The 144,179-nt window shown below is 41.0% G+C and overlaps 2 protein-coding genes across 2 annotated transcripts in view; both read left to right on the top strand.

Annotated features, from left to right (window-relative positions):
• The window catches only part of Myo3a (myosin IIIA), a 156,592-nt gene extending 132,577 nt beyond the window's left edge, over window positions 1-24,015 (top strand). The window contains exons 30-33 of the mRNA XM_069998310.1: window positions 13,815-13,921; window positions 15,872-15,912; window positions 18,023-18,166; window positions 23,673-24,015. Of these exons, the coding sequence (XP_069854411.1) occupies window positions 13,815-13,921; window positions 15,872-15,912; window positions 18,023-18,166; window positions 23,673-23,847 (467 nt within the window). The 3' untranslated portion in view covers window positions 23,848-24,015. The remainder of the gene's footprint in view (window positions 1-13,814; window positions 13,922-15,871; window positions 15,913-18,022; window positions 18,167-23,672) is intronic.
• Window positions 24,016-28,132: 4,117 nt separating this feature from the next.
• Window positions 28,133-101,871, top strand: Gad2 (glutamate decarboxylase 2). The gene is made up of 16 exons (XM_069998299.1): window positions 28,133-28,575; window positions 29,215-29,274; window positions 29,440-29,589; window positions 30,614-30,847; window positions 35,391-35,481; window positions 35,998-36,110; window positions 40,894-41,009; window positions 54,585-54,664; window positions 72,687-72,741; window positions 74,313-74,429; window positions 75,843-75,907; window positions 81,589-81,667; window positions 86,472-86,621; window positions 90,216-90,323; window positions 90,632-90,721; window positions 98,272-101,871. The coding sequence occupies exons 1-16, from the start codon at window positions 28,500-28,502 to the stop codon at window positions 98,443-98,445; spliced, it is 1,758 nt and encodes a 585-aa protein (XP_069854400.1). The 5' UTR covers window positions 28,133-28,499; the 3' UTR covers window positions 98,446-101,871.
• The last annotated feature ends 42,308 nt before the right edge of the window (window positions 101,872-144,179 follow it).

The raw sequence follows: 144,179 nt of genomic DNA, 5'->3' as shown, positions 1-144,179 counted from the left end.
CAAAGAATTCCCACTACTCATCTCTGGCCCTCTAGTTCTAGTGATTTTTCCCACTGTTTTCTTTCCACGCTTGCAGACATCACAGGCTTTACAAAGGTATCCAAGTGTAGTGTTGTTCAAAGGGACAGAGTACCAGACCCTCAGCCTCCATTTACTAATCCTCAAAAACATTTCATTCACAATTAACTATATAACACTGAAACAGTTCCACTAACTAAGCTGCAAGATTAAAATAAAAAGGATAGAAGCAAGACTTCTATATTATTAGGGAATTTCTATCTCATAAAAGAAAAAGCCAAAGAGGAGTTTCTGAGAAACAAGTTATTCAAAAATAAAAAATAGGATTGTGAAAATAGGAGACAATGTAAATTTTGCTTTAAAATGAAAAGCATATGCCAAAAATAATAATGGCTTTATGTAGTAATGGAATTCAGTTAAGATATATAGATAGTCTTTTCTATAAAATTTTATAGTGATAAAAGACCTCATTGGGAATAACAGGAAAATTATCTTGAAATAAAGCAAGCCAGACAACCACAAGGAGACAAGAAAGTATAAGTGATAGAATGATACATTATGTGTCTGGATGGAAAGATAATGTATTATCAGCATGGCTGTTCCAAAATTATTTTTTTAATTGCATTAGAAAAATCTGTATGAAATTTTCTTTGGAACTCAAAAAAATCTCCCTAAAGATTATTTATAGCCAGGTGTGAGTAGCTCATACCTGTAATCCTAGCTTCTCAGGAGGCTGAGATCTGAGGATCTCAGTTCAAAGTCAGCCTGGGCAGGAAAGTCCTTGAGACTCTAATCTCCAATTAAACACCAGAAAACTGGAAGTGGTGCTGTGGCTCAAAGTGCTAGATCACTAGCTTTGAGTGAAAAGCTCAGGGACAGAGCCTAGGTTCCTGAGTTCAACCCCTACAACTGACAACAAAAATAAAGATTATATATTAATTTCATAGAAGAGAAAAATAAAACTCTGAGAGAGGATTTTTCTTATTTGAATTATAACTGATTCTACAATACCTTACACTTTGCCACTTTTTTAAATCACAGATTCAAAGAACAGAGTAACCTTAAAATTGACCTGAATATTTATAAAATACAAAAAGATACATCACAGAGTTAAGAAAATAATATAGATTCTTGGGCTAAATACCTAAATACTTGCCAGATACGTTAATTACTTAAAGATTAAAAACAAAAAACAATAGGAACCAGATTCTATGAACTGAATATCTCACAATTTCTGCTTAGTAAAAAAAAGAAAGAAAGAAAGAAAAGAAAAGAAAAAAACAAAGTGTAAGAAGTAATAAAAGTAACTATAAGAAAAAAACTGGAAGATTTAGATACCACAAAAGCATCATTAGCTGGGCACTGGTTGGTTCACACCTATAATCCTAGCTGCTCAGGAGACTAAGATCTGAGGATCATAATTCCAGCCAGACCAGGGAGAAAATTCCATGAGACTCTTATGTGCAATTAACCACCAAAAAGCACTATTATATTTAAAAGTTATCATTCAAAAGTTGAAGATAAATTGGTTAGAATATTTAGAAAAATGTACAAAAGATTATCTTGAATGAAAATATTCAGAGAAAAAATAATGCTCCCAATGGAACAATAGGCATAAGACATTAATTTGGTCACAGAGGAAGAAATACAGATGAAAAATAAGCATATACTTTTTAAAAAATGAAAAAAAACTAAAACTAAATATAAAAATACTAAAACCAGTCACTATTTTTTAGTTATCCAAGTAGTAATTTAGAAAAAAAATAATAAACCATAAATAATCAATATTTTGATAAGTGATGCAGCAACATTTCCTTTAAAAAGTCACTGAAGCCAAGCACTGGTGGCTCAGGCCTGTAATCCTAGCTACTCAGGAGGCTGAGATCTGAGGATTATGGTTCAAAGCCAGCCAAGCAGGAAAGTCCCTGAGACTCTTATCTCCAATAAACCACCAGAAGTGGTGCTATGGCTCAAGTGGTAGAGCACTCACCTTGAGCTGAAGAGCACAGGGACAGCACCCAAGCCCAGAGTTCAAGACCCATGACTGAAAAAACAAAAAAACAAAAAAACAACTCACTGAAAAAGTTGATATCATTCACCCACTTATGAAAACATAGCCTAAGGAAGCAATCAGAGCTGCAAAAGAAAAATGTATATTCTTGTTAAGAAACAAAATTGCAAGCTGATTGATGAATAAGTAATGATGTTTTCAAAGATGAAATATTAACAGCCCGTACAATTCATTTTTTCCAGAGAATAACCTTGCCAAACTGCTAGCTAATCTAACTACAGGATAAAAAGATGGCCAAAGAGTAGGAATCAGAAACCAGTAAATAAATTTCCAGGTACCAGGGGCTCACACCTGTAATCCTAGCTACTCAGGAGATCTAGCTACTTGAGATCTGAGGATTGAAGTTTGAAGCCAGCCAGGCAAAAATTCCACATAACTCTTATCTCCAAATAACCACCCAAAAGCCAAAAGTGGGCCTGTAGCTCAAGTGGTAGACTAACAGCTTTGAGAAAAAGGGAAAAAAAGGTGGGGGAAGGGAAGGAAAAGAGAGGGGAGGGAAGGGAAAGAGAGGGGAGGGGAGGGGAGGGGAGGGGAGGGAAGGGAAGGGAAGGGAAGGGGAGGGGAGGGGAGGGGACGGAAGGGAAGGGGAGGGGAGGGGAGGGGAGGGGAGGGGAGGGGAGGGGAGGGGAGGGGAGGGGAGGGGAGGGGAGGGGAGGGGAGGGAAGGGAAGGGAAGGGAAGGGAAGGGAAGGGAAGGGAAGGGAAGGGAAGGGAAGGGAAGGGAAGGGAAGGGAAGGGAAGGGAAGGGAAGGGGAACAAGCTATAAATAAGTCAGCTAAGCCTTCCCACAGAAATGGCTCAGGACAATAACTGAAGGAAAGCAGAGTACAAAGCACTCACTCCACACACCAGATGACTTCACTTTCATGTGAAATTAAGTTTCTGCATGATATTATTGCAACTCAGCACAGAACTTCCACAATCCCTTGTGACAAAATGAGTATCCTTTCCATATATGTCACCTTTGCTGACAGGCTATCTCAAGCCACCAAAAGCTAGTTTGAGCTCTAATGTGGAATAATGACTTTTCACTTCACCTTGAGAGGAATTGCATCTTGAGAGGAAGCAAAAACTCATCTTTGCAGGGGCAAAGGGAAAACAAAAAAACACACACCTAAATGGTGCATGTTTAGAATTGGAGAATGTTCTGTGTTTTTAATAAGACAATGACTATGAACAGAAAATAAGTCATTTTACAGGACCAGTCATGGTGGTACACATCTGTAATCACAGCATGTGGCAGGCAGAGACAGGACGATTGCAAGTGGTTAGGCCAATTGTATTGAAAGTTATTAAGACCTTATCTCAGAAATGAGTCAGAGCCAAGTACCAGGTCTCATGCCCCTAATCCCAACTACTCAAGAGAAGAGATCAGAAAAATCACATTCTAAGTCCAGCCTGGGCAAAATTAGCACTTAATGAATTAATTAAACCAAGAAGACTGTGGATGTGGCTCGAGTGTAGAACATCTGCCTAACAAATGCATAGCCCTGAGTTCAATTCCCAGTACTGAATATATAAAATATACAATATATTTATTTATATTATATACCATATGGTATACAATATATCATATTATAAATTACATCATTTGTTATATATAATATTATATATCATTTATTTATATAATATATATTACCTATTATATATATTTCAAATCTTTTTTTTTTGTTTTTTTTTTGTTGTTGTTGTTGTTGTTTTTTGGGTCCGGTCGTGGGGCCTGAACTCTGTGCCTGGGCGCTGTCCCTCAGCTCTTCAGCTCAAGGCTAGCGTTCTACCACTTGAGCCACAGTGCCACTTCCGGCTTTTTTCTTTTTGCTTACGTGGTGCTGAGGAATCGAACCCAGGGCCTCATGCATGCAAGGCAAGTGCTCTACCACTGAGCCACCTTCCCAGCCCCTCAAATCATTTTTTAACATTCATGTCTTTAGAAAAAATTATCTAAGCTTACCACAGGTTATTCTTCCAAATTTTTTCAGATAAATTAAGATCAATAGTAGTTTGAAAACTAGCCAAGATGTAAATAGGGAACTTGAATGCCACTACTGAGATTCCCTTGTTTTCCGGGATATACCTGCAGTGATGTGATGTCACATACAGATGTGGTATGTGTTCAGCATGGCAACCTCACTTCCTCCAGCAAAGATGTCCATTCACACACTGTGCACACATTGTGTGCACTCCCTCGGGAATCTGTTTTGATGCCTTCTTTTGATGATTGTGCATATATAGGAAAGAAGGATACAGGTACAGGTGTGATCATACCCCCTGGAAAGACCTTTGACCTGCCTTTGAGAACTGTAGTGAATGACCTCAGCCCAACAAAAATGACAGAATTAGATGGCAAATAATAGCAGTCCTGTCTAAGAGTCCAGTGATTGTCTGCAAGGTATGTCTGTTGGTCTTTCTGTACAAACAGGACTGCTCTATTTTCTTTTTCTTGTGCTGTTACTAAAAGAGACCTAAGAAGCATGTTACTTCAACCTAAAAGTATAATTAAAAATCTAAAGGCTCTGTTTGTAAGGCTTTGGTGCTAACTGCAAAATATCTAAGTTAGAGAGAGGCAAAAACCACAAGTCCAGATGTGAGCACAGGTGTAAACCAGCTCTGGGGGCTTGGGATTTTGATGAATCAAAATGAAGCATTATGCAGTTCAGAGAAGGGCCAAGGCTGTAGCTGCCTACTGAGGTCAGAGAAGACTGAATCAGATATGCTAAGCTGTAGAGCATCACACGTGCTATAAGACACTCAGAACAAGACAAGCACCTATACCCTTCAACAGAAGAGTAAACTCAGGCCCTAACACAGATACCATGAAGGAAAAACAAGAGATCAAATCCATACCCACCATGAGAATGGTTAGTAACCTCTAGGCGGAGGAAGGGCACTTTAGAACTTGTCTTCCACAAGCTCTGACCCTATGTACAAGTATCTTTAGATTTCCTAGCCTGGCTGAAGGGCAGATGACATGAATGGGAGAAATGCAGGTTGCAACCATGAAAGGGTGAGTTTGCCTTTAAGACGCATAATGAAATTCTCTCCCTTCTAAGATTCCTGTAGGTCATTTTAAAGCTTGAAAGTCACAAACTGTGGGGAGAAAATGGAAATTTACAACGACTAAAAAATTGATTTCTTCAAGAAAGAAGTTCTGGCAACATAAACTTACTTCTGTTAACATCTAATTTAGCCATATGACACTTATGCAAAACACACTCAGCATGTATACTTAAGTAAAACAGTATAATTATCATTAAAAGGAGAATAATCTGGAAATTTAATTCTCTAAAGCAAATACTGGCAAGGGATTTTAAATAATTTTTTCTGAATGCAAAATGATGAGATGGTTGTCAACTTATTATCATGAAAAATATATTTCTGATAAAACACTTAAGGAAATTATTATCAAAACTACAATATAAGTAAACGTCTTGCCTTCTGGCTATAACCTTTGAAAGCTAATATTTATCATGCATATCACACAGAATCGCCACAAACCTAATTTTGCTAGTGCCAACATTGATATGCTGCTGATAATTTGTGATTATAAATGTTTATGTCACTTTTGTAATTAAGGGGTTAGGATGATTAGTAGACAGGGTTTGTACTCTCCCCAAAGGCAGAAAAATTTAGAGCCATTACGGAGCTCTCTGAATATTTGGATGCTGATAAACTCAGGGGCAATTTGCTCTGAAAAAAATCATAAACCAAAATAGTCCAAGATAATTTTAGTAGAGCAATCAGATACTAGTGAAGGCATTTATCAATAATGTTTTTTTACTGGTTGTTCATCTTGTATAACAATATCTTCTGTGAGTATCCTCTATTTTAGATTATTCTGGTGAAGAAATTAACACTAATAGAAATTCTTACAGACATAGAAATTAACTAGCATTACGATTTTTTCAGCCCTATAATTCACACATACCCACATGTACATTTATAAAGATTTTACTTTCTTTCCATAATTTTAATGTATTTTTTTTCCTTTTCTCTTCCCCCAGTCCCCCACTTCCTTCCATCTGTTGCTCTTTGCATCCTAATTGTTCTTAACCTCCATGGAACTTTTATATTTATATTTTATATATATATATATATATATATATATATATATATACATTCAAAAGGAAGGGAGGGGAGAATGCAAAGATTTTTATATTTTTATATTTTTATTTTTATTTTTTTGTCAGTCATGGGGCTTGAACTCTGGACCTGGGTGGGCACTGTCCCTCAGCTCTTCAGCTCAAGACTAGTGCTCTACCACTTGAGCCTCAGCACCACTTCCAGTATTCTGGTGGTTTATTGGAGATAAGAGTCTCACAGATTTTGCTGCCCAAGTTGGCTTTGAACTGCGATCCTCAGATCTCAGCCTCCTGAGTAGCTAAGACTATAAGCGTAGGCCACCAGCACCCAGCTAAAGATAATTTTTTTTTTAAGGCAAATGTTTATACAGAAAAGAAAAGAAAAGAAAACCAAAACCGAGGCATTCACTCCTAATTTTTTTAACTTTGTGTGTGTGTGTGTCTGTCTGTCTGTCTGTCTGTCTGTCTGTATACTCATCTTGGGGCTTGAACTCAAGGTCTGTGTGCTGTCTCTGAGCTTTTTTACTCAAGGCTGGTTAATTGGAGATAAGAATCTCAAACTTTCCTGCTTAGGCTGGCTTCAAATCCTGACCCTCAGATCTCAGCCTCCTGACTATCTGGGATTATACATGTAAGTCACCAGTGCCCGGTAATTTTTACAAGTGTGCATATGTGCACTTATGTACGTAAAATGTATAGAGATTTATCATTATCTTAAGCCCTACTTACTTAAGATAATTATTACCCCACTTGTAATAAGGGAAACTTAAGCAACACTCTTTTAACTTAAGCAACTCTTTTCTCAATACTTTGGCAAAAATCTCTGTACATCAACTAATATAGTTACAATTCATTGTTCTATTTATTATTATTATTACCTTTGAGTAGTTGTACAAAGGAGATGTCATTCAACAAAACAATTTATGAAGACAATGCATCTTAGTCAATGTCACCTCTTTCAACAATCTCACTAGCTCCTCCTAGTTTGCCATTTCCTCCTTTTTCTTAATTTTGTAGGATATACATTGCTATTCACTATTCTTAAGGGCTACATAATATTTCATTTGGGGATTACAGTAATTAGGTAACCTTTTCTATATTTTCTCTATTTGTCTTAGTTTTGGCACTATGAAAAATATTGCAGGGGCTGGGAAGGTGGCTCAGTGGTAGAGCACTTGCCTTGCATGCCTGAGGCCCTGGGTTCAATTCCTCAACACCACATAAGCAAAAAGAAAAAAGCCGGAAGTGGCACTGTGGCTCAAGTGGTAGAGCACTAGTCTTGAGCTGAAGAGCTGAGGGACAGTGCCCAGGCCCAGAGTTCAGGTCCCACGACTGGACCCAAAAGAAAAAAGAAAAAAAAATATTGCAGTAAACAGTTTGAAAATATTTTCCTATTCTGGGATTTTGATATTATGGAGTAAATATTCATGTAGTGGTAGGGTTATTGAATGGAAAGGTATTTTTTATTTTGATAACTTGCTGTCCTAAAATTCTCCATTTCCTTCAGCAATTTGTGATAGCAAACTTGCTCTGACACCCTCTCCAAAAGTGCTATCCTTCTTTTTAATATTTACTAATGTGTCTGGAGAAAAATGATAACTTATGCTTGGTGCCAGTCAGTTGTCCACACCTGTAATGCTAGCTACTCAGAAGGATGAAGTTGCAGTTTGAAGCCATCCCAGGTAGGAAAAGCCTGTGCGACTCTTGCTTCCAAACAACTAGCAAAAAGCCAGAAGTGGAGGAATGGCTCAAGAGGTAGAGTGCCAACCTTGAGCAAAAACCTAACTAATAGTACCCAGACTCAGAGCTCAAACTCCAGTACTGGGACACATACACACATAGAAACAAAAAGAAAAGGAAAAATAGGAAAAATTTAAAAGATAACTTATTATTTTTTGTTTATATTTCTTTGTCTAATTATTAGCTCAGGTGCTTTTCCATACATAGGTGCCTTACTATACTGCTATGCTGACTTGCTTTTCTCATTTGTCCATGATGAATTTCCTATTTATACCTTTTTCCCCAAGTTTATCAGATGTCTTGATTTCACTGTCATTAAAAACATTACTAATGAATAGACAAAAGGTTTCATCCCAAAAACATAGGATATGTGGCTTGAACTCAAGACTTCAATAGCAAGTGATCTGTCACTGAGTCCCTCATCTCCCCTCCCCCCCATGCTGTCCCCACCCCCCATCATAGTGCTTCAACTCAGGGCCTGGGCACTATCCCTGAACTCTTTTGCTGAAGGCTTGTGCTCTACCACTTTGAGTCACAGTGCCACTTCTGGTTTTCTGGTGGTTAATTGGAGATAAGACTCTCTCAGACTTTCCTGTCCAGCCTGACTTTGAAGCATGATCCTCAGATCTCAGCCTCCTAAGTAGTTAGGATTACAGGTATGAGCCAGTTCACTCATCTATTTTTCAATATTCATATATATTATATATATATATATCTTGTATGATTCCTGAATTTTGATTAAAATATCTATACCCTAAGTATTTATCAATTTCCCTAGATTTTTTTCAAGTCTTATCAGTTCCTTTATTTACATTTATCTTTAAAAGAATTGGGAATTTGTGTGTGTGTGTGTGTGTGTGTGTGTGTGTGTGTGTGTGTTCCTGGGGCTCTAACTCAAGTCCTGGGCACTGTCCCTGAGCTTTTCTGCTTGAGGCTGGTGTTCTACAACTTGAAGCATAGCTCCACTTCCAGCTTTCCTGGTAGTTAAGTAGGAATAACAATCTCATGGACTTTCCTGCCTGGTCTGGCTTTGAGCCATCATCCATAGATCTCAGTCTCCTGAATAGCTAGGATTCCAGGCATGAGCTACCAGCACCTGGTTCAGGGAATTTAGTTTTACATATGATGACAAGTTAGTGACCCAGTGAATAAAACTACATTGTGTATCTGGTATTCACTTAGTACCATGACTTTGTGTTAAAATGAAACAACCTCCTTAACATTTCCAAATACCACATGCTGACCACAAGAGGAAGATCAGGAGAACAACACCTAAGTCATGATCCTTACCGTCCAGAAACTTACGTTCCCACTATTTAAAAAAGAAAGGAAGGGATGGAGGAAGAAAGGAAGGAAGGAAGAAAAGAAGGAAGGAAAGAAGGAAGGAAGCAAGGAAGCAAGGAAGGAAGGAAGGAAGGAAGGAAGGAAGGAAGGAAGAAAGGAAGGAAAAAGAAAAAAAGAAAAGAAAAAAGCAAGCAAGCCAGGTGCTAGTGATTCACACCTATAATCCTAAACTATTCAGGAAGCTGAAATCTAAGGATCACATTTCAAATCCAGCCCAGCAGAAAAGTCCATGAAACTCTTATTTCTAATTAACCACCAAAAAGCCAGAAATGGAGATGCGCTCAAGTGGTAGAGAGCCAAATTTAAATGAAAAGCCAGGCAAGAGTGAAAGGCCCCAATTTCTAGCTGCAACACCAACACACACACACACACACACACACACACACACACACACACACACACACACACACACAAAGTAAGAACCAATTAATAAAAGTCATATCATAAATTTATTAAATGGAATTTCATAATGGAAGTGGAAGAAAATGAAATCTGGTTACATTTGTGAAGTAAGTCATAGAGACCAGATAAGACTCAAGTATGAAATTACTGGTTTGGCCAAGAGTAGTGACAATAGTAACTGAAAAGAAATGGTGGATGAATATTAAACATACCCAAGATTGTATTAAACATATTGTATTAGACATATCCTTGATTGTATGAAATAAGAAAATTAAAGCAAAAGGGACACCAATATTTTGCTCCTAGAAAATAAGTCTTCTGTGGAAAACAGTACCACTGAGATTTTTAGATTCCTTAGACAGAGGAGAAAAGTGATGACTGGCTTGTTTGAGTCTGAGACTGAAGAGAGAAATACTCAAAAAGGAAAAAGAGATGTGCTGTAGGAAATTCATCAGACTGAGTAACCCAAAGAAACCATGGATGGTTCAATCCCAGAAGCAAAGAGAACATCACTTCTTTAGTCATCAAACTTTTATTCTCATTATGATAGATTAAACATATCTTGAAAAATACTAGGAACTTTCATCCTCAACCAGAATGCAGAAGATGATCAATAATTGTCAATGATGCAAAGGCCAGAGATAATAAGGACAGAGAAAGAGCCCTTGGATTTATTAATGAAGTACATTCTTCTAAAAGGCATTTTTCAATAGATTCTTCATAAGAGGAATCAATAAGGACTATTTGATGAGGCAATGGAAACAAGACTCAGAATTTCTTTATTCTCCAAATCTTTTTTTTTCCTTTTCATGATGGTATTTTTTTTTTCAGATTGTTTGCCATCTTCAATTTTGATTGCAATAACCCCTGCTTTCACTGTATTTGATGTTGGTATAATTTGTGGAGGGGAAGGGCAAAAACAAATCGTTTAACTAGGGATACAGGTGGACCCATTGCAACAATGAGATGTAGAAGTTGTTATGTCGAAAAATGAACTTTACAATGTTGGTGGGGCAGGGGAGGATTGTGTGGGGGATGGGGGGAAGGATGGGAAAGGGAAACAAAGGGGAAACAAAGGAGGCTACAATGCTTGATAAGAAATATACTCTTTATCTTGCCCATGTAATTGTAACTCCTCTGTACAGTATTCTCACAATAAAAAATGAAGAAAATAATAATAATGATAATGTTCTGTTATTTTAATGTAGACTTTAATACTAAAAGTCAAGTTAAATTTAGTCATAGGCTGCTTCAAATGTATCTAAAAATCTTGAGTATATAATAACTTGATACTATCATTTTTGTGTTTGTGGCCATTCAGGTACAAATGAGATAAGTGAATATGATCAGTATACTTTAAAATGATAAAAGCTAGCAAGAGCACTGGTGGCTCACATGTATAATCTTAGTTAATCTGAAAGCTGAGAGCAGAGGATTGCAGTTTGAAGCCAGCCTGGGCAGAAAAAATTCATGAAACTCTTATCTCCAATTAACCAGCAAAAAGTAAAAGTGGCATTGAGGCTCAAATGGTAGAAAGGCAGCACTAACTGAATAAGCCAAGTGAGTGTAAAACCCTGAGTTCTAGATACAGTACTAGCACACATATGCACACACGTATACACACACACACACACACACACACACACACACACACACACACACACACACACACACTACAAAAGTTAGCAAGGGCCAGTTAGTAATCGGCATTAGGAGAGACAGTAAATGAGAAGGGAAAAATACATGGTGGTGGAAAAAATTAATGTGGTGGTGACAAGAATTCAGTCTTTACCATCATTTGCCTCAGACTGCCTAAGACAGGATCCAGAAGTTGTCAGATGTTTGGACTCCCTTTACCCTTTTTGTCTATTCCTATAAAGGGAGAAAGAGAATGGGAGAAGAACCTCCAAAGGGTAGAAAAAAGTGTTTTCACTCCTGTCTATCACTATTAACATAGTGTTGTTAACAAATGCCTCACTTTCTTTTACTCATGAAAAAGACAGTTATGTGTGATTGTTGTGACTTTCTCTGATTTGCATTGCTTCATGCATTGGATTTCTAGCTAGTCCTTCAAACTAGCTAGTCTTCTTTCTCATCCAGAAATTTCCCACAAAACTGAAATGAATAGGCTAGATAATATTAGAATGTGAATACTGTTGTGATATATTCTCCTAGTGGGCTAGGCCTGAGAATAGAAAGTCATACACTTATGTCTTCCATCCTAATTGAAGCTGACTTACACAGCCATCCATAGTTCATTACACATAGTAAGTATTAAATACTCAACTTGAGTAGACTTAATTTAATTAGTATGTTTGGAGACATTTCAGTTTTTTCGGTATTTCTGCACCTGAGGTATCATTACTACCCCTTTATTCTGTGTACTGACATTCTGTTACTGCCCTTAAAGTTCTGCTCAGTAATATATACTCACCTATCCATTGCATGTAGTCTTTTTTTTTTTTTTTGGTCAGTCATGGGGCTTGAACTCTGGGCCTGGGCGCTGACCTTGAGCTCTTCAGCTCAAAGCTAGCACTCTATCACCTGAGCCACAGTGCCACTTCCAGTTTTCTGGTGGATTATTGGAGATAAGAGTCTCAGGGGCTTTCCTGTCTGGGCTGGCTTTAAACCGTGATCCTCAGATCTCAGCCTTCTGAGTAGCTAGGATTACAGGTAGGAGCCACCAGTGCCCAGCTTTGAATGTAATCTTTGTCCCATAGAAGCCACTCCCAAAAGACCCTGATGCTAATGCATCTGCCTACAAGCCATTCCTACACAGTTAGCAGAAACCATGAAAAAATCAAGCAGAAAAGGTCAGATAAGTTGATGTTAGGAAATGAACTGTAAGATATGTATTCAAATGTTTTTTTTCTTTCATGCGATTGTTTCTAACACATTTATAAGATTATTTCTTTGTTGCTTTGTATGTCCCTCCCCCATGGTATAACGCCTGCTTTCACTGTATTTGAGGTTGGTATAATTTGTGGAGGGGAAGGGAAAAAACAAATTGTTTAAATAGGGAAACAGGTGGATCCATTGCAACAATGAGATGTACAAGTCGTTATGTGGAAAAACGAACTTTACAACTTTGGTGGGGCAGGGGAGGATTGGCTGGGGGACGGGGGGGGGGGGGAGGATGGGAAGGGATGGGAAGGGTAAACAAAGGAGGAGGCTACAATGCTTGATAAGAAATGTACTCATTATCTTGCCCATGTAATTGTAACCCCTCTGTACAGTATTTTCACAATAAAAAAATTTAAAAAGAAACCATGAAAAAATAGAAATACTTAAGAAGAGGCCTATTAACTCTGCAAACAGAAATATATTTGTAATCTACACCAAAAAAATAAGCAGGCAGATCTTCAGAAGTTTAGACAATGCTGTTCCAGCTTTGGGGACTGGGTGATATTGACAGAAAGACCAGGAAAAAGTAACAAAATGTACTCTTCTTTGATCATTTTTTTTTTGCCAGTCCTGGGGCTTGAACTCAGGGCCTGGGCCCTATCCCTGAGCCTCTTTGTGCTCTAGTACTCTAGTGCTCTACCACTGCACTACAGCATCACTTCCATCTTTTTTGAGTAGTTTATTGGAGAGTCTCACAAGACTTTTCTGCCCAGGCTTGCTTCAACCCAGTTCCTCACATCTCAGCCTCCTAAGTAGCTAGGATTTATAGGCATGATCCATTGGTGCCTGCCAAAATCTGAAAGTTCTAACAATTTGAGTTGAAGATCTAAATCTAAATAGGCATCTAAGATAAGACTTACAGTCATTTGATCCATAGCACGTGAGGTGGTACTTCAAGGTGAAGATGGCCTGGCCAGCAGATTGTGTGATTTAAGGTTTTTCTTTTAGTTTTAACTCCTCTCCTCCTGCATCCTCTGAACCACTGTACCCAGTTTTCTATCACCAGACTGTGCAGCTTTTCTTTTTCCTCTTCTCTTCTCTCTCTTAATTCTCAAAGTCCCAGACCCACAGAAAAGAGGAGGAAAACCTGTAGTGAGGACTCTGATCAAGGTTGTTTGGTGATCAAATATAGTTTGTCTTTGTCCCAGCTTCAGCTTTGTTTGTATGCATAAAATTTCTTATGTATCCCAGAAAGAAAACATTGCATGGTAGAAGTGTTTGGAATCAAATACTTGTGTGTGATCACCTTCCTTATAGATATCTCTAAAGGAGAAGAACCAAAAATATCGAGACCTCCAAGACGACCCCGGAAACCCAAAACATTGAATAACCCTGAAGACTCCTCATACTATTACCTATTGCACGTAAGTGACTTGCTCAGGATCAGCTGAGAGTCATGGTGTCCTCTGAAGGCCAATGTGGAAACCATGGCTACATTATGTTGCCACAGAGGAAGGTTGGGCCAAACAGAGACACCTCTTAGTTTCTTCTTTGGTGACTCTTCCCCAAATGAATATCTGGAGTCTTTGCTGTCCTCCAGCCCTCTTCCTTGTGATGCAGGCCTGTCTTGTGGCCATGTACCAGACACATCCTCCCAGCAGCTTTCTCTGAGCTTGTACACAAATATCAACCCAGAAAGGGAAGTCCATCATGGAAGAACTTTACAGAAAGGGACATTTACATGAAGGGATGCATTATGGTGAAACTAGAGGAAAGGGGAGGAAAGGAGAAGTAGACCCTTACTGAACCTCTACTGAATTTCAGGCCTAGAATGAAGCCTGGTTACATTCATTGTGTGTCTAATCCTACAACAGTCTTTAATGTTGTTTCCACACTGCATCTCTTAAGATCTTGTGATACAGGGTAGGATGTATCAACCCCATGGAAGGCTTGTTCATGTTTTTGAGGTCTGCTGGCCCCACTCGCAGTATGCAGCAGGAGAACTCACAGGCATCACTCTTGCTAGGCTGCTCTTCCTCTCCTGTCTTCTGACTGTTTTCTGACCTCCATGGATGTTTCTGTCATCCACTAGGTTTCCTGAACCAAGAGCATGGAAGTCTTCCTGGGTCTCATGCCTGATACCTACACTGGTTTCTCTACATTATGGCTTCTGCCTGCAACAGCTCCCTCCATGTCCTCTTCCTTCCCTCACCCTCGTAGGAGGGTTGAGAGACCACCATTTCTCATCTGCATTATTTCAGGCCCCTTCTCACTGCTTCTAATCACATCCGGATCAGCCTATCCCAGAAAATGTCACTAAATCATAAACTTAGTAGCTCAGCAATTCCATCAGCATGAAGTTAAGATTCCTTCCAAGACCTCTGTTGGAACTGGGACTATTTATCAGGTCACTGCTTGAAACTGCCAGTGAGCGTCTATCTTTCTCTTGGGCTCTCGGGGCCTTTGTAACCCTGGTACCTCCATTAACAATGCTTTAGCACATCTGCTGAGAATGTATTCGAATCCAGACAACTAGAGAACCAGAGAATGTAGTAGAACCCCAACGCCAAGCTTATGTGGTTCTTTTCCTTCTCTCTTGAGTTTTCCCAGGAAGTTCCTCTCCCTCTTGGTTTTACCACAGTTCAGTCTTAGTCTCTGTCATTTCCTTTAGATAATTTCATCAGCTATCAGGACCTCAGCTACTACTGGTCTCTGAGTCTTTGTGTCTAATATAAACTTTAATCTCCAAACTCAAATATCAAGCTGCCTGAAATTTTTACATAGTCTTCATGAGCAGGCATACTGAGATATCACCAGATGAGCACATGCATTCACATAGCTTTGTTAGGCTATAAATCACATATCATACAAGTTACGTGGTTAAAATATACAACTAAAAGTGTTTGTGACTTTATCTAAATCTAACTATGCTACAGTATTATGAAATTTGTATAGTCATGTAATCTCAATAAAAAAATATTTGGAAATATATATATATATATATATATATATATACATACAATTAAGTGGCTTTTGTAACAACTATCAACAGACAATTTTGCAACATTTTCGTTACCTCAAAAAGAAACACTACCCATTAGGGGTCATTCTCTACCTTCCATGCATTTCCTCAAGACCGAGGCATTTCTGATCTCCTTTACATCTTAACTTTGTGGCTTCTGGCCTGGACATTCAATATAGAATTCTGTGCTATATAGTCCTTTGTGAATTACCAACTAATTTTACAAACTAGTAACTTATTGTTCTGACTCCTCCCTCTTTCTCATCTGCCATTAAGATCATAATAGTATAGATTATTATATTGTGATTTTTACTTTATTGCTACTTATTTTTGATTCTTCTACTCTCTTTAGAAGTCAATCCAAGAGGAAAAACGAAAACCAAGGAAAAACAGGTAACTATTATGTCTAGATTTCCAAAAAGTCATCTAATAAGAACAAAATTATGAATTCCTAAATTCAAATTAGGACTAAAAAATCATATTTGGAAACTAAAGGGATCTTAACATATTTATGTAGTAAATGTGTGGCTTTGTCTATGTAACTTAGAAAAGCTTACCTTTTGGAAATATATTGAGCCAAAGCTGTATGAGACATTCACTAAGAACTCTTATATATTTAGAATGAGTTATATATCTCGAATAGACTTTGATTAAAACCATTGGGTGGTTTTAATTGGGTAATTTGAAGTTGGCCCTATCCATGTACTTACTTGCTTTTTGTCTTTCAATGCATGGCTTTAAGTCTGATGCCTTATGATTTTTTGGGCGGGGGGTCCAGTCGTGGAACCTGAACTCTGGGCCTGGGCACTGTCTCTCAGCTCTTCAGCTCAAGGCTAGTGCTCTACCACTTGAGCCACAGCACCACTTCCGGCTTTTTTCTTTTTGTTTATGTGGTGCTGAAGAATCGAACCCAGGGCCTCATGCATGCAAGGCAAGCGCTCTACCACTGAGCCACCTTCCCAGCCCCTGCTTTATGATTTTTACAGAGTCATAACAGCAAGATTTGTGTTTCCTACCATGTGTTACATGTAACTTCTTTCCATATAAGATTTCAGTCTATTAATGCTTTACTATTTTAATATCATGCCACTGTTATAATTAAAAGTCACATCAGTTAATTTCCAGACACTACTCAGAACAAAAAGATGGTTCTTCCATTAAGAATACAGAGGTTCCTTTGTTTTTGTTTTCTCTTGGAGTTTGGGGGGGATTGTTGTTATTGTTACTGCTGTTGTTCTTGTTGTTGTTCCAGTATTGGGGCTTAAATTCAGGACCTGATGTCCCTTAGCTTTTAAGGTCAAGGCTAAGATTCTACCACTTGAACTACAACACCACTTCTGGCTCCTTGGTAGTTCATTGGAGATAAGAGTCTCACAGACTTTCCTACCCAGGCTGGCATTGAACTGTGATCCTCAGATCTTGGCTTCTGGAGTAGCTAGGATTACAAGCATGAACTACTAGCACCTAGCTTAAGAACACAAAAATTCTTAATAGAAAAGTGCACAAACACAGAGTGTCCTGTTTATGAATCAATCATGTCCTGGACATCTATATATAAATTATCCAAGTCCATGTATAAATTATCTAAGTCCATATATAAATCTACCACTTGAAACACATTTCCCTATAAGCAGTGGATTTTGAAAGATACCTGTTTATCTCCAATCATGGGGCTATAGATCCTGGGCACCACAGAACCAGCCTTGGCCCAAGTGGATCCAAGGACACACTTTTTTAAAAAATATATTTTTTATTGTAAAGATACTGTACAGAGGGGTTACAGTTACATAAGCAAGGTAATGAGTCCATTTGTTATCAAGCATTGTTACATCCTCCTTTATATTTCCCCTACCATCCCTTTCCTCCCCACCTTCCCAACTCCTACCCCATCCCCTCCACAAAGTTGTAAGGTTTGTTTTCAACATACTGTCTTGAACATCTCATTGTTACAATGGGCAAGGACACACTTTTGTGTGCATTGTCTTGTGTGAATATTAAAATCTAAAACAGAAACCAACCTGCTAAAGGCCAAAGGATAGGAGGAAGCCCAATGACTGTGTGTGAAGGAGATAACTTTAAGGTCAAGAAGCCAGATATTTATCAGGGTGCCAATGGCTGGTGACGTTTGGGAATGCTTTGTGCTCATACATAAAGGCCAGCTTTTCTGGCAGTGGTTCAAGAGGCAGTTGTAAGCCCTGTTAGAGGCAGACCATATCAGAATACTGCCTGTAGTCGCTGTCTGTTCTGAAAACTACCAGCGCCATGCCAACTTAGCACTGACAGAAGCAAGACAAGCTGCTCCATCCACTAATGTTCTATTCAAGGTAAGAGATGGGAGGGTTTGTTTTTTAATTTACTTTAATTTACTACTTTTGCACATCTCAAGACTTCTTCCATTGGCAGGTATGTGTTAGTCAGAGTACTTTAAAAAGAAGAAAACGTGTCTATAAACTGAGTAGAAAATTAGACTAATACTATGATATGTTTATGTGTTCATTTACAGCCAGGGAAAATTATTAGATTTGGAAGATTTCTATTATAGGGAATTTTTGTCCAACCATTCTGGACCAAAGGATTATTGCCCTACTTCAAGAGCACAAAATCCAGATGAAGAACTCCAGAATCAGTGCTTCAAGGATAATGAAAGGTAAGAATAATACACTTGAAAATATAGTCTGTTCAACTTTATTCCCAAATTTTTATTTTTAAGCAATTTCATTTCATGTGCAGACTAATGGCATAGTATTCTTACTAATTGCATCTTATTTTTCAAAATCATTTAACTTTCCAAAGTAAAATCACTTCAGTTTCTTCAGCAAAATCCAGTTTCTGTCTGCCTTCTTGGTATAAATATTAGTAGCAAATATTTTGGTTTAGATGATAAGCTAATTATCCTAGGAATATATCACATGTATAGCCTATGTTAAGTTCTAACCAATTTAATTTTAATCACTTTTTGGATTCTTAATTAATTGCTTATAATATTCAGAATCAGAGATATGAGATGACAAATAATTTAGGGAAAGTTTCATAGAAAAACATGTTCTTTAAAAAATATATATGTTCTTGGATTTTTCACCTTGCTACTACCTTTATGACATTATTTTCTTTTGCAGTTTATTTACTGCTTTCGGGAAATTTTTTCTTTCCCCCCAAAAAAATCTTTATGAAGTTTGAGCTTGAATGTGCATAATTATAAAAATAGATATATGGCTTTTGTATATTCTTCTTCCTATGGTATATCCCTCTTGTCACTGTATTTGATTTTGGTACCCTGCATCTTGTCTATACATTTATCTAACTTGGGGAAGGGAAGGGGAATAACAAAATGCTGAAACAAGGTCACAAGATGACCCATTGCAACAATGATAGTCACAACACACTATGTTGGAAATGAGCCTTACAACTTTGGGGCGGGGTGGGGGGGATCAGGGAGTGGGGGAGGTAGGGAAGGGAAGGGATAATGGAAGAAAAACAAAGGAGGAAGTAACAATGCCCAACAAAAAATGCACTCATTACCTTACTGATGTAACTGTAACCTCTCTGTACAGCATCTTTAAAATAAAATAAATAGGTATATGGGCAATGGGAGTAATGACAGGAAATTGAGAATTCTTCATGCAAAACCCCCAACTAACATCCTATCATACTCAGCCTCCTCTTCATCAGCCTAAAGTAACCTCCTCACCCATCTCTTCTACACTGTGCTGTGATTGGTTGAGAGTAGAGGTTTTCATTCCAGAGTCTTAGATTCAAATGGGCTACTTTATGCTTGGGTGACCAAGCTGATAGTCTCTAACATCTTTAAGCTCCAAATTCAACATCTGCAACAAGATTTGCTGATAGCTGCCTCCTTATATTATTGTAAATATTTAATGAACTGACAAAAGAGAGACATCTGTCAATAGTAGTGGTTACTGTCATCTTTATTTGCTTTTCTAGTATCTCCTTGAGCTATGACTTCTACCCCCTTGTCTCCAAAAAGAAGATTTATTCTTCCATCTTCGAATCAAAAACTGTAACATGTTGGAGCCTAAATGGAGCCCTGGTCTCACCACATGGCTCCATATAAGAGAGCACAAGTACCCAGGAGATGAAATGATTCTCCCAGCTCATCTCTTGAGATAGGAACCTAAAATCAATTGCTTTTCACTGATAATCTGCTTCCCATTTTAGCCAACCACTCTGCCTCATATGCAATATACTCATCCTCTCCCAGCCAAGATATATACACAACTGCTCTAAAAGGATAACACCCTGAAATACTGCCTAATGTCCATGAATGTCTGTGTGTGTGTTTGCGAGCACATGCGTGCATGCGTGTGCACACATCAGTAGAATCAGAGTGCCAGCAGCTAGTACTTAGTACTGGCCTGCTCCAGGCATATAGCTGCTATCTCATTTAATCCTCATGGCAACATTTTGAGACAGTGTGTAAAGTTTAATGGCTAAATCTGCAAAGTGTAATGACTGCAAAGAGTCACCTAAACAATAAGCAATGAAGCCAGGAAACTTCAACATGAAACTTTATGAGTTTAGAGTCAATGACTTTAACCTTGATTCAGTATTACTATTTTATTTGTCTGTTAGCTTATTGTGCCTGTACTAGGGTTTGAACTCTGGGACTAGGTACTGTCCCTTAAGATTTTTGCTCAAGGGTAGTACTCTACCACTTGAGCCACAGCTCCACTTCAGGCTTCTTTTGCTGATTAACTGGAGATAAGCGTCTCATAGACCTTCCTGCCCAGGCTGGCTTTGAACCAGGATCCTTAGCTCCTCAGCCTCGTGAGTAAGGATTACAGGCATGAGCCATGGTGCCCGGCTTAATATTGCCATTTTATGCAGAGCCTTGTGATAGGATTTAAGGAATGGGTGAATACAAGAAGATATAAAATATGGCCCTCACATCCAAGGGGATTGATGCTAGAAGGAAAATATACTGATGTAACAGAAATTAACAAGGTAACTCTAGGAAGGGATTTTTTCCTAAACTAAGGAAGACTGTGAAGACAAATTAGCCAAAGGCCATGCTTTAAACTTGATAAGATCCAAGATTAAAAAATAGGAAACAAAAACAAAAGAGAAGAAATATTTTTGGAGAATTCAGAGACATTTAAGACTAGATGCCATTGTAGAAAGAATATTTGTGTGTGTGTGTGTGTGTGTGTGTGTGTGTGTGTGTGTGAATATACACACACAGCTAGACTCACAATTATACCAACTACTGATATCACTCAGCAAGGTATGAGTAGGTCTTAAAGTAAGGGGCATGAGCAATGATAAATCTAATGCATTGTGGATTTTTTAATTGCCAAACAAAAATCACTATACTATGGTGTAGAACATGGTGTTTTGAACTACATGTAGGCTAAACTGAACTAATTAACATATCATAAGCCTCATATGCTTACTATATTTGTTTTGAAAAAAAAATACTTAAAATCTGCTTTTAAGGCAATTCTCAGTACTCACTCAATCATCATGAACTCTAGTTATGTTGTAAAGCTCTATTATGTTGTAAAATAGATTTCTTAAACTTATTTCTCCCTATAAATCAGTATCCTTTAAGCAACAATAACCATCATTCTATTGCTTGTTTCTATGAGACATTTTTAGATTTCACACACAAATGGGATACAAGTCTTTCTGTACCTGACTTATTTCATTTAGCATAGTGTCTTCCAGACTCATTTATATTGTCCAGAACAACAAGATTTCCCTATTTTTAAAAAACCAGGGCTGGAAAGGTGGCTCAGTGGTAGAGCGCTTGCCTTGCATGCATGAGGCCCTGAGTTCGATTCCTCAGCACCACATAAGCAAAAAGAAAAAAGCCGGAAGTGGCGCTGTGGCTCAAGTGGTAGAGAGCTAGCCTTGAGCTGAAGAGCTGAGGGACAGCGCCCAGGCCCAGAGTTCAGGCCCCACAACTGAACCCCCCCAAAAAAACCAAAAAAACAAAAAACATTATCATTGTGCATAGAAGCCATGTTTTTTTCTTAATCTGCTTATCCATTGATAAACACATTGGTTCATTCCATGTCTTTTACGTGAATTTTTATTGTAAAGATGATGTACAGTTTATTGTAAAGATGATGCAACAGTTACATAAATTAGATAATGACTAAATTTCTCTTTGAGCAGGGTCACCTCTTCCTTCGTTTTCTCCCAGTTTTTTTCTCTCCCAATCCACCTCCCCCCCAAGTTGTACATAGTGTCTAGTGTATTCCACATCTTAGGTGAGGCTTCCATACACATGGGTATCTCTTTGAAATATTGTTTTCAAATCACACCAAGTAATGAGAATGTTTGATTGTACAGAAGTTCTATTTTCAATTTTTTGAAGAACTTAACATATTGTTTTCAAATGGCTCCACTACTTTACATTCCCACCAACTGTGAGTGAGGGTTCCCTTCTTTCCATATCCTCATCAACACTTGTCTTCTTTTTCTCAACAGTCACCATAACCCGTGTAAGCTCATGGCTCATTGTGGTTTTAATTTGCATTTCCCTGATGATTAATAATAACTTTTTTCACGTTCCTGTTGGCCATTTGTATGTCTTCATTTTAGAAGCATCTGTTGGAGTCCTTTCCCCATTTTTTTTAAAAAACCAAGCTATTGTCTTAGTTGATATTGAATTGTTGGGATTTCTTGCACATTTTGGATATTAACCCCTTATCAACTATATCACTTGCAAGTATTTCTTACCATTTCTGGTGTATCCATTCACTGTTTAGTTGCTTTCAAGTTTGATGTAATCTCATCTGCCCATTCTTGTCCCTGTTGTCTGTTCTTTGGGGGTCAGGTACAAAAATTCATTGGCTAGAACAATGTTGTGGATCTCGTTTCCAGGTATGGTCAAAACCTAGACAGTCCTCACCTCTTCCTCCTTAAGCCTGGTCCCTACCACTACTACTAGTCTTGCTTGAAATGTGGCAGTATCTTTTAACAGGCCTCCCTCCTGCCAGGTGGACAGCCAAATCCTTTTGTGAGTCTTTTCTCCCCTCACAACCCTTTTGCTTTTCTCAGTTCAAATTAATGTCAAATCCTTGTAGTTCGAATTAATGTCAAATCCTTGTCACGGCCTCAAAATTATCTGCAGCATTTTACCCTCAACCAATCCCCTGCTCTCATCCCTTATTTTCCTACCCCTTGCTTATTCTATGCAAGCTACAACGGCATCTTTGCTGGTCTTTGAACTTCATACATACCCTGTAGCCTTGGTACTTTTCCCCTAGTTGATCTATTGTCCTGAAGTGGCTGTTCTTTCCCCCAAGAGATCTATCTGCATGCTTTACTCTCTTTTGTCAGGCCTTGTTTCAAATGTCACCTTATAAAGGCATTTCCTGACCATCATCATCTACAAAACAGCTTGTCCACCCACCATCCCTCTGCCCCAGTACCTACCTGCTTTGTTTCTCTATAGCCCTCACCATGTGATGCTTTAAAATTATGTGCGGTCCTCCCCCACACTAGACTTCAAACTCCATGGGGGAAAAAAGTCTTTTTTACCCCAAATCTATACATTTAGTTAGGCACTCAATGAATGAGTGAATGAAGGAATGAAGGGATCTATTTAACTACACTGTAGGGAGAGACTCACTTCCCCAGGCAAATGGAGGAATCTGAAAGTAAACATGGATGGGCTTGCCAGCAGTGAGTCCAGGAAAGCTGGCTAGGCATCCTCATTGAAAACATAGAAACATCTGAAAGTAACACCATCATTGTCACTGTGGGAACGGATGATTTGATTTAGGGTAGTGTTTCTAAAGAAAACATCTGAGCAGTTGGGGAGGGAAGGGAAATATGAGTACCTGTTTAGGCATCTTGAGGTGTTGTGGTTTTTTTCCTGTTTGAGGAAAATATACTAAAATTAAGGTAACAAAATCAATATTTGTTTTATTGATTGTGATTATTTCTATCCAAAGGAAGCTTGTCTTCCTGCTCTCCACCTTCTGATGTTTTTCTTAGCTCTCATCCAAAGACAAAGTCGCCCCGTTCTCATTTTGAAAACTTGCTGAGAATCATGTAAGGCCATTGGCCTTACATTTTGATTGTACCTTTCTGAAATGCCTGTGGTTGGTGGAATGAGGGAGGAAGAGGATCCGCCCTTCTCGGAGATGTGAGTAACACTGGGCTCTGGCTCTCCCTTGCAGCTGCGGGGCAGCGGGGGAAACGACGGGTGAGGAGGAGGAGGAGCAAGAGGAGGAAGAAAAGGAGGAGGAGGAGGAAAAGGAGGAGGAGCACAGTGGGCCAGCAGACAACCCTTATGACTACCGGAGGCTCCTGCGCAGAACCTCCCAGCGCCAGCGACTCGTGCAAAAGTTGTAGCCCAGTCACTAAGTGGCCACCCCAAGGCAAAAAAGAAAAAAAAAAAAAAAAGCCCTTGACTGAGACTGCCTTTGTTCCTTAAATGCTAGAATCACCCTTGGGTGTTTTGAAAGACTGCCTCCCTCCCACCCCCACCCCCCACACACACATCCACCTGTCCTTTTACTGACTGGCCATCAGGGTCCCTGTTCACCTGTTAGCAGCTGCTTCTGTGGACTCAACTGTGCCTGAGCTGTTGTCCCTCTTTCTCTCCTCTTTCACATTGGGTAGTATCGAATATTTTTTTCTCTCTTGCAAACAGCTTGCCCAGATCCACTGTCTACTCCAGAGAGGGTGGAATCTTCCAGAACAAAGCAGGGTGGGGAAGAACTTCTAAGATCAACTCCATCCCTAACTTAAACCTGCCCTTCCCTTGGTTATTAAGATTGCTAAATAAAGGAAGCACCCTGTAAAGTCTGTGGTTTGCAATGCTGGTCTGCTGTGTTCCCTTTGGGTGAGCTGAGGCTCCCCTGAGTCTCCTGCAAACCCTCACCCCTAGCCACTTCAAATAAACCTACAGTCACCTAAGTTAAAATGTCCAAGCTTGCCGCCCAATGAAATCTCCAAACCTCCAATGCACCATCTGCCTAGTGCCCTCCAACAAACGAACCTCTCTTTGGTCCCCACTTAGAAAAACTCCAGCCCTGACTGTGAACAGAAATGTCCGATTTTATATTCTTCTCTGCAGATGTAGAGCAGCTGCTCTGAATTTGAGTGCATTTGGATGAGGAGGGAAGGTACCGGACAGAGGGGAGAGGTTTTTTTTTTTTTTTGCCTGAGACAGCAGACTGCAACATTTGCGAACATGGCTAAGCCCTTCTAGGGAACAACCGTGGTTTGTACGAAGGACATTCTCCAGGTCTTCTCAGCCTGGAGAGGGATGGAAGAGTGAAGAAGTAATTCCACCTACAACTGAATCCACAGAAAGACCTGGCCAGGACAGAGCTTGCCCTTACAGAGGGCACCTTCTGCCCTTATACCCAAAGGTCAGAAGATGCTGGGAGAGATCAACTAGGAGTATAAGAGGTTGATAACCTTTGTTGAGTCTCTGGTGGTAACATTTTCTCAAGAGAGGAACTTGTGCAATCTCTTCATTTTACAACTTGATAGCTAGTTCAGGGGAAAAGTTCAGCTGGGGCAGATTTAAGCCCCAAATCATCAATTATGATGCACTTTCTGGGAATTAATGCCTCCCCTCTACTAGGATTTGGAACCAAAGGGATGAGTCAGCCCTGGTGTGTGGCCCCAAGGAGCGGCTAGACTGGCCCCGCTCTGTGAAGCACATAGATGGGTGTAGGTAGAGACAGGAGAATCTCTTCTCTGAGGTGGCTAACCTCCTGCACTCCAACCTATAGATCCAACAGGAAGCCCTCAGAAGCAGGTGCAGTGCATAGGAGCTCTGCTTCCCACCCAGACCCACCCTTCAATCCTGGCTTCCCAGTTGGCCCCTGCATACCCAAAAGCCCTGGCAGCCTAGCTCTTCTCGCACTGGACAGAGAAGCAAGCAACCCTCTCCCCTAAACTCCCTACTCCCCAACCCTCATTGTTTCAGTGAAACTGGAAAATGGACTATGGTAAACAATGTAATATTTTTGTTTTCTCTTTTTCTTTCTCCCTTTGTATCCCTGCTTTCTTTCTCTGACCCTCCACATTTAAACCCTGTAAGGACACTGGGGAAAACACTTGAACCAGATTTTTTTTTTCAGCAACACGATCTCTAAACTAGAAATAGGTCATCCAAGGAAAGTGGGGGGGTCTGCCTTTCTGCCCAGAAAGCTCCCCCTCCCCCCAGTCCCTAGCTGCCTCCTTTGTGAACTAATGATGGTAATTATTACCTCCAGCACTCTTTTGTTAGAATCAACTAAGAGAGGGGCGGGGAGGATGAGGAATGGGGCTCTTTTACTAAATGAAAGACTTAAAAAAAAAAAGGCAAATTGCTGTCTAGGGACAGAGGTTTAAGGAATGACAAAAGAGACCTTAGTCCTTAGTCCACGGCTGGAGTGGAGTGTGTCTACATTGTTTTCGAGTAAATCCTACCACCTGATTTAAAGGACTCTGGAGCCATGGGATTTAATTTAAGTTGCACACAAATCAGTTAAACTTAGGTGTTTGGGATGAGGAGTTTCTATGTCGCTCTTATTTTGATCTATTGGGCGAGTATGTTTGTGTGTGTATGTGTGTGTGTGTGTGTGTGTGCGCGCTAGCGCATATGTCTGTGTGTGTGTGTGTGTTTGAAGGTTTGTTTTTAAGCATCTTTATACTTCAAATACCAGCCAGAGTAAAGAGGTCGTGCAATTCCAGCACGGAGAGAAATAGTTGCAAGCTTCGGCGTGGATTTTGACAAAGAACCAGGAGCCCTCTATCTGTAAGACCGGCGAGGCTGCTGCGCTGCCCATTCCCGGCCGGCTCAGGAGCCACTGCAACCCGCTAGTTGTTATCTTGATCAGCTAGGGTCAGATCCCTGAGAGCTGTCAATAATGTCCACCCCTGCGATCTGATCCTTAGATCCCGTAACTGTAGTGGAGAGCTCTACGGACACGTCGGAAGAGGACCACGCTTTGTGGGGAGAAATGATTGGGGAATGACACATCCTGGTGACAAAGCTAGGGCCTGTGAGTCTCCCACCTCCTTCACCTTGGGGACTCCATGGCCCTTTCGCAACGAGCATCACGGAATAGCCGCGACTGAGGATCCCGGGGTTTGATTTGCAGCAGATTTAGAGAATGGTTGGGAAGGTCAGAGAAAGAAAGGCTTGTGTACAATGGAAATGACAAGCGCTCACACGAGGCGAGGCGTAGATGCCGCAGGCAGCTGAAGGCAGCTTTCCGGACTGGGTCATTCTCTCCCTCCCTCTTCCAACCTGAGCTGTGAGGTGTAGGTGAAACTAACCTCATGGCTGCCAAGGGAAGGCCACGCGAATTCACGGGGCCCCCAAGCCCTCCGAGACTTCTCTGTGTTTAATAGGTTTTAGAGAAAGGAAACCATCAGACAGAGACGATTCTGGCGCTCTCACCTTTTCGATATTCGGAGAAGAGAAGGAAGGAAGGAAGGAAGGAAGGAAGGAAGGAAGGAAGGAAGGAAGGAAGGAAGGAAGGAAGGAAGGAAGGAAGGAAGGAAGGAAGGAAGGAAGGAAGGAAGGAAGGAAGGGAGGGAGGGAGGGAAAGAAAGAAAGAAAGAAAGAGTTCTCCTTCTTTAAAAAGCCTCAAAAATGACCCATCCTGCGTTCCTGGTATATCTCTGTACAGTACAGATTTCCCTTTGGGCAAGGGAAAGCTACTGGTTTGAGGGCCTTTAAAAGAAGATGTACCTTCTTTCCGATTGGAAAGCCCAGACTGCTTAGTTGGAAACCCCATCGGCGCCTTCCACGCACATTTGAATTCGAATCACACGTGAACAGCTGGCCCTTCCACCCCTCGGTGGTTCAAGGTCACCAAATGGCCGGGTCCCTTCCCCCTCCCATCAGCCGTCAATCCTAGAGGCTCTGGCTGCGCCCCTCTGCTCCCTTCCAAGAAGTTTCGTTCGTTCTATTATTTCTTTCCTCCAGCCTGAGGTCCCCGGCGATAGACTCCTGCATGGATTTTAATTGCCTCAATCAGCAGTCTCTCTCTCCAGCCGTCAGTCACACACTGGGCATTGGGTCCCCGAGACCCAGCTCTTGGCTGCACGAGAATGTTGCGCCCCAGGGTTGGCACGGCTCGGTGGGCCGGCGTAAGGCTCCAGTTAGGAGCTGAAGGAAGCCCACCCTCACACAGGAGACTTTCCTCCATCGCTTCCCCTCACCTCCCCCCACCTCCCCCCAAATTCGAAAACCGAGCTCTTTTCTAATCGCGCTACCAGGGTTGTTGAGGTCGCCGCGACCTCTTCCCAAGCGCTGGGAGGAAGGCGGCCCAGGAACTATTCATCCAGCCCTTAAACAATACCCCAATCCATGACCCCCAATAAAACTGATCGGAGCCACACGGCCCACCTCTCCCTTGGCCCCCCAACCTGCCCCCGGGCTGAGGTCACCGCCGCGGCCGCGGCAGCACCTTGGACAGCGCGCCGGGGCAGGAGGGAGGCACGAACACCTGGAGCCTCCCGCGTGCGTCTGGGGCGCGCGGGGACGCCTCCCACCCCCTCACTCTGACTCCCCTTGGGGCGCTGAGTCTGCCCAGCACACTCACGACTCAGCTCCCTCCCTCTCCCTGCTTCCCCCCCCCCCACTCCGCCGCCCCCTCATCCATCATCCCCACCACCACCACCACCACCACCTCCAGCCTCGCTCAAAATCCCTGCTCTCTCCCGGCTGTCCGATCTCCCTTCCTTCCGACCCCTTCCCTGATTCACCTCCGCGCCTTCCAGGGTTGCCACATCCCCAAAGCCCTCACACAGCCCGGGCGCGATTGCACACGCACACACGCACATATTCTGTCCCCGTGTGACACCCACTCTCCTCGGGTGGCCGCGCCAGTCCCCGCGCTGTGCCCTCCTCCCTCCACACACACACTCACTCACTCACACACACACACACACTCACTCACACACACGCAGGCGCGCGCGCGCAGCGCCTGAGCCCCAGGCAGCTCGCCCGCAGCTGGCAGTCGGACGCGACCTGCTCCCGTCTCCCCGCGCCCATGGCCTCTCCCGGCTCCGGTTTTTGGTCCTTCGGGTCTGAGGATGGCTCCGGGGATCCTGAAAACCCTGGCACAGGTAGGAAACTCGGAAATAAAGCTTTGGAAGGGCGGCCTGGGGTTTACAGGGCTGCGGGAAAGACGAGGGAGGCTTTGCCACCTGCAACAGGAAACTTCAGGCACTTCGCCCTGCTCTGGAGCTAAGTCCTTGATCGCCTGAGACCCACACAGCCCTTTGCCCTGGGGAAGGAACCCCCAAGAGTCTTGAGCCCCTTCCCCCTGAAAAGCTAGGAGAGGGGGGCTCCTAAAAGATGCGGCTCCTCTAGAACATCGAATGCCGCGGACCCGGGGTATCTTTCCCTTGATGTCTAGACCCCGGGGTAGGGGCGATGAAGAAAGCAAAGGGGAACAGAGAATTCTCGATCTGGAAGGAGAGTGCAGGAAATCGACGGGCTTGGTGTCTAGCAAAATTCGCTCTGGGGACGCGGGAAGGGAGTTTGTGGCCACGAGCGGCTCCTGGAAGGCCAAAGTGTCAGGGATTCAGCTTCTCCTCGGTTGCCCAATGCCCCGGGGGCTGCCCAGGGTGATCTGAGTCCCTCCCGAGGTAGGCACCCCCTTTCCAGAATCGGGGTTTCCTGACGCTGTCCACCCACAACGAACTTGCACACGCCCGTCTGTTGTGTTTCTGCTTCACTGCCTGCCCTGCTTGCCTTGGCAGCCCGAGCCTGGTGCCAGGTAGCCCAGAAGTTCACCGGTGGCATCGGAAACAAGCTGTGCGGTGAGTGCCTGTGCCCTGGCAAGGAGGACGGGCGAGATGGGGGGGGGGTTCGCCGTGGCACCCGCACCCGTGTGGTGGCAGGGCTGGGACGGGGTCGGGGGGAGGGAGTGGGGGTCTGGGTTGGTGGACGGTTGACCGACGCCCGCAATGCGTGTCCTTGTCCAGCCCTGCTGTATGGAGACGCGGAGAAGCCAGCGGAGAGCGGCGGGAGCGAACCCCCGAAGGCCGCCCCCCGGAAAGTCGCCTGCACCTGCGACCAGAAGCCATGCAGCTGCCCCAAAGCGGACATCAACTACGCGTTTCTCCACGCAACAGGTAAGGGCGCCTCCCAGAGCCCCGGGCCACCCGGGTGCCTGGCTCCGCCCCGTCCACCTCGGCCCTGGCGACGCCCAGGGCTGGGAGCCAGACCAAAGGCGCCCGGGCGGGAGGCCGGCACTAGTGGGCCCTAGAAGAATCTTCAGTCAGGAACTCTGGGCCTGCAGAATCAGCCCTGTTCAGGGCCTTGGCGCTGTGAGCCGACTCTGGGCCCACCGGCCCTTTTCCCAGCTTGGCCATCCAAGCTGCTGATGGCGATGGCGAAGGCGGGTGCACGCTCCTGGCGCCTCGTAGTCAGATCCCGGGGATCACTGGGGTTTCTATTACAATCCTTCCGAATTGCTGAGATGGTTTACGTCTTTAGATTCGATTACCAGTGGTTTGGTAGCTGCGACTTCACAGAGGAATTTCTTTCCAGGGAGAGCTGTGCGCTCCTGTGTGCTTACACACCCAGTCTTCAATGCTCATGCTATACACCAACACACGCGCGCGCGCGCCCGTGCGCGCCAACACACACACACACACACACACACACACACACACACACACACACACACACACACACGCTTTGGAAACAGCTGGCATTCAACAAGCCAGCTTTGCATGTTCTAATTTCCCTAGTTTACAAGAAGGCATTTCTCAAAGATTTCGGATGTGGTGGATTTCCACAAACATTTACCATGGTTTTTTAAATCCAAGAAAGAACATTTAGGGCGAACCCTTACAGAATAGATAAATGTAGTCACACTCTTTGGGAGAGAAAAGGAGAAGAAAGCAAGCTAGCAAAACAATGGATCGATGTAAATAAAGAAAATAATTTCCATAGGACACATTAAAATTTCTCGTTTGTTCCTACTATCTTTGAAAAATGCCTCCCCTTATTCCTTGCTCCCCCAAATGCTCTGCCTTTCCAAAAAGCTTTGTTTTAAAATTTTCTCATTTGAAAGAAAAATGTCCCAACCGGGATCTGCGTGAATATTTTCCTGGTGAAATTCAATTGTGTCGTTTTAATGCCATTCTTTAGATCTGCTACCCGCATGTGATGGAGAAAGGCCCACTTTGGCGTTTCTGCAGAATGTAATCGACATTTTGCTTCAGTATGTGGTGAAAAGCTTTGATAGATCAACCAAAGTGATTGATTTCCATTATCCCAATGAGCTGCTTCAAGAGTATAATTGGGAATTGGCCGACCAACCACAAAATTTGGAGGAAATTTTGATGCATTGCCAAACAACTCTAAAATATGCAATTAAAACAGGTATTGTCCTATCAGAAATAATAAAGTTTTTTTCTTTTTATTCCTTTAATTTTTTTCTATAAAAATATTTCCTGTGTTATGGAGTTGCAATTATTTTTGAAATATGAAGTTATTGTCATCATTTGCAAAGATTCAAATCAAAAGCACTCTGCTATTATTAATGCATATGAATTTGCTAATGTAAGAAACATTAGCAGTGTAAATCATAAGACTTTATATAGCATGTATTTGGCCATGGAGATTAACAGTGGTGTAGAAGCAACCATTTGTCAGCAGGGGCCAGTAAAAATTCACCCAAAATGGAGAAAGAAGGGAAATATGGAAATGTTTAAAGGTATAATCCAACAAAAGCCTGGATTCCAGTGTAGTGCTGGTAATTTCTTTGGCATAGACCCAGACAAAAACTGGACTAACCATATTTGAACTAAATCAGCTATGTAGGCATTGAGCTAGTGACCAATGGCCAAGACTTCAGATTTGAATTCCAGTTTTTCTCCTATTTTTAAAGAGGTATTAAGACATACCAAGCAAAGTACACTGTAGATTAATTTAGCAATATAGCTGTATTGTGTGAGGATGTGTGTCTTTCACAGCCTTTGAATAAGGAGGGAGGAGGATATATTTCTAATATAGCTGTGATCTGTCCTTTGTTTTGTTCACAGGCTCCTTCATATTTTATGCATATTATAGCTGCAGGTGTAATATTTATTTGAATGCATTCCAGACTTTAAAAAATATCTCCACAAAATGAGATCTTTATTACCCTGGTCGTGAATATTTTGGTTTTGTCTACATTGTCTACCATCCTGATACATAAGCAACAGTGGCATTTATCATTAAGAAATCTATATGAATGCATTTCTGGTAGAAAAAGAAAGCCATGTATATCTAAACTGATTTGTAGCCTTTAAAAGATTTGCTAACTTAAAAAATTACAATATTACATAAGCACTAATTATCATAAAGGTCATATTTTTATGTTGCAATTTTTTGCTTGGTGAATTATCAATATTATTTTTGTGGATGAGTTGTTGGGATTGATGATTCTAACTAACAAGTAACATGATAGAATGTTTGCTCTGAGATTTTTATCATGGGGGAGGATGCAAGCATTCTTTATATCAACAGAAAGGAGTTTTTTACATACAGAAAGTCTTGAAGTTTGATTTATTGTATTTATTATTATCCACTTTTGTCAGACTATAGACTCAGAACTACGGAGAGGAATTAACTTGTTGATCTATGGAGTATGATTTGATTTTTTGAAGATTTATTAGCTATCATTTTGAATGAATATTCCTAGATAATCTCGGGTTTGGATATAGTAAACAATAAAAGATGTTCCTTCATTACCAACACACACACACACACACACACACACACACACACACACACACACACACACAGCATTTCCTGCATCTTTATTTGACTGATTTCCCCTTACCTAATAATTAACTATGGTAATGGTAAATTGGTACTTATTATTTATATTGTTACCAAACCAAAATGGAATCTGTAAAAATGTTTTATATCTTCTTAAAGGCTAGTGGTGTTTGAAATGCAATGTACACAATTAAGATAATGGGAATTGCAAGTCAATGCAAAGAATGTTTCTATCAGGGAATCATTTAGCCTCAGGAACAGATAGGACAATTCAACACGTAGACTTTGCTATAATGTTTTTGGAACTGCTAGTCAAGTGTTACTCTGATGCGTTTTATTCAAAGCTTAGATTTTTTAAATCCCAAGATTCACTTGGATTTATAAGCAAAGTATATCAATACTGATGGACTATCTGGACTTTATTTGCAGCATGATTAGTCTTCTGACCTTCTCTCCCCCAATAACATTCCAAAAAACATTAAAGATGGCCACATTGTCTCTTCAACTAGCAAGTTTATAAATTTTGTGCTCTATTTCATTTGTCAACTAGCATCATTCAGAGCCTTCCAGAACAGTTGTCATTCCTGTTATCATGCAGCATTTTCATCATCCTTGGAAGATGATTTTTAGGAGTGCATGCTATTATCTGGTTTCTATGCAAAGACCTTAGCCTGACTTCCACTTAAGCTCCAGAAAAAATGAAAGGCAATGGAGGGGGACTATTCTGAAAAGAAGTATTCACAATGTATTTGTTTAAATTCCTCTGCAAAAGAAATGTTGGAACAGAAAACTTCAGGGAATGTGAGGGTTCTGGAATTGTTGGTCATGTGTGCAGGCATTATTAGATTTGGTATTGGTCATGAATGAGGAAAATGGGGTTAATGTAGTCTTCAATCTTTAATCCAGTCTCAAGACAAATGGCATGGAATGGTTAATAGATAAGGCTGACCCTGTGCAGGTTGCCAGTATATAAACAACAATCTGGATGACTTTGGGCCCCTCCTCAACTGATTGTGAGCACAAGCTGGGATTTTCCCTAGGCTGTGCATTTTTCCCAGTGCACACACTATAGAAGGACACTCTAGGGACTGACATAGGCCCTAATTTCACATCTCCAGCGTACTGTCTCCCTAGCTGCCCACATTATACATAGCCAGGAGAGTCTCCCATTTGTGTACCCTTCACCCCACCTCACAGGTCCCAGCAGCTCTGGGGTGCCCAGGACTGCTGGGACAAAATGGCAGGCTCAGGTCATGATCTCACACTTTTAGTCTTGATTGGATTCACTGAGCAGCCCTTTCAGGCAGTCTGTAGAGGCCACAGAAGAACAAATATAACTAGGGAGATATTTCTGCCAGAAATCAAAAGAGCATGTTATTCTAACTTGTCAAACAACCTCCCTCCATATTTTTACAGTACCCATGAATGAAAATTGTGATGTAGGAGAAAATAGGAGACCAAGGTCAAAAATTATATAGTGGGAGGGAAACCCAACAATTGAAGCAGCAACCTTGTGTTCACAGCTCACACCTTGGAATCCCTCCCAGTGTTACACAAAGGCTTTAATGCCACCGTTACATAGAGTTAAATCCCGTGTGACAAGAGAGAGTAAATTTATCCAGGAAATGCATATGAGTGGAAAGAGTAGATGGAGCTAATCCTTATTCATTTCTCCACTTGGAAAAATATAGCTTAGGGATAGAGAAATGGAGGGGCATCTGGGTGTGAGAGGCTGGCTGTGATGTCAGCTGTGAACTGTAATGAGATGGGGAGTCAATGAGGCAGAGAGGAGTGGGGCTTTGTTTCACACATCAGCAGCAGCACCAGTACTCTTTCCTGAATGGGTAAACTTGATGGGGTCAGCATCAAAGAACATAGAAAAGAGCAAACCAGAAAAGACACCATGCCAGGCCATAGGGAGATGAAACAGTGCTGGGGAATTACCAAGACATACATGAGCTCCAGGCCCTCTAATATGTGCTCCTGTCTTTTCCCAGAGTCTAATTCTCTGGCCACATGTCTGAGGCTGATAAGAGAGCAAGCCAGTTGGGGAGATAAGCTATGTGTTGACTTTTGGTCCTGCTCCCCCACCCACCCCCCCCTTGCCATCCTTTATCTTGTTTTCCCTGAGCTGGTGGTGAGAGCCTATCACATCCCCAGACAGCAGACAGGTGTCCAGCAAGTGACAGATTCCTTTTTTATCAGATGTTTATTTCCATAATTGTTTGTCATCCAAACTTTCTGTGGCTAAGCCAGTGCCCTGGTTTATTGATAGACTTTGATGGAACAAGAAGAAAAGGTATTTATAATCACATTTAAAAAAATAATAGCCTCTAGAGTATGTGGACATCAACCCTTTTCGAGAATTGCAGAGAAAGCCAGATGTTAATTAGATAAGCCCCACTAAATGGGCCAATCAGGCCTCTGGATATATCTTCATGTATCTTGTTGACAAGACAGTGATGTTGACTGAACTGGACTTTAAATCTCAACTATGTAGGCACTCTGGTGTTTATAACTAAATATTCAGGCAGAGAAGAATTGATAAGAGTTAGTTTTGACCCTGCCATCTTTAGACACTCTTCACCTTTTGAATCCAGGGCAGATCACTCAAGAGTGTCCTATTTTCTCATTTTTGCCTTGTCTTTTGTGATTATCAGCCATTTGTCACTGATACTATTCCAAATGTTGGCATGTCTGGCAGATGTTGTGGTGTAACTGATTCTCAGAACCATTCAGTGAAAAGGACTTCCAACAGCCCAAATGCAAACAAGAACTCATCTATCTTTGAACTGCTTTAGGTTTCAGTGCATTCTAGTATGAAAATATATTGAATATATAGATGATGTCCAGTGTCCAGACTGCAAGACAAATGTTGCTCTCTGTTTTTTGTAGAGCATTTTAAAAAGAAGATCTTAAAATGTGTTTTAAGAGATACTAGCACACTCAGTAGTCTCTGTGGCTGTAGGCAAGGTTATGTGTATGTGTATGCTTATGTATTCTTGTACTTACATGTGTGTGCACACTGGGTTTCTGAATGTCTATTTCCTATTACTAAAAGATCTTTCAAGGACCTTTAGCTGGGAAAAAAATATGTGGTTTTAATGGCATTTATCTTCACTGGATGCAATCCTGACTCTAGTATTTCTTTCTTATTCAGGGCACCCCAGATATTTCAATCAACTTTCCACTGGATTGGATATGGTTGGATTAGCAGCAGACTGGCTAACATCAACAGCAAACACTAACATGTAAGTAGTTGAACAGGCTTTTGTATAATCTAGGGTAATTATCAGAGAGATCCCATAGTCTCCTCTTAAATTGCTAGGGATACTAACTCCAGAATTATGTAAGAGCTCACTCTTACTTAATAGGAAATAGCCATGATATATCTTTGATGCAAAGAATAAAAATTCAAAACTATAAAGAAAGATTCTATGGCATTTTTGATTTGTAATTATGTATAATGTGAAAGAGAAATGGGACCTAATATTGCCTTTTACATAGTATAACTCTACAATGTTCTTTATTCACTATTGTAAACCTCCCTTTTATCTCATGCTAATAACTGAAACACAACTCTAGAGCTATAGAATAAAATGAGAAAACCTTTTAGAAAAACCTTTATCAACAATTTCTCTCTTCTTAATGTTATTATCAAAATCTCTGCAAATGTAGATTTGAAAGAGAAAAACAATCTGTAGGTAGTCTAATGTGTAAATTATTTCTTTGTTCCATACATCCATGTGGCCATTTTCATCTTTCAGGTTCACCTATGAGATTGCTCCAGTATTTGTGCTTTTGGAGTATGTCACACTAAAGAAAATGAGAGAAATTGTTGGCTGGCCTGGAGGCTCTGGTGATGGGATATTTTCTCCTGGTACACAATTTCAACTTTTCTTTGCATTGTTGTGGTGGTTTTTCCCTGATATGACTTGTTTTGTACGAACTTAAGAAAAGTATATAGTCTCTATTTCTGATTAGGTTGTATAGGCTGTCTGTTGATAAAAGATATGTGTGTGGTGAAGTGCATATGCCCATTAAAAACATCTGCAACCTTGGTCTAGGAAGGTGGCTCAGTGATAGAGTACTTGCCTTGCATGCATGAGGCCCTGGGTTCGATTCCTCAGTACCACATAAGCAGAAAAAGCCAGAAGTGGCACTGTGGCTCAAGTGGTAGAGGGCTAGCCTTGAGCTGAAGAGCTGAGGGAAAGTACCCAGGCCCAGAGTGCAAGCCCCAGGACTGGCAAAAAAAAAAAAAAAAAAAAAAAAACTCTCCAACCTAACTATCCCATACTCAAACTGCAATTATTTGTATTTAAAAGAGCATAAACAGAGATGCTATTCACCCATAATTGCTACTGTGGCCCTATGTACAGGATTGTGGAATAAAGATTTCTAGTAATAGGATCCACTAATTTGCTTCCTAGAATTAGTAAAGAGAAAAAGGTAGCTTAATTTAATAAAACATTCACTGTTTCAAGGTGTATATAAAGGCAGATCTACTCAGTTGCGCCTATGTGCCCCATCTAGTCTTTGAAACAGCAGGAAGGCTGATTTTACACTAATTTCAGAAAGGGCACATAATTTCTAAGAAGATAATTCCTTAGAGCTAAAAATAGGGGGGGAGGGGTTAATCGTTCAGAGATTTCTCATTCCTCCTCTTCTTTATCATGCCATCCAATCTTTTCCATGTATCACCATTATAAAAGCCATTTTTTATACCTCTCTCAGTCCAGAGAATGAACCTGAAACAAAAGCTGTGCCCTTGAGTCATGGGTGTGATCTTGCTTTGATGCAGAAGAAAAATAGAAGTTAGGAAGGCAGTGGGAAATGAGAGCCACTGACCCAAGCAAAAGAAGATCATTACCTAATCAGTGTCAGGAGGGAGGTGTCCTCAGTTACACTAAGACCACACCACTAGACAGCCACACCTGCCATTGTGTCAAGCAAAGCAAAGCCCACAGTCCTAATCTCTCTTCTGCAAATCTACTCAGACAAGTAGAAGAGACAGAGGAGAATTAATTTACAAAGAAAGAATAAATGATGAACAAGAAATAGTGTCTTGAAGACTAACACTTAAGTGTGTTTGTTTACCAGCTCAGATCTTCTATTTATTTTATTTTATTTTTCTTTTATTTCATTTTCTCTTTTGAGAGCACATTTATCAGGTGCTCACGGGGGAAAAAAAAGTTGGTTTCCTTTTTGAGTCTTTTTTTTTTTCAAAAAAAAATTATCAAGGGGCTGGGAAGGTGGCTCAGTGGTAGAGTGTTTGCCTTGCATGCATGAGGCCCTGGGTTTGATTCCTCAGCACCACATAAACAGAAAAAGCTGGAAGTGGTGCTATGGCTCAAGTGGTAGAGCACTAGCCTTGAGCTGAAGGACTGAGGGACAGCACCCAGGCCCACAACCAACAACAACAACAAAAAAATTATTGAATCTTAAGTTATCTTTATGTTTATTACCCATTCTGGGGCTTGAACTCAGAACCTAATGCTGTCCTTGAGCTTTTGTGCTCAAATCTGAGCTCCACTACTTGAATCACAGCCCCACTTCTTCTTGTTTGTTCATTTGTTTATTTTGATGGTTAATTACAGATAAAGAATCTCATGGACTTTCCTCCCTAGGCTAGTTTGACCCAGCATCCTCAGATCTCAGTCTCCTCAGTCTCCTGAGTAGCTAGCATTGCAGATAGAGCCACTGGCACCTCTCTCTCTCTCTCTCTCTCTCTCTCTCTCTCTCTCTCTCTCTCACATACACACACACACACACACACACACACACGGAATTTAGTACTCAGTATTTCTGTTTGTTGTGTTGGTGCTGGGTTTAGCTTTGTTCTTTTTGCCAGAAATTGATGCTTTGGAGGTATTTTTCACAAGGGATCAGCATCATTTCTACCTCATTTAGATGGGTGTAGTGCTGAGCTCTCCCAAAGGTATGCCAATAGCATCAAGATCTCTAGTTTAATAGTTTAAAGGCGTAGGAAGAGAACAGCTGTACCTGTTGCATCTAGAAACCTGACTAGGAGTCAGGCCTAATTAATCTGGTCAGTTCTGGGATCTTCGTTACCCTGGAAAACATACATCCAGAGAAAGAATTGTCATAGTCAGTTCTTTGGGGCTAGGTATGGACTTGTCACCTATTCCTCCATCCTACGGATGATGGACAAGTAGATATAGGTGAAACAGTAGATTTAGGCTTGACCATAGCTTCTTCCTTGGAGCATGTAGGTCCACATGCTATCATGCCAACATGGAAGTTGCAAATGTCATGGTACAGTGTATTATAGATAATCCTCTGTAGAGTTGGCAGCAGAGAAGACTGGCAACATGTTTCTATTTGACTTCCTGTGAGAGGGACATCACAGAAGGCAGATGGCTCACACATAGCATCCTTATTTGCTAATGGACGGTTTGTCAAGTACTGTCTAGATGGGATAAAGGGTCTTAAGACTGGAAAGGAGTGGGGAGAGGGAAAAATCATACATGTGATCTAAAGGTCCCATGTACAAAATTAGGACTGAACTTGAATACAGAGCTCAGCTTTGTGGGCTTTCTGCCCCATCTGTAACACTCAGAGGCTGTGTGTTTTGTGAAAAGCCCACTGTGACTTCTAGAAGGAATCCTCTTATCTAAGTGATGTCACCTGTACCTAAGAACCAGAGAGAACTGGATCAGTCCTCATTGCTTTGCCCATCACAAAGGATAAGCAAAAAGGAAAGCTTACCCTAGTCACAAATCCTTTCATATCATAGGAATAAGATTATGTAGTATATGCAGAGAATAAAGAAGTTAGGAGGGCAGGAATGATTGTGTTTCACAAGATAATCTATTCTATCTGAAAGTCCATGGGCTCCTTCACTCAAAACCTTCAGCTTGGAGGGTGACTGAGCAACAAAATGAGATGTGAGAAAGAAAAGAAAATGAAAGCCATCTTGGATAGTTGTTCTGTAAAGAACAGTTCCTTTGTGCATTTCCCCTTTCTCTTCTCCCCTCTTTACTCTTTGAACCTGCAACTATCACATAGGGGATATTCTGTCTCTGCCTCTGCCAAGAAATGCTGGACAATGTCTATAGACCCATTTTATTCTTTTTATTTTATTAACATTTATTATTATTATTTATCATATTTAATAACTGGAGGAGGGGTATGCTGAAGTCAATTAATGGATAGATGACATAGACGATGCTAACATCCTATATTGCCCAGAACAACCCTCACCATAGAGAATTGTGAAGCCCCAAATGCCCATGTGTCAGCACTGAGAAATCATGAGCTAGAGGGAAAAAATTTCTTTCAAAAGCTGATTCGTTATCTAGCATCTTATCTCAGCCTACTAACAATTTATCTCTTCAGAGCAGACTTGACCTAGATTCTGCTCATACTATATCTCTGGGGTCCAGAAAGGTAGAAAGTGCCCTCATTCTGAATGGTGAGGATGCCAGAATCTGGGCAATGACTGCTCTGTGGCAGGTGGCCTGCCTGGGTCAGAGCCCAGGACTTGTGAAGCAAAGGTCATAGCCCTGCATAGGCCATTCAACTTGGCCCAGAGCCTTTCTGCCCCTCAGACACCAGGAGAAAAGACAAGTCAAAGCATTCACATCATAGGCCAAGCCAATGAGGTAGTACCTGTGCCTTCCATGCCAGTGAATTCATTTGCATTGTAGCAGTCTACCTTTCTCTAGCTGGCAAAAAAAAAAATCAAAACACTAAACAAACAACAACAATGAAAAAAATAAAATCTAAGCTGCTACCCAAAAACTTTAGGGAAAGCTCCCTTTCCTTTGTTTATCAAATTGAGACCCTAGTTATGAGATAAAAACCTTATAGCATGTGCACTTTGTCTTAGAAAAATGAAGAGGAATGAGACCTAAGGATAAATTATCAACCGAAAGGTACATTATTTACTTAACAATTCAACTAAAGTATTCCTCCTTGTCTTAAAAGAATTATAAAATTTTACATCTGGGAAAGTCTCAGGACATTCAAAAAACCCTTATGATACAAAATCCCCCCCAAAGTGTTCAGAATTGTTCTCTTTTATTATACTTATGAAATAAGGTGTTCACCTAAATTCTATTTTAAGAATATCTTTAAGCAGAAAGAACTGTTTTTGAATGATCAAGAGATGAGTATGATGAACTGGGTTGATGTTTATCTCACATTCTGTAAGAATTATTAACAGCCCACATTAATAGAAGCTTTTTTTTTTGTCAGTCCAAGCACAAGGTATTTAGAGGAAATGAAAATATATAACCAGTCACCAGCAAAATATAGCTGGGATTTCATAGACCTACTATACAATAACCACGTTCACAAATTAAGACGTGAGACACTTCTCTTCTTAAAAAGTGTCTTCCTGCAATACCAGAGTTCGGAGATCATTTAATCCTGGCCCTTAGTGACCAAAGTAGAGTGTCACAGATAGGTTCCATCTTACAGCTGGGCCCAAGGAACCTTCTCAGAACCCTCTTCCTTCCTGTCTTTGAGTCTGAGAATTCAGTTCAAGGGACAGCCAATGCAGTTTTCAACATCTCCCCTGAGGCGTTCTCCTCCTGTGTCCCAGGACAGTGGAAATAGGGACTAAGGCCCCGCTGGCAGGTGGACTGACTGATGAGGATCATGACAAGGAACAGTAATGGTGTCTCTGTGTCCTCCAGGTGGTGCCATCTCCAACATGTATGCCATGCTGATCGCCCGCTACAAGATGTTTCCGGAAGTCAAAGAGAAAGGAATGGCTGCGGTTCCCAGGCTCATCGCCTTCACGTCCGAGCACGTACGTGTGTGTTTCTGTTCTTGCCGAGTGTAAGGTCCATGCTAGTTCATAACATATCCCAGCCAAAGGGAAAGCGGCGAAGAATGTTTTATCCCCAGATTATTCTTGGGCCACAATGAGAAAGCAATGGGTCCAATGAGCATCCTTGTCTCCAACATTCAGGAGGCAGAAAGTTCGTTGTTGTTGTTGTTGTTGTTGTTGTTGTTGTTGTTGTTGTTTACTCTCTAGTCGCCACTCTTGAGTTCTCTGTGATGCCACACAGTGGGGGGAGAGAAGAGGAGAGAAGGCAATATAATTATGCGCTCATTTGGAATGTTATCTAGCTCTATGTAATCAGAACTGCACATTGCCCTACTCATACAATATTACAGATCAAAAGTGTGACCAGCTCATCAAATAAATAACCTACCTTCATGGTGACTTGAGCCATTTGGAAGCCTTATCCAGGGTTTTCAGCACCCTAAGAAACAGCAGAGAGGTCTACATATTTCAGCCCTGGGCCAGATCTGTCTCAGTTAGCTCAGGGTTGGCACCTGCTTGGGTCTTCTTTGTTGAATGCTGTGGCAGAGAACTCCACATTCCTTCTCCTGCCTTGAAAGAGTTTGTGCCATTCTTCCAGCTACTTTCTAGGGACTGAAGAGAGTGGCCCAACTTTTCACATAAACAGCTTTTGCTACCAGACAACCAGTTGTTTCTCACATCCCAGTGTACAGCAACAAGGAGGTTACACTACAGTTGTAGCTTGGCTCCAACCAAGAGCTGTGTTTTTGACAAGAATCAGCAAGACATTAGATGCTATATGAACTCAAAAGACATGATCTTCCCTTTATGATCTTTGGCTTGTAGTTCTTTGCCTTGGATTCTGGAAAACAGCTGGCTGGAAGGCCAGAGGGGGCCTGTTCAGGCCAGGGAAACAGGAGACAGGAAGGAAAGAGAAGGGTTTGTCCACAGACTAAGGACAGAGATATGGGTGGGAAGAAGTAGGGAGCCATAGTCAGTCTCAGATCTACTAAAGACTGTTTCCTTTTCCTGTCTTGTGTAGAATGTGTCTCTGAGTTTTCCTAACAAGGAAACATAAAACAAGTACAGGCTAGTGGATAAAACTCACTGCTATCCTAGTAGTTGAGGAAGTCAAGAAAACTAATGATGGTTCATTAGCAAACTTTCTTGAGGATCTATGTCTCACTCTTACCCTTGAGTTAGGCTTAAGAGATCCTTCATGCTGTAGATAGCAGACTATTGAGTTCAATTCATCATTTAGCCTGGGCACTTCTGCCTTTAGGCCAAGGGTGCCTATTCCCTTGGTCTTCTCAGATTTTACAAACTAATGTGTAGAATTATTTTGTCTCTACATGTTCCACAGATAGCTCTCCACAGGCTAAATAAAAATTGCATAAACCTTTCTCAAGTGCCTTATGTCCAGGCTAAACAATGCCAGTCCTTTCCATCAGGGAGAAAGCAGGATAGAGAACCTGCCATGATGATCCAGCAAGGAGAGGGGCAGCCAATAGCAGAGACAGGGCTATTGCCACTTTCTTCCTATTCTTCAAGAAATTGCCAAGACCTTTAGAGAACCAACTGAGAGCCTTAGAAGATGTTCAGCTCATGCTTGGAGCATAGGAGATGCTACATAAATGTTAAGTATCTTTGAAAAACAACCACTTGTTTTATAAGCCCCAGAAATGAAGAATCTTTTTTCCCAAGCTTTGGAGCCAGTCAATGGCAGAGCCAAACCCAGAGCCTCAGTTTCCCAACTGTCCAACATTGCTCTTTCAATTACTGGGTTGAATGACTGAATGTTCACACTGCTACTTGATGCTCTAAGTTCACCTGTAGCATCTTGTTGCATTTTCCTATGATGGTAGTTTTAGTGCCAGTAGCAACTCCTTCTCTATTAAACCAGGTCAACTTACTCTTCTTTTCTGGTGTTCTGAACATTGAGTTTATCATTTGGCAGGTCTTGAGCCAGAGTTGGCAATTATGTTAGACTTTCTGTGGTTTATTGCATCACATGTGGGAACAAAAGAGTCATCTTTTGTTTTCTCATGACCCTGTTGTCTCTTTCTTACAATCCCACCCCAGGACCACCCAACATATTTCTGGTCACCAAAACAGACTAGAATTTCACCTAATTCACATAAAGGAAATTCTGTTTGTTCAAATCAGCCCTTTTCTTACAAAATTTGAATGGTACAGACTTAAGCAAATAGCATTGTTGTAAACAGCATTAGACAAAGGAAATAAATCACTGAGCTATAAAAAGAGACTATAGTTAAGCTACAAGGCCAGAGGTCTATGTCTACTTTCCTGCAAAACATAATGTCACATCTCAGAATCAGAAGGTATCATAAAGACCATTTGGTTCTGCCTTCATCTTTTGCTGGAACCATCACTGTCCTCAAACCTTCTAGAAAAGAAAGGCTTAGCAAAAATTAATTGAATGACTTCAAGGTCCTTTCTTAAAAAGCCAGTTTAGAGATAAGCTAAAATTCCAGCTCAGTAATTCACATCTGTAGCTCTGAGTCCTTTGAAAGCTTGAATCATAGCTTAATTTCATATTCTCTTTAGTTCCTCATGTGACAGGAGCTCTTCCAGAAATAGCTTCTATGAAACAGCATATCATCTAGGAAAGATTTCTTCACAATCACAACAGACAACAGAATCTTTTAGGCAAATTACCATAACTAACTCATTCTACTTTCACACAGCAAGTCCAGCTCATGTCCACATCTCCAGGAACCTGTCAGCAGTGGTCTTCCCTGGCCCCTCATCACCTCTACCCACCTCTGTGGGGAAGTAATTAAACAACTACTTTAGAAAGTTGATCTTCACATATTCAGGAGGGTTTCTATTTCAAAAGTAACTCTTCTAAGAAACAATAATGGTAAATAAATAAATGGAAAGGAAAAAAGGGAGGAATGAGGGAAGGAGAGAGGGAAAGAGGGAAGAAAATAAGAGAGGAAAGAAGGAAGGAAGGAAGGAAGGAAGGAAGGAAGGAAGGAAGGAAGGAAGGAAGGAAGGAAGGAAGGAAGGAAGGAAGGAAAGGATGTAAGAGGGAAGGGAAGGAGAAAAGGAAGGAGGGAGGGACCAGGCAGCCTGGAAAAAAGACAACAGCCATAAAACAGTGTTTCCTATTAGGAAGAAACTTAGCCCGAGAGAACAGACAGTAAGTGAAAACATAAAGTGAATTCAGTGTGCCTTCAGCAATCCTGCTCTGCTCCTACATTTGTGCCTGCTTTTTCATTTCAGGGCCCTCATCACTCTCGTGCTGTATTTTCTTCCACTCTGTCTCACCAAAAGTTACTCTCAGAAAAACCCTGAAATCCATGTTGAGATGTGAGTGGTGAAGACCTAAATATCTTTCTTTCCTGAGGGTAGTTTCATTGCAATGGCAAAGGGCTGAGGCAGTGAGAACCACTTCCTTCCTTCCTCCAGTCTGCTCCAAGCCAGACACTGGAAAGACAACAATCTCAGCACAGTACAGAACTACAGACTCAGAGCCTACCCTCAGGGAACACAGGTTGTCCTGGAGGAGAAAGAAAGAAGATGGGTGTGTGGTGGGAACAATCACGCTTTTCAGAGGTCCTGAGATCCCATTTCCCTTCCAGTGACTGATTCTCCCTTACTCCAAAGGCCAGGTCAGAAATAACTGGTAGACCTACTACTTTTCTTCAGATTTAGTGTGCAAAACCCACAGGCTTTGGAAGGAATTAGAAATGATGATGCTCAGTCCTGCTCTGTCACCTTCTTGGCATGACCCCAGGTCATTTACTTCCCTTTTTCTGGCTCTGTGATGGGAATGATAATATATAGCTACATAGCTATTGGGAGGAAGAATGGAGCTGATGTGTACAAGAGAGCACAGCTGGGCTTGAGTGAGTATCCACAGATGGATCCTCACTGCTGCTATAACCAGCCACCCACTAGGGTCCCACAGGGAGAAATTGCTGAGCCCATCCAGGAGGCAGATCTAGGCAGTGAGTTAGAGACATGGCTGGGAATAAACAGCTTCCTTAAGCTGGATATATCCTGCCTCTTGAAATACCAGAGCCATGCTCAAGGCTTCACAGCTTTGGGAGTTTAGATTCTCAGTAGCTACTTACATAATTTGAGATTCCCTTACCAACGCCATATGGCGAATGCTTCTGAAATTAAGCAAATTGACATTAATTTTGTTTAAAGCTTTCAAATTTTCATTTGGGCTAACTAGGAAGACCTAAAGATATTACTACGTTAAGTAGAAGGATGAGGAATAAGAAGGATTACACTTTTGTGAGCACCTACTACATGCTGGATGATCCTGCTAGCTACATTTCTCATAGTTGTGCCCGGAGAAAAATTCCTAAGGGGGTTCAGCAAGCAATAGCTCAGAATGAGAAAATAATTTGCCCAAACAGAACCAGAATCCAAATCTGGGTTGATTTGTCTTATTTTAGCTTTATTCCATTCCACATTTTCATTGACTCATCTCAGAATTCCCCAGACCATGAAAGTAAATTACTGTTGACTGATTGGCCAAAGTAGATGAATGTATGCTTATTATTGATGTTAAGTATTTGCACATACCATGCCTTACTTGGAACATACATGTAAGGTACAAACTCAAAATGTGGTTACTTTAAACTACTAGTTAGAACTGAGCATGAATAATAAGGGAGTCTTAGAAATGCCACATGACCTCTGAATCTCATGGAATCTCCAAACACACATCTAGGAGATTCTTTTCCTTCCAAGTCATAATAATTAGAAGGCAAGAAGATGGTCTCAGAATACCAGCTTCAGATGTCTTAGAAAGCAGAAGGCTCTTATAGGCCAATTAATGACCAGAAGCAAGAACAGAACCTACCAGTCTTCCTAAGGTATTTGAAGCTATCATTTCTCTCAGATCTTAGCATGAACAGGATATAAGTCAGAGGTGTATTCCTTCCAATGTGAAGGAAGAGGACAAGGGGAAAGGGTAATACAAGCAGCTTCTAGTCTCATTTATAGACTGGGCTTCAAGATCTACTAGTTGGGGATCTCTGCTATGTAACAATCTCCAGCCATCTCTGTTCACTGTTCCTCCACACACATCTATCCACTCCACCAACACAGAAGAAGATGGCTCGTACAAATGGATCAAATCTAAGGACAACTGACAGAGCTAGCAGGCAGACCATTGACGGAATGCAAGATGAGTTAAAAGCTGAGATTCCCAAACCAATTTAATCCTTTCTCTTTGTTCAAGCTTGCTTCTTTCCCCCAAGTAGCTAGTGTGGATCAAGAGCCTGTAGCTGCTTTCTGTTTGGAGAAGACTCTTATGGCTTCAGGGTTGGGCTTGCTTTTCCAATGGGTCTTCGGCTAGAGATATTAGGGATCCACTCAGCCCACCATCATTTGGCTCTAGTCACCTAAGCTACCTTCAGCATTAATATTTTGACTAGAGATTTATAGTAATTAATAGTATAGTGGTTCCTATATTTGTTCTCTGAACATAAACTCAACAAGTCCACCGAATACTTATCAACTGTAACCTGTAACCAAGTCCTCTAAGAAACATTTACTGTATTGTACCAGACCCAGTAGGAATGGGTTATCTTACAGGTGATCACAAAGGGTCTCTCTGTAGATCTGAAATGCCAGCTATGATTTCCACTGAGTGAAAAGTAGAGCTATATAATTATCTGAAGGAAGGGTTATCCAGGAAAACAACAGGACAAAGAAAAGAACAAATTTAGCAAGCCCACTGATGACCAGGATGGACTGAATCAGGACAGCCTGAGGGGTGGACAGGAAGATGAGATAGGTATATTCTGAGGACTGTCTTGAATCATCTTTATGCACTAGCAGAAGCTGATCTTGTGATTCTGTAGGAAATTAAATCATTTGTATGTGACTAACAACAATGATTTGAAAGAATTCATATGGCTTTTCAGACTCTTCTTTTTCAGTGGTATTGGGGTTTGAACTCAAGGCCTTGTGCTTGATAGGCAGGTGCTCTACCACCAAGCCATACCTCCAGCCCTTTTTTCCACACTGGTTATTTTTGAGATAGGGTCTTACTTCCTACCTGAGCACATGATTGGACCACAATCTTCCTATTTTCTACTTCCTATCATAGCTGGGATGACAGCCATATGCCACCATATTCAATTTGTCTTCTGAGATGGAATCTCACTGGGTTTTCTACCCAGGGTGGCCAAAGCTGAATTATTCTTAGTCTGATCCTCTACCATAGTTAGGATGGAGATAGGTAAGTGCCACTATACCTGGCTATTGATTCAGAATGAGTCTTGTAAACTTTTTTTCCCAGACCAACTTTGAACCATGATCCTTCTGATCTAAGCCTGCCAAGGATTACAGGCATAATGAGCCTTTGGTCCCAGCTCAGATCAATTGTCTAACTTATAATAGAAAAAGAAAACTTGGTATGCTGAGACTCTCCGAACTGGTTTGTCTCAGAGCATTGTTGTTGTTGTTGTTGTTGTTGTTGTTGTTTAATCATTCAGCTTGCTCTCTCTATCATCCCCAAAGTAAGGCAAGATATACTGTCCACATTAAGAGTAAAGGCATTTGTGCTGCACCCTCTGGTATTGGCTGAATGGAAAGGCCAGTCCAGGCCTCCTCTGCCTAATACTCCTATTCTCACTCCACCTTCCACTGCAGAAACTCATACCACTCGAGACAGCCTTCTTATTTCCCAACACAACTGTACAAACCCATTTTCACCACATGTCTTTTATGAATATAAGCTGAATCATCTAACCTGTGTCTAGATTATCTATAGCTAAAAAACTAGAAGAGGAAAAAATTCCAGACATGGGCAGCTTGTGCTTATAATGCTAGTTGAAACCAGGCTAGGCACACACAAAAAAAAGTCTTCAAGATTCCATCTCTGATTAACCAGAAAAATTCTGAGCTGGAAGCATGGCTCCAATGGTAGAGCACCAGCTGCTAGCAAGAAAGCAGAGAGTTGGGGCTGGGAAGGTGGCTCAGTGGTAGAAGGCTTGCCTTCCAGGCCTGAGGCCCTGGGTTCGATTCCTCAGCACCACATAAGCAAAAAGAAAAAAGCAGGAAGTGGCACTGTGGCTCAAGTGGTAGAGAGCTAGCCTTGAGCTGAAGAGCTGAGAGACAGCGCCCAGGCCCAGAGTTCAAGCCCCACGACCAGACCCCCCCCCCAAAAAAAAGCAGAGAGTGTAAGACCCAAGACAGACAGAGAAGAAGGACAGACAGACATGATTTTTAACATCCATTACACCTTTAAATGGAAATAGGGCTTAGTTCTTTTTTTTTCTTTTTTTTTAAATTTTTTTATTGTAAAGATACCATACAGAGGGTTACAGTTACATGAGTGAGGCAATGAGTACACTTCCTCTTGAACATTGTTACCCCCTCCATTGTTTTCCCCCTACCATCCCCTCCCTCCCTCCCTTCCCCAAGGTTCTTTTTTTTTTTTTTGATTGTGATTAAGTGATTACTTAATTTCCAGAAATTCACAGTATTGTGGAATAATGATGCTCATTTAAAGTCACAAGTTCATTCTAACTTTCCTGGAGCAAATTGTCTATCACAGTCTGTAACATATAACGGTGCTCACATGTTATATACCATATATGTGATCAGCAGCATGGGGATATTTGGTAGTGGTTCAACCAGATGAGTGGGAGTTCTTTGTTTCTTAAGTCCTGTTAGTTTTGTCATATCACCTAACATTTTGGATTTATCATCCACTTATCAGGGAGACCATGTACTGTTTGTCTCTTCGTTCTTGGCTTACCTCGCTCAACATGATTCCTTGTAGCTCCATCCATTTCCCTGCAAATGCCATTATTTTGTCATTTCTAATGGCTGCATAATATTCCATTGTGTATAGATACCACAATTTTTGGATCCATTCATCTGTGGTGGGGCATCTAGGTTGTTTCCATATCCTAGCTATTGCGAACAGTGCTGCAATAAACATGGAGGTGCATGTGTCCTTGTATATTGGTTCCTGTTGTTCAGGGTAGATGCCTAAAAGTGGTATGATTGGGTCGTAAGGGAGGTCAATCTTTAGCTTTCTAAGGACCCTCCAGACTGCTTTCCAAAGTGGTTGTATGAGTGTACATTCCCACTAGCAGTGTAATAGCGTTCCTCGTTCTCCACATCCCCTCCAGCATTTGTCGTTGGCTGATTTGTGGATGTGGGACATTCTGACTGGGGTAAGGTGGTATCTCAGGGTTGTCTTTATTTGCATTTCCTTCACCACCAGGGATGATGAACATTTCCTCATGTGTTTCTTTGCCATTTTTATTTCTTCATTTGAGAAGTCCCTCTTTAGTTCCCTTGCCCATTTAGTAATTGGTTTGTTAGGTTTGGGAGGGATTAGTTTCTTGAGTTCCCTGTATATACAGGATGTTAACCCCTTGTCTGATATATTGCTGGTAAATATTTTTTCCCAATTAGTTGGTTGTCTTTCTAGCTTGGTTGCGATAGCTTTATCTGTGCAGAAACTTTTTATTTTAAGGTAGTCCCATTTGTCGAGTCTCTCTCCAACTTGTTGTGACCCTGGGACTCTGTTCAGGAAGTTCCTTCCTGTGCCTATTAGTTCAAGTGTCTCTCCTACTCTGTCCTGCAGTAGTTTCAGAGATTCAGGTTTAATGTTAAGGTCTTTGATCCATTTTGAGTTGATGTTGGTGCATGGTGATAGGCTGGGGTCCACTTTTAGTTTTCTGCATGTGGCTGCCCAGTTTTCCCAGCACCAGCGGTTGAAGAAGCTGTGTTTCTTCCATTGTATGTCTTTGGCTCCTTTGTCGAATATCAGCTGGCTGTAGGCCTGTGGATTTATTTCTGGATCTTCTATTCTGTTCCATTGGTCTTCAGGTCTGTTTTTGTGCCAGTACCATGCTGTCTTTGTTATTATAGCTCTGTAGTAGAGTTTGAAGTTAGGGCTTAGTTCTTAAATAAGCAAGGAATTATATTAAGGGCCTATTATTATGTTTCCCAAATGGAAGGAAGGAAGGAAGGAAGGAAGGAAGGAAGGAAGGAAGGAAGGAAGGAAGGAAGGAAGGAAGGAAGCTATTCTATTGACAGAGTATCATAAGATTTTTTATTATTGAGGAACAAACTTGAATCCTTGAAGCTTCTAATCTTTGTTTATAAGCTTGCCTTCTGAAGCCACCCACAGCAGCTTACCCCCACAGCCCACACTGGCACAACCACTTAGATCCAAAAGCTACAGTGTCACCTGTGCCCGATGCCCTCTGTTTTTGCTCTCTCTGGACACCTGTTTTCCAGCTTCCTTAGCATCCAGGAGTGGTGGGGTGAGGTGGATGCTGCTCCCTCTGGTTCATCTACAAGTGGTTCCATTATACATGGTGCCAAGGATTTTAAATGACTCCCCATGTGTTGTCTCATCGGCACAGAGAGATGTGTCATTTAGGCTGTCTCCACTCTTTCCTCCTCATTAGGTAGTGCCTCTCTTCCTCTCTCCAGTCCCCCTACCCCCCCACCCCTGGCAGATTCTTCTTCCCTGTGTCCCTTGCTATTTGTGGATGACATCTAGCTATTTCTCTGCTCCCTTTCCTGAAAATATAAACAGGCTCAGTGTCAGGTACCTAATTTTCTTTTTCATGCCTCATATCACCTGCATTCCCTATCTTCAAGCTTTCTATTTAGGCATGTGTTTTCCTTTAAATCTGCAGTATTTGGTACAGTGATCAATTATCCTGGGTAATTGCTCCTCATTTAAGGATCTCTATTCTTCCTCATTAAGGACCAGACAAGAAGGCGTCTGCTCACTGACCAGGTGCCCTGAATCTCTTCCTTAGTCCCAATTTGCCATTTTGCACTTGAATGCTCGAGAGCTTATTCACTGAGGGGCGTGGTTTGAGGAGCTTGTGCTTTTTCAGTGTGGGCAGCTGGCCCCTCCACGCAGGGCCCTGCCAGCAATGAGAGGTGATTTCCTCAGAACCTCTGTTGGGGATCACGCCAGCCTCTGCTAAATTTGAAAGACAGAACACTGGTTTAGGGGGATAATGCTGGAGGGGTGATGTTGAGAGGGAATGCGGGGTACGGGGAGCATCATGCATCTGTCCAGAGCCTGGCCCAATTAAGCTTTCTCTCCCAGTTCCCAGGTCTCTTAGTAACAACCATCCATTTTGTTGTTCTGAGGCTGTAAAATGAGGCTAATGACCCTTTTACAGTACTTCTAGCTACACTGAGCTTTTCAAAGCCCTCCCTTCCATGTGTCCTTTTTTTTTTTAATCGGTGATTCCTGATGTTAAAAATGTGATTTCTTCTTGCTTATTCAACATACGTCCTAAAATCTGTGTGAAGAGTTCATGTGTTGTATGTCTAAGAATTCAGAGATATGGAAAGTGGGCATATGAAGAGAATTGACAATGGAAGCATGACTTAAAATTCCAGTCAGCAGCCCTTTAGAGATGTAAATTGAGGAAGCAGCTCTCCTTTTGGACAGCTTAATGATCTGTAGTTAATAGTGGGAGGCTGATGGGCAGATGCAGTACAGCTGGCCTTAGGTTAGCCTTTTTCAGCTTTCTAAACAACTGTGATTACAGCCATTGGAAGATAGAATCCTACAGGGAATCAGGAACCAAAAGCATAGAGATTGGGTAGTGAGCTGCCCATACGGATGTAGGGCCAACTTCTCTCACCTGAATGCACACACTTGTACTAAACTTAAAAGAAACTAAATGGAATCTCTTGGTAGGAAGAGATGAAAGCCTAAGAAGCCAAGTGTTCATGGCTTACACCTGAATTCTAGCTACTCAGGAGGCTGAGATTTGAGGATCAAGGTTCAAAGTCAGACCCGGCAGAGAAGTCCATGGGACTCTTAACCACCAAAAGGCTGGAAGTATGGTAGAGCCTTTGAGTGAAAAAGCTAAGGGATAGCACCTAGTCCCTGAGTTCAAGCGCCAGAACTGTTAGGTTTTTAAAAAGAGGTAGGTGAGTAAGAACCGCACCAGCACGCACGTGGTATTCAGATAAGGGGTAGGTTTATTCAGTAGACCTGCTTGGACCAGGCAAGGGTGGCACTCCACGTGGCTGGGAAAGGCCTGGGAATGAGAGAGAGCTGGGAAGAGAGGAAAGAGAGAGAAAAGAGCAGAGAGAGGGCTAAGAACAGTAGCACTCACATGGTATTCAGGTAAGGGGTAGACCTGCTGGGACCAGGCAAGGTTGGCACTCCATGTGGCTGGGAAAGAGAGAAAGCAAGAGAGCAAGAAAAGAGCAGCAAGAGCTAGAAACGAACAGAGAGAGAAAAAGGGAGAGTCTGGGCCTGGGCTAGCCCTTATGTAGGGTATGGGTGGGGAAAGGTGTGGCCACATCAAATTCAGATGTGACCTCAGCGGATGCAGATGTGACCTCTTCCAGGTGTCCCAGTTGCCTAGGTAACGCAGGTACTGGGTGGAGACTTTGCTGCGAGGAGGGTGGAGTCTGCTCGCCATCCAGGAGCGGACCTTACAAGAACATACACACATGCACACACACATGTTCACATGCACACACAAAAAGTAAGCCTGAGAGTCATATAACACATGGCTGCTTCTACATAAAATTGACTTGGAGTTTCTCTCTGCTGGGTTATCAGATCCAGGTCCAGTTTCCAACATGTTTTTGCCTATGCTCAAAAAGTTTGAGTGAATTGTTCATCTTTAACAATAACAACAATCCTCTTCAAAAAGTGAGCAAAGGACTTGAATAAGCATTTCTCCAAAGATGCGCAAATGGCCAATAAGCCACATGAAACTGATGTTCAATAGCACTAATTACTAGGGGAATGCAACTAAAAACATAATGAGTTACTATCTCATATTCATTAAGATGACTAGGATAAAAAAAAAAAACAGACATTCATAAGCCAAATACATACCTGGTACATACTATAGTTCCAGCTACTTGGGGAGGCTAAGGCAGGAAAATACTGTAAGCCCAGAAATTTAACTATGAGTTAGGCCTTTAAAAGGAACAACAAATTGTTTATGTCATTGATGATGTGGAGAAAATAGACTATTGGTGCAAATGTGAAAAGATAGAGCAGTTTAGCAAGTAGTATGGTGATTATTCAAGTATTAAAAAGAGCAGGGTCTGGAATTGCTTGCCAGATTCTAAAGTGATGAAGAAAAAAATGTTTCAACTGTGAATTACAAAACCCCATTTATGACTTTTAAAATATACTTGAAATAAAAATGATTAAACCAAAAAATAAAAATAAAAATAGCTAGGTACCAGTGGCTCATGCCCGTAATCCTAGCTACTCAAGAAGCTAAGATCTTACACTTAAAGTTTGAAGCCAGCCCAGGAAGGAAAACTTCAAGACACTCTTACCTTTAAATAATCACAAAAGGCCAGAAGTGGAGCTATGGCTCAAGTGGTAGAGCACTAGCCTTGAACAAAAGAGCTCAGGGACAGCATCCAGGCCGCGAGTTCAAACCTCAATACCAGCAAACACACACACACACACACACACACACACACACACAAATACTATTACCACAAGGTCCATCAGTTCTTCTAACTGTCTCCCCTAACCAATGGAAAGTAGAGTCTTAAAGAGATGTGTAGATCCATGTTTCCAGCAGCATTATTCACAATAGCCAAAAGGGAGAAGCAACCTAGGTTGGTATCTATGGATGAATGAATATGAAAGAAAATACAATGCATGAAATATTGCTGTCTCAAAAAGGAGGGAAATTCTGACCTATGGTACTATTTGGGTGAACTCTGACAACATTGTGCTCACTGAAATAAACCAGTCACAATGCAATTCATTATAGGAAGCACCTATGACAGCTACATTGACGGAGACAGGGACTAGAATGGAGGTTTCCAGGCACTAGGGAAGACAATGGGAAATGGATGTTTAATGAGTACAGTTTTAGTTTTCCAGGATAAAAAGTATTCTGTGGATGAATGGTTGTAGTGGCTTCAAAACAATGTTCAAATACTTAAGGCCACTGAAATGGTATGGCTGTATTGAAAAACGGTTACCATGGTGGCTAATCTATGTATATCTTTTTATATAATAAAGTTGTTATCTTTTCTGAGAAGTTCAGGATTTAAAAGTATAAGCTAGATATTAAAGGTGAGAAACAAAATCAGCAGAGTAAAATCTTGTCTTTATGTGTTTATGTTCATTTATTTATTATTATTTTGCTAGTACTACTGTTTGAATGCAGAGTCTCACACTTGCTACCACTTGGGGGTGTTTTTTGTTTTTGGTTTTTGTTTTGTTTTGTTTTGCCTGGGCCAGCCTAAACTGCAGATCTCCTATGTATGCTTTCCTATTTCACTGGGATAAAAGTGTCCAGCATTGTAACAAACCATAAGTTAAAAGGAAGTCACATATATAATATATATTATATAGTATTATATTATAGTATTATATAATGTTCTATATAATACATATAAAATAATTATACACATGGGGGGGGTGATTAAGCTGACCTCAAATAGTAATCCCTTGATTTCTGCCTCCCAGGTGGCTAGGATTACAGGCTTGAACTACTAGGCCTGGCTTGAATCTTATCTTTGAAGAACATGAATGATAAATATGTTTTTTGTAAATATGTGTTTTTCTTTTTTTTTTTTTAACAGAGTCATTTTTCTCTCAAGAAGGGAGCTGCAGCCTTAGGAATTGGAACAGACAGCGTGATTCTGATTAAATGTGATGAGAGGTGAGCCTGAGCCTGCAGCCACGGTTGGTTAGCAATTTGCAAATTTCCTGCAAATACCTTTTTGGTCTGTACACAGGGGCTGCCTGTCAGGCACAGACCTGCCCAGCCCAGATGGTGCCGTTCACCACCGGCCTTTGCTTAGAGTCTATGGGTGTTGTTTCTCCATGCTGGAGGACTTTCACAGCTCTTGATCGAATCAGAGCCTGGGTAAAAATCAAAATATTCTTCACCCAGGATGTGCAGAGGGACATTGATCACCCAGGCACTTTAGCAGGAAATGGGAGCACTGATTTATGAGGTAAAATTGCGTAGGGCAGAATGGACTGTGTAAATTTGCCAGTGTGATGACAGAATGGGGGACACTTTAATGCTCTGGAAGTAAACGATGCCCCAGCAGCACAAGAACTTTGTGTGGTACCCCTTCCTCCTACCTCCCCAGCTCAAGTCATACCTACTACTACATGGCATTTCTCATGCCTTACCCATGTCTAGACCACACTCTGCACCACAGAATTCAACCATATAACTAGCTCCTTCTTCCAATGTATGCACCTCTTCCCATCTAGATCACTTGCTGTTAGGGAACTGACAGGACAATGCTCTGTGCTTTTCTAGAACTTAGGGACGTGGTGGGCATTGGGTACATAGTTGATTGATAAACACACATGAATAATAAGTGTTTAATTGCGTGACTTCCCTTTAGATGAATGAAACTTTCTCATTCAATCCTTTAAAAAACGAAATTAATCTTTTAAAAGGAAATTGACTTTTGGTAGCTTTCAGTGATATATTACATGGAGATGCTGAAGATGCTTTTAAATCTCCTCCACAAAGTGCCACACCCAATGCCAATGTACCTATGAAGTTCAGGTGCCAATGAAGACAGGGATGTTGTTCAAGAAAGTATAGTCTGTATGTAAATCATGGAAAATGTTATGCTGTGGGTGTGACTTGGGCTGGATTTTCAAATTGGGGATGAGGTGGATGGGAGGGAGGAAATCCCCAGGCAGTGAAAGAAGTTTGGATACCACAAGCAAAGCCACAGAAGAAAATAGCAATCCCTACCTAGAAGTAGAAGGGCCCAGTCATGGAGAATTCAGCAGGCCATGTGGGACTCTGAAAACTCTAAAACTCAATGGGTCCACAGCCTGCAGCTTTACTTCTGGAATGTGAGGTTAACAAGGACTGCCATTTTCTGGCTATTTCTTCACATAGTGCCTGATTTTCCTTTTTGATTACTTGCAATGAACACACATTTTTGGCAGGGTGGGGGTGCGTGGAGTGGTAATGGGGGGGGGAAACACATGCCATTTTTCCTTTGGAAATGAGGGAGCTAAATTTAGCGTTTGACCTTGATAGATCTGGAAATAAGAGCATTTGAAAGTATTTTTAACCCAAATGTGAATGAAGCCACCCTTCAGGAAGCAAGGAAAGGAAAGGGCCTCTGGTCATTAGAGCAGGAAAGATACTCTAACAAAACAATAAGCACCCAGTGATAAAAGGTTGATGTAAAGGAAACCCATCTTTAAAAAGAACTGTGTTGTGTGGCAAAAACAACTGGTATTTCTCACTACAGGCCATAAAGAACCGGATTTGAGGATAATCTGGACCAAATGAATGCTCATCATATATACATATATATATGTGTGTATATATATGTATATATATATATGTATATATATACACATATATATTATATATATGTATATATATACATATATATACACATATATATATACATATAAAATCTTTATTCAAATGCTACAACAAATTATTAGAGAGAAATGTGTTCCCAGAGAGAAAGCAATAAGCCAGATGTGGTAGATCATACCAATAATCTCAGCAGTGCCAGAAGGAGAAATAGTAGCATCAAGGTCTGAGGAAAGCCTGGACTAAAATGGGAACATTTCTCTGAAAATCAAACTGAAGGACCAAGGCCTGGGTCAAGGGTTAGAGTATGTTCTAGGCCTGAGCACATTCACTTCCATTTCAGCCAAATTGATAAAATGAATTGAAAAAAGAAAAGAGAAAATACCACCTCGATAGGCCTTGGCCTTCTGACCTGGTCAGTCTTCCGTATTAGCCTAATGAGCAGGTGTTCTGGATGTGAGTTCTATGGGGTGATAGGGGACCTGGAAGGGCGGAAGAGGCTCTTCATTCTTTAAAACATTCGTATTGCTGGGTCTACTCTGTGGAAATCAAGGGGAGATTGGAAAGGGCCTTGGATGAACCCCAAAGTCAAGTTCTCCTGGGAACATGGAAGGCTTCTTACCAGCTGGCTATCTGAAGACAGCCTGGTGCTCAGAAGAGAAGGCCAGGCTGGAAGAAGGAAGAGCAAGAAGGGAGAGCTGAGCAGCCACAGGGAAAGAAATGACAGACAAGGCTGACACCCAAGAACAAAGGTGCCATTGACCAGCAGGAGGCAGAGGTAGGCAGGAAGCAGGGAATGCTGGGATAGGGTCTAGAATTGATTCCAGCAATTTTAGAAGCCATTAGAAAGACTAACTGTGGGGGTGAGGGGGACTTCCAGAAAATGGCATACTACTGAGTGCTCCCCTCTCCCCTAGTTACACTCCCCAGAAGGGTGCATAGAGAAAAGGAAGAGAGAAAAGGCAGAGAAAATCCGGGGCTTTTTCTTTTCGTATTCATGAACTTTGTGGGAGGGGTAGAAGGAGGGGATAACATAGGGGGAGGAAGAAGAATAGATGTAAGAAAAGGGAAAAGGATGTAAAATAAAAGATAGGAAGCCAGGTGTAGTAGTTCAAAACTGTAATACTAGCTACTTGGGAAGCAGATATCAGGAAACTACTGTTTGAGATGAGACCAGAGGTGGAAAAAAGTTCACAAGACCCCATCTCAAGCGATGACTAGAAGAAGTAGCACATGTCTCTCATCTCTAACTATAAAGGGGAAGGTTAAGGCTGGGCATGGTGGCATGTACCTGCCATCCTGTGACACAGGGAAGAATAAATAGGAGGATCACAGTCTAGGCTTCCTTGAGCATAAAATTAGATCCTATTTGAACAAAAAAAGTGATGACAGAATAGATCCAAGTAGTAGAATGCCTGCTTAGCAAGTGTGAGGTTCTGAGTTCAAATCCTAATAGCACCTCCTTAAAGAAAAAGAAATAAGGGGCTGGGAAGGTAGCTCAGTGGTAGAGCATTTGCCTTGCATGCATGAGGCACTGGGTTCGATTCCTCAGCACCACATAAGCAAAAAGAAAAAAGCCGGAAGTGGCACTGTGGCTCAAGTGGTAGAGCGCTAGCCTTGAGCTGAAGAGCTGAGGGACAGCACCCAGGCCCAGAGTTCAGGCCCCACAACCGGACCCCCCAAAAAAAAGAAAAGAAAAAGAAATAAAAGATGGAAAAATAAAGCCTAAGGAGGAAGTTGGGAAATGGAGCACAGAGAGAAATGTGGAGGAAATGTGGGTGGGAGCTTTAAAAAGAATAATTACAATTTTACCATCCAAAAATATGGTACCTGCTAATTTTTTTAATTGAAAGTAATAGGGGAAAACATAGTTCACTACCCAAAGATCAGCATTAATGCCATACTATTGTCTAATCCTTGAGGGCTCTTTTTTTTTCCAATTGATCGGTTTGTTTTTTCTCTTTTATCATTTTCTCTTTTCCTGTTTTTAATTATTTTCTTTCCAAACTAGACATGATAATATATATTTTTCTCACATTATTACAAACACAAACACACTTAACTATATAATTTAGAAAGTATTCTATCACTTTCTAGAGCTAGCTCTAGAGTTGGACTGTTTGATTTCATAGCCCATCTCCAGTCCTAGCTTGGGCAAAGGAAGGCCTCCATTACTTTGTCTAAAATAAGTAAAATTGCTGGGAAGGTGGCTCAGTGGTAGAGTGCTTGCCTTGCATGCCTGAGGCCCTGGGTTCAATTCCTCAGCACCACATAAGCAAAAAGAAACAAGCTGGAAGTGGCGCTGTGGCTCAAGTGGTAGAGCGCTAGCCTTGAGCTGAAGAGCTGAGGGACAGCACCCAGGCCCAGAGTTCAGGCCCCACGACCGGAACCCCCCCCCCAAAAAAAGGTAAAATTATAATGGCTCCTGGTTTATAAGATCATTATTATGGCAGATATAAAGTGCTGAGAATGATACCTCAAATAAGGTAAATACAAAATAATACTCTGCTTCTCTACATCTCTCTATTTCTGGTGTTACAAAATACTTTTCCATCTTTCAGAGAACTTCATCATATACCCACAACTTCTCCACATAAATACTAACTTAAATTACATGGACATTTTTAAAGAAAGAAATACATCAGGCCAAATTGCCATTTGAAAGATTCCACCCATTTATTCTCCTAGCAGTTTCATCCCAGACTGTGTTGAGAAAAACTTACATTTGTGTTAGTACCTATACTTAGTCTTTAATTCTGCATTTACACGAGTCAGGTAATGAGTACATTTCCTTTCATACAGTGTCTTCTGTTCCCTCATCCTCTCCCAGTCCCTCCCTCCAATCTCCATCATGAGATGTATAGTTCACTTTTTTTTTATTCTCCCACTACAATTCTTTTTTTTAATTTATATTTATTTTTTATTGTGAAAATACTGTACAGAGGGGTTACAATTGCATGGGCAAGGTAATGAGTACATTTCTTATTAAGCATTGTAGCCTCTTCCTTTGTTTCCCCTTCCCATCCCTTCCCATCCCTTCCCATCCTCCTCCCCCCGCCCTCCCTCACCCAATCCTTTCCGCCCTCCCCCACCAAAGTTGTAAAGTTCGTTTTCGACATAACAACTTGTATTTCTCATTGTTGTAACAGGTCCACCTGTATCCTTATTTAAACGACTTGTTTTCCCCCTTCCCCTCCACAAATTATACCGACATCAAATACAGTGAAAGCAGGAGTTATACTGTGGGGGAGGGACATACAAAGCAACAAAGAAATAATCTTATAAATGCGTTAGAAACAATTGCATGAAAGAAAAAAATCATTTGAATACATATCTTAGGGTTCATTTCCCTAACATCACCTTATCTGACCTTTTCTGCTTGACTCATACATATACTAGATATTGTAAATAAGGGAGACCATGGGACCTATGTTTCTTTGGGCTTGGCTTACTTCACTTAATATATATAATGTCCAGTGAGTGCCACTGCTCCACTTTTTCACCCTTTATATTCCCCTCAAGTTCTATGCCCTTCCAATTCTGCATTTTTATTTCATATCATCTGTATAGTGGGAGCTTAAGACAGAGATCCCGACCTCAATGGTCTAAGTTCAAATATTTGGGGAGCCCTACTTGTTTCTCCTGCTGTGTTTTAGAAAGGTCACCCAGTCTTCCTCAAGCTCTAACCCACACCTGTTCTCAGAGGCTTTCATTTCCAAATGCACTCATCCCATTGGTCTAACCGTGCTGGGGGGGGGGGTGGGTTTTATCCTGCCCTCCAATCCAGGGCTTACAGTGGAAGGGAGCTGTGGCTGTGAACGGGAGCAGTCTATGCTTTCTAGAACACCACCCAAAGTCACGGATGGAGGAAGCCCCGTGAGGCACCCTCCCTCAGCAGGCACTCCAGGGGCTTACCACGGGGACCCGGTCAACACGAAACACACTTCTCAGTTAAAAAGAAAAAGGAAATGTGTAGTAAATCTTCATTTGCTTGGACTAGGTTCTCTCAGAGCTGAAAATCAGGAAGCGTTTTAATTTAATTACACATACTCTAATTAAGAATAAATCAATGCCCCAAAAATCTCACTTTACCCTGATTACAGTTTAATGGAGATTATTATGGCCAAAAGAGTATTTTATATTTTAAAAATTACATATCTATTCAAAAGAGTAAATATGTAAAATGAATCTTTGATTTCACAAATCCCAGTTTAAGATTCTTTTTCCCTTGTTAGAAAAACCTTGAATATTCACAATGATGGAGAGAAATGACTTTTTACCCAAACATCATTGGACCTAATATTTGCAAATATTGAATTAGCAGAATCCAAATGAAAGGTGTGTTGACATGTCTAGGGCAGAAAAGTAATTTCTATTTAGAGGGAAAATAAACATTTATTAAAGAGACCTGAGTGATATTTCAGAATTGGATTAAGCCACTGAGCTAGAAGAGGTTGCTGAGATTGAATTAGAGGAAAGAACATGTCTAGTATATGGATAATCATTTGGAAGGATTTAAAGCTCTTGTATGATGGAAATGGCCCCTCTGCATGACTTCTTTTGGCTGTGGAGATGGCTTTGATTGGAAGTCTGGGAACAGAACATGTGGACAGAGACTGGTCACCTCAAAACTTAGAGAAAAACCACCATAACCACTGAGGAAAAGATTAAACATGGATTGCTTTTGATATTCATGTAATTCTATGTCTAGAGAAAGGAAGCTGGTAATTAGCTAGATAAGGAGGAAAACAAAGAATGTTCCAGGCAGAGGCCATAGCACATTCTAAACCATGAGTGTAAGGGAGAGAGCATTGGTTGGGTCACAGAACAGGAAGTTCTGGGAGGGAATAGTCACAATGTCCTTGTCATCAGTCTTCTGAGCCTGCTCACCTTTCAGTTGAAGACATGAAACATCTCAGAAGGGATTCTTGTTTGTTTGTTTTAGTTTGTCATGGAGGCTTGAACTCAGGGCCTGGGTACTGTTCCTGGGCTCTTTTTTTTAACTCAAGGCTAGTGCTCTACCTCTTTGAGCCACGGTGACACTTCCAGTTTTCTGGTTGTTAAACAGACTCTCCTGCCTGAGCTAGCTTTGAACCTCAATCCTCAGATCTCAGCCTCCTGAGTAGCTAGGATTACAGGCATGAGCCCACCAGCACCTAGCACAGAAGGGTTTCAAACAAGCAAGCAACATCCCAGCATTGTATAGAATGATCACTTTAAATGTAGCAGGACATATGGGTGAGAGGCTGGAAGCTGGTGGCCACTGTGGAAACATGAGATGATGAATGATGAACTGATAGAATGTGGAGCAATGGAGATGGGGTGCTGAAAGAGCAGACTAGAGAGTAGTCTGGGATGGATGCCAGGCCTCTACTTTCTCCCCTTATGTACTTGGAGTGCTAGTCTTTGCCTCTGGCCAAGGTGCTGAATTGGAACATGGAGGTGGTGAACTTGAAACGCTTATGAGACAGTCATGTAGCAAGCAGGAAGCTGGAAAGATGATCCTGGAGTTCAGGAGATGAATGAAGTCATACAGAATCAGACTCGGGAAAGAATTCAGAAGCAGCCACATCCAGGCTCAGCAAAGTGAAAAGGATGTGCAAGCTGGGTGCCATTGGCTCATGCCTGTAAGCCTAGCTACTCAGGAGGCTGAGATCTGAGGATCATGGTTCGAAGCCAGCCCAGGCAGAAAAGTCCCTGTGAGACTTAGCTCCAATTAACCATTCAAAAACTGGAAGTAGCGCTGCGATTCAAATGGTACAGTGCTAGCCTTGACACAAAGAGGCACAGGGACAGCACCCAGGCCCTGAGTTCAAGCCCCACAGCTGATGAAAGAAAGAAAGAAAGAAAGAGAGAGAGAAAGAGAGAAAGAGAGAAAGAAAGAAAGAAAGAAAGAAAGAAAGAAAGAAAGAAAGAAAGAAAGAAAGAAAGAAAGAAAGAAAGAGAGAGAGAGAAAGAGAGAAAGAGAGAAAGAGAGAAAGAGAGAAAGAAAGAAAGAAAGAAAGAAAGAAAGAAAGAAAGAAAGAAAGAAAGAAAGAAAGAAAGAAAGAAAGAAAGAAAGAAAGAAAGAAAGAAGGAAAGAAAGAAAGAAAGAAAAGAAAGGGGCCTGGGAAGAATGGCCAGAGTTGTAAGAAAAAATCAGGAAGGTGGGAGAGAGGATCATGAGGTCATTTCTTTTGTTGTTGGTGGTGGTCATGGGCCTTGAACTCTGAGTCTGGTCACTATCCCTGAGCTTTTCAGCTCAAGGAAAGTGTTCTACCACTTGAGCCAGAGTACCACTTCCAGTTTTCTGGTAGTTAATTGGAGATTAGAGTCTCACGGTCTTTCCAGCTCAGGCTGGCTTCGAACTGCTATCCTCAGATCTCAGTCTCCTGAGTAGCTAGGATTACAGGCGTGAGCTGCTGGTGCCCAGCTCAAGAGGGCATTTCTATCGGGAGGAGACTGGGTAACAGAGGTAGATCAACTGACAGCCACCAATTGCCCATTGGTTTTATGTATGGAGGGAGCCTGGGAGGTTGGCAAGAGCAGATTCAATGGAGGGCTGAGGTTCCAAGGCAGTATGAGGGGGTGAGGAGGGATGGTGGTCTTCCTCCAGTAAATGGCATCAGCAGGTTGTTCCATTAGCAGTAATGGTAACTTGGACCATTTTATACCAGTTCTGCCTACCAGGTCCTCAGCTCTAGAATGACTACTTTCTCCTTAGCTGTTCATACATGGGACAGGTCACTTTGAGGTGACAGAAATGTTCTGTTTCTCCTGGAATATACATCCACTCATTTAGCTTCCATTTCTGGTTCTTACCTGACTTCCTGTATAATGTTTGCAAGGTGGTGACTTTCTCAGTGCATCTTTCCTTCTAAAATTATTCGTTCCTCCATTCTCCTGAGCTGGAAAGCCCTTTGGAGTTTTGTGCTCTCCTCTTTCTTCTTCCCCTCCTCCTCCCTCTCTTCCTCCTTTTCTTTTCCTTCTCCTCCTCTTTTTCTCCTCCTCCTTTTCTCTCCTCTTTCTCTTCCTTCTCCTCTTCTCTTTTTCCCTCCCTTCCTCTCTTCTCCTTGCTCATCTCTACCCTCTCCTCCTCTCCCCTGCTCTTTTCTTCCCTTCCCCTTCCTCTTCCTTCTTCTTTCCTCCTCTTTCCTCCCACCCCTCCCTCTCCTCTTCCGCCCTTCTCTCCTCCTCTTCTTCTGTCCTCTTCCATCCTTTCCTCCTTCTTTCTCTCTCTTCCCCTTCTCTCTTTAACCTCCTGTCTCCCCTATCCTCTCTTCACTCCTTCCCTTCTCTTCCCTCCCCTCCCTCTCCCTTTCTCTCCTCTTCTCCCCTTCTCTCCTCCCCTTCTCTTCTCTCCTCTCCCTCTCCCCTCCTCTTCTTTTTTTATGGCTACTACTAGAACTTAGTTCTCTCTAGTACTCTTTCTGCTCATTCCCTTCCTCCTCTCTCCCATTTCTCCATCCTTCGTTCTCGTTCAGAGCTCATTTTATATTATCTAAGTTGCTTATAATTTGCTGCAGCTCCATAGAAAATAAATCTGACTAAGATGCATGGGAACCTGACTGGCACAGGACTGGAGGAGTCGCTGGCTGTCCCAGCTCCCAGGAATAATAAGAACGCTGTTCGCTACTTTGATTACTGTGTTTGCATCACAAATGAACTGCTTGTGCCTTGGTATACATTTTAGCCTTTAAAAAAAAAAAAAAGCATTCTGTCACTTTATAGAGTTAGCTTACATTTCCCTGTGGTTGTTAAGTACCACACTTTCTCACCCAATCAACTTCCACAACTGAAATGCTAAATAATCTGGGGTCATTAGACTCTTTTATTAAATTAGCGGACTTGTGGCTGGTACTCAGAGGACGCTAGGATAGTAATGAACTCTTTCAGGTCCCAGGGGAGCTGTTGAATACACTGCTACAGGATAGATGTTGCAGATACAAGAATCAATTATTATCATGGAGCAGGGCAGGGAAGCTTTTGAGCATCAGATTTCCTGAGTCCAGATGCTAAGAGCTCAGAGGTGCTAATGGGGTCCTTTACTTTGTGCTAGATGGTACAAGACTATACGAATTTTTTAAAAAGAAAACAGCCAATGCTCACTGAGTGCTTACTACTTAGTAACTGTGTAAGATGACTTGGAGTGCTTACTACCTACTTAGTACATAGTACTTACTACCTACACAGTTGATTGAATTCATCATTTTATTTAAAGACACAAAAGAATATAATTCCTTACCTTCTCCTAATGCTGATGTAGCTCAGGAAATGTTTCTCTCTCTCTCTTTCTCTCTCTCTCTCTCTCTCTCTCTCTCTCTCTCTCTCTCTCTCTCTCTCTCTCTCTCTCTCTCTCTCTCTCTCTCTCTCTCTCTCTCTCTCTTTCTCTCTGTGTCTCCCTGTCTCTCTCTCCCTCCCTCTCCCCCTCCATCTCTTCCTCTCTCCCTCCCCCTCTCTCTTTCTCTCTCTCTCTTACACACACACACACACACACACACACACACACACACACACACACACACACACACACACACACACTGAAAATAGGTAAAACTGTAAGAGATTTTCGCCACCCTTTTTGACTGTTCTGGAATGTGAACCTGCACCCTCCCTACTTGTTATTTGAGTGCTGTACCACTCAACCACATCCTTGGCCTTTTAGCTGTAGATGTTGTTTGGAGTCTCGTGCTTTTGCCTGAACTGGCCTGGGACCATAGTCTCTTCTTCTACCTCTTTTTTTTTTTTTGTCGGTCATAGGGGCCTGAACTCTGGGCCTGGGTACTATCCTCAGCTAGCTCTTCAGCTCAAGGCTAGTGCTCTACCACTTGAGCCACAGCACCACTTCCAGGTTTTTCTGCTTATGTGGTGCTGAGGAATTGAACCCAGGGCCTCATGCATGCAAGGCAAGCACTCTACCACTGAGCCACCTTCCCAGCCCTTCCTCTGCCTCTTTAATGCTAGGACTACAGTCATGCACCACTACAAGGCATAAAGTATCACTAACTTTGTGCCAAGGCTGGCCTGAAAGTCTTGTCTTTACCTCTCAAGTAGCTCAAATTACACAAGTAACCATGCTCATACCAAGAGATGGCCTTTATTTTTTTAATATATCAGTCCTGGGGCTTGAACTCAGGGACTAAGCCCTGTCCCTGAGCTTTTGTGCTCAAGGCTGGTGCTATAACACTTGATCCACATCTTCATTTTCAGCTGTTTTGGTGCCTAGTTGGAGAAAAGAGTCTCACAAACTTTGCCAGGGCTGGCTTTGAACTGCAAGCCTCAGATCTCAGCCTCCTGAGCAGCTAAGATTATACGTATGAGCCACTGGCACCCAGCAGATGGCCCTTTTTAAAGTAAGTAATAATTAAGGTGGCTCTGTAGTGCAATGGTGTTCTAAAATAAATAAATAAAACACATAACTTTCTTATTGCAGAAGCAGCACATATCATTGTAGAAAAATAAGAAAACCAGAAAGAGCTAGACATCTTTCATGATATTTTGATGCATATGGCTCCAAGGATATTTTCATACATTTTATCATAATAGAAAATATACATGCTTACTGGCAAGAAATTTGTTCTTTAACATAAACATTATTGTGGGTGATTTTTGTGTCGTTAGGAATTCTGTAATTACTACTTTAGAATCTGTTGTTTAGAATTTAAGCTACGTAGTAAATTTGTCGCTAAACATTTTGACTTTTTAAGAATTGCTAGTATAAACTTCATTGTGATTAAATGCTTGCATACATTTTAAGATTATTTTCTTCAAATCAATTACTGTACTTCGGACTAAGAGTAGTGGTGCATGCCTGTAATCCCAGATATGTGGAAAGTGGAAGTAAAAGGATTGAAGTCTGAGGCTACCTCTAGCCAAAAGCATGAGACTCTAGCTAAAAAGATACAAATAAAAGAGAAAGGGCTGGAGGTGTGGCTCCAGTGGGTAGAATGCCTACCTACCATGCACAAGACCATGAGTTCAAACCCTAATGCTGCATAAATAAGTGAATACACAAATTCTTAGTGGCCAAATTTCTGAGCTTGGGACTTCCCGTGCTGTCTTGATGCTCTTCAGAAAAGACCTGGCTGATTTGCACACTGCCAGCAGTATGATGGAGGACCTCTTTGTCAACTCATCCCTAACCATAGGAATTCAAGCCTCAGGTGACCTATGTCATTTTCATGGGTGAATCTATTTTTTTTAACTGTTCTTGTTTTCATTTCTATTTGGGTAATTAGCAAAAGTGAGTGTTTGATGCTTATCAGTTATTTATAGTTCAAAAAGAAAAGGGAAAAATAAGCATTGGATGTTGCAGATGTTGGGTGCTTTTTTTTCTTCAAAATGTCTCATTTGCTTTTTTCATTTTTGGTATTTATAACAATGTCTCCCTTTTCTATAATCAGAGTGGCATTTACCTACTCTTCACCTTTTGTATCTGTTTTAGAAATGTTTTCCTGTGCTAGATCACATAGTCTTGTGTACCATTGTCACAGCTAGTTGACCACATCTGCATAGATGGATTTCTGGGCTTTCTTTTTAAAAAAAATAAGTTTTTTATTGTGAAAATACTGTACAGAGGGGTTACAATCACATGAGCAAGATAATGAGTACACTTCTTATCAAGCATGGTGGCCTCCTCCTTTGTTTTCCCCCTACCATTCCCTCCCTCCCATCTCCACAATTATTTCCCCACCCCAGCCCCCCACCAAAGTTGTAAAGTTCATTTTTCAATATAGCATCTTGTACATCTCATTGTTGCAATGGGTCCACCTGTATCCCTACTTAAACAATTTGTTTTTGCCCTTCCCCTCCCCAAATTATACCAACATCAAATACAGTGAAAACAGGGGTTATACCATGGGGGAGAGACATACAAAACAACAAAAAAATCACATGGTAACTTATAAATATGTTAGAAACAATGACTTCTTGGCTTTCTAGTCTGTTCCATCAGTTTGTGTCTGTTTTCATGCTAGCATCAGACTTTTCTGATTACTTTTTGGTTACCATTACCAATTATTTTGTAATTTAATTATAAATCTGGAAGTGTGATAGCTCTAGCTTTGCTCAAGATTATTATAACATATGTGTGTGTGTGTGTGTGTGTGTGTGTGTGTGTGTGTGTGTGTGTGTGTGCGTGTGCGTACAGCATGTCATTTCTGGAGATTGAACTCAGGGCCTAGGTTCTGTCTCTTAGCTTTTCCACTGAAGGCTAGCACTCTACCACTTGAGCCACAGCTCTACTTCTGGAATTTTGCTGGTTAATTGGAGGTAAGAATCTCACAGACTTTCCTGCCACGAAAGGCTTTGAGCTGTGATTCTCAGATCTCAACCTCAGAGTAGGTAGGATTATAGCTTCTTTGTGTTTCCATATGAATTTCCTAATTTTTTCTCTATTTCTGTGAAAACATCATTGGAATTTTGACAATATTGATCTTTTCCAAATCCATGAACACAGGGGGAAATATTTCTAGTTTCTGTATTTTCTTCTATTTATTTTATTAATGTTTCACAGTTTTCAATACAGAGGTCTGTATTGAAATTTTATTCCTAAGTATTGTATTCTTTTAGATGTGATTGTAAATGGAATTGTTGGGTTAATTTCTTTTCTTTCTTTTTTGCTTAATCATTACTATAGTAATGCAACTGGTTTTTCTGTGTTTATTTTCATTCTACAACTTTACTGAATTTGTTTATGAGTCCTGAATGGTTTGTTGGTGGAGTCATTAGATTTTTCTGTATGTAATAGAATGGTCATCTGAAAACAGAAACAATTTCATTTCTTCCTGTGCAACTGGATACCTTCAATTTTTTTCTATTTCTTCTTTCTTTCTTTCTTTCTTTCTTTCTTTCTTTCTTTGTTTCTTTCCTTCCTTCCTTCCTTCCTTCCTTCCTTCCTTCTTTCCCTTATTCATAGGCCACTATTGAGACTTAAACTGGACATTGAAGTCTAACTTGCCTTTGTTGTTGTTTTTGTTGTTACAGGTATGAGCTTGAAACTCAGGGCCTAGGCACAGTACTGGAGCTTCTTTTGCTCAAGGCTAGCACTCTACCACTTGAGCCACAGTGCCCAGTTTTTTCTCAGTAATTTATTTGGATATAAGAGTTTTGTGGACTTTTCGGCCTGGCTGGCTTTGAACAGCGATCCTCAGATCTCAGCCTCCTCAGTAGCTAGGAATATAGGTATGAGCCACTAGTGTCTAGCTTTTGGCTTTTTAATTCAAGGCTGGTACTCTATTATTTGAACCACAGCTGGCTTTTTGCTAGTTAATTGGAGATAAGAGTCTCAAAGGCTTTTCTGCCCAGACTTATTTCAAGTCATGATCCTCAGAGCTCTGAGTAGTTAGGAAACAGGTGTGAGCCACCAGCACCTGGCTTTTTTTTTCCTCCTAATTTCTCTGGGTAGGATGTCCATTAATATATTGAATGGAAATGGCAAGACTGAGCATGCTTATCTTGTTCCTGAACTTAAAAGAAAAGTTCACTAGGTACTGGTGGCTCACACCTATAATCTTAGTTACTCAGGAGTCTGGGGTCTGAAACCAGTCCAAAGCCAGCCTGGGCAGAAAGTCCATGAGACTGTTATCTGCAATTAACCACCAGAAAACTGGAAGTGGAACTGTGGTTCAAAATGGTAGAGCATTAGTCTTGAGCACAAAAGCTCAAAGACCAGTGCCCAGGCCCTGAGTTCAAGTCCCACAACCTATGAAAGAAAGAAAGAAAAAGAAAGAAAGAAAGAAAGAAAGAAAGAAAGAAAGAAAGAAAGAAAGAAAGAAAGAAAGAAAGAAAGAAAGGAAGGAAGGAAGGAAGGAAGGAAGGAAGGAAGGAAGGAAGGAAGGAAGGAAGGAAGGAAGAGAAGGAAGGAAAGAAGGAAGGAAGGAAGGAAGGAAGGAAGGAAGGAAGGAAGGAAGGAAGGAAGGAAGGGAGACAGGGAGAGAGGGAGAGAGAGAAAGAGAAAGAGAAGAGAGGAGAGAGAGAAAGAGAGAGAGAGAGAGAAAGAAAGAAAGAAAGAAAGAAAGAAAGAAAGAAAGAAAGAAAGAAAGAAAGAAAGAAAAAGAAAGAAAGAAAAGGAAGAACAAAACTCTCCATTGCTCACCATTGAGTACATGCATTGGCCATGGGCTCATGCTATATGACCTTTATTATGTGAAGATATATTTCTTCTATATCTAATTTGTTGAGACTTTTTTAAATTATGAAGGGCTATTGGATCTTGTCGGATCCTTACCCCACAGATGTTTGGGTTTTCTATTTCTTCCAGAAGAATGTTTTGTTTCTAAATGTAACAGAAATGGATCTAGGATTTCACATTTAGATATGATGTTGACTCTTCTTTTATAAGTCTTTTTTATTAATTCTACAATATTAATTCTACAGAGTCAGTCAGCATCCACACTAGTCGAAATGAAGGTGAGTAAGGAGAGTGAGGAGAAAAGAAGGTCAGAAAAGAATAAGAAGTTTCTGGTAAATTCAAGTAGGAAGACACAGAAAAATAACATTTTCTGTTTCCTATACAATAAGAGTTAAAAATTCCACACAGCTTTATTTTTTGCATTATTAAGGTATCTTTCTACCTGCCTTTCTTCATCGCAAAGATTGCATTTTCTCTCTCTTCTTTTGTTAGTCAGGTATTTATGCAGCCATTGGTGTTTTCACTGTCCCAGCTTTTGACTTTATGAGTCAAGTCTATTTTACCAAGTTTTCTAATTTAATGAAAAGTTTATTTTAATTTTCTAGTTTCAGAAAACCTTTAGAGCGGTACATTTTCCTCTGAGAGTAACTTAGGGTGTTCCTCATTTTTATATGTACTTTTCTCATGTCATTAATTTTTCATGCTGTGTAATTACCATTTTTATTTTTGATGCTCTCAAAAGTTATTTAGGACAGCCAAGCATGGTTTATTACATGGTAAATTGAGGGGTTTTGTGTGTGTGTGTGTGTGTGTGTGTGTGTGTGTGTGTGTATGTGTGTGTGTGTGTGTGTGATTATTTCTGCCTGGGTGTTGTTAAGCTATTCTGCTCAAAGCTAGCACTCTATCATTTGATCGTTTGATCATGCATCCTCTTCTCTCTACAGATACATGCAAGGGAGAAGGCTTAGGAAACAGAGGACACGAAGCCACATGGTCATCCTTTGTGCTTAATAACACACACACTCAGTATACTGTAACACAGTACGCTATGTCTCAGATCTAAGTAAGGTGTATTAAGAAGCTGTCTTCTTTTTTTAAACTGCCTTCTGGCTACCAGTGAAGGTTGGCATTAGAGAAAACAAGGAAGTATGTGGGGGGAGAGAGACATTCGTGTAAAGAAGAGCCCTCTTACCTCAGGCCCTCTGAGGCTGCCTTATCTTTAGCAAACTGTCCCAATGGGATGAACAAGTACAGGATGACTGTCAAGTTAATCTCCCTCAAAAATGTCCAAGCTAGGGGCTGGGAAGGTGGCTCAGTGGTAGAGAGCTTGCCTTGCAAGCCTGAGGCTCTGGGTTCGATTCCTCAGCACCACATAAGCAAAAAGAAAAAAGCTGGAAGTGGCGCTGTGGCTCAAGTGGTAGAGTGCTAGCCTTGAGCTGAAGAGCTGAGGGACAGCGCCCAGGCCCAGAGTTCAGGCTCCACGACCGGACCCCCCCCCAAAAAAATGTCCAAGCTAGTGATCAACTGGATAAAAGCCCAAAATCGGCTAACTGCTTTCTAAGAATTCTCTCCAGTTTCATATAGTTAACTACAAAAGTACTTGGCATCTATGATGCGCTTCAATTGTTCTGCAAAAGGTAAATACCCTACTCAGATTTTCTCTGAAATGTGAACATTTCCATAATAGCAGGTCTGGCGTAGCACCTCACATGAGAGAAACTGAATCTCGCTGGTTGAAGCAGTCTCCATACCCCCCCCCCACCCGTCAACAAAGGGGATGAAAGATACAGGAAAAGTAGGGAGTAAGATACGCTAGGGTTCCTCCCTCAGCCCTGCCACCCCCACTTCCTCCGCTCAGTCTCACAGGGGTCACCCCAAAGGAAGCAGCTGTGAATCAGAGTCCAGATCTTTCACCCTCATATGTACCTGTCATGTCCTTCCTTAGTTCCTGCTTGACAAAACTAGTCACTAGTTGACTTGTATTTTACTGTCACCCGAGTAATGGCAGGGGAATTGTTTTGCATTGGAGAATAGCTTCACCTAAATCAGTAGCTCTCCACGCTTCATTTCAATGCTATTTTATGTTCCAATGATTATGTCTCGCCTCCTTTTATTAGCCCCAACCAAAAATGATAGAAACAACTTGCCTCTTCTCTCTATAAAGCCCAAATTAGCTTAAAGAAGGAGGAAACATTAGAGCTGCGCTATCTCAATAGGTGAAAGTTTAGGCAAGGTAACTCCAAAAGATGTGATAAAGTGGTGCTCCCTGTATCTGAAGCCAGGAGACTCAAATGTACCCTTGAGCTAGTGTCAAGCACAAAATCCTACCAAATGCCAGTAGTATTCCCAATAATGATGATGATGTGTTTGTTAACCACCCCTCCTTTGCTTTTCCCAATTGTCTGTGTAAAACCTAGCTTTACAATCCCAATGGGAAAACATGACCTTGGAGTATTTTTCTTCCTCCAGGACCTATTCTCTGCCCTTTGCTTTTCCCTCTAGGTCTGAACTGGAATGTCAACTGCATAAAAACAACCTCCACAGGCAGGTGCTGGTGGCTCAGGCCTGTAATCCTAGCTACTCAGGAGGCTGAGACCTGAGGATTGCCCTTCAAAGCAGCCCAGGCAGAGAAGTCCATGAGACTCTTAGCTCCAATAAACTACTCAGAAAACAAAGCAAGAAGTGGTGCTGTGGCTCAAGTGGTAGAGCAATAGCTCAGGGACAGCGCCCAGGCCCTGAGATTAATCCCTAGGACCAACACACACACACACACACACACACACACACACACACCTCAACAATTAAAATTGAATGTTTTCATGTGCTAATTGGATTCTTTCTCCTTTTTTTTTTGGTTTGGTGGTCATGAGGTTGGAACTATGGGCCTCTGCTAGGCAGATACTCTACCACTTAAGCCATGCCCTCAGCCCTTTTTTGCTTTAGTTATATTTTGGGCCCCACCTTTCTGCTTAGATCTGGCCTTGAATAGCAATCTTCCTATCTATGTCTTCCACATATGTAGGATTACAGATGTGAAACACCTCACTGGGTATATTTATTAAGATGGGTTTTCGTACCTTTGTTGCCGGAGTTAGGCTCTAACTATGATCTCTGCCTCCTGAGTTGCTAAGAAGTTGTTTTAACTGAGCATTATCAATGGTACAGGGTTAGATTTTTACCTTCCAATGGCCTCTTATGCTGAAAAGACAACCAACTAAACTATTCCAAGCAAATCTGTAACACATTTCTTTTTCCTTTCAGAGGGAAAATGATCCCATCTGATCTGGAAAGAAGAATCCTTGAGGCCAAACAGAAAGTAAGTTTTCCTGAGTAGATAAGATTACATACATTGGCCACCAGCACCCAGCTTGCATTTTACTTTATTTTTTGAGGTTTTATTTATTATTATTATTAAAAATTTTATTGTAAAGGTGATATACAGAGGAGTTACAGTTAAATAACTCAGGTAATATGAGTACATTTCCTTTTGACCAGCGTTACTCTCACCTTCATTTTCTCCCAGTTTTTCCTCTCTCCCTCCCTAACTCTTAAGTTGTATATAGTTCATTTCCAACATAGTGTCTGGTGAGTATCACTGCTGAATAACTTTTATTTTTAAAAACAGATCTCAACCTCACCCTCCTAGCTTTAACGCCAAAACAGAATTTTGCATCCAATACAAATTTATTTCTCTGAGTTGTACGTGGGTTCTGCTTTAGAAAAGGTTACATTTCTGAGGACATAATTTATACAGAGAGGGTGTAACAGTTCTTCCCAAAGCATTTTCTTCCTGTGTCTGACAGTTGGAATTAAGCAGACACACTTTGGAAAACTCACTTTCACAAGTAGAAGGCATACAGCATGGAAGAACTGTCACCTGGTTCTTTAAAAGGCGTTGTTTTCTCCCGCTTGGGCCCAGGCTGATAAGGTTGGCTAACTACACATCTTATTTTGCAGGCAGCAATAGAGAATTGTTTGTGAGTAATAAATTCTACAGACCTGCAGAAGATCCTCACATACTATTGGACAGCCATTTGCACCCCCATACAGTTGTCAAATGAGTTTGTTTCCACTGTTTAGCTATTACTTCATATGCTCACTCTACAGTTCCTGACTAAACAAGGTGTTTTTTTGTCATTATTTCCTTTCATATATGCGCCTTTCTCCCTACAATCTCTGTCTTCACCAAATCACTTGGAGGGACATGACCCACAAGCTTAAACCTTTGCTGCCACCTAGGGACAGATGATGTAACAGCAGGCTCCTAAAGCAACAGGACCTTCATTACGGAATGGGGAAACAAGGAAGGTCGTGTTTGCGACATTCTTTTGTTTTCTTGTAGCCACAGCCTGTGATCTCAATTTCCACTTGCCTATAGTCAGACAGACTGAGGACCACTCAGCCGGATAAAAGCCCTGGCTTATTGTTTAGTCTTGTGCAAACCTGTGCCTCTTAGACTGTAAATAAATGAATAGACGTGAGGAGCTGGCCTTCTGCTTGCTCACACAAGGGCCTTCCATGAAAAGAATGATTCGAAAATAAGCAAAAGCAGTTAAAAAGTGGGGAAGGGGTTGGAAAAATTCTAGAATAGATAAAAGGTTCATGGAGATCACTGAAAACCTCTGGAACATACAACCTTTCAGAGAACAGAATGGGCTATTAAATGGGAGTGGTAATTAATGACTGCTATATGGTTGCTAAAGAAATGGAGAACCCACGTTCCACAGAGTGACTGGCCAGGCTCACATGTGGGTAACGCTTCTAAGAATTTCAGAAATTCAGGTGTACATGTGGTAAAGAAAATTTCAATGGTTTTTCAGTAGCTTTAAAAAGTGGGGGAAGGTTGGCCTCCTATTTACACTATTTGGGGACTTTTCATTTCTGTAGGGATTTGTTCCTTTCCTGGTGAGCGCCACGGCTGGGACCACGGTGTATGGGGCATTTGATCCCCTCTTAGCTGTGGCCGACCTTTGCAAAAAGTACAAGATCTGGATGCACGTGGATGTAAGTATCCCTCAGGACTGGCCATTAAAGTGACTTTGTTCAATTTTCTTCCGGGATTCATAGAAGACAATTTACTTTTATTTTCAAAATGGTGGCATCAGAGCCTTAAAACATTTCAGAGACAAATGAACACTCAATTGCATGGCATACAATGTCTTGATCATGCCTGAAGTTACCTGCATGAAAATATTCTCAGTTCTAGGAACTGAGCACACTGTTCAGATCTTTTTTCCTTATGATAATCAAAGGATAAAAAGCACTTGCATTTAGAGCAGAAATTCAGAAGTTAAAATCTCAAGTTGAGGTTCTGGTGTCTCACACCTGTAATCCTAGTTATTTAGGAGGCTGAGAACTAAAGATCTCAGTTTGAAGCCAGACAGGACAGACAAATCTGTAAGATCCTTGTCTTCAATTAACCAGCAAAAGTCAGAAGTGGAGCTGTGGCTCAAGGGGTAGAGCATCAGCCTTAAGAAAAACATCCAAGGGCACCCTAGCTCTGAGTTCAAGTCCTAGTACCAATACACACAGAGAGAGGGGGCAGGGAGAGATGAGAGAGAGAGAGAGAGAGAGAGAGAGAGAGAGAGAGAGAGAGAGAGAGAGAGAGAGAGAGAGAGAGAGAGAGAGAGAGAGAGAGAGAAAGAGAGAGAGAGAGAGACCCTCAAGTTCATGTTAAGTATTCCTATATTTGCAGGGGAAATGCAGACTTCACTTACCAGGAAAAATGGATTACCAAATCACCAAAGTTTTAGCTTGCTCAACTCAGAAGCTAAATTATATTGGACATGTTTTGACTTTAAGCTTAGTTACACTGCAAAACAATACAGGTGTATTATTATTTTCAAATAAAATAATGCCATTTTTAAAAGATGAAGAGATTTAAGATCAATAGATCATTCAAAGAATTGTTTAAAAATCAGCTGCCATCTGTAAATTATGTGCCAATGAGCTGTGATAAGGTAAAAAGTTTGTATCAAATTATCACTGATTACAAAACAACATCACCCAATGGGTCACTTGATTTTTTTTCCTCCTGTTGGAAGACTTTTTTAAGGAAAGAAGGCATAAGTTGACATACATCGTGGTGCAAGACTTCTGTGCTGTTAGAGGCCCACACTTTTGAGTAGCTCTGGTTTGAAGCATTTGGGCTTTGCAATTTGCAGCTGAGGAATTCTGCCTGCATAAGATGGAGAAAGATTCTTCTCACTTTGACTCTTTATACCCATATAAATGTGGAAGAATCTGACACCTTAGTATGGTTCTCCACCCTACACTTTGAGGTCTAGCATCAGAAGGGCCAATCCTCTATGTTGCTTGGAGCCAAGCAGAGCACTTTCACATTATGATTCTCCAAAAATGTGAAATTTTGAGTCATGAGAAACAGCTACCTTATGCTTATATGATTTCCTTTCTCAGGCGGCTTGGGGTGGAGGATTACTGATGTCCCGGAAACACAAGTGGAAGTTGAGTGGTGTGGAAAGGTATGTGTATTTTTCCTTTTCCTTTCCTCCCCCCTCTTTTTTTTGGTTTGATTGATCAATCGATCGATTGATTGATTGATTGATTTTTGTCAGTCTTGGGGCTTGAACTCAGGCCTTAGGTGTTGTCCCTGAGCTTTTTCACTCAAGGCAAGTGCCCTACCACTTTGAGCCATAGCGCCACTTCTGGTTTTCTGATAATTAATTGGAGCTAAGAGTCTGATGGACTTGTCTGCCCCATCTGGCTTTAAACCATGATCCTCAGATCTCAACCTCCTGAGTATCTAAGATTATAGGAGTGAGCCATCAGCATTCTGCTGCATGTTTCTTCTTATGAAATATTGAGGGTTAAATGTGATAAGCAAATGGTGTTCTATTTCCAGGAACCCTTCAGCCCCATGCTTAGTGTGATAGTTCCCTCAGAAATCTTATGTGCAAAGTATAGAAAAGCAAGACTTTCATCAAGTGATCCAGGTAGAGTGTGTCTCAGAGGTCAATTGCTCTCTGGAATCCGTTTCTGGGATCTCTGAAGCCTGCAAGCATCTTTCTAGAGAGAGCTATAGCTTCCATCCTTCTGAAAAGGGTAATATCTGTGACTCTGAAGAAACTAGTGAATAATTTTTCCACACAAATGCCTTGTAAGTTATCAGTGTTGAAAGGTTTGGGTTTGGTGTTTAATACAGTCGGTTAACTTAAAGTAAGACATACTCCGGGTTTCAGTTTCATGCCTTTTCCTGACATAGCTCTGATTGGTTCTAGGAAGTAGCTTTTAGTTCGAGCCTAAGCTGTAGACCATTGAGAAAAGCAAAACACAAAGGAAGGAATATTTGATTTGCATAAGACATCTTCAGGACCAAGAGACTGAATAGAGAGTGCACAATACCCTTGGGATCTGGTTCCAAGCCACGTGCAGAGGGAGGCTGGTTTTCCCATTACCCCATGGCAAGTCAGCCGGGCAACCATTAGTGTGAATGCTGACACTCCAGGCCACTGGAGAAACTCCGAATCCATCCGTGGCTGCCAAATGCCCGCCATGCTGTGCCAAGTAGCCAGATGTCACCCAGGGAGAGATTCACACTAGCTCTGCCCCTAGACATCTTGGCACAAATTCTGTTGCAGGAAAGAGGGAAAGAGGTTAATGGAGCTCAGAAACATCTGTCAGCACTGCTTATGCAGGGCGCCCATGCCAAGCGTATATGTAAGGTATGCTGTGTGACACCCAGAGGTGCTCACAAACAGGACTCACAGACCAGGATGGGCTACTGGGAGAGAGTTAAGGAGAGTGGCTCAATTAGTGGGAACAGGGCGGCAGCAGAGCTCATCTAAGTCCCATACATGGGGTCTCTTGTTGGTAGGGGCTCTGGTCTGGGCACAGCTGGACTGCAGCATTAGAGATGTGTGTGCTCTTTCTGCAGGATGCTCATAGGTAAGAGGGCAGAGGGCAAGTGTGTCACCCTCCCAGGGCCAGCCTTTTAGGCTTCTCTGAGATCTAATCCTGATCCATCTTAAAGATCGAAATGAAACCAGAAGTCTAGGAAGTGACAAGGAATTAAACAGAGAGAGATAATACAAAATGAGAAGAGAAGATGGAGAATGAAAGAGAAATAGGGGAAGGAGAGGGAAAGAGGAAGAGAGAGAGAGGATGGGAGAGGGAGAGGGAGAAGCAAAGGGAGAGTGAAAGAGGCAGAGGGGAGAGAGAAAGGAGAGGGAGAAGGAGAAAAAAGGAGAGGGAGAAGGAGAAAGAAGAAAGGGAGGAGGGGAAGGGAGGAGAGGGGAGGGAAGGGAGGGGAGGGAAGGGAGGGGAGGGAAGGAGAGGAAAGGGAAGAGGAGAGGAGAGGAAAGCAAAAGAGAGCAGAGGAGAGGAGAGGAGAGGAGTTATAGATGTGGTACCTGCTCAGATGATCAGAACAAGAATGGAATTTAATTTATGGGCTGGTAGAGCACTTACCTGGCACACTGTGGCTGTGGTTTCAATCCCTAGCACCACATGCATGTGTGTGCGCGCGCACACACACACACACACACACACACACACACTCATTAGCTTTCAGGAGAGCTGATCTATATACTACACTTTCTCTTCTGTGAATTTCTTTCTTAGAGACACAAAGTCTGAGCATTTGCTATTCTACCTTTCGTGACATCTGTGACTGTGAGTGCTAGGAACTATGGAGCATTGTCTATTTGCAGGCTCACTAAATTACCTACCCTGAGCCTCAGAAAAATAAACACCCACATACTTTTGTACTAATGACTATTATTTGAGAGCAGAGCTCAGAGCATTCTTCCTGGAACACCGAGTCCTCTACATTCCTATTGCTGTGATTTTTGAAATTTTGTTATAACTAAATCTACCAAGTGCAATAGCCAAATGTGAGGTCCTAGAAATGAGGGGTGTTTAGTGCTCTGCTCTGGGCAGGGATCCCCTTAGCCCCCCACTTTCTGAGCATCCCCATCCTGTTGATTTCTTAGCAGAAGGCATGCCTTCTTTGGCGAAAAGGGTCATAAAGACAGTGGAAACTTGTGGTCATAATGTCCATGAGCCTATGTTTAGGAACCAAATGAGTCTCACTTGGGGGAAAATTACTTTTTTTCTCCAAGTGCCACAAGCACCAAGATTAAGAATTACTCTAAAAGTGGAGGAAAGTTCTTGTCCTGAAATCAATGGTCTTGGGAGGTCTCTGCATGTCAACCTCGCTGCAAAATAGCAACACACCTGGACCCCTGCTCTGCACCTCTGATTTTAGGGGTTCTCAGAAGACAGCACGCTTCCTAGCGAGCACTGTGGAAGTTTCCAGAGCTGGGGAAGCTGACAGGGTGCAGGAAGTACCCAGATAGCCCCACATCTGCCCCCTCCCTGCGCACCATCTCTTCCTGAGCCCACTTCTCCAGTGGGGTGCTTACCCGTCATCGTCCACTGAGCATTCTGTCTTCAAAGCTTGAAAGACGTGTGGAATGTTCCAGTGCAGCAGAAGTTGCATCACCCTCGGGAGAGCCAGAGCACATGAGCTGAGTGGAGAGCCTAGAGGCAGCCTTGCTACACCAGCCTCAGCCCCAGAGTTTGAAATCACCAGGTAGATGAGGGCCAGACAGGGGGGGAAAAAGGCATTGTAGGTGCAGAGCAGAGACACCCCTGGTGGGGGCGCAAGAGGTCCTTGGAGAAAGTGGCAATGAGTGTGGCTGGAGGATGAGTAGACCAAGGAGATCCATGGTCACGGGCAGAAAGGTGACAGACCTGCAGTTGGTTGCTGTTGGTTGACACAGAGACACGCTAGCATCACCAGGGGTCTCTGTACTGCGGACTCCTGAGCTTGGAATTAAGACTGTGTGAACCAAGATTGCAAGTAGACATTGTAGTCCTCAGGTGGGGACCAAAATGGTGGCAGACCACAGTCACAGGAGCCACAGTGGGGATTCTGGCAGGGATTCTGAGCAGTGGAGGGATGTGGTTAGAAAGCTGGTTGTGAGAGAGATGGAGGCTGAGCAGTTACACCTGACTAGAAACTAGGTATATTACACCTGCCCATCCACCCTGTGGGAGGTAAAAGCTATGAAGTTCTCACCAGAGTCTGAAGATCAGAGACAAATGAGTGGATGTCTCCCAGGGGTAGGGAAAATGGAACTGCAAAGAAGACATCAGGAGCAAAGCAGAAAGTGAAATAAACACAACCCGCTGGGCTCTGGTGGCTCACACCTGTAATCCTAGCTACTCGGGAGGCTGAGATCTGAAGATGGTAGTTCAAAGCCAGACGGAACAGGAAAGTCTGTGAGACTCTTACCCCCATTTACCCACTAAAAATAAATAAATAAAAATAAAAGCCAGAAGTGGAATTGTGGTAGAGCACAGCACCCAGGCCCTAGTTCAAGACTCAGGACTGGCACAAAAATAATAAAATAAAATAAATAAAAATAAAAACAAGCATAACCCCAAGGTTTGACAACTGGGTGTCTTGGAAGAAAGTTGTACCAAGAACATAGACACTAGAGGAGAAGGACTGGAAAAGATAAATAGTGGAAAAGAGTTCATTTGCTAGGTGCCAGTGGCTGACACTACTAATCTTAGCTACTCAGGAGGCTGAGATCTGAGGATCAAAGTTTGAAGCCAGCCTGGGCAGGAAAGTCTGTGAGACTATTTATCTCTAATTAACCAACCAGAAAACCAGAAGTGGTGCTGTTGCTCAAAGTGGCAGAATGCTAGCCTTGAGCCAAAATAGCTCAAGGACAATGCCCAGGCCCTGAGTTCAAGCCCCACAACTGACAAAAATAAAAATAAAAGAGTTCACTTGGGGCTGCTGGTTTGAGGTGCAAATCAAGGCACAAGGATGTATCTGAAAGCAGTCCTAGAGATGGGGTTCAGTTGTGTCTAACTTACAGAAGCCACTTGACTAAATCATCTAGCCAAACACTAGAAGATGGCCAGGGTCACACTGTGACTCTGATCCTCAAAGATGCTCAGCCTGCTGGCTGACTACTGAGACCACCTTGCTGAATCACGTGAGCTCAGGGTGGAAGCAGCAGCTTCCCCTGGGCATCCGAAGAGGGGGAAGTTGAGGCAGCAGTGGGAAAGGGGAGAGAAGTCGACGGAAGGTGAATGAGGCTGCCCAGGTCTGGAAGGGTAAAGAGTAAGGGAGACTTCACCAAGCAAAACCTAGGAAGATGACATTCCAGTAAGAGAATATAACATCACAGGCCTGAGAAACCCCGGCATAGAACATTCTGAGCATGTGTGCATGTGCATGTGCACGCACGTACACACACACACACACACACACACACACACACACACACACACACACACACACACAAACCCAGCCTGATGTGATAAAAATAGCTAAAGGAAAATGAAGGGACATGGCTGAATGCACAGTGGATCTTACCCTGGGGACATCTGCCCATAAACAGGGCATGGAGATCATTCTGGTGCCAGGAGGAGGAAAGAGTTAAGACACACTTGCTGGACCCAAATCCAATGGATAGTACCAACTGCTTTTTATTGAAGAAATCGACATCAGGGCTCTGTTTCCTACTTTGCCAGGTAGCATCAACGGCTGAGCTGTGTCTCATTGTGGGTGAGCCACAGTCATTGGTAAAAGCAGCATTGCATTTTTCTGGAGTGTGAGAGTAAAACTAATGGGGGGAAAACCCCAAAACCCTCTGCTCTGGAGGCCAGCATACAGCTCACCCTGCTCTGAATTAGAGAGGAGATGGGACAGAGGCCTAACCACTCCTGTAAAAGGACACGTTTGAGAAATCTGGTCTGCTATTGACTAGGAGGTTGAAGTAAGAGGAAAACTCTAGCAGTGAAGTCGTGTTCCCTCTCAGCTCCAGGCCACAGCAGGGACAGTAGGGTCCAGGGGGGTGCTGCCTGGTTCTCTGATCACTGTGACCAAAGGCCAGGTTCTGATCCCGATGCTCCTGCTCACTCAAAGAGGGAATCCCAGAGTACTGTGGGGTTCCAGAGCCTTCACTGGAACCGGAAGAAGAACCAGCCAAGGCCATGCACAGCCTTCCTAACCATCTCTGTGGACAAAGACAAGTTGTAGGCATGAGAATCGGGTTTTGTGGTGTCCTGCAGGGTCTTCCTGGCATCTAAGCAAGAGTGTTACCCAAATGAGGCCCTGATGGACACTAATCTTCTGACCAGATGCACGGTGTCTCCTTCTCACGTGATGTGTTTGTTTTAGGGCCAACTCTGTGACGTGGAACCCACACAAGATGATGGGAGTCCCTTTGCAGTGCTCGGCCCTCCTAGTTAGAGAAGAGGTACGTCTCTCCTGACTCTGTCCCCATCTGCAGATGGGCTTCCCTGTCTTACACTGCTGACCCTCTTCCCAAGATGCTCACATTCCCCAGAGCATGTGCCTCTTCTAAAGGCCTATTGGTGCAGGAGGACAAAGTGGCCCAGGATCTCCATGTTCAGGATAGAAACTTTGGCCTCGTCTGTAAGATGCTTGTGTCCTCAACTCTCCTTGGTATCCTCAAATCTGGACACCAGCTCAAAACATAAAATTTCTACTTCTGGAATAGGAGATGGATTCATTGTTACCATAAGAGAGAAAAAAAGATAGTTTTACCATAAGAAAAAATATACATGATAGAGAAGGTAAGTGTTAAGATTCAGATACATAGAAATAGAAGATGTGCATTATTATATATATTACAGTTCCGTGCTGCTCTTTTTATTAGTTAATGTCATGTTCAGAAGAGTCATCTGCTATATGAAAAGAATAATCCAGGACCACTGCCATTCTACATACTTCTGCCAAAAAGGCCTTGAGGTCATTTACTCTAGATACTCACTGTTGGTCAGTGCCTCTAAATTTCTCCTCCCTGATGCCAAGGTAAAGTTAGATCTCCTCACTCTACATAAATTTTATTGATAAGCTTTAAGTAAATAACCTTAGTTTATTCTTATTATACTTTATTTTGTTAGAATTCATAATCCAGCTGAGAGCCAGTGGCTCACACCTATAATCCTAGCTACTCGGAAGGCTGAGATCTGAAAGATCAAGATTCTAAGCCAATCCAGGCAGAAAAGTGCAAAGACTCCAACTTCAATTAGCCTGCAAAAACCCAGGCCGGAGGTGCAACTCAAATGGTAGGGTACCAGCCCAGCAAGCAAGCAGAGTAAGAAGAAGGCCTCCAGTTCGAAAAGACTGGCCAAAACGAAAAAGGGAAAGAAAAGAACTAATAAAGAATCCCCAGATTGGAAATGGCGCTGTAGCTCAAGTGGTAGAGCGCTAGCCTTGAGCTGAAGAGGTGAGGGACAGTGCTCAGGCCCAGAGTTCAAGCCCCATGACCGACAAAAAAAAAAAAAGAATCCCAGATTGAAAAAGGATCTTAAAATACTTATCTTTGCTTGCTTTAAAAATATAAAATTAAGGTCAAAGTCTTAGTTCAGAGGTAGAGTACAGGTCAGGCAAGCATGAAGCCCTGAGCTCAAATCTCAGTACCTCCAAAATCAAGCAATCAATCAATATTTTGATAGAAAAATGAAAACTCAAATAAAATTAACACATAACTACATTAGATCATTTGGGCCAGATAGAAAATATGGATAATTTTAGAGCTGCCTAAAATTCTGCCATTTGGAGATAATCATTATTACAGTTCCAAAATATTTTCACACACAAATTTTCTAGAAAAATATATAGAGTATAAATAAATACAATTAAAACAACTATCATCCTATGTAATATAAACATGTTTATTCTTTTTATATTTAACACTATATCATGTGTATAATATTCCAAACACTGCATTCTGTTTTCTCAATACTGGCAACAGAACCTAGGGCTTCCCTCATATAGGATAAATAAGTGTTCTACTACTGACTACCTTTTGAGCTCATGTGTGATTAAAAAAGAAAAATGATTTTAATGGTGATACAATATTTTCTTACATAATACATGGTAGCTTGATAAAAAATCCTCAAACATGTATCTTTGATCATATTTCTTAAAGTAGATATCTGAGTGTGATTCTTGATGAAAGAATATTTATTTATTATTCCTCATGCTCTTATAATGCTTTCTCTTGACAGCTATATATTGAAGTTACACAAAAAACAAGCAGATAAAAAATTCAAATACAAACTTTCCTCTAAAATGAGATGAACACATTGACAAATATCATTTCAGGCTGACTTTCTATCAAATAAACTTCCAGTATGATACATCCTCTCCTATTATAGATCATGCAAACCTCAGCTGTATTGCTTGAAAAGAAAAAAATAAATCTTTATTATCTACATTTTAGCCAGATGTTTGATAGTGACTCTCATCATCTCACTGGCACACCAAAAGAAATGCAAGCCAGATAAAAATAGGAGGATTTGGATCTGATTGGATGAAGGCATTGGAAGGATCTGCTGACTAGAAGTGGGTGTTACCCAGGCTAGAGGCTCTGGTTACCTAACCCAGCTCCATTCAAAACATCCCTCAATAGGTTGAGTAAAACACAGAAGCTTTAAACAGTTCAGATGGGAAGAAGCTGGAAGGCAGACTGAATCTGTGCAATGACCGACTAAGAATATCAGTCTGGATATTTACAGTCTGGACCATCAAGCCACATCCACAGCAGGGACATTGTTCAAAGGCATCCAATCAAGGCTCCATTCTTAGGTCCAAGCATAGGACATTTAGACTGGCCACAGAAAGCTTGTTTCAAAATGGCTAAATTGTTGGACTTGTTAAAGAGAAAAAAAGACCCAGGGCTTTAAGTTGCATTCTACTGGGTGAACAAGAAGTCAAAGAAAATGTCATTCAAAAACAAGATTCAACTGTGTGCTGGTGAGTGGTTCACACCTGTAACCCTAGGTACTCAGGAGGCTGAGCTCTAAGGATTGTGGTTCAAAGCCAGCCCAGGCAGGAGAGTTCATGAGACTCTTATCTCCAATTAACCAGCAAAAAAGATAGAGTGGAGCCATGGCTCAAGTGGTAGAGCACTAGTGTTGATCAACAAAGTTCAGGGACAATGACCAGGCCCTGGGTTCAAGCCCTAAGACAGGCACAAAAAAGAAAGAAGGAAAAAAACCATGAGTGATGTGGACATATCCTAATGAAATCCCTTACAATGGACAATATTATACATGCCAACAATGATTACTGGAATGGGATAAAAGATGTGGAGCATGAGAGAGGCAACACCTCTCACTCACATCTGGTTAAAGAACACTGGCAGTGTTGTGATTAGCTCCACAGCAAATCATATGTGAACCTGCATCAAGTGGAGAAAGAAGCAAATAGATAGAGAGCAATTGGTAAACCTGTAAGAGGAATGATTAGACAAACTATGGAAAGAAAAGAGAATGGAAAGATTTGAGAAGAGATCAGTGTTTACCACTTTGACTTTCAAACAGAAGAGATTTGTTTGTTTTTTTCCCCCTGAGGATTTGAGGAAAAAGAATGACTTAGTACAGATACGAAGGCAAAATCAGAACACAAAGTGGGTTGTACATCTAAATAGGGAAGGGGGTCTACTGTGTGTGTGTGTGTGTGTGTGTGTGTGTGTGTGTGTGTGTGTGTGTGTGTGTGTGTGTGTGTGTGTGTGTGTTCTGGGTAACGGGGCTGGGATTTAGGGCTCTTAACTTTTCACTCACAGGGCTTGTGTTCTAACACTTGAGCCACATCTCCAGTTTTAGTCTTTTGATGATTAACTGGAGATAAGAAGACTGTGGATTGTTTTGCCCAAGCTGGCTCTAAACCTTGATTCTTGGATCTCAGCCTCTTGAGTTTTTTTTAGAAGTCTTTTGTTTGGAGCTGGTCTGATCTGCCCACTGTTCCATATTCTCTTAAGGTGGTCTCTTTTGCTATTGGAAACATCTATTTGTCAGTTTTCTTGGCCAGGAGAAGAATGGTGACCAACTTATGTCCATAAAACAAAATAGAAGTACTTGTTGTAATTTTCACATCTTATTGATTATTAAGTGAATTTTTTCTTTTTTTTTCCAAATTCATTATCTTTCTACACACAAACACATTATATTCTTCCTTAGTCTCAAAACCTACTATCTGGATTATAGATAGAAATATAAAGGTTGAACTACAAGACTGGAAGACTCCAGTCTGTTGTGAAACCGTGTTAAAGTTTAACTTTCTTTGTGTTGTGCTTTAGTTCAGATAAATTTTTAAAGGGTTCTTCTCATTTCTGACTTCAACTCAGCAACCACATTTTAGTCTTTTGTTCTCTTGTCATGAGTCACACAAGAAACAAAAACCAAATGCCAAAGCTTTTATAAAATCAGTATACAGTGAGTAACAAAAGAGTCAAAGGCTTCCAGTGGCTCGTGACAAGCTGAAACATGAGGTTTCCAGGGAGGAGACTGACAGTGCTATTTTAGTCACAAGCATGATTCATTTTGTTCTTTGGAGCACCCATTTCCATAGCTGGGTGATGGTACCCGGGCAAATCAATAGGTATTGACCATGAAACTTGCCTTTGCAACTTTTGTGAGCAACCGAGTAAAAATGTAGGACTGACACATGACTGTAAGAAGAAAACTATGACCCAGGAAAGATGGTTTGTCATCTTAGAATTGTAATGTCATTTTTTTCCTGCCCATAAAAATGGTAGCAGTGAATGGAAAAGCTGTGTTTTTCAACAGCAGCTCAAACACCAACAGTTATATGTATATGATAAAGTCCTTGAACTAGAAATGGACAAAAACACAGGAAGAATCACACTAATAGTACTTAACAAAATCAGAAAATTTCCGAGATACTTTAGCGATAACAAAACCAGGGCAGGAGGATGTTCTAACAAATGAATATCATGCTCTGATTGTGATCTTTCTTTTGTCTTTCTTCTTGCTTTCTCTCCAAAGGAAGAGAAAAAGTATAAATAAAAATGTTCTTGTTCATTTTTGGTGACACATGACCATAGCCATTTATACTACAAAGTTACCTGTGACACTATCCTGCCAGGAGTTGATACCATCTTTTTAAAAAATTCCTGTCTTCTTTTTTCAAGATATACAATGTCTATTTGTTTGATTTCTCTTAATAATTTTCAACACAGTGTAAAGCTAATGGATAATCAGTAGAGTTTCCTGACTTTTCTCTTTCAGGGATTGATGCAGAGCTGCAACCAGATGCATGCCTCCTATCTTTTTCAGCAAGACAAACATTATGACCTGTCCTATGATACTGGAGACAAGGCCTTACAGTGTGGACGCCATGTTGATGTTTTTAAATTATGGCTAATGTGGAGGGCAAAGGTGAGCATGCTTTGGTCAGTTGAATGTCAACAAAGAAAAAGAAAGAGATTTATCTGCTGGACATGATACTTCCTTTTGGAGACAAACAAATCAAGCATACAAATGGTTGCTGTATTATTGGCTTTAAAATGAGCAGGTTTTATTTCATTGATTGGGGGAACAATTACAAGATGATAAATTAGACATCAGTAGCAGGTTGGGGAAAGCTAGATCTGTAAGTAGTACTCCAAATCCCTCTCACTTCAAGTAGCTTTCTGTATCTTGTTCCTGTGGTGCTTTTATTAAGATGATGATCATTAACTATATTTATACAAAAATGTTTCTCTCACGGTCCATCAGTTCCTGCTGTTTCTTTTCCATGTGAGGCCCATCTTCAGCATGGGGCAGACTTTGGTTGTTAGAGAAATAACTTGGAGAGCACCCGTGGTGAAACAAACAGCAGGGACAAGTGAAACCCACACTAAAAGCAAAGGAGGATGGTGTTCAAGCGATAAAATAAAAGACACTCGGAGAGGAGTGGAAAAACAATAGGAAAAAAATCACCAGTTTTGTTACTTGGCTATATCTTTTCTTTTTATTCCATCCACAGAACTTCAACAATCTAGACACGTAAGTGGCAAAACTTTTCATTTAGTGTTCAACGTAGAGCTGCAATATTTTGCAGAAGCAATCATGATGAGAGTAATAAGCCCCAGTCTAACTTAAATCAGAGATAAGGATAAATAGGTCAATGAAAATTCTCTTGTGACTCTAGCCATTGAAGGAATTGTCCTCTCCCTTCAAGAAGAACCACGAGTAAGCAGGGTAATACTAGCTCATGCCTGTCCTCTCAGGAAGGCTAAGATTCAGGGAGGCTCACAAATTCAAGGCCAGCCTGGACTATATAGGGAAACAAGCAAAACAACGACTAAGGATATAATCATAGAGCACTTAACTAGTAAGATCAAATCCCTAAATTCAATCTCCAGCATTTAAACACACACACACACACACACACACACACACACACACACACACACACACACACACACACACACACACACACACCAGTCCTGGAATGTGAACTCAGGTGGGGCATGTTAGGACTGAGGCATAGACAGACCCACCTATAACAAACCTCTGTATCTGTATGTCGGTGTACAGATTGGCAGGTTTCCTGATACCCTACCTGGCCCCTGGAGTTGAAGATGTGGATAACAAAGAAAGTGGCAAATACTACAAACAGGAAAAATTATGAAAGGGAAATGAACGTTTAGTATATTTTGCCAACTGACAGAGTGTTCACTTTCTCTCTGAGATATTAATTAACTTTAATAAGTAACTATTGAGTATCTGTTATCCTGCACGGTGCTAAATGGAATGGGATAAGAAGGCTACCATTTCCCAGACAGGATAAAATAAACCAAAAAATATCTGTCATATAAAACAGAACATAAGCCAAATGCCAGTGGCTCATACCTGAAATCCTAGCTACTCAAGAAGCTGAGATCTGAGGAGTACAGTTTGCAGCCAATCAGGGCAGAACAATCTGTGAGACTCTTATCTCCAATTAACTTCTAGAAAGCCAAAAGTGAAGCTGTGGCTCAAGCGATAAAGTACCAGCCTTGCATGGGGGGAAAAAAAAAAAGCTCAGGGACAGCTCCCAGGTCCTGAGATTAAGCTCCAGGACCAGCACTGAGAGAGAAAGAGATAGCGAGAGAGAGAGAGAGAGAGAGAGAGAGAGAGAGAGAGAGAGAGAGAGAGACAGAGAGACAGAGAGACAGAGAGACAGAGAGACAGAGACAGAGACAGAGACAGAGACAGAGAGACAGAGAGACAGAGAGACAGAGAGAGAGAGAGAGAGAGAGAGAGAGAGAGAGAGAGAGAGAGAGAGAGAAAGCTTGCTGGTGAGAGAAAGCTTGCTGGTGCTAGTAGCTCATACCTGTAATCCTAGCTACTCTGGAGGCCAAGATTTGAGTCATGATTAAAGCCAGCCCAGGCAGGAAAAGCCTTGAGACTTTCATCTCCAATAAACCACCAGAAAACTGGAAGTGGCGTTGTGGCTCAAGTGGTAGAGTGCTCATCTTACACAGAAGAGTGCCCAGGCCCAGAGTTCAAACCCCACAACAAACCAAAAAAAAAAAAAAGAAAAAAAATTAAATCTTTAGCAAGAGATGATCTGGGAGCTGGGGCTTGGACAGGATGGATAGAATAAACAGGATTTCAAACAGCAAAGCTGAGGAAAGACATTCCAGGAAGAAAGGCAAGCAGAATCTCACATGCAGAACCTGAGACTGTTGGAGTCTAAAGTGTCTGAAAGATGCAAAGTAAATGGATCAGAACTAGGGTGATGGCAGTGAGGACAGAAATATCACAGGTGTTCTGTAGTTCTAGCAGAAGCAGCATCTTTCGACCTATGCCTATGTCTTAGAGAAAATAGGACTTTGGTACATAAGTCCTATTTCTCTTCTGCTAGCTCTGCAGAGTCAAGCCCATTTTAAAAGGAACCAAATTTCCTGAACATAATACTTGGGGTGCAGATGCTGGCTATTAGGCCAAGCACTTCCAGTTGGTCTCCTTGGACCAATTGGCTGGGGTAGCAATCTCCAAAGAGATGGATTTCTAAAACCATTGGATTTCTCCAGTGAAGCTCTTTCTTCGTGTGCTTTGGATGTTGCCATATTTAATGGGATGTTGAGGCCCTTTGTATACAGAAAAAGGACCATCTCATCTCCATCCTCTAGTAGTTCTGGGTTGAATTAGTTACTGGTAGTTGTTTTGCTTTTGTTTTGAGACAAGGTCATGCAATATAACCCAGACTGGACTCAAACTCATAGTCTTCCTGTCTCTACCTTCCATGTGCTGGGACTACAAGTACACACCAACTTACTAGCTATTTCTTCTAAGCTTTCCATGAATACCAGGTAAATGCTGAAGCCACTTTGAAAAGCAATTCCCTAACCTCACAGCATCCATAGCTAAAAACTAAAAGACCTCCATGACAATATTCACCCATCATAGACAATCATCCATCACCAAAGAACAACTCCAAAGATGTGGGCAGAATGATGGGCTAAAAAAGCACCTGTGTAAGCACCTCCCTAAAATTCATTCATTCAGTAGTTGAACTTCATTTCAGTAAGGCCATACCCTATCTGTGGATGAGGAGGCATACTGCTTAACAAAGATGGGGATCCAGAAATGGGGAATTGATACAATGGGCCTGGGACCAAACAGGCATCCTGGTTGGTCACTGATAGTGTAACTTGTCTGCACAAAGAGACAGTTCTGTTATTAATGGTGTCCACAATTACTGGTATGAACTATAGGGGCAGAGTCTTTCCTTGAGTGGTTAAAATAATTGCCTGGGGAATGGAGGCTCAGGAAGGAAGTAGCAGACTGTAGAGAACTGTCATGAATGGGAACAAAAGCACCTGAGAAGGAAACGATTAAAAGGAGAAACAATGGCCAGAAAAGCCTCTAGAAGCAGTTCACAGTAAGAAAGCTACCAGGGCAGCATGGAATCGGAAGTGGCAGAATAACCACCAGTCTCTTGAGAGCTTGCTTGTTCCCCGCTTCCTCGGCCTGCCTAAGGAGCTCTATTCTTTTCCTTAGGGGACTGCTGGATTCGAAGCACATATTGACAAGTGTTTGGAACTGGCAGAGTATTTATACAATATCATAAAGAACCGAGAAGGATATGAAATGGTGTTTGATGGGAAGGTAGGTGCTCAGATTTCCACAATCCCTCAAAGCTGAGTCAACTCTAATCTTTATCATTAAGGCTCTGATGTCAAGAACGTGATGTCAGCTAAGTAGCAGCGATGGACGATGGGGTCGCTGCTCTGGAGTCAAGAGCAGACTCACAAATAACTCTCTATACCGTGCAAGTGGAGACCCGCCAAGGAACTCACTGAGTTAAAAGGAAGAGTTGTATTCTGAATGTGAAGAAAGAATAGATTTCAAATGTCCTTGAAATGTTCAAATATGCCAATTTGGCCCAAGTGCAAATCTTACTTTTCTCTTTGTAGCCTCAGCACACAAATGTCTGCTTCTGGTATGTTCCTCCCAGTCTGCGCACCCTGGAAGACAACGAAGAGAGAATGAGTCGCCTCTCAAAGGTGAGTGCTGAGAACTCCCTTGATACTTGTGTCGATTGGGCCTCTGATGTGTATATCATATTTATGACCAATGAATGCCCTTGGGTGCATGAGTACACTCCCTCCTGTGGGCTCCAACACCCAGGATGTAGAGTCATGACTTTCCACAACTTCCTTGCATTTGGAGAGTTTCTCATGGCTTAATGTAAGTATTTAAGTGCTAAGCTTTTCTGCATTGAGAAAGCAGCAGGAACCTTTGTTGAGAGTGATTGATTTTTCCTAGCAAAACCAGTACCCAGTTGTAATCACAGAAGAGACATGAGGTCCCAGAAATGATCAGAAAGCCACTGATGACTCTCTTGGTATGTCACACTCAAGGTTACCCTCAGAGGTCTTTAGAGTTGTAAGGCCTCCAGAAGATAACAGAGCAAGAAGCAACAATAATTACTATCATTAATACTAATGGCCACCATTTAGAGTGGGTATTGTTTGATGCCTAAGCTTTTCTGAAGTGTTAGATCACTCAAGTCTCTAGCAACCTGAGGGTGGTGTATGGAAATTCTGTTGTCTTCAGGTGTTGCTGATAGGAAAACTGAAGAGTAAGGAGAAAAGTAACTTCCCCTGTGTCATGCATTCTGACTCCATAGTATGAGAACTTGAGCTTTAAATTCTCCTATGGTCAGTAAAAATACCTTTTGTCTTCAATTCTTGCCTGCTCCCAACTTTCACCATGAGTGAAATAAGGTTCACAATGCACACCAAAGGGAGAAAATATGTAAGATCCATCTCCCAGTGTGTGTTAGAATAAGATACTAGGAATTATGACAAAGATTTGAATCTCAAAGAGTTGATTGGTTGGTTGGTTTACAGGTTTTTTTGTTTTGTTTTTTTTCATTTATCATAAAGGGAGGATCCTCCTCCCTACTTCATTGGCCTTCGAGTAGTAAGGAAAATAGTATCCCATGTAGATTAAAAACCCTAGGAAAAGTTTATACATGTTAATAACAACCCAGGATGAGATTCCTCAACAGGAAGAAACTTACACAAAGTGGAGGTCTTCAAACCATGCCTCTTAGACCCCTGATTATATATTAAAATCATCCAGAAGCTTGATAAAGGCAGGATGATCAGGTCTTACCCTGATAATGTAAGCTAACCGCTCTTGGATGGACCTGGGAATATTTCTAAAAGTTCTGCAGATGATTCCACTGTGCAGCCAAGGCTGAGAAACACTGTTCTGATCTGATCTAAGAATCAAATCAAGGAAAGCTTCTAAATCCTAGATCTATGGTGCACATGTCTAGGATAGGAGTAGTTGTGGCTGGTTGTGAAGCTTCAGGAAGTTTAAGTTGGTTCATTTCAGAAAATGAAGCCCAGGAGTTAAGAAGGAGGAAGGGAAGCCACATAGTTACAAGACCATAGCTGCAGGCTTGAAAAAAAAAAGGTGGGGGGGGGAGGGGGGGGGTCTGGGCAAAAGTGAGAATCATCAAAAGTAACCAAAGCACAAAAAAATAAAAGCTAGAGACTGCCTCAAATAACAGAGTACCTATCCAACAAGCACAAAGCCCTGAATTCATACCACAATACAAAAAAGTATCATTTGTTGAACAAATGTCCTCAGTCTTTTCAGGATGCGCTAGACAAACTGCTACAGTCTGGGTGGCTTATAAACAACAGGCATTTCTCACATTTCCAGAGGCAGGAAACCCTATGTCAAGGTGCTGGTAGGTTCCATGTCTGCTGAGGGCCCACTTCCTAATTGTTTTCACTGTTTGACCTTTCTGGGACCTCATTTGCAGGGCACTGGTTCCATTTGTTGAGGGAGAGCCTTCCAACCCTATTCTTCAGCCTGGCACTGATGACTCATGCCTATCCTTGCTATTCAGAAGGCTGAGATCTGGAGATCACCATTTAAAAAGCCCAGACTGGAAAGTCCCTAAGACTCTTATGTCCAAATTAGCTATAAAAAGCTGGAAGTGGAGCTATGACTCAAGTGATAAAAGCACAAAATTGTGCAAAAAATACTAAGGGATACCATCCAGACCCTGGGTTCAAACCCCAGTACTCCCCCGGCCCCCCCCCCCCAACACAAGACTTCTCACTCTTGATACTGTCATATTTGGAGTTAAGATTTCCACAGGCAAACTTGAGGGACACAAACATTCAGTGTATAGCAAGTATCTTTTGCATGTTCCATAATAAAACAGCCAGCCCCAGTGGCTCATGCCTGTAATACGAGATTCCCAGGAGGTTAAACTGTCAGGATTGCAGTTCAAAGCCAGCCAGGGCAAGAAAGTTCATGAGACTCATCTCCAATTAACCACCAAAAAGCTGGAAATGGAACTGTGGCTCAAAAGGAAAAGCACTAGTCTCGAGCAAAAATGCTGAGGAACAGCCTAGGCCCTGAGTTCAAGCCCCAGGACTGTCACAAAAGGAAGGAAGGAAGGAAGGAGGGAGGGAGGGAGGGAGGGAGGGAGGGAGGGAAGGAAGGAAGGAAGGAAGGAAGGAAGGAAGGAAGGAAGGAAGGAAGGAAGGAAGGAAGGAAGGAAGGAAGGAAGGATGAAGACAGCCCAGGTCTTTTCCCAGAGTGCACTGGTTTGGAGAAAGATTTCTAGATAATGAAAATGGATTTTAGTAAAGTAAGCAGTCACATCTTCCTGAGAAGATAAAGATGAGAATCTATTTCATGTGCTTCCTGCTACCCAAGAAGGCTTATCTTTTGAGCCTCTCTTCTGCTTCTGCTTCTTTTCTTCACTGTCATCTTTTCTGGAGAGAAGGCAGCGCTAGGAATAAACCTGGGGCTTCATGAAGGTTAGGCAAGTGTTTTACCACGAAGCCATACTCCCAGTCCTTCCTGTAATTATCTGCATCTTTTCTTTCTTAAAAATATGTTTATTGTCATTAAGTAGTTATACAAAGAAGCTTCCATTCAACAAAGCAGTTTGTGAATACAGTGCCTCTTGATCAATGTCACCCCTTTCAACATTCTCACCCAACCCTCCAAACCTTCCTCTTCCCTCACTTTTCTTAACTTTGTAAAATATTTATTGATTTTTTTGCCATTTCACAAATCTGTTTATGTATACAATAAATTAATAAATCTTGATCTGTGTCACCCCTTCAACCTCTTCACCCCCCTTCAACTCACCCCTTCCCTTACTTTTCTTAATTTTGTGGTATGTACAATAAATTCTTGATTCCATTCATCTACCCTTCTCCTCTTCTCCCCACTTCTTTCTTGCAAATATCCATTTCCTGGTACTTATTTCTACTCCTGGGCATTTATCCGATAGAGCACAAACAAGGCTGTCTTAAAGTGGTCAGCACAACCATCTTCATTGCAGCACTCTGAATTCAGCATAGCCAAGATGTGGACTCAGCCAAAATACCACTGAGTGGATGAATGGATCTAGAAAATGTGGTATATTTACAAATAGAATTTTATGCATTCATTAGAAAGAATGATTATTGTACCATTCGTAAGGAAATGGAAAAACCTGAAAAAATTATATACCCAGAGAAACAAAAGTTTCGTTTCCCTCATTTGTGGTAGTTAGAACGTTCTTATAAATATATAAATAAACACACTGGGTGGTATGCAAGCAGTTACAAATGAGTTAACTGAAGTCTAATAGACTCTAAGAAAGTTCAAATAGTATAATTCTTTAGAAAAACTATATCTGCATCTTTTCTATAAGCTTTTATACTGCTATACTAATTAATGACTTTCAACAATGACAGTAAATTGTTCAGTAACTAAATTGGTCTCCTATTTAAGGTGACTTTTTAAAAAACTGCTCTTGGATATAATGGGAAAATTAGCAGTGGTGAGATTTTAACATCTCAGAATGTCTTACTGATGGCTCAGGTTTCTAAGATTTAAAAACCAAAAAGGTTTTCTAACATAGTGCAAAGCACATTTCTATGGTAGCTTCTCAAGGTTATTTCATGATGAATATGAGACATCTATTTTATCAGGGGACGAATTTGGATTTGAGTTATGGAGAAATCCTCTGGCTATTGTTTTCTATAGGGCTGGAAAATGTAATGACCCAATGGAGAAAACAGTATACTAAAACTCTTAGGGCATCTGCAAACAGTTCTTATTGATTAGATGTTTAGTGAATGCTTCCACATGCAGTCCTTTCTTGCCCACCTGTTCTTTTTAGTCAAAAACCAAGATCCTGGCCAAAATAAAAATCCAGAAAAAAAGAAAACTTTCCATATATCTATCAGAAGAGTCAGATCTTATTTCCCTTTTTAACTTGCAATTAGTGAATCTAAAATGAAATAGATGTTCCAGCTACTTTTAGTTTATCAGCATTTTCTGGATGAGCCAAAATTCATATGTATTTAGACAGCTGTGATTCTGAAAGCTCAGCTTGCTTCAAGAGCTAGAAGGATTCAATCTCATACTATGCCAAAAATATGCTTGAGATGTGTCTGGTAACATCACTCTTTTGATCAGTGATTTGAACTTATTGGAAAAGTTAGAGATAATTTACCCTTAATAACTACTGTTGTGCTTATGTTTTTGCTTTGGTTGCCCATAGAAATGAAATCAAAGTTCAAGTCATTTAACTTAAAGGATTCTCCTTGTTTTCACAAAACTTTATCCAAATAAAACGAAGGAATAGTCGTCTAATTTTTTCATAAATTTCTGCAGCCAGGTGAATTTGGAATTTCTTTGCTCGGAGCACAAAATGATAGATTTCATGTCCTATGGATATAATATTCTAGCAGATCTATTTTTCAGAACTTTATCCCAGAGACAAGATACCTAAACTCATTTTTGTCAGCATTTATTTCCAGTGCTCTTCATATATACTTTATTCTTTAGGTGGAAGAATAATGAATGGGAGGGATGTAAAACCTCACTCATCTAGAATTGGAAATTCTCAGCACTAGAATTATTGTCCACATTTATTTTGGATGATGAGACTATTTTCAAAATGTGAAGTAAAAGATGAAGTCTGACTTGTTGGCTTTGTCTTTAGTAACATACAAATGGATAGACAGACCTCAGGAGAACCCAGAAAACTGCATATTGGATGCTTTGAAGATGCAACTTCATTGTAAAGCAATAATTACTTAAGAACTGACATTCCAAAGTCATACGTTCATAACATCATGAATCCAAGTTAGGTACTCATTTGCAACTCAGTCTCTGACCATGTACATCTCAAATAAGCCTAAAGCTTTTCTGATTCCTGCCATTTCTACTCATACATTTATAGAAATAAACTTCAAAGATGGTGTGTTTTATTTACAAATTCCAGAGGTAAATGTATACATTGATAGACTATATGTTTAGTTAGATGCAACTTAAACATTTGCCACTTTCTAAATACCTATAGCAATAACTGCATCATAATTAGATAGTCAATTTGAACTCAGAAAGCCAACACCATGTACTCAACTAAACAAGTCAAGGATGCTGTCCTGCCCTCTGGGAGCTTACACTTGAAGAAGAGAAAGAGCATGTGCTTACTCATCAATAAGAGGCCAATAGGAAATTAGCGTGTTTCAGAATCTATGGGTAAGAATCATGTAGTCACAGTTTTAAAGAAGAAAGCTACTAATAGACTGCAGAGGACAGAAAAGATTATACAGCCATTGTAGACTGTAGTGGAGTCCTATGATGCATGGGGGATGGGAACTGGACTTGAGAGAGATTCTTAGTAAGGAGGACACACGTGAAATGGAAAAGCCCAATGAGAAGTGTGAGGGGAGGAGATACAGAGGGGACAGTGAGGACATGTTCATAAACTAGCCTTGTCAGAGTGGATGGTTCATTTTGGCTGGCAGTGGAAGATGTGTCCTCAAATCTGGATGACAGAAAGTCCTCACACTAAACCCAAGAACTTGGACTTAAATTCATACACCATAGGCATCTCCTGAAGCTGTTATGATCCAGTGTTCCCTAAATACTGTAAAATCTTGTCTGTACCTGAGATCCTTGTGGGTTTGGCTTTGTACCTTAACTGATGGTCAGATTATTAAGGAATACCTTTCAAAATATAAAGAGAGGGAGAGAGAGAGAGAAATTAAAAGAAATTAGAGCAGTTTAGGATCTCCAGAAAGTTGCCAAAAGGCGATTATTTGAATATATCACTTGATATTGACATTCACCTTTTGGTAACAATTCTCTGAACAGTGTTCTGTATCTGATAATTTTACATTTTATTGGGGGAGAGATTCCCACCTCTCAGTTTTCCCAACTGTTGTATTGCTAAGCCATTTAGCCCTGAGATTAATATCAGATATTCCTTGTACTCCAGAAAACCACTTACCTAGAAAGTCCAGGCTAAGGTAGTTTACTATCTATACTAAGATATCTTACTATTATTATTTGTGTTACTTCAGAACCTTAAATATATTGAGCAGTTCTAATCCCATGAAAACTTGGAAGCAATTCCTTCAAGAGAAAAAAAAATATGGGCTGGGAAGGTGGCTCAGTGGTAGAGTGCCTTGCATGCATGAGGCCCTGGGTTCGATTCCTCAACACCACACAAGCAGAAAAAAAAAAGCCGGAAATGGCGCTGTGACTCAAGTGGTAGAGTGCTAGCCTTGAGCTGAAGAGCTGAGGGACAGCGACCAGACCCCCCCCCTAAAAAAAAGAAAAAAGAAAAAAAGTGTGGTTCTATTTTTTTATTGTGAAAATACTGTACATGGGCAAGATAATGAGTACATTTCTTATCAAGCATTGTTGCCTCCTCCTTTGTTTCCCCTTCCCATCCCTTCCCATCCTCCCCCCATCCCCTTCTTCCTCCTCCCCCGCCACCCCCCTACCACCGCTGCCCTTGGCCAAAGTTGTAAAGTTTGATTTTCGACATAACGACTTATACATCTCATTGTTGCAATGGGTCCATCTGTATCCCTATTTAAACATTTGTTTGTTTTCCTTTCCCCTCCACAAATTATACCAACATCAAATACAGTGAAAACAGGGGTTATACCGTGGGGGAGGGACATACAAAGCAACAAAGAAATCATCTTATAAATATGTTAGAAACAATCACATGGGGTTCATTTCACCTAACATCAACTTATCTGACCTTTTCTGCTTGTATTAGATATATACTAGTTATTGCAAATAAGGGAAACCATGGGACCTATGTTTCTTTGGGCCTGGCTTACTTCACTTAATAGAATTATTTCCAAGTCTTTCCATTTCCTAACAAATGGGGCAATGTCATTCTTTCTGATGAAGGAATAGAATTCCATTTTGTGTGTGTGTGTGTGTGTGTGTGTGTGTGTGTGTGTGTGTGTGTGTGTGTGTGTGTGTGTGTGTGTGTGTGTATGTATATATATATATAAGAAAATGTGGTATATATATATATATATATATATATATAAGAAAATGTGGTATATATATATATATAATATATATATATATACCACATTTTCTTGATCCAGTCATCTACTGAGGGGCATCTGGTTGGTTCCATATCTTAGCTATGGTTCTATGTAATTAAAAAAAAAAAAAAGACTAAAATACTGCTTGTTTTTACATTCCTTGACCAAGGGAGAGAACATGGAAAAATAGTAATTGCACATCTCTCCCACAGGTGGCGCCAGTGATTAAAGCCAGAATGATGGAGTATGGGACCACCATGGTCAGCTACCAACCCCTGGGAGACAAGGTCAATTTCTTCCGCATGGTCATCTCAAACCCTGCAGCAACTCATCAAGACATTGACTTCCTGATTGAAGAAATAGAACGCCTTGGACAAGATTTATAATAATCTAGCTCACCAAGCTCTTTCAATTCTCTTAGTAGACAATTAAGTTGTCACAAATGGTATAAATGTATTTGTAGTTTGTCCCAAAGTAAATCTATTTATATATTGTGGTGTCAAAGTAGAGCATAGTTTAAAAAAATCAAAGGAACATTACTTCTTTTAAAAAATCCTTTAAGTTTAGAATACCTCCTAATAATTAGTGACAAAAGGCTGTGTTCTACTCAGTAAGGAAAAGCTTAAAATTATTATAAATATTGCCCTCACTTTTAATATAGTGTGCAAATCAGATTTTATTTTCACTTCAGAGTAGTAAGACTGAATAATGCCAAATTGCCCTCTGAATCATAAGAGGTTCTTTGGGGCACCGTGAAAATGGGTAAAGTAAATATAAAATTGCCTTTTACATAGTATTAGAAAAAAAGTTTCTAATTTACCTATAGTAACATTTCAAATGTATTTAAATACATATAATTTTACAAAAGGAAAAATATATATATTAAAAAGAAATCCTATTTTGTAACATATAGATTTTTATTTTATATGGGTTATACAAACTGCAGGGGCAGATTAAAAATCTAAGTCAGATTATTTTTCTCTTTGTTTTAATAGAGGCATGATAAATAAAAACTCTTGGCAAGGTTAATTTGACACATGGGCCCGCAAAATTATTAAAAGGTATGATTCCTACTTTTAGTACATAGTACGGTTTCTCACATCTCTGAAGTTAATATTTCCAAACAAGCCCAAAAGAACACTGCAAACTTGTAAAAATGATTGATCAACAAGTCCTGTCCCCCCCCCACGATGGTTTTCTGTCCACTCTGCCCTTCGCCCACCTTCTTTATACCAACCTTTCTCCTAGAATAAATGATCGTAATCATCTCTAGTCTTTCTAATTGGACCTGTTTTGAACAGAAGGTAGATACTGATAAGTTGAGGTATCCTTCCAAACAATATTCTTTTATTAGGTCATTTGGATTCACTAGAGGAAATAAAAATAAAAGCTGATCAGCTTGAGCAAAGAGGAATGAAGCACATTCTCAGAATGTGGTAAAACTCAGCATATTAAGCTCAACCAGGGGAGATGAGATCTCTTTATAACAATAATGGCTTCATCCTGCATGCCATATTGCTACTCTCCAGGAAGAAATCATTTACCTCCTGGATAAATGTTTATTCCTGTCCCCTTCCCCCATTCCTCCACACAAAAATCTCTCCTGTTTTAATTTGCCATGTGGTTATTTTCCTTTATGAAGTGACTTCCTTGCCCTAGTTTTTTGAGATAGCCTAAGACTTACTTTGTCTGTCTCCAAATTAAGATCCAAAGCAACCAGAATATGCAGAGATCATTCAAATTCAAAATAATATTCTTAAAAAAATCCTGTCTCTTCCCCTGTGTGCCTGATGGAGATTCATAAGAGATAGCAAAAGCTCTGGTAGATATTTATAGGTCCAGAGATTGTGAGATGCCAAGAGCTGGTAGAGCTACATCTTTGTATATCCAAGCTGCGCATGTAAATTTGGAAATATATTCCTGTCAGTGTAGGACAGTTCAATAGTCAGAAAGACCACAGTGAAGAAATTGTTATGAGTTTCTCTCAGGGTATATACAAATACACCTATCCTTGATATGAACATGGCTTTGGTTCCTTGCTGTCTAGAGGACAAATAGATTCCCTATGGCAAAGAAAAGGAAGCTCATCTACACTGCAGTTTCAGGAATAGCCTCCTACTTTAGGATTTTTTTTCTAATGGGTAAGCAATGCCTCCATCCGTCTTAAGCCTTGGGGCCTCAAAGGTTCCATTTCAGTGGCAGAGTCAAAAATTTATCAAACCCACTATCCTACGTAGAGAAGACATTGGGACTGAGTGCCCTGATGGATAGATCCTTCCCTGCTCCAGCACACGCAGCTCTTGGAGAACAGGTCCTTTAGCAGAAGCTGGCTTTTAGCTTGATGCAATGACAGAAATTAAAAGGAGAATTTGTATCTGAGTGTAAAATTCCAACCAAATAATCTGTACCAATAGCTTTTTCCTTCCTACCCCCTGCCTCCTCTAAATTCTTCCTCAAATTTGCTGAAAATCTGGCTCGCACCTGTGCAGGGAAACATTCCAACCAATCATAACCCAGGGAGGAGGCAAATACAGGCCTACTATGTTCTGGTATTTAAATATTGATCCATAATCCATTTGAGAGAAAGGAAAAGAGGAAGGGGAGAATGACAGGAGCCAAGGATGAAATGAATTAAGGAAAGAAAAGGAAAAGGAAAGAAGGGAGGAAGGGGGAGAGAGAAAGAGAGAGAGAGAGAGAGAGAGAGAGAGAGAGAGAGAGAGAGAGAGAGAGAGAGAGAGAGAGAGAGAGAGAGAGTTTTGAACATTAGCCCAAATTCCCAGTGCCAAAGTGTGAAAGCGTTTTTTAGAGATTTTAGAAATGTTTGGTTTTAGCTTTAATCAAAACTGACATGGCCATTTTCATTTATACAGCAATATTGTGTTTATTATTTCAAATACTTGAAAAGAAGTGTGGTATTGTCTTACTCTGAGACCTCTAAATGGTATGAACTCATGTGCTAATCCCAGAATGTGAGGGAAGCAAAGGAAATCAATCGTGTGTACATGTGACTGTGTTGCCTTTATTCTATTGATTGTACTGTCTTGTCATCTCAGATTGGGGTTGTACACTTTTTCCTCTGAACTGTACAGTGTTGTGAATCAACATGTGTCGCTGTAAACGCTTGTATGATATATTATTGGTATGTCTTTTTGTTTTCCTGTGTGGTAGCTGTATCAAACTTTGATATTATGAGAACTACATTTGCATCTGTTCTTCTCTCTTCCTTCTTTTTGAGATATCTGCCCTCCACATCAGCTCTAATAGAGAAATTACCCTCAACTAAGCTCCTTCTTGAGACATCTCTTTTGAGAATTGTGTGATTCCATAAACAGCAAGGTGACACTGCGTGGTCTCTGAGACCAGGGGGAACCAAAGATGGAGTGTTACAAACTACTGACATTGCTGATCTTGGTTTCTTGGCCTAGGAGCAGATGCTACTCCTGAGCATATGGACTAAGGAAGTGCAGGTGTAAATATGATAGTGAGACAAGAAATCAGAGGACCTCACACTGGGTATCATCTTGCACGTGCTTTTCTGTTTCCAAGTGCTAAATGCAAACACTGTGTATTTAGTAGTTCCATGTGCCAAAAAAAAAAAAAAACCCTGCTCCTAATTGGTGTTTCTGAATGACATTAATATTGCCCAGGCATCACTCCATTACTAAAGACAGAAAAAAACAAAGAATTAAAAAAATAAAATACACAAACATGTGGCAACCTGTTCCTTGTCCCAACTATAAACTTGTGTATGATCGAAGTATTTTACCTGTGTTGTCTCTCTAAATCCAAATAAATGTGTAACTGTGGACGTATCTCAGGCTGTGGGTGCTTATTTCTGATTGTCACCTGGTGAAGTTCAATAAATTGTCCAAGTAAAGGCAACTGTCACACAGTTCACCATCTTTAAGGTGTCACTTCTGCTATTGCATCTGGCAAGAATCATTCACCATTGATCCATTCTTCTGTCTGTCTGTCTGTCTGTCTGTCTGTGTATGTGCGCGCACGTCAGTCCTGAGGCTTGAACTCAGGGCCTGGGTGCTGTCCCTAAGCTTTTGTGCTCAAGGCTGGTGCTCTACCACTTGAGCCACAGCACTACTTCTACTTTTGTGGTAGTTAATTGGAGATATGTGTCTCATGGAGTTTTCCTGCCTCGGCTGGTTTTAACCCATAATCCTCAGATCTTAGCCTCCTGAGTAGCTAGGATTACAGGCCTGAGCCACACTTTCATTTTACAGATAGAAAAATTGATGCTCTGAGACATTTCTTTTCCAAATGTGAGCAGGGAATTCATAGTGGGAACATAGTCTTGGATGAGTTGCTACTCACAGGGGATCATCACTCGGTTTAAGCATTTGGATTGCTTGGGAGACCCTCCCAGAACACTCAATGTGAAGTTCTTCATTAGCTATCATGCCATGCACTTCTTTTTCCCATAATAACTTTTGATGATTTATTTTTCACCAATTTCCATGATGTTATCATTATTTGGAAAGGATTTATTGGGATGATTTTCCAAGCAGTTGCCCACCCATAGAAATTTGGGATTCAGATCAGTAAATTTCTTCAGATTCAATAATTATCAAAGTAAGAATGTCCATGCATGTTTATGAAACACAATCTCAAAATACAGTATCTTATCATTTGAGGAACCCACAGCAGCAGCAAGTTCTTGCTGACTTTCTCCCTACATTTTCTCTTGAAAAAAAAAACACAATAGAAATTTGAAAGATTCCTCTTTATTTCTTCTTCCCTGAAGCAGGCCCTAGAATTTTATGTGATCTTTCCCTGATGTAGGTTAGAAGGCTCTCCTTCCAAACTGGTCCTTATCTCCTAAGACACGTGGACATACAGAAAAATCTGAATGAACAGGTTTGCTAACTTTCCTCAGTGCATTTCCATTAGATGATATCCATCTGTCCTTCAAGAATATTGCTGCAAGAATCTTCACCAAAATGCAGTTTTATCTGTTTTGGGAGGGAGCCTTTATTTCTAAACACTTGCATGTGACATGAAATTCTCATTAAATTAGTTTGTAGGCTGTGTGTTGTAACTCATACCTATAATCCCAACTATTCGTGAGGCACAGATTGGGAGGATCAAGGTTTGAGGAAATTCTAGGCAAAAGTTTGCCTCAACCAATCAAAGCTGGGCATGGTAGTGCATACCTGTCATCCCAGCTAGTTGGAAAGTGTAAATAAGAGAATCACTGTAGGGGCTGGGAAGGTGGCTCAGTGGTAGAGCGCTTGCCTTGCATGCATGAGGCCCTGGGTTCGATTCCTCAGCACCACATAAGCAAAAAGAAAAAAGTCAGAAGTGGCGCTGTGGCTCAAGTGGTAGAGCGCTAGCCTTGAGCTGAAGAACTGAGGGACAGCGCCCAGGCCCAGAGTTCAGGCCCCACAACCAGACCCCCTCCCCCCAAAAAAGAGAGAGTTACTGTAGAGGCGAGCCCAAGAAAACAGCAAAACAGTATCTAAAAAACAACTAAAGCAAAATGGGCTAAGTGTGGCTCATGTACCTCCATTGTAGGTACAAGACTCAGAGATCAATTCCAATATAAGCTGGCTCATATCTGTAATCCTAGCTACTCAGGAGTTTAGGCTATGAGACTTGTGATTCCAAGCTAGCCAGGGCAGGACTCTTATCTCCAACAAACTACTCAGAGAAAGTCAGATGTGACACTGTGATTCAAGTGGTACAGCACTAGCATTGAGCACAAAGAGGCTTAGGGGGCAGTACCTAGGCCTTGAGTTCAAGACCCAGGGCTAGCAAAATTAAAAAAAAAACCACAAAAACAACATTGCCCCACAAAGAAAATAGATAGCTTTCTCTTGTTAATCTGGCATTTGTTACTATAGAAGGCTCAGCTGTAAGTCTTACAATGGATAGAAAGTTGTTTCTGCCCCATAGATGCACAATAGAGCCAAGAGGCCATTCTGCACTAAACTTACATAAGTGCTGAAGTTCTGCCATCACCCTACCCCAATCAGAGCTTTAGTTTTGCTGTCCCATGATTCTTCACACTTAACTGGGGCTTCCTCCACTCTCCTATAAATGACATTGTTTTTTTTTTTAATTTTACCCTTCCAGTTGGGTAAAAGAACAGCTGCTTACTCCATTTAGGTGAATAAATCTTAACTCTAAACCTAAACTAAGATGATCTTTGGCTGAACTCAATTTTCATCACCTCACACAACCCTGTCTAGGATTCCATGTGTTTTCTATTAACAGCTGAAGCAGCCTTACACTTGTAATTTATCTGCCTCTTAAAACAGACATACAGGCTGTGTGCTCATACCTGTAATCCTAATTTCTCAGGAAACTGAGATGTAAAAATTGAAATTCGAAGCTAAACAGGAAAATCCAGGAGACTCTTAGCTCCAATTAACTACCAAAAAGCCAGGCGTGGATCTGTGGCTCACGTAGTAGAATGCTAGCCTTGAGCAAAAAAAAGCTCAGGGATAGTACTCAGGCCCTGAATTCAAACCCCAGGACTATAACCAAAACAGAACAAAAAACAGACAAACAAAAAAAAAGTCCAGACATACAAAGCTGGAAAGGGTGATGCACACCTGCACTTCCAGCACTTGGGAGGTTGAGACAGGAAGATTTCCAGTGCAAGATCAGCTTAGGCTATAGAGAGATCTCAAGACTTGTCCTCTCTCAAAATTTTTTGCAAAAAACTACAGCGTTTAGGGGTATGCACTTATATATAGCTACTACATAGAAGTGTGAGCACACACGTGTGGACAAATACACACACACACACAGTTTACTTCAGATGAGAGTCAATTAATTATAGGGCTATTTCCTTTCCCAGGATTCCCTGAGTAGAACAATAATTTTCTTCCTGCTTCTAATTCCAAAATGTCTTTGTGATTCCAGCAAATCCACACATATGACAACACTGGCTGATGTGTAGAAACAGATATTTGTCTGCAGCATATTTCCTAAATTTCCATTTAGGAAAAGCACCTACATGAACATCTGTGTGATTATGCAAGGAACACTGTGATTTGAAATGACTTCAGAAATTCATGTTCTTTAATCTCTGGGCTATGGATCAGTTCCTAGTAGAAGCTGAAGTAGTGAGCAGGAAGGAGAAAATGGAAAGCAGAAAGAACAAAACCCAAAGCTGCTGCTATTACTCTAACCTCTTTATGGAAGAACATGAGTTGCTTTTCTTGTAGCCTTGGATAAGAGGCAATTCACAAGCATTTACACATACATGTCATATGTCTGTGATACTCAAAGGCTAAATGGTCACAGAAATTGTTTTCATAGTAAAAGTATTATCTCAATGTAAATAAGATTTTTAAAGATGCATGATAGGTCTTTCATGGATAACAGTAAAGAGATTCTTTTCTTACTTTTTTATTTATTGGAAGTGCTGGGAGATTGAACTCAGCACCTCACAACAGCTACACTGATGCTATACCACTTGAACCACACCTCCAGTCTTTCATTTTGCTGTTTATTATGGACATAGAGTCTCAAGAATTTTTCTGCCCCGGCTAGCCTTGAACCTCAATCCTCCAGATCTTATCACTCTGAGTAGCTAGGATTTCAGGCAAGAAATCACCAACACCCTGCTTATTTGAGTTTCTTTGTGGCAAGGTTTCACTATGTAGTCCAGGCTGGCCTTGAACTCACAATCCTGTTGCTGCATCCTAAATACAGGCATAGGACTACCACAGCTGCCAGTGAAAGGACTCTCATTACTGTGTTAAACAAACCAGCATTTGCATTTCCTGTTTAGCATTGGTGATAAAACAGATTGCCAGTGCAGACTCTGGAAGCTCAGTATCTACCGTTATCTCCTGTGATACTCATTGAGGCACCGAGTCCTGTTAATTCACTTCCAGAAATAGCCAAGTATGCACATGTATGATATGATATGACATGATATGACCAATGTGAAGATTTCATGGAAGGCCACATCCAAAGGGGGTGAATTTGTGACTGTTGGAAACCCAGGCTCCTCCCAGGAGAGGTCAGATCTGTACACTCACATTTTTATTCCTGTCATGAGCCAGCTGCCAGAACAGCAGCTGGAATCAGACAGTCTGGCCTCAGATGCTGCCTCCTCCAGTTATTAACTTTGTGGCCCTGAGCAAATCACTTAACCTGCCCAAGCCTCTGTTCTCTCATCTATAAAATGAGGATAAAAATAGCTCTTGCTTCACAGGGTGACAGAAAGGATTCAGGTGAGGGGGGAATAAAAGCCCACTACCAGAAACCCAGTGCATGTGAAATGCATGTCAATTTCATTTTTATTCTGTACTGCTATGTATTAGACTCAGGTGTAAGCCCCCGGGGAAGACTGTGCTCTGGCACACATGATCCTGAGCAGCAGCATCACCCTGTAGGTTGCCATGTTGAGTCATCCCTGAAGTCAGTCAGCAGGCTGGTGACAGGCAGATTGCTCTCATTTGGCTTTCATGGTGATGGGGAAGAGACACAGGAGCCTGTCCCAGATAACTGCAGGTAAAAGATAAAGCACAAGAACATGGATTACTTCAGTGGTGTTTGTTTAGAATCCCTTCACCCAAGTGTGTCCTTGTCCCAGACAGACAGACATGTCTCAGAACATGGGAGTGTAAATTTGTTCAACCACTTTGGAAAGTAGAATGGAAGTTCCTCAAAAGACTCCACATAGAACTCCCCTATGACCCAGCAATCCCACTTTTGGGCATTTACCCAAATGATCACAAACAAGACCACACTAAAGCTTCCAGCACAACTATGTTTATTGCAACATTATTTACCATAGCTACGACATGGAACCAACCCAGATGCCCCTCAGTAGATGAATGGATCAAGAAAATGTGGTATATATACACAATGGAATTCTATACCTCCATCAGAAAGAATGGCATTGCCCCATTTCTTAAGAAATGGAAAGACTTGGAAAATATTATATTAAGTAAAGTGAGCCAGGCCCAAAGAAACTTAGGTCCCATGGTTTCCCTTATTTGCAATAACTAGTATTTGTCTGAGTCAAGCAGAAAAGGTCAGATAAGTTGATGTTAGGTGAAATGAACCCCAAGATAAGGATTCAAATGTTTTATTCTTTCTTGCTATTGTTTCTAACATATTTATAAGATGATTTTTTTTGTTGCTTTGTATGTCCCTCCCCCACGGTATAATTCCTGTTTTCACTGTATTTGATGTTGGTATAATTTGTGGAGGGGAAGGGAAAAAACAAATTATTTAAATAGGGATACAGGTAGACCCATTGCAACAATGACATGTACAAGTTGTTATGTCGAAAATCAAACTTTACAACTTTGACAGGGGGGGGGGGTGGGGGGGGGGAGGGGGCATGGGAAGGGATGGGAAGGGGAAACAAAGGAGGAGGCAACAATGTTTGATAAGAAATGTACTCATTACCTTGCCCATGTAATTGTAACCCCTCTGTACGGTATTTTTCACAATTAAAAAAAACTGACATGGAAGATAGGCTTTGGCTTTCTTGGATTGCTTCATATGATCACTGGCTTCTATGTATACAATGAGAATTAATCATCCGTGTAAGCTACTCACAGTTTAACACCCCCCCCCCATGCAAATCTCATAAGCTGAAACCAATCACTACTCAAAGTATCTGGAGGTGGGGCCTTTGGACCTCCACCCAAAGGTCCTGAAATGTGAAGACTTCTTGTAGATTAAGGTCCTCATAAGAGAAGTTCCCTCACGCCTTTGGTCAAAGGCAGATGCAATTAGAGCTGAAAGTATGCAAATCAGAAATGGGCCCTTACCAGAACCCAATCATACTGGCTCTCTGTCTTCAATCTCCAGCCTCTAGAATAGCAAGAAAGAACTGTCTATTATTCATAAGCCACCCAGTCTGGTGTATTTTTTACAGCTGAGCTGAGTAAGATATTTGGGGACACACCAGGAAAGAAGAATGATTTATTCTCCCCAAAGCTATTAAAGAATTTCATTTAATTCAGTACCTTTTTTTAAAAAAATGTACCAATGAAGTGTAAAAAGCTCTAAATGGAAGATCAGCCCTGTCCCTGTTTGCTTTTGACCTTCTAACTTGTGCACAAATAGAACAGACTATAGATTTGCATGGGCTGAGCATCTGCCCTCTTCTTGGATTCCCATGTATGCTTTTAAAGAAAATACTTGTGATATGGGGTTAAAGTATCAGAACTGAAGCTTCTGGCCATGGAAAGTAATCAAAAGGTTATTATGGTTGACAAGAAAGTAAATTTCAAGAGACATTTCAATTTACTCAAACACAGTAACTCTGAAAAATTGCCCAAACCCTCAATTCTACTGCTGTAGTTTGGATCTTAAATGTTCCCCGAAAGGCCCATGTGTTAAAAGTTCAGTGTTATTGGGAAGAGGTGGGACCTTTAAGACTGGAGCCTAGTAGAAAGAAGTTAGGACATTGTGGGGATGGATGTTGAGGCCCCAGCCTCTTCCTCCCTCTCTCCAGCATCCATGAGGTAATCAAGCTGCTACCAGCAGCTATCACCATGATTAACTGCTACACCACAAAGCAACAGGGCCCAGTGACCACACACTGAAACCATCAGCCCAAATAAACCTCTTCTCCTGAAACAACATAAGTTCTTTTTCTTATTTTGTCACAAAGAATAACACAGAAACTTGGAGGAAAAAAAAATAAGAGAGACTCAAAGACTTTCTTTCCATTCAGATTTTCGTTAGCCAAAAGGAAACTTGTCACTAACTCTTCTGTCTTCTCCTTATTACCTTCCATGTCTGTTTTAGGATTGTGAATACTGTGATAGTAAAGAAGGCTTTTATTCATTTTAATGGTCATATAAGGCTTATACTCTCTATACCATAGAGATATATTCTATGGGAAAAACCATTCATCATTGCATTTCCACAGCCGACTGAGCTGGGCTGGTTTATGGTCATGGAATAGCAGATGGATCCAATTATTACTGAGCAGCCCAGATGTAGGGAAAGATTTTCTTTTGCATATATGTGCTTGGTAAAGTTGCAATAACAATGCAACCTCTCACTTCATTTTCTTTTCAATGAGTGGATGAAATTTCAGATAAAATATGTATGGAAATTCTGACATTGACTATTTTTGCTTCTGTCATAATGACCTACAGCAATTTATGATGAGGTGATTTAGTCTACAGGTAACTTTAATGAACAAAGGACCTTTACCCACTAACATAATCTAGTGATTATAACAATATTCAATGAATACACTGGAGAATTCCTAATGTATATATTATTTGCCTTATCTTTAGCATGAATCTAAAGCAGCTACTCCAAAAATTCTGGTCTCTTCAGTACTTCCTAGACTAATGACAAAATTCTCTACTCCTCAATAATATATTGTCCTTTAAATATATATATATATATATATATATAGAGAGAGAGAGAGAGAGAGAGAGAGAGAGAGAGAGAGAGAGAGAGAGAGAGATTGCTTTTCTCACCTGTAAAATTATTAGTGACATAGAAGAAGATAGGAAAGATCTCTTGAGCAAAGGTTTGAGCAAGAGCAAGCAGCCAATGACAGTCCCCAGACTTTCCCCTGCTCTGACCTGGGGTCACTCTTCCTTCCTATAGTGTTATAATTTCTTTTATTTTTCTCCTTCTTTCTTTCTTTCCTTCTTTCTTTCTTTCTTTCTTTTTTTTTTTTTTTTTTTTTTTTTTTTTTTTTTTTGGTCAGTTGTGGGGCTTGGACTCTGGGCCTGGGCACTATCCCTTAGCTCTTCAGCTCAAGGTAAGAGCTCTACCACTTGAGCCACAGCACCACTTCTGGTTTTCTGGTGGTTTATTAGACATAAGAGTCTCACAGACTTTCCTGCTTGGGCTGGCTTTGAACCATGATCCTCAGATCTCAGCCTCCTGAGTAGCTAGGATTACAGGTGTGAGCCACCGGCTCCTGGCTGTTTCATTTTTTTTATTGAAAAGGTTATGAGCTGGGGGAGGGGGTTACAGTTACATAGATAAGGCAATAAGTACATTTGTTTTTAATCATTCTTACCCCATCCCTCTTTATCTCCCACTTACCCCTCCCTCTCCCCACCCCCCTAGTTGTAATGTTCATATCCAACATAGTGTCAGTGAGTATCAATGTTGCTGTGGTTTGGCTGTTTCTGTGATTCCTTTTCCCCTTCACATATTGCATTGTCTATTATGCAAAACATTATTACAAAAACTAAGAGAATGAAGAAAGAAAACAACAATAGAGAAAAAAGAACGGACTCTATACAGGATCTAATAAGAACCTCTTGTTTCCATAAAGTTGTGTTCATGTTAATATGCTTGATTATATATAGTCCTTTGCACTAAGCACTTGGGTTGTTGAAATCCCTGTTAAAAATATCATATTCTTAAGAATATCATATCAGGCACTGGTGGCTCATACCTGTGATCCTAGCTACTCAAGAGGCTGAGATCTGAGGATCGTGGGTTCAAAGCCAGCCTGGACAGGAGAGTCCGTGAGACTTTTATCTCCAATTAACCACCAGAAAACCAGAAGTGGCACTGTGGCTCAAGTGGAAAAGTGCTAGCCTTGAGCTGAAGAGCTGAGGGACAGCGCCCAGGCCCAGAGTTCAAGCCCATGACCGACCAAAAAAATATCATATTCCTATTCTAGTTTTTACAAATGAGGGAAATCATACAACCTGCTTTTCTTTGGGTCTGGTTTATTTCACTTAATATAATTTTTTCTAAGTCTTTCCATTTCTTTATGAATGGAACAATGTCATTCTTTCTGACAGAAGCATAGAATTCCAACATGTATATGTACCACATTTTCTTGCTCCATTCATCTACTGAGGGGCATTTGGGTTGGTTCCATTATAAACCAATTACAGCTGGTGACTCAACAAGATCTGTAATTCACTATGAATGTGATTATTTGCTGCCCTGAGTGGCTCTTCATAGAAGCTAAGGGTTTTGTTTTCCTTTGCTTAAATAAAACATCAACTGGGACCATAGTCTTCTGAAAGAAAAAAAAAGAGCTATCAATTTGAGCTCATGGGGAGGGGGAGATTTTATTTGGGTAAACTCATTGATAAAGATTTATTACATTCTATTTAGACAGTCACCACAAAGGGCAGACCAGATAATCACCTATTAGCTGGTGAACAGCAGCCACCTGAGACAGAGGACCCCTGATTGACAGAGACCACTACAGCTGCCTTTGTTGTAGACAGGGGCCCCAGAAGGTCTGGGTGCACAGGGGATGTCCATCTGCATACTCCACACCAGGAGGCTGAGCATGGTTAAGGACAAGAAGAGGTTCTTGCATCTGCGCATGTGCACTAGATGGGCGCTCCAGTAGGATAAACCCCCTTGTAATCTGGACGTGGCAGCATCTCAGCAAGCTCCAGGAATCTTATCCACATCTTCATTCACCCACTGTTGTTGAGACTTACTGGAAAGGACATTTGGTAAGCCATTTGCTAACCTCACACTTTTCTTTTTTTTTTTTTTTTTTTGGGTCCGGTTGTGGGGCCTGAACTCTGGGCCTGGGCGCTGTCCCTCAAGCTCTTCAGCTCAAGGCTAGCGCTCTACCACTTGAGCCACAGCGTCACTTCCGGCTTTTTTCTTTTTTGCTTATGTGGTGCTGAGGAATCGAACCCAGGGCCTCATGCATGCAAGGCAAGCGCTCTACCACTGAGCCACCTTCCCAGCCCTCACACTTTTCTTAGAAGGTCAGGAAAGGCAGATCTGTGGGCAGATCTTGTCTTATTGGGGACCTGGTAACATCCATTGCTCTGACAACCAAGGACTTCATACTTGCTGCCCACCTCACAACCACATGAAGGCCTGCCCAAGTTGTCATCAATATCTATCAATACCAGTTCTGGTCCTTCAAACCCATCACTTCCTCTCTACCACTACACATCTTTCCCATGGCCAGCATTTCTGATTTTAGAATGTTACACTAGCAATAGCATGATAAAATACTTTGGCTGCAAACAATAAAATTCAACTTGAACTAGCTTGGCGAGGGGGGCTGGGGAACGAGACAGGATGGGACGGTTAACATTGGAAGAGTTCATAGAATCTTATAGAATCCAAGGAGCCCCAGGAACGCAGGACTTAGAAAAGGCAGTGTACAAGTGTTCCAGTCACTTTAGCTACAAGAATTTCTATTTGTTCTATCTGGATCCTTGCCATCCATGGCTTGACTCAGTTTCCTGTTCCTAGTCTCTGTCTCTTCTTCTTCTCAGGAAGAGTCTGACTGAGGCTGACCACTTTGGTCAAGGTAGAAGTTCAAGATAATGGTATTGCTCCCAAAAACTGCAGCACCTAGATCAGGTTCTTTGTTTGCATGGTCTCAAAGAATGAGTCTATGGATACAGAGAGAGGAGACTTAAAGAAAGAAGAACAAATTGACAAAGAATTATTTAAGAAAAAGATAAGGAGCACTTCTGCTAGATGTGAGGAACCTCAAAGAAGGGCACTGACTAGGTTGGATTGTTTGGGGATTAGTACGGTGTCTCTGGGAGAAAACTAATGACTCTAGAGATCATTGGACAGCCTGCATGCCATATCAGTCCCCAGACCCAATCAGAGGCTCCATACAACTGGTGTGAGCTCTTTATTCCCTATGATTAGTTGCATACTAAGAAACCAATGGTAACTAAAGAGATGCTTGCCACATCTGTGAAGCCTATGGGTCATAGTTTTTCTCCATTTTCCTTTTATTCCTGATATATAAAGGTGGGTTATATGAACCAAGAGCAGAAGAGGAGCGAGGCAAGGCAATCAGGGTAAAAGCTCCTTTCTATAGAGGCTCTGCTTCCTTCACCCAGGCCTTGAGCAGTCCTGTACGCAGGTCCCTAGACATCACATCATCATGGCCTTGAGCAGCTAGGATTACAAGCATGAGCTACTACCACCCCGCTTCTCTTTATTTTCTTTCTTTCTTCCTTCCTTCCTTCCTTCCTTCCTTCCTTCCTTCCTTCCTTTCTTTCTTTCTTTCTTTCTTTCTTTCTTTCTTTCTTTCTTTCTTTCTTTCTTTCTTTCTTTCTTTCTTTCTTTTTTTGGTCGGTCGTGGGGTTTGAACTCTGGGGCCTGGGCTCTGTCCCTTAGCTCTTCAACTCAAGGCGAGCTCTCTGCCATTTGAGCCACAGCGCCACTTTGGTTTTCTGGTGGTTTATTGGAGATAAGAGTCTCACGGTCTCTCCTGCCCAGGCTGGCTTTGAACCATGATCCTCAGATCCCAGCCTCCTGAGTAGCTAGGATTACAGGCATGAGCCACCGGCGCCTGGCTCTTTATTTTCTTATAAAGCTCAATGTCATCTAGAGACTCACAGTTTCTTGAGAAATGAACTGATAAGCCTGGCTAAGAGTGATGAGAAAGAGTAGCCTGCATATAAGGGCCAGGGCTGATGACCCAGGAAGAGGAAACAGAAAGTGTAAATAAATGCTTCCAGGGGCATTGGTGGTACAGTATACTTAGGGCTTTCCAGGCACTGAGTTCGAATGTTTTGTACAATTCCAGGGAGCACCAGCCATACTCCAGTCTGCATGAATGTCACCCTGGATGTGACACTGTACACCTCCACATAGCTAGTTGCTAAGGCCTGTCTATGTCGTGTAGAAGTCATATGTCGGAGACTTAATCCCCAAAGTCATAAGTTAATGGAGGTTCATTATAAGTCATAAGTTAATTAGAAGATTTGGTCTTGTAGTTAGTTTTAGATGTGGTCATAAGGGTGAGTCTCTAGATGACATTATGAGCTATATAAGAAAATAAAGAGAAGCTGGGTGCTGACTCACACCTGTAATCCTAGCTACCCAGGAGGCTGAGATCTCAGGATCACAGTTCAAATCCAGACCAGGCAGAAAGTCCACGAGACTCTTATTTCCAATTAACCACCAGAAAACCGGGCAGTGGCTCAGAGTGGTAGAGCACTAGCCTTGAGCAAAAAAAGGAGCCCAGGGACAGCACCCAGGCCCTGAGTTCAAGCCCCATGACCAAAAAAAAAAAAAAAGGAAGAGAGACATCTCCATGCCCTCCACCATATTGCAATGTAGCACAGACTTCCAGCCTCCAGAACTGTAAGCCAAATAAACTTCTGTCCTTTATAAGTTACCAGGTGGCTGGTGTTTTGTTATAGCAGCAGAAAACAGACTAAGGCAGGCTTTGATTATATGTCTTCATGTTACTTGAAAGATACATCAGGGGCTCAGAGATTTATCCTTTGGAGTCCAGTAATTACACATATAACTATATTCAAAGCATGGAGTCCCCTGTTTTTGCTTTATCACAATCTTGCCACCCCAGCATACCATACACACATACACACACACACACACACACACACACACACACACACACACACACACACACACACACACACACACACACACACACACGCACGCACGCACGCAATGGAAAACATTTATAAATCTAATTTATGTTTACCTGCCATAAATCTAAAAAGAGTTCAATCCTTTAATATGTTCCTGGTCAATGATAGCCAAACTTTTATAGCTTTGGGTAAAACAGACCTCAGGAGAGCCTCCAATCTATAATTCTAAAAGTGACCTCAACCATTGCTCCCTCACCCTGCTCAAAAAAAAAAAATTGTTGCCAAGAAAAAAGGGAAAAAAATATCAAAGCATTTCTCTATGGAAATTTTCAAAGCAAAGAAATTCTTAGAAATTGCAAAATGATCCATGACTCACTTGGCAAATAGCAGAATGAACTGTGACATCCCTGAGTTATGTTGTAATGTTCTAGAATATAGAAAAGAAACCATATCACTAAAGGACTAAAATAGAGAAAAGTACAAAAACAAACAAAACTCCTACTTGCCAGGCATTGGTGGCTCACACCTGTAATCCAAGCAATTTAGGAGGCTGAGATCTGAGGACCCTGGCTCAAAGCTAGGCTGGGCAGGAAATTCTCTGAGACTCATCTCCAATTAAACAACAAAAAGGTTTAAAAAAAAAAAGCTGGAAGTGGCTCAAGAGATAGAACACTAGCCTTGAGCAAAAAAACTCAAGGACCACACCCAGGCCTTGAGTTCAAGCCCCAGAACCAGCACAAAAAAAGAAACAAACAAAAAAACTCTACAAATACTAGTAATATTAGGGATTTTTCCCCAAATTTTTCATTATGCATAATTTTCAACTATAATGATGTCCATATCCTAGGGCCACACATCCCAGGTTCTAATCCTAGCTCTTCTACTTATTAACTGATGATTTGGGAAGGAGACAGTCTGTGACCTCAGTTTACTCATGATAGTATCTACTTCAGAGAATTTATTAAGGCCTTCTATTTTATTTTAAGACTTTCTATTTAAACTAGTGCTTTCAGACTACATACTACTAACTCTACAAGCCACTCACAGAACAATGAATAGCAGTAGCTTTTATAATGCAAAAGAGTACAGCAAATGCTCTTACTACTTGTCTTTCTGTAATTATTTTCTCTGAATTCTGCATCTACTGAGAAAACTACACACATAAGTGTACAAAATGATTCTGTTTAATTAAAGGAGCCAATGGAAAATGAAAGAGACTTTCTAAGTCCATGAAATCACTTTCCTCTGGTAGCTTGGCCCTTCCAAGTCTTCTTTCTCAAGCCAGGCTCAGAAATTCTAAGGAATTAGTATTTTTTTTTCTTTCTGGCTTTCCAAATCAGAACACAGCTTTTAACTGATTCAAGGAGGGAATGCCTGTCTTGAGTAAACAGAAATGTGATCTCACAAACTACTGTTGTTGGTGGCTCACACCTGTACTCCTAGCTACTCAGGAGGCTGAGAGCTGAGCATCAAGATTCAAAACCAACTTGGGCAGAAAAGCCTCTGAGGCTCTTAACTCCAGTGAACTACCAACAAGCCAGAAGTGGCACTGTGGCTCAAGTGGTAGAGCACTAGCCTTGAGTACAAAGAGGCTCAGGACGAGCCCCCAGGCTCTGACAAAAAAAAATTGTACTATTTGAGTTCTCCATAGAGTCTATAATATTTCAGTTAATTCATTTGTAACCACTTGCACACCATCCAGTGTGTTTGCTTATAGGTTTACAGGTTCATTTTAGCTACCACTGACAAGGGAAGCCATGCAACCTGTGTTCCTCTAGATCCTAATTACTTCACTTAAAATCTTTCTTTTTTTCAAGTTAAAACTGTTTAAATTTCATTGTCAACTTTTACTTAAGTTTTTTGCATTGATCTTCAGTTTTAGTAGCATAATTTTATTACTGTTAGGTGGTTATAGAAAGGGTTTACAATTTATCATGTGAATTTGAATGCCATCATTTTGATCAGTTTCAACCCTTTCATCTTTCTCTCCCATCTCTCAACTTATTTATTTATGGTTGGTTTGTTTATCTGTGGTACTGAGGTTTGATCTCAAGTCCTCATATTCACTAAGCAGGTGCTTTTTTTTGCTTGTAGGTTATTTTTCACGTAAGGGTTCTGTGTGTGTGTGTGTGTGTGTGTGTGTGTGTGTGTGTGTGTGTGTGTGTGTGTTCCCCCAGAGCTAGTCTGGATTGTGATCCTATTACCTCTGTCTCCCTCTCAGCTATGATAATCAAAATTGAAAAATCAAAATTCTCCCATTTGTAATCATGGGGGTTGTTTGTTTTTTTACTTTGTGTTTTCTGTTTTGTTTGCTGTTTTTGTTGTGTGCTGCTCCTGGGGCTTGAACTCAGGGACTGGTTATTCCTGAGCTTTTTTGCTCAAGCTAGCACTCTACCACTTGAGCCACAGTTCTACTTCCAGCTCTTTGGTACTTAACTGAAGATAAGGGTCTAACAAACTTTCCTGCCCAGGCTAGCTTCAAACCTTCATCCTCAAATCCCAGCCTCTTGAGTATCTAGGGTTACAGGCATGAGCCACCAATACCCAGCAATATTTTTTTCTTTTCTTTTCTTTTTTTTATTGTGAAAATGCCATACAGAGGGGTTACAATTACATGGGCAAGATAATGAGTACATTTCTTTTTTGGGGGGGGGATCCAGTCGTGGGGCCTGAAATCTGGGCCTGGGCACTGTCCCTCAGCTCTTTAGCTCAAGGCTAGTGCTGTACCACTTGAGCCACAGTGCCACTTCTGGCTTTTTTCTTTTTGCTTATGTGGTGCTAAGGAATCGAACCCAGGGCCTCATGCATGTGAGGCAAGCGCTCTACCTCTGAGCCACCTTCCCAGCCCCGATAAGTACATTTCTTATCAAGCATTGTTGCCTTCTCCTTTGTTTCCCCTTCCCATCCCTTCCCATCTCCACACCTCCCCCGCCCCCCTCTACCCCCCCACCCCCCACCCCCCCACCCCCCTGCCAAAGTTGTAAAGTTGGTTTTTCAACATAATGACTCCTACATCTCATTGTTGCAATGGGTCCACCTGTATCCCTATTTAAACACTTTGCTTTTTCCCTTCCCCTCCACAAATTATACCAACATCAAATACAGTGAAAGCAGGGGTTATACCATGGGGGAGCGACATACAAAGCAACAACCCAGCAATATATTAAGAATATACTTTTATTGTGCCTCTCCCCCAAAGGAAACTATAAAATAGCATCTTTAAAAAAATTACATTGACAGTAACAATGAAATAAAAATAATATTAAGGGCTGGGAAGTTTGCTCAGTGGTAGAGCGCTTGCCTTGCATTCATGAGGCCCTGGGTTCGATTCCTCAACACCACATAAGCAGAAAAAAGCTGGAAGTGGCGCTGTAGCTTAAGTGGTAGGGCACTAGCCTTGAGCTGAAGAACTAAGGGACAGTGCCCAGGCCCAGAGTTCAGCCCATGACTAACAATATGTATGTATGTATGTATGTATGTATGTATGTATGTATGTATGTATGTATGTATGTATGTATTCCCTAGTCTTTTATTTTTAAGTCTGTAAGCATGTGAGTTTTTAAACATGATTGTATATTAGAGAGAGGAAAGAAAGAAAGAAAGAAAGAAAGAAAGAAAGAAAGAAAGAAAGAAAGAAAGAAAGAAAGAAAGAAAGAAGGAAGGAAGGAAGGAAGGAAGGAAGGAAAGAAAGGAAGGAAGGAAGGAAGAGAGAGAGGGGAGGAAGAAGGGAGGGAGGGAGGGAGGGAGGGAGGAAAAGAAAGAGAGGAAGGAAGGAAAGAAAATAAAGAGGGGGAGGGAAAGAGGTAGGAAGGGAGGTATTCTTAATAAACAGCCTTCAGTTGCTCTCTTTGCACTTTTCCACATCTCTGAGTGTTAAATCCAAGTCCCTGAGCATGGCTCTTTCTTATTTCTTCAGCCTAAGATCGCATAGGTTGCCCCTAGAGCACCCCACCGCATCCCCCTCCAGACAACTCAACAGAAAGCAGCCTGTTCCTTCTCTGGCACTGATGGCTGCTGTCACCTAAGCACAAGAGCAATTTCCTTGTTTGCTTGGTGGTTTGTATCCGCCAGCTGTGAGCTTCGTGAGGACAATGGTTATGTTCCATTTGCATTTATGTACCTACAAAAGAAATAAGAATAGCCAACAGTGTCAAAGAAACACTTTTTATATAGAGCAGCAATTAACAAGGGACAGAAATTAATGCTCAGCTGGGTACTGGAACCTCACATCTGTAATCCTAGCTACTCAGGAGGCTAAGATCTGAGGATCATAGGCTGCCAAGGCAGGAAAATCTGTAAGACTCTCATTTCTTATTAACCATCAAAAAGCCAGAAGTGGAGCTGTGGCTCAAATAGTAGAGCCCAGACTTGAATGAAATAGCCAACCAAGAGTTTCAGGCATTGAATTCAAACCCCAGTACAGGCACAGGAGGGAGAGGGAGAGGGAGAGGGAGACAAGAGAAAGGAAGGAAGGAAGGAAGGAAGGAAGGAAGGAAGGAAGGAAGGAAGGAAGGAAGGAAGGATGGAAGGAAGGAAGGAAGGAAGGAAGGAAGGAAGGAAGGAAGGAAGGAAGGAAGGGAGGGAAGGAAGGAAGGAGGGAAGGAAGGAAGGAGGGAAGGAAGGAAGGAAGGAAGGAAGGAAGGAAGGAAGGAAGGAAGGGAGGGAGGAAGGGAGGGAGGGAGGGAGAGCGAAAAAAGGAGAAAGAAAGATGGAAAAAGAAAGAAAGGAAAAGAGAAAGAAAAAGAGGCAAAGAGAAAAAGAGGGAAAGAGAAAGAAGGAAAGAGAATGAAAGAGAAAGGGAAAGAGGAAGGAAGGAAGGAAGGAAGGAAGGAAGGAAGGAAGGAAGGAAGGAAGGAAGGAAGGAAGGAAGGCAGGAAGAGAGGGAGGGAGGGAGGGATGGAGAGGAAGGGAGGGAGGGAGATAAAGGGAGGGAGGAGGAAAAGAGGGAGGGAGGGAGTGATTGAGTGGAGGGAGGGGGAAAAGAAAAAGAAGTTAAAGAGAAATCATGCTTATATAAAGTTAGACTTTACTTATCCCATTGTGGGAGCTTCCTTTCACATGATATATGGTGTAACAAGGGGAAAAACTTATGAAGGACTTGCATTATAAATACTAACAGAAATTTAGGGAGTAATGTGAGCACAACTTTGAACTGGATTCCTAAATATCTGAGCTTCCTTCTCCATCTTTTTACCCTGTAATCCATCTATAAAAATTTCATATCCCCATGCTGGGAAAGTGGTAGAGTGCTTGCCTTGCATACATGCATGAGGCCCTGGGTTCAATTCTTCAGCACCACATAAGCAGAAAAAGCCAGAAGTGGCACTGTGACTCAAGTGGTAGAGTGCTAGCCTTGAGCTGAAGAGCTGAGGGACAGTGCTCAGGCCCAGAGTTCAAACCCCATGACCGACAGAAAAATTCATATCCCCATCCAGTATTCCTAGGCACTGCCCACACTCCTGCCCTCCTAATATTGTCTTTCTCAGCACCACCTGGGTGACCCGTGGGTACCACACACTGGATACTTAGAAACTCAGGGAATCGGTTCTGGTTTGGAGTAGTCACTGGCTCCTCCTGAGTTTCCATCTGTCACACTGGTAATGGCAGACAATACCAGTCTCTTCCTCAAGCAGTTCTTTGTTTTTCACCTACATGCACATATGACTTTTAATTCAGACAGCCTTTACATTTGCATTTTCTCCCCCACAATGTGCCAGTGCTCACCTCTGAATCCCTAGCTACTCAGGAAGTGCAGATCTAAGGACCACAGTTTAAAGCCAGTCTGGACAGGAAAGTATGTGAGACCCTTACCTCCATTAACCAGCAGAAAAGCAAAAAGTGGAGCTGTGGCTCAAGTGGAAGAGCACCAACCTTGAGTGAAAAAAATCTGACAAACAGCACCCAGGCCCTGAGTTTCAGCCCCAGTACTGGCACACACAGACACACTCGCACACACAGACACACTCACACATGCACACACGCACACACTCACACACTAGGGCTCTCCTCTTTAGCAGCTCCAGGAATCATCACGTCTAAGGAAAATTATTTTCTTGAATCCTTATTTTTCTTCTTCTGCCCCTCCTACTCTGCAAGAAATATGGATTGCAGTGACATTTGTGTTAAAGCTGAGGATCTAACTTAACTGGCTGCTTCTGTGAGCAACTCTGAGCATCCATAAGTTCTGCCTTATGCACAATTCTCAGTTTCTAAAGACATACAGAACATGATTTGCAATCTTGCCATTTTCTCCATTTGTCTGGAAATTCTTGCCATCTTCCTTCCATTTCTAATTTCCTGCCATGTTTCTGAGGAGGGTAAACATGTGTGTGTATGTGTGTGTGTGTGTGTGTGTGTGTGTGTGTGTGTGTGTGTGTGTGTTGACAATTGAACATTAGGTTATATATATATATATATATATATATATTTTCTTTTTATTCTCTTTTTTCCCAGAAAGGATAATAAGAAATAATAAAATTGTCAACATATATCTATAAATATATATAAATAAATTATATATATATATATATATTGCTACTCATCTATTCTCTGTGTATCATTAGATCCTTCAGTTTCCTTTCACAAGCAAAGCCTGGCATGAATGCGTTCAGATCAAGAGGAAATGGATCCTGAGGCACATTGATGAATGCTAGAAAATCGTCATAGTACTTCCGAACAATAAAATGGCCACAGAATTTTATGTTGTTCCTCAATATTTAAGACTACAATAGAAACCTATTGCTTCTGGAAATTTCTACTACAAAACACCTAACAATATAAATTACACAGAGAAAGAGGGAGGGAAGGAACATGCTAGAACATTAGGCTTTTTTGTTTTTTGTGTTTTTTTTTTTATTTTGCTGAGCTTGAACTCAGGTCTGGGCACTGTCCCTGGGCTTGCTTTATTATTACTTTATTAATTTATTTTATTTTATTGTTATTATAAAGATGATGTACAGAGGCGTTGCGTTACTGTTTCATAAAGCAGGTAATGACTACATATTTTTTTGGATAATGTCACCCTTCAGTTGCTCTCTGCCAGTTTTTCCCTCCCATCCCCACCCACAGTTGTATAGTTCATTTTCAACATAGTGTCTAATGAGTGCCATTGTGCATTCATTTATCATTTGTCCCTCCATTTCTGTGCACTTATGACCATTAGGTTTTATATATATATATATATATATATATATATATATTATATATATTATATTTTCTTTTTATCCTCTTTTTCTGCAGAAAGGATAATAAGAGATAATAAAATTGTCAACAGCAACAAAGAGAGAAAAGTCAGGCTGGATATATTTTGCTCTGTTGAATTAAATGTTATACAATGCCTTGGTGTTAGTCAAATTTTTATAATTTTATTTAATTTTGGGAGGTACTAGGATTTGACTCCGAACATTGCACTTGCTAGGCAGATGCTCTATCACTTGAACCACTAACATTTTTGTTTTGTTTCACTTTGTTTGGGGGTAACTTTATTTTTGTCTAGGCTGGTCTCAGGCCTCAATCCTCCTATTTATGGCCTACTGTAGCTAAGACTACAAGCATAATCCATCACACCTATCTTATTAAAATGGGGTCTCACTAACCTTTTGCCCAAGATTGGTATCAAACCTTGATCATCTGAGTCTCTGCCTCCCAAGTAGCTGTGATTAGAGGCATGAGTTGTTACACCTGATTCTTCTACCACTTTCATCATTAACCTCTGCCTCATCTCTTGTAACCCTGCCTGTCACCGCTGTCACTGAGCGATGGATGTTTGAAGGAAGAGTGAAGGACTGAAGTGTATGATGTCTCATCTTTATGTTCCCATGCATCAGACCTTCCCCCAATCCATTTCCCCAGAGAGTCTCTGAATCCCTGCTCCTCTATCTTCCCTACATGGCTTTGCAATCATGAAACTTCTTTTTTTTTTTTTTAATCTGGGTTTGTGTGTTCGCGTGTGCCTGTCCTGGGGCTTGAACTCAGGGCCTGAGCACTGTCCTTTACCTTTTTTGCTCAAGGCTAGAACACTACCACTTGAGTCACAGCTCTACTTCTGGCTTTTCTGGTGGTTAATTGGAGCTAAGAGTTTCACAGACTTTCCTTGCCTGGGCTGGTTTGAATTGTCATCCTCAGAACTCAGCCTCCTGAGCAGCTAGAATTACAGGCAGGAAACACCAGCACTTGGCCTGAGATGGGCATGAACCTTACTTTTCATGCTAACATCATGTCTTAGAAATATTCTTTAACAGTGTGATGCAAAATTCCCCTGATCTTTGTATTGCATCCCATATTCCCCTGAGAAGAATCTGGGTGACTCATTTTGATGAGCAGGCAACTGCTTTCTCCCCCGATCAGCTATGGATAAGGCCAAGGTCAGCTGTGAACAAGGCAAGGTCATGGAAAAAGGAGGAGTCAAGCTCCCAGAAAAGGAGGTATAGACATCAAGGGAATGATGAATTTCTCTATCTTAAATGTGAGGATGTGCGGGGGGGAGGGAGGGGGGCGAAGTGTAAGTATATTTCAAATTTCTCAACTCCTATTTGAATTTTATCCTAATAGCACAAAATATCAGCACAGTTAATTTATGTAGCTTTTTCACTTCCAACAATTTGTTATCACATGTGAATCTGAGAAGCATGTTCTTTGTCTTTTATCAAACCACTTATAGGAACATTTTAAATAGAAATTAGGTTTCAGGGCCGTTTAACAAGAGATGTGAGTTTAGAAGAAAAACGTTCTTTAAAAATCAAAACTCCAAAAGCACACAGTTTTGACTACATCTGTATATAGTAACAGATGGTCGTACTAATTGTTGTTCAGGAATTACAGATTGCTTTAAGCTTCTCAAGGGTAAAACATGAAGGCAAACGTGCCCGGATTTTCATATGGCATTTCTATATGCGTCAGAAGAGCTTCCCAAATTCTGTAGCTCCCTTTAAACAACTTTAAAGTCAGAAATAAAATATATCTTCTAGAAAGGATGCAACCCTTTAAAGAGAGAGAGAGAGAAACTTGTTTAGAAGATATCAAAACACACCACCACTTAGGGAAAATACCTCACTTGAAAGTACATTATTTACATTAGAATGAGATGCTATTTCTGTTCATCTGGGTAAAGTCAGCATTCTGCTTCCAGTACTATTCAGAGACTTGACTATCAAACTTTGATTACAAGGCATTCGATGAAGACGTTTTGCATTTTTTCACCATTGAAGAACTCCTTGAGCTCACGATTGCTCATGGGCTCCTCTATTGGATGTGTGGGATTTTAGGAATAGTTGGAAGGTAAAAGCATATCCTTCTACCCATGCCAGTTTGGTCATTCCCAAACTACATAGCTGAAAATTAAAAATCAAATGGTGCATTTTCACTTCCCACATCAAACATACAGCAGATTCAAAAATGTTTAGTTCAGAGGTGGAGAGGGAAGGGATGGTAGGGAAAAAAACAAAGGAGGAGATAACAATGCTCAATAAGAAATGTACTCATTACCTTACTCATGTAACTGTAACCTCTCTGTACAGTATCTTTATAATAAAAATATATACTAAATATATATATATATACATATACTTAAAAAATGTTTAGCTCTGTACCTGGCTGTGCCATAGGAACTATAACTGGATGTAATGTGAGACCCATCTAACTCTTTCTCCCAAGAACCAGTCATTCACACTTGTAATCCTAGCTACTCAGGAAGCTGAGATCTGAGGATCAAGGTTCGAAGCTAGCCTGGACATCCTACTATGTCCTCTTAGGATTAGATAGACCAAGGTACTTAAAAGGAGCAGCACCATCTCTAAATATCCTGAAGTATATGCCACCCCCCACCCTGAACAACACAGTGCTATACAATATAGTTTGTATTTGAGACAGGGACTTGACATATACTCTAGGCTGGCCTGGAATTTGCTATAAGTCCCAGACCAGTCTCAAACTTGATCTTCCTGCCTCTTTTTCTCAAATGCTGGGATTTATAGGTGTGTGTATATCACACTGTGTTGCGCTGACACAATTATTAATTATTCATCTGAACATGTAGGACTACACATGTGATACATTGATCTGAAATGAAAGCTTAGCTCAACTATACATAGAGAGATAAGCAATTCAGAGGTATAGTTTTAATAGACACTGCATTTTCCGGAAATATCATTTTGGATAAATTGTGTTCTTTTATTTGAAAGTTTATTGCAAAATACTTTTTTTGCCAGTCCTGGGGCTTGAACTCAAGGCATGGGCACTGTCCCTGGGCTTCATGCATGCTAGGCAAGCACTCTACCACTAAGCCACATTTCCAGCCCAATAGTTATTATCATTAAAAAAAATCTTACTGTCATTGATACAATTCATCTACCTTAGTTTGGAATTGCCATTGCTGTAGATTCTGTTTACAAACACAAACATCTGACTATTCTATTATGGCTTCTGCTAGAGTAAGTCTGCCTATTCCTGAGTTAGTACACAAGGTTCTGACGAAGTAGATAGATAGATAGATAGATAGACAGATAGATAGATAGATAGATAGATAGATAGATAGATAGATAGATAGATAGATAGATAGATAGATAGATAGATAGATAGATACAAAAATTTAATTCCCATGAACTATTACACAGTTCAGTGGATGCAGTGGAGCTCACCATATTATCACTGGCTGTGTTTACATAGTTGTGAGATCTGCTCCCAATCCCTTAATTTTGTGAAAATATACTTCCGAAAAAGCAGATCATGCCTCAGAAGCAACACAAAAGTCATGGTTATCTTCCCAAGCAAATTAGGTGACAAAAAAGATGACATTGGTATTCCATCATCCCCAGAGACATGAAGAGGCACAGGATGAGGATCATAGCCCAGACCAACCTGGGGCATAGAAAGAGGCCCTACATCAAAAACAACCAGTGCAAGCTGGGCGCCAGTGACTCGTGCCAGCTACTTAAGAGGCTGAGATCTGAAGATCACTGTTCAAAGCCAGCCCAAGCAGGAAAATCAAATGAGACTCTTATCTCCAATAAACCACTCAGAAAAAGCTGGAAGTGGCACTGTGGCTCAAGTGGTAGAGTGCTAGTGTTAAACTAAAGAAGCTCAGAGACAGAGCTCAGGCCCAGAGTTCAAGTCCCAGGAACAGCAAAAAAATAAAATAAAAATGCAGAGGATGGAACCTGCGCAGTGAGTGCAAGGGACTGACACACCTACATACACATATACACACATGTGTGCACACACACCTACACACATGCACACACACACATATACCCACACACATCTACACACACCCTACACACGCGCACACACACCCTACACACACACGCACACACACACATACACACATACATACACGTGCACACACACACCCCACACACATACATACACAAGCACATATGCATACACACACCCCTACACACATGTGCTCACATGCGCACATACATGCACACACAGACGCGCGCACACCTACACACACACGCACACATACACATACATGCACACACATACACACTCATGCACGCACGCACAAGCGTGCACACGCACATATGTGTGCACACGCACACACACATGCACACACACACACCTACACATACGCACACACCCCTACACACACACACACACACACACACACACAAACTCTAAAAGATTTGTCAAGCTAAAAAGAAAAAGACACAGAAACCTTAAGTACAATTGCTAAGTGAAAGATGCAAATCTGAAAAAGCTGACACTCCAGAAAACTATCAATAGGGAAGAAAAGATTATTGGGATGAAGGGGAAAACGATGCATACATAATACAGAGATTTTAGCATAGCAAATGTATTCAGTAGTGGTGCATGTAGGATAATGTGCATTTGTCAAAACCCATAGAAAAGCACTACACAAAGAGTATGGTTGCTAGTCCTGTTTGCCAACTTGACTAGAGTAGGATGAACCCAGTACATAAGAAAAGCTCACCTCTGTAGTGCCTGTGAGGGCATTTCCAGAAGATTCAAGTAAAAGGGAAACTCACATCACTAATGTGAGCAGCCCCATCCCATAGGCTGAGGATCAAGGTGAAATAATAGTGGGAGGAAGAGGCACCCTCTCTCTCTGCTTCCTGCCCCACACAGGTGAGCTGCCCTGCTCCACCATGGCCTCCTCACTGTGATGGATTAAAACCTCTGAAACCAGGAGCCGAAATAAATCCCTCTTCACGTAAGCTGTTTTGCTCATGTATTTTGTCACAGCAACGAAAGTCTGACCAATAAAAAGTGAACCCTAACAAGCACTGTGGACTTTACTAAGTAATAACATCTCAATATTGGTAACAATTATCCCATACCAATGCCAGATACTAACAACAGAAGAAACTGTAAAGAAAGAGTTTTAAAAAACCCACACGGTACATATATAGGATCCTCTGTACTTTACTTTACACTTGCTTTTTTTCTGCAAACCTAAAACTGTCATATAACAATGGATATCATTATTTTTTGGATAATACACACAGAACTGATAAAACAGAAAAGAACTCCTACAATTTGATGACAACAACAAAAAAATAGACAGACATTATCAGCCAATAATTCTCCAAAGTAGAAACTCAAATGCAAGACACATGAAAGATAGTCAAATATACTAATAATCTGGGATATGCAAATTAGAAGCCAAGCATAATAAAATTTCATCACTATCAAACTGGCAAAATCTGAAAGTTCTGAAAATAGCAATGCTTTTTTTTTTACTGCTTTAGGAAGTATAAATCAATGGAACCATTTTGAAAAACAATTGGCAGTACTTACATATTAGTTTTCTGCTGCTGAGTAGCAGTTTGCACAAACTTAGTGACTTAAACAAACTTCTATTTATTTTCTGTTTCCTTGGCTTTACTGGGTCTGAAAAGGCTTATATAACTCAATCAGTTCCATCTCAGTTTGCTGAAGTTGTTGACAAGATTCACCTTCCTTTTTTTGTTGTTGTTGATCATGGGGTTTGAATTCAGGGCATAGGCACTGTCCCTGAGTTCTTTCTGTTCAAAACTAGTGCTCTACCACTTTAAGCCAAAGCTCCACTTCCAGTTTTCTAGTAGTTAATTGGAGATAAGAGTCTCATGGACTTTCCTGCCCAGAATGGCTTTGGATCATGATCCTCAGATCTCAGCCTCTTGAGTAGCTATGATTTACAGGCATGAGCCATCAGCACCCAGCTGGATTCTCCTTTTTGTAGCTATGAGAAGCCAAGCTCTTCAACTCCTTCAGCAACGGCTCTCCATAGCAGACACAACTTGAAGCCAGTAGAAGAGTAAGTAGAAGAGTAAGTTTCACTCCAAGACTTTGTTAGAAGAGCTCACCTAAATAGGTTAGGCCCACCATAATAATCTGAAGATATAAGTCAGCCCTTTGTTTGCATAGATAATGCATCCCAGATTTAGCCAACTGCAGATTAAAATACTCAGAAGAAATAATAATTCCTATAGGTTTGGGCACCAGTGGCTCACACCTACAATCCTAGCTATTCAGGAGGCTGAGACCTGAGAGTCATGGATCAAAGTCAGTCAGGGCAGGAAAGACTGTGAGTCTCTCATCTCCAGTTAATCACAGAAAAAGCCAGAAGTGGTGTGCTGTGGCTCAAGCAGTAGAATACTAGCCTTGAGCAACAGGAGCTCAGCGTTCAAGTCCCAGGACTGCCACAAGAAAAAAAAAGTCAAAGCAGGTTGAAGACTGAAGTGGACGTGGACGTTGAGATTGACATGTAGATTTTCTTTTTGAAGATAATTTTACATTCTTCTCATTTGAGGAAAAGGTATTTCCTTATAGGAGTTGAGGTTCTTCAAAGAAAAATGTATTCATGGTGAATTCCTGCTTAGAGTGAGCTACAGTTTCAATTTCTCTGTGCTGAACCAATAGTCCATGTTCAGGGGGAAGCATCGTTCCTAAGGGAGTACTTCTAGAGTTTTAAAAAAATGTGTTTTAGAATCCTATAGATGAATTGATAAAAGTTCCACAGATGGAGCAGGTGTCTAATTGGTAAAGAGAAAGGACCTTCTTATTCCTTGGGGAGAAGAGAAAGAAAGTATGTTATTATTGTTTGTTATTAGATGTGTTGTTCTGAGTTTTTTAATGTGAAAATGTATTTTAAATAAAAATACATTTAAATAAAAACTTCTGTTTCAAGAGAAGCTGGGAGAGAGACTATCTTGGGAAAGAGTCCATGTTTAGGATGATGGAAATAGAAATAAATGAAAGAGAGTTTTCCAAGTACATGGTAAACCAGATGAATTAAGAGCTTCAAGAGAATACAAGCCATGAATCCTTCAGGAAGATGATTTTTTAGGAAAATGTGCTATCATGAGGAATTTTTCCTGTCTTTCTTATCTTTACTTTTATGAATCACAGAATCCCTCTTCCAAAGACAGGTATGGTGGTTCACATTCGTAATTCCAGTGCTCAGGACAGAGAGGAAAGAGGATGGTGAGTTCCAGGCCAGCCTGATCCACATAACCAGTCTCTATTTTATAAAGCTCAAAATAGGGCTGGGAAGATGGTGTAGTGGTAGAGTGCTTACCTAGCATTCATGAAGCCCTGGGTTCAATTCCTCAATACCACATAAACAGAAAAAGCTGGAAGTGGCGCTGTGGCTCAAATGGTAGAGTACTAGCCTTGAACAAAAGCTCAGAAACAGTGACCAGGCCCTGAGTTCAAGTCCCAGGACTGGCAAAATAAAAAAAAAGAAAAGAAAAGAAATAACTCAAAATAATATTTTTTTAAAAATCTAAATGTTAGTTTCTCTCTCTTTTTCTCTGTCCCTCTTTCCCTCTTTTTTCCTCTCTGTCCCGGGGCTTGAACTAAGGGCTTGGGTGCGCTCTCTGAGCTTTTTTGCTCAAGGCTAGTGCTCTACCACTTGAGCCACAATTCCACTTCCACCCTATATTTTTGTATTATTATTATAAAGGTGATATACAGGGAAAGATTATAAAGGTAAAGAGTACATTTCTTTTTGGACAATATTACCCCTTCCCTTGCTCCAACCTTTTTTTTTTAATGGCTAGCTAGAGATAAGCATCTTACAGACTTTCCTGCATGGGCTGGATTTGAACCATGATCCTTAGATCGTGGAAGCTAATATAATATCTATGAGCCACCAGTTCCCAGCTTACTTCTCTTTTTTGAAAGATCTAGGCTAACACCATGTCATATGTACATATTAGACAATATGTGTATATACATGTGTATAAATGTGTAAATATATGTGTGTATACAAATACATAGCATATTAGATAAAAATGATAAGATTTTTCTACAAAAGCACAAATAATGATCAACACTTCCATAATCAATATTGGTAACTGAAGAAGCAGCTTAACATTCCCACCTTTCTATATTTTTATGAGCTCTCTGTGAGACATATATCCATGGGATTTATGAGATGAACTGCCATCAAAACTTTCCAGTTTCTCTTCATCTAACCTTTTGAAACATGTATAAACATGTATAGGACATTCCCCCTCAAGACCTTAAGCCCTGGTTCAATCTGTATGGAAGTTCTCTGAAGACCATCCTCAATTTCTGCTTTCTGTAAACCTCCTAATTACCTCAACAGGAAAGGATTGGTCCCACATATGCTATTGCTCTGATTTATAACTTGTTCCTTTAAATATGCATTTGAGTTTTATGCCAGCCTGAATTCTAAATAGAGCCCATTTTTCCTGATCACATGAGTGCCATGAAGTGTGAATTCTATACAGAGCTTTACATAATTTGAAATGCTCATCTGAAATTTACTGTTTTCTTTTTAAATTTCTTTAAATATAACCTTTAAAGTATATAATTACATAAATAAGTAATTTACTATTATGCTTTACTACTACTACACTTAAACTACTATTTATTTTTAATTGACACATGGTATTTGTACATTACTAATAAGGTGCAGAACAATCATTTTGATACATACCTACAATGTATAATGATCTAATTAGCATAATTAGCAATTCTACCTCCTATAACATTTATTATTTCTGTGTGTGTGGAAAATTCAGATTGCTCTAGTTTATTTCAAATATATAATAAATCATTGTAAGCCAAAATCATCCTAATTTGCTATATAACACTAGAGCTCATATCTTTTTCTTTCTTTTTTCTTTCTTTCCTTCTTTCTCGCTCTGTCACTCTCTCTCACACACACACATACACACACACACACATCCCAACCACTTGTGACCATTATTCCACTCAATAATCCTGAAATAAACATTTTTAGTTTCTACAAATAAACGAGAACATGGTTATTTGTCTTTCTGTGGGTGGCTGATTTCACTTAACATGATGATCTCCAATCGTATCTACCTTGTTATAAAGACAAGAATTTTTTTTTTCTTTCTTTCTTTCTTTCTTTCTTTCTTTCTTTTTTTGGTCGGTCGTGGGACTTGAACTCTGGGCCTGAGCACTGTCCCTCAGCTCTTCAGCTCAAGGCGAGTACTCTACAGCTTGAGTCACAGCACCACTTCCGGTTTTCTAGTAGTTAATTGGAGATAAGACTCTCACTAACTTTTCTGCCCAGGCTGGCTTTGAACCGTGATCCTCAGATCTCAGCCTCCTCTGTAGCTAGGATTACAGGTATGAGCCACAGGTGCCCAGCTACATTGTTTCTTTTTTTTAAGGCTGAGTAGTATTCCCTTGTGTATCTATACCATATGAATCTGTTGACAAGCATGTTGATTCATTTCATCTCTTGATTATTGTAAATAGTGCTGCAATAAACATGATACAATGGTTTTATTCCTTTGGCTGTCTATCCTATGTGGGGAAGGCAGGGATTGCTTGATTATATGGTAGTCATGTTTTAGATTTTTTTTTTTTTTGGCAGGGAGACTGCTTGACTACATCCCATAATGGCTGTTCTAATTTACACGGCAACAATTAGCTTTAAATCTCATTTGACTGTTGGAAACTTTGCAATGGATTCATTTTGATGAGAACCAATACATCATCCCCAAGGGAACAGCACTCAGCACAATACACTCAGAAAACAGGTCCCACATTTCCTGCCATTGGCCACTTTGCCCCTAAACAAGGGGCTCCCTGACTTAGGGTGAACTCATGGACTTTCTCAATATCCAACTGTTCCCTTCTTCCAGGACATCAACTATATGGATTTTTCTGAGATTAACCCATTCCCTGACTGGCAAGTTGGACATGGCTCTTTTTGACTCAGCTTCCTGTCCTGTTTATGTTAGCACTCAGAGTCTTTCTCTCAGCTAAAACAATAAATGGGAGGAAGCTCACCGTTTAAAAAAAAAAACCAAATCTCATTTTTCATTGCCTTTCCCTCATCTCCATTCAATTCCTTCACTAAACTCACCCAGCAGTGAAAACTTTTCATTATTGTGCTTTCTTCCTAATCCACTGTTCTTTCAGATTCTTCCAAAAGAACATTCTGTCTCAACCCTTCGATATCATTCCAGTCTTCTGCTCTCTCTCTTTGCTTGTTTGTTTCCTTTCTTTATTGTTCTTCTAGTTTTCATCCTCTTTTCTTTATATGTCGGTACTGAGGCTTGAACTCCAGGCCTCTTACTTTTCAAAGAGCTTTTTCTGCTCAAAGCTAGCACTCTGCCACTTGAGCCACACTTCCACTTCCAGCTTTTGGCTGGTTCATTGGAGATGAGATTCACAAGGGTTTTTTCTGCCCAGGCTGGCCTGAAGCTATGATTCTCATATCTCAGTCTTCTGAATAACAAGGATTATAGGACTGAGTCACCAGCAGCTAGCTCAGAGTAAGTTTTTTAAGTATTAGCTTGCAACAGGTCCAGGGTAAGGTGCATAGATCAAAAGGGAAATAATTATGCAGTTTTTGCATCAAATTTGGCCAATCATGAAAGTTGACCACATAAATGCATTTAATAAACAGAGAATGGCTATGACCTTTACTTCTACTGAGGTAAACCCAGCTTTTCAGAATAAGGGTTCATCTGATAGATATCTGCTCCTGAATGAGTTCAGCTTCTCCCACATTTGGCTTCAGTTTCTACATAAATGCAATGCAGAAAGAATTTATAGCATCATAGGAAGAAGTTATCAAATGTTTCCCATCTGAAGCTTGTGGGTACCAACTGCTCAGAATAAAACCCCAAACAATCAGAGCAGACACCATATTGGTACAACCTGCTAGTATCCATTCTGGTTTTGAAAGTCTAGGAAGCAATAACTAAGAAATGTAGAAGGTTGGTTTTGTAGAACTAAGAATATATTGAAGTAGTAGAATATGTGTTTATCTGGATCTAATCTATAGTGCCTTCTAATAAAGAAGTACTAGTGCTTTGTCTTATATGTGTTTGGAGGGGGGCATTTTTGCTTATAGGAAAAGAAAAAATAATTTGGATAAAGAAAATGCAATAACTTCATTTCTTTTTTAATATATCTTTTATTGTAAAGATACTGTACAGAAGGGTTACAGTTACATGAGTAAGGTAATGAGTATATTTCCTATCAAGCATTGTTACCCCCTCCTTTGTTTTTCCCCTACTATCCCTTCCTTCCTCACCTCCCCAACTCCTCCTTCCTCCCCCCACCTGAAGTGGTAAAGTTTCTCTTCAACATAGTGTCTTGTACATCTCCTTGTTACAATGGGTCAATCTGCATCCTTGTTTGAGCATTTTGTTATTTCCCTCCCCAAATTAGAAAAATGTATACACAAGATGCAGGGCACTGGAATCAAATACAGTGACAACAGGGGTTATACCATGGGGGAAGAACTACAAAAGAAACCAAAAAAAAATCACATAGTACATTAAAAACAACAGTGATAAAGATAAAACCTCTGTGTCCCTATCTTGGGGTTCAGTTCACTTAACTTCATCTTATCTGGTCATATGTGCATAGGTTTTGATCTTTTCTGTTTGTCTGGTAAGATTATCCTAGATGTGTGCTAGTTATTGCAAATAAGGGAAACTAAGGGATCTATGTTTCTTTGGATCTGGCTTACTTCAGTTAATATAATTTTTTCCAAGGCTTTCCATTTCCTAATGAAAGGGGAGGTGTCATTCTTTCTTATAGAGGTATAGAATTCATATATATATGAATATATGTATTTCATATAGATATATATTACATTTTCTTGATCCTTTCATCTACCGAGGGGCATCTGGGTTGGTTCCATATCTTAGCTACGGTAAATAATGTTACAATAAACATAGTTGTTCTGGTAGCTTTAGTATGGCCTTGTTTGTTATCATTTGGGTAAATACCCAAAAGAGAAATTGCTAGGTCATAGGGGAGCTCTATGTGTAGTCTTTTGAGGGACCTCCATACTGCTTTCCAAAGTGGTTTAACAAGTTTACACTCCCACCAACAATGCAATAGGGTTCCCTTTTGGCCACATCCCCTCCAGCATCTGTTGTTATTAGATTTCTTGATTACAGCCATTCTAACTAGAGTGTGGTGGAATCTCAATGTTGTTTTGATTTGCATTTCTTTTATGGCTACAGACATTGAGCATTTCTTCATGAGTCTATTGGCCATTCTTATTTCCTCTTCAGAGAAGGTCCTCTTTAAGTCTTTAGCTCACTTATTAATCAGGCAGTTGTTTCTTTGAGGATTTGTTGTTGGGGGATTTAATTTCTTGAGTTCTAAGTATATTTTAGATATGAGGCCCTTGTCTGTTGTATGGCTAGTGAAGATCTCCCAATCCATGGTCTTTCTATTGCTCTTGCTAGCTATGTCCTTCACCATGCAGAAGCTCTACAGTTTAATGCAATTCTATTTGTCTAACCTTTCTTTGATTTGTTGTATTTTTGAGTCTTTATTATAATTTCATTTCTTTTTTTTTTTTTTTTTTGGTCGGTCCTGGGGCTTGAACTCTGGGCCTGGGCGCTATCCCTCAGCTCTTCAGCTCAAGGCGAGCGCTCTACCACTTGAGCTACAGCGCCACTTCCGGTTTTCTGGTGGGTTATTGGAGATAGGAGTCTCACAGTCTTTCCTGCCCGGGCTGGCTTTGAACCGCGATCCTCAGATCTCAGCCTCCTGAGTAGCTAGGATTACAGGCGTGAGCCACCAGCGCCCGGCTTATAACTTCATTTCTTAATATAGAATTGAGTTGAAAATTTAGTAGCAAGCTTCCCACTAAGGTGAAGGTACTTAAGGTAGTGTCCAAACATCACAGACATAAAAGGTGGTTGAAATGTGGCCAAAGATAGTGCGGTATATTTTCATCAATAAGCATTTTTCAGAAACAGCTAAGGTAATTTATAGGCTGCTAGCATTTGAATCTGTACTCTCCCTGCCTAAGGCTTCCTTATATAGCTTTTCATCTGATTGGGTGTTTTTTTGGTTGGTGGTGGTGGTGGTTTGTTTAGAGTCAGAATCTCACTATGTAGTCAAGGCTGGCTTTGAAAAGGCCATCCTCCTGCCTCAGCTTCCTAATTGCAGGGATTACGGGCATGTGCCACCATGCCTGGAATGTTTGCATGGCTGTTTTTAAAAGTTACTTTTGTTAGTTGCTGGGCTCATACCTGTAATCAAGCTACCCAGGAGGCTAAGGTCTGAGGAACATGGTTTGAAGCCAGCCAGAGCAGAAAAGTCTGTGAGACTCCTATCTCCAATAAACTACTTAGAAAAAAACAGAAATGGAGCTGTGGTTCAGGTGGTAGTGCACTAGCCTGGAACCAAAGAAGTTCAGGGACAGCACCCAGGCCCTGAATCCAAGCCTCAAGACCAGAACAAGAAGAAGAACAAAGTTACTTTTTTCCAGAACAGCATGAAATAAAGGTCTGCTTTCAGTCATGTAAATCACTGTAGTTCTTAGTTTCGTGTTTCTGCACTATTGCCCACCTTCTGGGCGTTGTGCAGACGCTCTTTTTACAAGGCATATTTTAAGCCACTGCAGTTTCCCAGCTCCTTTTACTTCCTCTTCAACTTCAGCCTTCCCATGTTGACTTCCTTTTCTTTGTTTCTCATCCACTGGTGTCTTAGGCTTTGTGGAGTCATCACTTTCCTCTTCCTCTTCACCATCTTTATGAATGCTCAGCGGAATTATTGTAGTCAATCATTAATCAGTGTGAATCAGTGGGCTTCCCATTGTTAAGTTAAACACTTGTAATAACAAACTTATAAAGAAGAAATAGAAGAAATAGCTTGTCCAACCTTTCTTTGATTTGTTGTATTTTTGAGTCTTTATTATAAGTTCATTTCTTAATGTAGAATTGAGTTGAAAATTTAGTAGCAAGCTTCCCACTAAGGAGAAGGTACATAAGGCAGTGTCCAAACACCACAGATGTAACCGGTGGTTGAAATGTCACCAAAGATAGTGCGGTATCTTTTAGTCAATAGGCATTTTTAGTTCACCATTTGGAAAAGCTAAAGTTTGTGACTAGTGAACCCTGTTGATTTTAGGAAGGTAGTAAGCAGCTGTGCACCAGCAGCTCATACCTGTAATCCTAGCTACTCAGAAGAGGCTGAAATCTGAGGGTCACATTTTGAAGCCAGCCCAGGCAGGAAAGGACGTGAGACTCATCTCCAATAAATTATTCAGAAAAAGCCAGAAAGGATGCTATGGCTCAAGTAGAACACTTGCTTTGAGTAAAAGAAGCTTAAGAACAGTGTCCAGGCCATAAGTTCATGCCCCAGGACCAGCGAAAGAAAGAAAGAAAGAAAGAAAGAAAGAAAGAAAGAAAGAAAGAAAGAAAGAAAGAAAGAAAGAAAGAAAGAAAGAAAGAAAGAAAGAAAGAAAGAAAGAAAGAAAGAAAGAAAGAAAGAAAGAAGGAAGGAAAGGAAGGAAGGAAGGAAGGAAGGAAGGAAGGAAGGAAGGAAGGAAGGAAGGAAGGAAGGAAGGAAGGAAGGAAAAAGAAAAGCAATAATTGCCTCATAGTGGAAGTATGTGGCTGAACAAAACCACTTAACTCAGACAGGCACTGATATCTTATACCTGTAATCCCAGTTACACAAGAAGCTGAGATCTGAGGGTCAAGGTTCAAAGCCAGCCAAGTAAGAAAATTTGTGAGACTCTTATGTCCCATAAACTATCAAAAAAAGGCAGAAGTGGAGCTGTGGCTCAGGTGCTAGCCTTGAGCACAAAAACACATATTTAACTCCCAGGCCCTGAGTTCAAGCCCTAGGATGGACATGCACACACACACACACACACACACACACACACACACACACACACACACACACACACACACACAACTCATCTCTAGGGGCAAAAGAAAGGAAGAGGAAGAGAGATCAGAGCCCCACAATCACCTGCAAGGGCCCACCTCCAATGACCTCAAGCCTTACACTAGATTCCCATCCTCATGTCTCTACTGCCTCCCAGGAGTGCCACATGGGAAGAACAAGCCTTTGCACACAAGCTAGGAAGCATGAGGACTTTGAAGTTCCTCCTCCACTGCTCCCATTCATTCATTCTACAGTCCTCAGATAGAGCTTATAACAGGAGTCTCTAGTCTTTAGTCAGCATTAGATGATCAATGATAAAATACAAGACAAAAGACAACAACAGCTAGAATTTACTGAAGCTCCCACAGGGAGTTTTGTCCTATGAGAAGAGAAGGGAGAGAGACAAGAGAGGAGCAATGGAAGTGAAGCTCTGCCTCAAATTAATAGAGTGCTAGCCTTAAGCAAAAAACACTCAGAGACAGTGCCCAGGCCCCTAGTTCAATCTCCATGACCAACCAGAAATCAGGGAGAGAGAGAGAGAGAGAGAGAGAGAGAGAGAGAGAGAGAGAGAGAGAGAGAAAGAGAGAGAGAGAGAGAGAGAGTCACACAGACTTTCCTGCCTGGGTTGGCTTCAAACCACAGTCCTCAGCCCCCTGAGTAGCTATGGTTACAGGAGTGAACCATCAACACTCAGTTTGACAGGTGCTTTTGTTATCCTTCACCATCACTGGAGTCCCTTTGGGAGTCAGCTAGCACAGTTTCTCAGGCCACATTGTTATGCACACCTACAATACAATTACTTGAGCTTTCATTGTATGTTATGTTCTCATCCATTACAGTGATGAGAATCTGACTAACAGAGCTACCATGGAGAATTTTATTTAAGTGATAACTCCTAAGCAATAGGTTTACAGGATAAAGTCCCAGCAATAAACAACCTTTGTCAAGGAGGAAGGAGCAGAGTAGTTGGCCTTGTGAATGCTAGCTTACTGTGTCCTGTGGAGTGAGAGGGATTCCTGAGTAGGGAAGGCTGATGTTTATTAGCACTGGTGGTATAACCAAGGGGGCAGAGGGCCATGTTACAGCTGCTTCTGGAGACTTCTCCTTACTCAATCATGAACCCTTTATTCACTGACTGGAAAAGATCCCAGACTGGGATAGAGGGAGCCAAAACATCATGTTGGGGCCAATGGTGACAACTGCAATGAATCAATACAAAATTACTCTAACTTTGTGTGAGTGTGTGTGTGTGTGTGTGTGTGTGTGTGTGTGTGAGAGAGAGAGAGAGAGAGAGAGAGAGAGAGAGAGAGAGAGAGAGAGAGAGAGAGAGAGAGAGTCCTGGGGCTTGAACATAAGGTCTGGGCAATGTACCTGAACTTCTTTTTGCTCAAGGCTGGCTCTCAACCACTTGAGCCACAGCTCCACTTCCAGCTTTTGGGGTATTTAATTGGAGATAATGGTCTCATGGACTTTACTGCATGGGCTAGCTTTGAACCATGATCATCAGATCTCAGCCTCCTGAGTAGCTAGGGTTACAGACATGAGCCACTGGCATCTGGCCTATTTTGACATTTTAACACCTGGAAGAGCTCAACCATTTTGTGCTGTCTGAATATTAGCCTTGCAACTGGAGACATTTATGACATATTCAGCATCATTAAAATGAGGAAGCTAGTATACCCGTGTAACTTGAGTAGCTATAAAGTAATCAGCAGCCATATGGCTCTCCAATCTATGTAGTTATATTTTATTATACATGTATGTGTAGGTAAAGAAAATATGACATGCATAAAATATATATGATAGTATATATCACTAATACTAGGTGATGTGTATATGACAGATATATGATATAAAAATATATGTCCTATTTTCTTGCTCCATTCACCAGGTGTGGGCAATCAGAGCTATTTCCATATCTTTGCTATCATGAAGTTCTACAATAAACATGGGTGTATGGGTGCCTCCATTGTATCTTGATTTACATTCCCTTGGATACATAAAAATTCTATTTGTCATTTTGTAAGGGTCCTCCATGCTAATAGTGGTTGCACTAGCTGGCACTCCCATCAACAATGTTTGAGGGTTCTTTTCTTCCGCATCCTCACCTGCACTTGTTTGTGTCTCTGATGGAGGCCATTGTGACTGGAGTGAGGTGAAATTTCAGTGTCATTTTGATTTGTATTTCATTCATGACCAGGGATGTCAATCATTTCTTCATGAATTTATTGACCATTTATACTTCTCCTTTTCAAACTTGTCTGCTCAGTTCATTTGCCCACTTATTAAGTGGGTTGTTGATTCTTTTCTACCATTTTTATCTTGAAATCACACTGTGTGGTCTTGCCATATTAAAGTACTTGCATTCTTTAAGTAATTCCTTTCTTTGCTTTGTATTGTTAACTCCATTTTCCCTTCTGGAATTTCTCTCAGACAACTTGACTTAGAAGCTTATTTCAGGACTTAATGTAACACTCTTGAGAAGTCTCTAATATCTTTAACTATAGCACTGTAGAATCTGCCTGTATCTGCACTTCTTCATTTCTGTAGCCCCTCCTTCAACTGGTCCAGAATTCAGGGGCCTAGTACTGAACATAGAAAAGCAGAAGTTGGGGCTGGGGGGGTTAGCTCAGCAGAAGAGCGCCTGCTGGCAAGCACAAGGCCCTGAGTTCAGTCCTCAGCTCTGAGGCAAAAGAACAGAAAAGAAAAGGGCTGGGAAGGTGGCTCAGTGGTAGAGCGCTTGCCTTGCATGCATAAGGCCCTGGGTTCGATTCCTCAGCACCTAAGCAAAAAGAAAGAAGCTGGAAGTGGCACTGTGGCTCAAGTGGTAGAGCGCTAGCCTTGAGCTGAAGAGCTGAGGGACAGCACCCAGGCCCAGAGTTCAGGCCCCACGACCGGACCCCCTCCCCCAAAAGAAAAGAAAAGAAAAGAAAAGCAGAAGTTAAGCATCCAGAACTCCCTTATGCCAGGTGAAGAAAGGTTCAGCACCAAGGACAGAGACTACCATGCCTGTCTACCCTGCCCTCTCCATCCTACCTATATTTTAGTCATTCCATTCTTGTGCTCTGTAGATTATAAGGCTTCTTCATTGCCAAGTCTACCATAGTTTTCTCCTTCTATTAAAATTACTCATTTATCTATATCCCCTATTACACCTCTTCATGCAGCACAATTCCTTTGTCATAGTTGGGCCTACTAAATTATACATAGATTAACAAATGAATCTGTGACTCAATAAATCTACAAATGAATTTCAGAAAAACAGACTGAAATCCATGGAGACACTTACATGAAGCAATCATGCAGTGAGGCAAAAGTAATATATCTGAGTCAGTACCAGTGGCTCACACCTGTAATCCTAGCTACTCAGAAGGCTGAGATCTAAGGATCATGGCTCAAAGCCAGCCCAGGCAGAAAAGTCCAGGAGACTCTTATCTCCAATTAACAACCAAAAAGCCAGAAGTAGAGCTGTTGCTCAAATGGTAGAGTGCTAGCCTTGTGCAAAAAATAAAGTTCAGGAACAATGCTCAGGCCCTGAGTTCAAGCCCCACGACCAATATCACCACCACCACCCCCCAAAAAAGAAGAAAATAATATATCTGTTATTCTTTCTTCCACTATCAGTTTTCAATTCTGTTTGTGCACCAGTATAATCTTAAGAGATTGTTTTAGAGGCAAACTGAAAAATGCTACCCGGGAAATGTTAAGTAAGGAACCTGAAAATGGAAACTCGGCATGCACTCAGGAGTGAGGGACGACGTGATCAGGGGATCTGCAAGCACATGACTTAAGTCTGCTACAGATAGCTGTGTGTGCTATATTCTCTATCTCTCTTTCTCTCTCTCTGTGAAGTTCAAGACCAAGACAAACTCAGTACCTGCTACTTTTGTTCATTGGCTAGCACTCTACCAACTAAGCCATACCTCAAACCCCAGAGTGCTACATTATCCCTAGAGGAGGAAGTGGACATCTGAAAAGGAGGAAGAATTCTAGCTGCCCTGGTTTACAGAAACATCAGGGCCTAATCTTTTTAGGTGGGTGAGATGGAAATCAGCAGGAGTTGCATCTTTATGCTGACACCTTCTGGCCTCCTCATCCTGGTGGAATGGTACAGGTATATATACATATATTTTTTTTCTGCCTCTCTGCTTGTCAGAGTTCAGATACCTCCATATCCCCAGGCGATGCCTGCAGCACAGGGCAGGTCCACGCCCCTTCACTGGACAGCAAAAGAATGTCAGGAGCAGCACACTGGACAGAGAATCAGTCACATAGTTGCCTTTCTTTCCTCTCAGTGATTCATCTTCTGGCTGTTTTTGCAGAACATGTTGCAAAATACTGCTCATGGAAATAAGAGAGCTAAGTCTGTTACCCGAAAGCTTGAAAGCTTCTGCATGTACACCTTGAACCCCTACATACATTTATGTCACTTCAATTAATTTGGTTGGCTTCAATTTTTTCCTTAAGAAACAGATCATTTGAGTGTTTGAGTTTTTGATCGTTTCAATTATAAATACTTCTATAGAGTGATTTCTTGCCTTTTGTGTGTGTGTGTGTGCACACACACACATACATGTAGGGGGGTAGAGAAATTCTTTTAGCATACATTGGTTGTACAAGGGGAGGTTTCATTGTGACATTTCCATATATGTACAAATCATTTCCAATCCATCTTTCCCTCATCCTTCTCCCTTGTTCCCTCTCCATTCTTAAAACAATGTTAATATATTTCATTGTTCTATTTCCATACATGAAATCAAACTATCTCGATATTCATTCTCATTTACCTCCTTGTTAGCCCAACCTCCTTCTACTGCTGCCCCTTCCCAGCACAGTCTGCTTTGATTTCTCGTCATTCATTTTCTAAATGTGTATTAAAATTGCACCAAAGTGTTCCATATGGTATTTTATATAATATTTTTTGTTGGTCCTGGGGCTTGAACTCAGAGCCTGGACTCTGTCCCTGAGCCTCTCTGTGCTCAAGGCAAGTGTTCTACTACTTGAGTCACAGGACCAGCTCATACATGCATATATTGTGTTTCGCTCAAATTACCCTCTGTATTAGTTTCTATTTCCTCACCATCAAGCCCCTCTTGGTAATAGCTCCCATTGAGCCTTTTTATGTCTTTATATATAATTGTAATATACTAGAATAATATTCACTCTTTGGCTTTTCTCCTCTCTCTTCTGTCAGATTTTCCAAAGATTAGAAGTACTTAGGAATTGGGTTTTATTATTCAATTCAATTCAAAACAATCATTTTTGGGTCCCTTACTATATCCAGCATTAAGGAATCTGATCCAGTTTTGCTCTCCAGTAACTTATGGTTGTTTGAAGGATGCAAGGTTGGCCTTCAATGATACTAACGAAGATTCTGCTCACCTTCATTATTCCCCATCTCCCAAACTAGGAGCTTCTTGCTTTTTATAATGCAATTTGCCCCATGGGAAATAAAAGATAAGTCACATTTAAAAAACCCCCAAGGTGGACTAAAGTTTTCATTACATTTGAAAACTTTGTAATTTATTAGCTTTGATATTATCCAGAACTTATGAGTTAACATTTCTGAATCCCTTATTAATGTGGCATGAAAATACTCCACTACAGGACGATATCCCAACTGAAAATTATCATTAGTTTAGAACAAAGTAACATTATATAACACAACAATGACATTTTTGATGTGTTTGTTATCCTTTAGAGAAAAGATAATAATTAATTTTAATATATGTCTACTTCAATTAATATAAACTTATATATTATCTTCTTTTAAAAGTATAGCTTTAAGTGGGTGTTTATGGCTCATGGCTATAATCCTAGCTACTCAAGAGGCTGAGATCTGAGGCTTGTGGTTTAAATCAGCCTGGGCAGGAAAAGCCAGGAGACTCTTATCTCTAATTAACCACCAAAAAAACAAAAGCAGAGCTATGGCTCAAGTGGTAGAATGCTAGCCTTGAGCAAAAAAAAAAGATCAGGGACAGTACCTAGGCCCAAGTTCAAGTCCCAATACCAGCACAAAAAAATATTAAAAAGTAGTAATAATTTTGTTGGAATTACTCTGATACTTTCAGAAAGGTTACCTTCCAAAATATAACCGAAACTTGAGTGATTAAAACAATCTGTTGATCACAAAAGGAAATGCTCCCTTTAAATGTAACTAGAAATAATGATGTGTTTAGAATAACAAGACTACAGCATGTGTCATATTGCTTTTGTGTTCACAAAACAGTCTGTGTTTGTCTCAGTAAGTTCAAACTTCCTACATCCTCTCAACAGTCCCATTTGTTCAGTGATGCATTTTTCAAACCCTTGGATAGTTTTCTTGCTGTTTTTATTTTAGTTGTACTTTTTTTTAAATTTTACAGTACTAAGATTTTAACTTGGGGCCTTACACTTGCTAGGCAGGCAAACTACCACTTGAGCCACACCTCCAGCTCTGTTTTGCTTTAGTTATTTTTCAGTGTCAGACCATGATCGCCCTACCTATAGCTTCTGGGAAGCTGGAATCGCAGATGTGAACCACCATCCACTTAGTAATTGTTTACTTTGTCCTAGTTAATAATCTTCATATTAAATTTCCTTTGTTTATATGTCTGTTGTGGTTTATGTCATGTTACTGGACTCCAAGTGATACAATCTTCTTTTTACCCAACTGGCTATTATAATTATTCTCTTTTTTAATTAGTCATATCAGTACAACTCTAAAACAGAGTTCAATTACTTTATTTTTATTTATTTTTTGTGTGTCTATGTGCAGATATCAGGGCTTGAACTCAGGTCCTCATTCTCATGTTTGGCCTTTGTGTTTAAGGCTGGTGCTCTACCACTTGAGCTATACCTCCAAACTGGCATCTTGCTGGTTACTTGGAAATGAAATCTCAGAATTTCCTACCCAGGTGAGCTTCAAATTGAGATCCTCAGATGTCAACCACCTGAGTAGGTAGGATTTCAAGCATGAACCACAGGTCCCCAGTTGAGTCCAATTATTTTCAATGATTTAATTGTGTTAAAGTAGTATTAAAGTGATGTCTAAATTCCCCTTTTGAAAATTTACTACAGTATTACAAATGTAAAAAACTCTAGTTAAACAATAGAGAAACCTGTAAGGGGAAATTCTGAAACTGCTGAATTTCTCCATTGCAGTGGAAATTTATGCAGCATCTCACCTTCAAACTTTTCACTAACTGTTATTTGAAATAAATGCAAACACACGCCCAATAGGCATGCAAATAAAATGGGAACTGGATGCTTGCTTGCAAGTTGAGATATACATGTTCACTAAGCAAATATTTCCCATCGTATTTCATCTGAGAATGATAATCTATCTTCAGATAACAGAGGAAATGAAAGTAGATTGTAACACAAAAGAAAATGACTAAAATCCATTTCCTCTGACCAACTAAAAGCCCCCAAAGTGGCATTGCGTTATCATCAATTAGTACTGCCAAGGTTATAGATAGTCAGACCATAGCAAGCCTAGTCAACAACTGTATGGTCCTCAGTGCTTCTCGAATTTATTTATATCTTGCCACTTCCCTAAAGCCATCCTAACTTGTGTGTCAGAAGTCCACATCCATGCCCGGTGGCCAGCATTTGCTCTACATCTGCTGTCCTCATGCTTTGGTGGGGTTCACATATCACTTCCTGCGTCTGACAGCAGCTAAGTCCTGATCTATAATCACCACCTACAGCCTTGCCGGCTGGACACATCACCAGATAACAGAAAGAACTGA

This window comes from Dipodomys merriami, unplaced genomic scaffold, assembly GCF_024711535.1.
Source record: "Dipodomys merriami isolate MVZ:Mamm:240054 unplaced genomic scaffold, mDipMer1.0.p SCAF_51, whole genome shotgun sequence".
Lineage (NCBI taxonomy): Eukaryota > Metazoa > Chordata > Mammalia > Rodentia > Heteromyidae > Dipodomys > Dipodomys merriami.
The sequence above is the reverse complement of the archived record's forward strand: the minus strand, read 5'-3'. Positions and strand labels throughout refer to the sequence as shown.

Bases quoted from the DNA above. Each gene is read 5' to 3' on its own strand.
- Gad2 (XM_069998299.1), top strand. From the start codon at position 28,500: ATGGCCTCTCCCGGCTCCGGTTTTTGGTCCTTCGGGTCTGAGGATGGC. The intron at 28,576-29,214 runs GTAGGAAACTCG...TTGCCTTGGCAG, and splicing joins TCCTGAAAACCCTGGCACAG to CCCGAGCCTGGTGCCAGGTA. The intron at 75,908-81,588 runs GTATGTGTATTT...TGTTTGTTTTAG, and splicing joins AAGTTGAGTGGTGTGGAAAG to GGCCAACTCTGTGACGTGGA.